The following is a 144,179-nucleotide window of genomic DNA, read 5'->3' on the forward strand; positions in this document are numbered from 1 at the left end:
GGGGCTGCAGGGGTGGTTTCTGCAAGGAGCAGCCAGCAGCTCTCTGCAGGCCCCACAGAGCAAACACCAGCCGGCTCAAGGCCGGAGTCATTGCTGAGCAAGAGCCCATCAGTGATGGTCACAGCGCCTCTGGGAGTCACACTGAGGAGAAAAACCCACAAGCAGCCACTTTTTGCCCCCAGAGAAGGGAGTGAGAAGATGTAAGGAACTCTGCAGGAGGCAGCCCAGGTGCCGGAGAGAAAGATGCCCCTGCAGCCCCTGAAGAAACCCATGGTGGAGCGGGTGTCCCCCCACAGCCCATGGAAAGGGCCAGGACCCCACCTGCAGCCCATGGAGAGGCCCCACACTGGAGCAGGGGGAGACATGCAGTAGACACTGTGACCGGCATTGGAGCGAGAGTGAGAGAGAGATCTGCGCGGGAGCAGGTTTGCTGAGGGGGGGGGCCTGTGACCCCATGGGGGACCAGGCTGGAGCAGTCTGGGCCTGAGAGACTGAGAGACATTCTGTGATTGATGACTGCACCCATAGCAGTGCCCCATGCTGGGGCAGCTGGGGAAGAGCTGAAGCCCTGTGGGAAAGGACTCAGTTGGAGAAGTTCGTGGAGGACTGTCTGCCGTGGGTGGGACCCCATGGTGCAGCAGGGGAAGGGGGTGAGGAATTCCCCACCCCGGCTAAGAAGGAAACAACCCATGAGGAACTGACCAAAACCCCCATTCCTCCAGTCCCTGCCCCTCCCCGTGTCACAATGGAGGGAAGAAGGGAGTGAAATCATGACTAAAGTGAAGTCTACTGAGAAGAGAGGGGTGTGGGGAGGTGCTTTAAGATCTGGTCACACTTCTTATCACCCGACTCTGGAATCACTGGGGGTACAGGGCAGTGCCATCAATTAGAGAGTTTTCTTTCCTTTATTCTATGCTGAGTCTGTTCTGCCCATGATGCTGATTGTGGAATGATCTCTCCCTGTCCTTATCTTGACTCCTGAGCCTCTCAATACATATTTTCTCCCCTGTCCAGCTGAAAAGGGGAGTGATAGAGCAGCTTTGGTGGCATCTGGCCTCTAGCCAGGGCCAAACCACCACATGTTTTCATAGCAAAAAAGGTCTTGTAAAATTGAATCACAAAATACTTCCATTTTTTCCAGACTCTGCTGAAATATGGTATAAATTCACTTTACAGTAAGCACACTGGCTATTGTCATTGAGCTACTGATAGGGCTGTAAACTACAAGAGTTTAGACCCAGATTGATTTCTGAGGTGCATTGTCAGAACAATGTCACTTGTAAATCGGGAAATTTAACAAATGTTCCTTAATAAATAGTTGAAAAATCTGTGGTTACGGAGCTGTTCATATGCTGTAAGTGAACGATGGGTGTATGATAATGGTGGTTCATCTTATAGAGTTTCCACGGAGACATAAATCAGGTTCAATTAAAAGATCATATGAAAAAATTACTTGCTGAGGTCTGAGTTTGTTAATAAAACAGTGATAAATCACATGGTGGACTTAATTGGAGAGAAAGTGCTTTATTACACTTAATTCAGTTCTTTGATTTATTTTCACATGGAACATCTACACTTTAAGCATTTTAAGTATACCTCTGTTAAAATGATTTAAGGAAAGAGAAGCCTCAGTCTGTGATTCAGTGGTGGTGTTCAGACAACATGGGGTGATTTAAAGGGCTTACAGTAACACTGAGGAAGAACATCTAAAATACAGCAGCGTCTTTTGAAGGACTATCATTTTAGCAATAGCACAGAATTTATAGATGGCAAGTTTTCTGTTTAAACATTTGCCCTTTAAAAATTCTGAATACACCAAAGAATGTAATTTTGTGTGGGGTTTTTTTTTTGTTGGTTTACATTTTCCCCCGTCACTATTCCTATACTGCTAAATACACTTACACTAGGGAGCAACCCCGGGGTCACAGAGAAGCTCCTGCTCAGCCAATTTGGGTCCAATTTTGTAGTATCTGGCTCAACCATGTGGCACTAGACAGTTACACAATGCCTGGTGTAGAGAATGTCTCTCCACCACTCAAAAATATTGATGGTAACAGACTCTGCAGCAGCCAACCAGATGTTTTTAAGCTTCAAATTGGAGGACACACGATGTGAGGTTGGGAAGACAGGAGGAGCTCAGACCTGTCTCTAGTGATTGTGGAAATCCTGGAATGAACCAATTCCAAACTTTTCTCTAGAGGGAGATGATTTTTGACTACTATTTAGACCCTGGGAATTAACTGACATGGTAGGACATAAAGAAGCCGGGAGCCAAGTTGGCTGACAGTGCAGACATGTCCTAGATTAGTACAGCAGAGGCTGTAGTGATCCCTTTGCCAAGAAAGGAAGTCAACCCATCATAGACTGAGTGCCTTCTTGTCACTGGAATGATCAATGGTTTCTGAAAGATGTAGACTACCTTCCTTCTGCAAGTCAATCCCCTCAGGATAGCTGGGCATCCAGAATCCGTCACTTTGTCATTCATGTTTTTCATATTAAATGCATTTTTTTCCCCTGGTTCATTCTGTTCTGAGACTGATACCCCCAAAATATTCATGAGAAAGTATGCAGTTGAATTAATGTGGGTAAATAAACCTTCACTTGTTTGGGAAGAATTATTTTTGTGCTCCATCTCTATTGCCGTAGCAATTTGCAGTGGGATGGGTGATACTGAAAAAACAGTGGTGCAGGAGAGGAACCACAACAGCAAGCAGTACTGAAAGAGCAGCAGCGTCCAGACATCTCAGCACCCTGTATCAGAGCAATAGCAAAAAGACACACAAGTTAGTAAATCAGAATGGTTAAAGCCAAGCTTTGAGCTTCTGCTTTTCTCCTCGCCTTCCCCCACAAAGAGAGGGCAACACCCCTCAACTGTCCTCATCTGCCAGAGCCAGGGCTGAACAGGGCTCGGGTCCTCTCGCTCCCAAGGTCTTCTGAAAATTGCAGGAGTTGCAAAAAAAGACCTGTATTTGAGAGCAGCAGTCAGGAGGAAAAAACCCAAGCTACCAAACCCCAAACAACATAGGGTTCTATTTTCCAGGAAGCCATCAACTGGAATTCACTGGTAAGCAGTAAAAAACAAGGTATGAACAGATACTACAGACCTTTGTATCTCTGAGAGTTTTGTCACCCTAAGTGCTGCTAATCATTACTCCAACATAATGTCTTCTATGAGTAAGCCAAGAGACAGGCTGTTACTTCTGCAACAAGGTTATGTTCTTCCTTCAACTTTCAGTGAATATCCTGTTTGTTTAACTGTTTAATTGTTTGGTCCGACCAAAGTTTGCTAAGGAAACTAAAATAAGACCCAAGAAGGAGTAATTTCATTGAATTTCACTCCTCTTACAGTGGACAGTAAGCTCCAGCTGCTCAGCTGGTATGGTGAATCTGGCTATTGGGTCCCAGCTATTCTTTTAGACATCCATTATCAGTAAGAGGAGCAATGGGTACCTCCAGGAGGTGACTTACTGCACCTGTCTGAGATACTTCTCTGCAATAGATGCCACCTTCCTCATCTACTGGCAAGGCAACCTAGCTCAGCCACCCAGAAGTTCAACACCTAGTTCAAAGTCAGATACTCCCTGCTGCAAGAAGAAATCCATCCAGTTCCTTAAGTTATCTGATGCTCTGTGGTGTCCTCAATCCATTGGATTCATTTTGCAGAGATGCTGCAGCACTTGCAGAGTCACTACATAATCTTGCCTGTAGGGTAGAAGCTCTTAGTATAAAACCACTCTTATTTTGAAGGCAGGTTGCATTTGGTGCAGATTTATTGGACGTGCAGAAGAGCCCACTATGAGCTCTCTCAGCATCTCCATTCTGCAAACAACATGAAAAAGTGCCACTGAAGTGAAGAAGTACAATAAAATTATAATAACACTGACTCAAAGCTAAAACCAGCTGGCTCCAGAATCTCCCTCGATCTATCTTGAAGCCAGTACTAAAGACAGGAAGAAATTTAGCTGGGTGCTATTCTGGCCTGGTAACATTGCAAGGGGACAAAATGCTACAGGTAAGGAGTAACTGGGACTTCTCATTTGTACATCAGGCTGCTCAGGAAGGGACAGATGGGTCAAAACCCTATTGTTTGATGTACAACTGCCATTATGACATGGTATGGATGGGAGGAGAGTCAGGGAAACACTTGAGCGGAGTGTGACAATGGCAAAAGACAGATTTGCTGCAATTTCATGTTTTATTATTGTTTTCCAATACAGGTACATCTTCTAGAGTTCCCTGGTACTTTAATAGTCCAAAAGTGCCACCAGTCAACACAAGAGAGGACAGAATGCCTCACTCAAGGAACAGCAGATCAAACTCATCTCAGGGTCAATACTGCTGGAATGAGCAGAGTGGTTTTGAATGAGTAGAGGTGGAGGGGAAAAAAAAAGAAGAGAGTTTGATTTAAATTGAACTCAGGTTGGTGACTGGCATGAACAATTCATCAAGGCCTTATAACGTGGACCCCCTTACTTTTTTTCCCCCTCAGTAGTCCTTTGCTTCCCTGTTTCCTTCTCTATGTACCAAGGGGTCTCATGCTTCATGCATCTCCAGTTCCTCTGTGCTGCTTCCCAGGAGCTGGCTTGTCCAGATGCTGAACTGGCTCTTCCTTGATGACCAGTTGGACTTTAGAAAGTGTATTTCTCAGCTGCTATTCAAACGCATTCAGCAAGACTTCCCTTTTCAAGACATGATTTAGATCATGTAATCTCTGTTTTCAGTAGTGCTGCATCATAAAATTAGGCAATTACTCTTGTAAATCTGTCAGGGCTCTGAGTAATTATCTAATTTAGAACATTTAAAATAAAAGGCAGGAAAATTCCACTCTCCTCACATGTGTTGCTTAGAGGAATTAGCCTGGGGAATCACAGCTATGCTGATGAAGTCTTTCCTATTGGGTGAGCTGGATCAGCGGTCAAAAATGTCCATGAATAGATGGTCATTTTAAACTGAGTTTTCTTTTGCATTCATCCTCCTTTTCCATTCCAAATACAGCAAGTAAGAAAGGTTATTTGCAAGGAATCTAATTGCTGCCTTCAGCTAGCTAGTGGAAGGTTACAGGTAAGACAAACCCAGACTATCCTCAGAGGTGCACGCTGAAAGGAGAAGAGGCAAAGGACACAAACTGCAGCTAGGGGAATTACGGGAGGAAATGAAGAAATGGCTTTTTATTCAATGTGAGACTGGTGCAGCACTGGGACAGGTGCCTGGATGGCTTGTGGAACCTTTGTCCTTGGGGATTTTCAGCGCTCAGCTGATTAAACTTCAAGCCACACGATTTGGCTTTGAAGTCAATCCTGCTTGGGGCAGAGGTTGGACTATGAGATCCCATCCAACTTTAACAGTTGTGTAATTCTAAGAAGCAGAGTCTGTCATTCTGTATTTCTAACCTTGCCAAGTAGAGGCAGGGTTGACTGAAGCAAGATCGCTTCCCCCTGTCAAGCAGAAACCACATGAACAGGAGCTCAAGTGCTGGGAGCAGAGAAGTTCCTTCAGCATCAAGCAGGTGTAGCTGAGCTGCAGCTAATGTTGAATCAGAACTTATTAAAAACCTGGGCAAAACAGCTCTCCAGTGACATCTTAGGCTCCAAGGCATTGTCCTCTGAAATTGCTAGAAAATGAGGAAGAACGACTGAAACAAGCTTTAAAACAAATCAAACATTCAAAGCCATTCTCCTTATTCTCCCCCCAGTGTTATATCACTCAGAGGAGACAACACCTGGGCTCAAATCTCGCTGCGAACACAGCATCTGACATCACCGAGAGCTTGTCTTCAACAGCAAAGCCTGCTGTTGCAGGAAGGCTGCTCTCTCTCCCAAATCTATCATGGAAGCACCATGCCTAGCTCCACACTAGCATCCACACATATTTCAAAGCTTCCATATTTTTCACAAAGCAGATGTACCGTTTCCCAGCCAGTTCTACTCGAGAGAGTCCCTATACCTCCCTCCATCTGCTCCCCAGGCCTACGCAGGCAACAAACTGTGCAACCTTGTAATGATGATCTTGGCTTCTTGCCTCTGCAAAAAAAAAAAAACAACACCCAAAAATTAAAAAAAAAAATTAAAAATCCTCAACTTCAGCTACTTTTAGTATCTTTAATTAACTTCTATCAAAAAACATGAACATAAGACTGCAGATATTTCTGATAAAGTTTGAGTGAGGATCCTACAGAGAGCACAAGAGTATTTCAGAGCCACAAATGTTTCCAAGCTAACTTATGGACGTTTGTAATTTATAACAAGCTTCTAATGTCGAAGGCATGTCATCAGGAATGGAGACAGGCTGATAAAGGCTTGCTAGGGTGGCTGGAAAGGCAGGAGACAATTTCCATCGGAATTTTACCTTTCCTTTCCCCCAGTGAAAAATTGTAATGTTTCCCCAGAAGAGCAAATTCCAATACCTTTGATGGTTGGACAGACCTCAAGGTCTCCATTCAAATTAGATGAACATGTGAAGCAGGAACAGCCCTCAGGCATAAAACATTTTAAATCCAAATTTTAAATACCTCCGAATTTTGAAGGAGATTCAAGGTTCAGGGACTGTCTGTTATGAGAGAGAAGAACAAAACTGACATCAGAGTCAAAATACAAGTTGGATATTATAGAAGATGAACACTTTTTAACAGCTGAAAGTTTGAATTGTAGGTTAGCTGTAAATTACAGACCAAAGGGGAAAGATTTGGCTGCGATTTTCCCACAGAATCTCAATTAAAAATTATTTTTACTTCCCCCCCATGTTCTCCTGAATTTCATCGTGCCTAATTTCATCTGAATGTTCTTGTTGTAATCAATTATTTAATATCTAGTCCACTTCCCAATCCAGTGCCATTTCTATGAAGGTTTTCACTAAACAATCCTGTAACGCAAACAAAACCTCTCCACACATCTGGGTGAATACTGGGGGAAGCAGAGGCTCTAACAATTAGACATTATGTGAAACAACATAACACTAATGAGAACAGTTGTTCAAAAAATGAATAGCATTGTTAGAGGGAAACGAACGCCCCGAAAAACAGAGCAATCAAAAGGACTGACATGCAAAGATACATTTGCAAGAACTGTAACCTTATAGCCTCTTTTCCATGCTGGAATAAATAGATAATTGCTCATGCATAAACATAAGCAGGGCTTAGGTCTCGATAAATAAAGGATTAAACTTTGAGAACATCCAAAAAAAATGATAGGAGAAAAGAAAAAGACCATAGACACCTCTTGGGAGGCAAGTACATGGTACAATGCTTTGATCTCCTGAACTTAAGCCCAGTCCTGGGAAGCCTCTATCATTGAGAGCAAAATGACTGCTAAACTTTTCTTTCTCTCAGTCTGACTTAAAACATGGGGAAAGTAATTGGTAAAATGGTAGCATCCAAACTAATCATCTCTTCTCGTGCAGAAAGACTTGGTACCTGTGGGATGTAGGCGAGCTGTAACTTACTTCTCCAACTAAGAACACTTGCCATTCATGGACTTCTCTAAAATCACTCCTTGCTCAGTTCCTTTGAATCTTTGCTTTTAGACTCTTTTACGCAAGGACAGATTTCCCTACCATTAGAACTGTCGTTGAATGCTGCAGTTTTGTGAGGCTGTGCTGCTGAGATGGGGTTTTTTGAAAGTAAAGCTAAGAGAATATATGACATAAGAGAATATCCAGTCAAAGTGAGATCTGCTGGGTGCCTTTAAAAGTATAAAGCAGTATAGAAGTAAGGTTTTGACAGACCTGGCCACTGGCAATCTTCTTGCACCTTCTTTTGAAATATACAGTATGGCCTGGATAGATCTACTCTGAAAAAGTAAATCACAATCTTGTCCTGTTGGTACTCCAAAATATGGAATTACCTCCAAAAATTGGACTCCAGTAGGGTCTGGATCAGTTAATCCAATTCTGAGTCAAACACACTTAACAAGACCGTTAGGGAGTTTGCCATAATCCACGGCTGCAATGCAAAACACATGGCATAGTTGCTTTATATTTGATGGTAGCAATATTAAGGACTTAAAAAAATCCAGGAAAGCAGCCACAGAAACCATGATTCTCTTAATGTATGCACATACACATGGCTAAGGAGATGCCATGTGTATGCAGAAAGATGTGGAACTGTTGGAGAGCGTTCAGAGGAGGGCCACAAAGATGATTAGAGGGCTGGAGCACCTCCCCTATGAGGAGAGGCTGGGGGAGCTGGGCTTGTTCAGCCTGGAGAAAAGAAGGCTGTGGGGGGACTTCATTGCAGCCTTCCAGTCCCTGAAGGGAGCAGAGAAACAGGAGGGGAATCAGCTTTTTCAAATGGCAGATAATGGCAGGACAAGGGGGATGGATTGAAGCTAAAGGAAGGAAGGTTTAGGTTAGATATTAGGGGGAAGTTCTTTACAGAGAGAGTGGTGAGGGGCTGGAACAGGCTGCCCAGAGAGGTGCTGAGTGCCCCGTCCCTGGAGGTGTTTAAGGCCAGGTTGGCTGGGGCCCTGGTCAGCCTTGTGTAGCTCCAGGCCTGGAGGTTGGTGTCCCTACCTGTGGCATAGGGGTTGGAGCTCTATGATCCTTGGGGTCCCTTCCAACCCAGACCATTCTATGATTCTATGATTCTATGCCTGCAAACCTATGGCTAACTTCAGACTTACTTTTCAATGCAAACATTAACCCCTTTTAATTATCACATAGTTTGTGCAGATCTCAACAAACTTTATTTTTCACAGTCTGGGTACAAAACCCAACCAAGTCTGTTAAGCTCCAGGACTGGAATTGATTCAAATTATGGTGTAACAAATGCAACTAGGCTTGAATTCCTGCAGGAGCTCGGGACAGACGTCCTTTTACATTGGCTCTGGGTAAATAGCCAAGCATTCCTTTTTTTTAGCAGAAATACTCATAAGAAATGAGTTTTGAGATCTCATGGGTGCATACTTGAGGCTCCAAAGCCTGTATCTGTACACACACAAGTATGTTTTTCATGCCAGAGCTGCTCATCCAATCAAGGAACGGAAATGCTACTACTGTTTGTGGTTCATTTACCCAAATGCTCCCAAGTACCGGAACGGAAATTTAGAATAGTTGGGACCACTATGACAGTGAAAATATTCCAAAAATGCATGATAAAAATCTGAACATTACACTAAAAAACCTGTGCTGCTCTCAGGAGGGGAAGAAGAGGGGAGAAGCAAAAAAAACCCCCTGTGTTAAATGAGTTCCAGATCACCTGGGACTGCCACCGGTGGGGGAAAAATAAAAGGGTGTTTGGAGAAGTGCCTCTTTTCTATGGTCTGTGGGGACAGGACAAGGGGCAATGGGCTCATATAGGGGCACAGGAAGTTCTGCACCAATATGTGGAAGAACTTTTTCCCAGTGAGGGTGACAGAGCCCTGGGACAGGCTGCTCAGGGGGTGTGGAGTCTCCTTCTCTGGAGTTATTCAAGACCCGTCTGGACTCCGACCTGTGTGACCTGTCCTAGAGACCCTGCTTTGGCAGGGGGGTTGGACCCGATGATATCTGGAGGTCCCTTCCAACCCCTATGATTCTGTGACTCTGTGATCTGTAAAAAATAAGAGTTTCACTAATTCAATATTGAGAATATTATTTCAGTCTTCTATTAAATAACACTTCGGCTTCAATTATCCCCCAAAAATAAATAATTAAAATTGCTAGAATACTGAGTAAAAGGCAATATTTTGTTTAAAGTTGTTCTTTTATTTACAGTTAGGAGAACACGAGGCTCTGCTCTCCAAATAGGTATCGGGAAACAAAAAAAATTACCACGAGCCATGAGCTCGCCCTAGTGTTATAAAGCGAGATTGCAGCGAGGAACTGAACAGCCCTTTGTGTTTCACTTGGCATTTTCAGACCCGATTTGACCTGCCTACCTTTTCCATATGGAAGCCGAAAAATTCCTTGCTGAACCCTGATTTCTTCTGTCAGTATTTAAGAAGTGCACACTCAGCTGGATGGCCCATTCTGCAACAAACTCAACGCACTTAAATGTTGCGATGCACGTTTGGAAGCCAGTTAATTAAGGTCGGAGTAGTAAATTACCATTCATTTTGCTGACTGGAAGGATGGTGGCATTTAGCATGGAGAATCCCCTGCTAGCTAAGATTTTAACTTTGGTGTAAAGCACAAGACAGAGGAAAGGGGAGGGAATAAAAAGGCAATAGCTAAAAATCTGAAGCATTTCACTCGGGCTTTGTAAGAAATTCCTGATTCATTCATGACCTGGTTTTCAGAAACTAGTGTATTTACATAAACCAAGCCTGCATGCAGCTCCATGGGGGGTTGGACTAGATGATCTTCCAGCCCCTAATATTTTGTGATCCTGTGATCCACGCTGTCTTTCTAATTTTTCCTCTTCTTTCTGCCTTTATTATCTCTAATTCCAGATAAAGCAATACATTTCAGGGATACGGTTTGAAACCATGTATGATGATGCACTCCAGCTTAGAGGGGATGAAAAAAATAAAAAGACATGGGATGTTTGCAAAGCAGTAGCAATCACCCATAAATTTGTGAAGCATCCCTCTCCAGTCTGCTTACAAACAGGAGGCCAGAAAGTACGGCGAGGGGCGGGATGGCGCACGCTTCAGCTTCAACAGAAGGATGCTGTGGGCTGCAAACTGTGGGAGAAAAGGAAAGCAAGGAGACAGTGAGTCTTTGAAAACCACACGACAAGCTTTAGAAAGCTACAGGAGGAAAAGCTTTTCAAGGACAGCTGCAAAACCTTCTGCAGTTGGATCAGTGTTGAGCGTGGTACCCACAGCAGGTGGATTCCTTAATAGTTAGAAGCTGGATGCGCTTTTTTAATGGGAAGACAAGAGTGTTTTGCAGCATGCAGAGCACTCCTTGCAGTGATGGGGGGATGACACACTGCAGTTTCCCTGAGACAGAGCTGTGCTCTGACACGCAGTTATTTATGACGTTTCCCCCTCGAAAATAGGATAATAGGATGACACCAAGAAGACGACTGCTCGACTGTGCCAATGCATCAGTGTAAATGTAGAAAAGAAACAGAAAAGGGATGATTTGGTGTGAGGTGATGGCTGATTGATTCATACCTGAAAGGGAAAACCACTGCAAACACACAGCAGGAGGAAAGGACTGAGGAAGACTAAGAAATCTGAGGGCAAAACGAAAGGAAGGTGTCTGAAAGGATGCTGAGGCAGGGCTTTAAGGCAGAGCTTTCTGATTGTCCCATCTTCTTCTTAACCCCTTCCTAAAATCCCCTCCCAAAATAAAATAAAATAAAGTAAAATAAAATAAAGTAAAATAAAATAAAATAAAATAAGTCTCAATCTCAAATCAAATTCTCTTATTTCTATCTCAATCAGAACAACTGCTCAAATGTAAAGGTTTTAGAGAGGAGATAGAAGAGCAAGAAGGACCTACAGAATCCATAAAAGCAGGCAAAAGCATGATAGAGACAAAGCAACAATTTATTTTGCTGACAATATACACAGAAAGAAACAAAACATCTCTGTATGCTTTTGATTCATATTCTTACATTAGGCATATGTTGTATCTAAGGGAGAAAAAATCTTAAAATCAAAGAAGGATGTTTGAAAAAAGACTTCCCAGTCAGAGTGTGTGTTTTGTTCCTGCAGTTTTACTCTGTTTATTTCTCAGTCAACGTGCCAAAGTGTATTCCTGTTTACTACTGGACTTGAGTTAATTATTTTCCTGACAACAATTGTGCCAGTGCCTATTTAAAGAACAAAATATTCTCTTGATTTTCCACACAGTCACGTTGCTGTTACTAGAGAGAATTAGTAAGTGGTGAAACCTTCACACAAAAATTATCAGTTTCTCTGAATCTTTCAGTAGAAAGAATTACTTGAGCCACTGAACCTGCAGGTGCTTCTGTTGGGGTCTACAGGTGCTTCTGTTGGGGTCTATAGATGCTTCTGTGAAGGTCTACAGGTAGATGACTGGGCAATGCCTGAGCTTTCCTTAACTGAACAGATCATACAGAACTACTGACACAAAGCAGAGACTGCTGAACATAAATAACAGAGTAAAAAGTTGAAAAAATGTCTATGTAGCAGTGTGAGGGGTGGCTGGGTTTCCCACATGATGGGGAAGGAGTTATGTGAGAGACGGACGAACTCCAGCGGTGATGAGGGACCATCTGGGGACCAGGATCTCACAAGCCAACAGGACCCAGTGGTAGGTAAGGCCCAGGTGACCTAAGGAACAGATTGAGAAATATCAGTGTCATAAAACTGTCATCTACAATAAAAGGTGATCACAGAATCATGAGGTTGGAAAAGACCTTTAAGATCATCAAGTCCAACCATTCCCATCTTATGCTAAACCATATCCCTAAGTACCTCATCTACCCTTTTTTTAAACATATACAAAAAAAAAAGTTGATTAAGGATGGGTTGTTCAATTGGGGGGACATAGGAGTGGAGAAAAAAGAGCTCAAGGTGTATGGGGAAAGGAAAAGCATGGGAAAACAGAGAGAATGGGGAACAAATAGAGTTAGCAGGTCAGTACCCTTCTCTGACTGACCCTCTGCCTGGCCACCACAGCCTATCATGTCCCCTCATTAAATACTCAACTATCTTGTGTGAGATCTCCCTGCTCTCCACATCTGCAGGTGAGCCAAGTGTCAGCAATTGAAGAGTGGACTGTCAGTCACAGTACGTCTTAGAGCAAGCAAGGGGAGACACCAAGGATGTGAGTGCTTCACCAGGGAACTTCAATCCACATCTGATGGAGAGGGGTAAAACCACTGTTTATGGTTATATGAGCACTGTCACTCACTGCTTCTTGTTGCTTAATCCCAGGAAGAATGTATAGATTTGCCCTCCACAGGCTGCTCTCCCTATAGCAGAGCAAGTTGAGTTCAGAATGGCACATTGGCCTCGGCATCCCTTTAATTCCTGTGCAGAAACAGGCACCAGCATCTTCACTTACTGCACTGCATAAACTGCCAGGAGAGATGAGAATGTTCCTTTTGGAGGCCAAGAGTAGCCCTATTCTGATATACATAACCAAGAAAAATGGGGAATTTTTTAACATAAGGCACTTTGTGATGGGTGCCTGCTAACACTACACCAAAGCTTCATACTTTCAGGATCCTAGGCAAGCCATCTAAGTTACCAGACTATCAAGTCAATGGAGCTTGTTTCCATGGTAGTATGGGCTCATGAGTACTTCTTTGCCCACACAACAGATCCAGCAAACAATGAATGCCCATCTCAAAAAAGAAAAAAGGAGTCACCTAAAATAGACTGCAGTGGAGAGGTCGACTGATATGAAATGTACCCACCTGTGGACTCTGTATTCTCTTGCTCTGTAAGTTGTAGGACAATGAACCTCTGTAAGAATCTCAGCAGACTTCAGGACAGTAAGACAGGAGGAAATAAAAAGGGGAGAATACAAGAAAAATGGGCTATTAGCTACTGTGGAAGAGTTGCACCAAGAATGACCTACAAAGCCTTCTGTTGTCAGATGCTGTATGAAAGCTCCAAGTGCAGCTGTGCTGCTAACTTGTCCCATTTCCATATTGCCAACAGGTTAGTGATGAACATTTGTTTCTAACTGTTTTCTGAGCATTAAGGTAAGACTACTGTCTCTGACTCCTGCTGCTTAGCATCTTACATTAGCAAACAGTCATAGAGATTTTGACTGACTAAGTTAGTTTTTAACTATTCAAAGTGCAGTATGATAACCTGGTATTAGGAAACTAATAGCAGCATCATACCCAAAAGATGCATATGTATCTGGAGCACCTCTCCTATGAAGACAGGCTGAGAGTTGGGATTTTTCAGCCTGGAGAAGGCTCCAGGGAGATGTTATAGCACCTTCCAGTACTTGAAGGGGCCACAGGAAAGCTGGAGAGGGACTTTTTAGAAGGGCATGGAGTGATGGGATGAGGGAGAATGGTTTTCAGTTGGAAAGGGGTAGATTTAGATTGGATATTAGGAAAAAATTATTCACTACAAGGGTGATGAGGCACTGGCACAGGTTGCCCAGGTAGGTGGTGGCTGCCTCCTCCCTGGAAGTGTTCAAGGCCAGGTTGGATGGGGCCTTGAGCAGCCTGGTCTAGTGAGATGTGTCCCTGCCCATGGCATGGGGGTTGGAACTTGATGATCTTTAAGGTCCCTTCCAGCCCTAACCATTTTATGACTCTGTTATTACACATCTGTGTAGAGAGACCAGTGAAGTATGGTTTGGGATATCCAGCAGCACCTTAACAAAAGGACTGATGAAGCACAAGGCATCCATCACATTCCCACAGGAAATATTGCAATATTAAAAACTGCAGACCTGCTCATTCTCAAGGCCTTGGATGCAATTATAAAACTCAGTGGCAGGAAAGTGTATATTGTTTGCTTTCACTAGTGTGCTTCTAAGAAATTTAATTCTTACCTGTGTACCTTTCCTATTACAGAAAGATGAGGCTCCCGTTAAACCAGCACTCCTTTCTCAGAGCAGCAAGACAAAAAGATAGATGAAACTCCAGATAGAAACAGTGCCATAACTCACAAGTTATGAGTTATGAGCTATAAGTCCATGAGTTAAAGGATTACATTACTGTGTTTCAAACTGCAACTGGCATCTCTGTGATTACTTCTTGTCTGTAACTCTGAAATACACAGAACTTCACCGACCTTTAGAGAAACAGCCAAGGCTGCCATGCACTACAGAAATAAAGGCTTTTCTGAAGTCCTATCCTTTGTTCTCAATCCTCCTTAAATTGATGGGGAGTGAAGAATGCTGGAATAAATAAAGCACTGTTTTATGTTGCTATAAAATGAAACGGCTTTTCAATCCCACATCAAAAAAGTTCTTAAGAAAATGTTAGCCAAACCAGACTGGAGGAATCCAAACCATCTCCAAGAAGACAAGCCCCACCTGGAGTATTATGTCCAGTTCTGGGCTCCCTGGTATAAAAAAGACAGGGATCTTCTGGAGAGAGTCCAGTGGAGGGACACGCAGATGATTAAGGGCCTGGAGCATCTCCCCTATGAGGAAAGGCTGAATGAACTGGGGCTGTTCAGCCTTGAGAGAAGAAGACCGAGAGGGGATCTGATCAATGGTTATAAATATCTCAAGTGTGGGACACAGGGGGAAATGGCCAGCCTCTTCTCAGTGTCTGTGGGGAAAGAACAAGGGTCAATGGCCTCAAGTTGGAGCTCAGGAAGTTCCGCACCAATATGTGGAAGAACTTTTCCCCAGTGAGGGTGACAGAGCCCTGGGACAGGCTGCCCAGAGAGTGTGGAGTCTCCTTCTCTGGATATATTCAAGACCCATCTGGATGCCTATCTGTGCGACCTGTCCTAGGGACCCTGCTTTGGCAGGGGGGTTGGACTTGATGATCTCTGGAGGTCCCTTCCAACCCCTACAATTCTGTGATTAAACAATACACAGCAAGATAAACAGAATCCGCTTGCGGACCAGGCAGATTCTTCTGGTTTCATGCAATGAAACAGCAGAAAGCTGCCTTGACACTGAGCTGTTCAGGGGGTGCTATTTCAGCACATACTTTTTTTAAGAGTGCATTCTTCCTGTATTTTTTGACAGGCTAATTTTTTGCAGCACCGATTTACAGCAGCAAGTGCTGAGCAGAAAAGCAGTGCAGCAGCTTTGAATCACCAGAATTTAACATCTCATCCCCAAAAAGCTTTCCAAAATTTCTTGCTGTTACTGTTTTATTTTCCCAGTAATTTCTTACCTTTGATTTCTAACAGTTAAATGAAGATAGTTCTGATAAACTCAGGCAACAAGACAATACTTGTTTCACTTCTCCACATTCAATGACAGATACTGGGTTGTCTGGAGAGAGGTGACAGAGCAGACTCCCATCAGACCCACTAGTAAACTTACACTCACAAACGTAAAGCACGTGCAGTAGGGACTAACTGGTCAGCACAGCAGGTGGCCCAGAGGAGCAGCCCAGGAAGGTCAGTGCAGTACTGATGTGCCACATGAAAGGAAGAGGTCTTGACCTGGACTGGAGCACATGAAGAAAGATGTGGCTGCAAGGAGCACCCAGTGCCCCTTCCTGAGCTCAAGGCTGGGACTAGTCAAATTACCGAGTCTGGAGACCTGGTGGGGCTCAAATGAAACACTTGAGATCTAAAGATAACCCCATAGCAACAGACATCCCAAAGTCCCAGGGAAAACAAGGTCTTTGAACAATGGGATGACTAATGGTAAGCTTTTAACTCTGCAAGCATCACACATGTTTAAAGGATGATATACATGTGGTGTACAGCACCAAGATGTTATAGGAAAAAAGAAACATGGGAAATCATTGACATTGGGAATTGCACAATCTATTTCCAGTTTAGCACTGGAACTGGGCACTGCTAACCCCACCAGGGCAGTGACAGTGATCGTGAAATGCTGAGCACAGAAGCTGTGAATTTTGGACTAGTAGCAACAGGAGGAGTTAAATTATCTATGCACAGGATGGGTCAGCGATTCATGGGGACAAGATGTAGAAACAAAATTCCTAGAAAAACCTGTATAGGAATCCACATGAGAGATGCAATTTTTAATTTAGATTCAAGTGGTGCTTGGGAACCTGTTCAAGAGGAATCACTGGAAGAGCTGTTTTTTGGTGGTGATCATGACACAATTAGGTTGCCAGAGAAAAGAGCAGGTGAGTGAAGAAAGCGCTAGATAAACGTAAACCCAAGGCTATTAGTCAAGAAAAAAAGATTCAAAGAACAGCCCCAAAAGCAGAAGCAATCAAATCTACAAGCAATCTAAAAACTATACAGAATACCAGATTAAAAACCCAGATAAAACATGGAACAAAAAGGAAAATGGAAAATAAACCAAACCCAATTAATTCCTGCTTGGTTCAACAGTGAGTTAAGGAGTCTGTCAGAAGGAAAAGGTCAGAATATAAAGAAATGGCAAACTTGCCCACATGCAGTGAACAGAAAAGCCATACAACTTAGCAGGTCAAATGCAAACAAGGAGCTAAGAGGGTGGAAATTAATTTGAACAGCATCTTAAAATGGGATACTCAATAGTAAAAAGTCCTTTAAAACCTTAAAAGCAGGAAGGCAGCTAAAAGAATCAACAGGACTGCTTGAAGAGGAAAGTGTAAAAGGACCACTCAGGGCTAAGCAAAAACACTCCATGAATTTCTTGCACTGGTCTCTTCTGTGAAGGTTCCCACACCTCCGACATTCTTTATAGTCAATCGACTCCAATACACAGGAAAAATTAGACCAAATCAATAATTCTAATAAAACACTAGAATTTGATAGCATTGTCTCAAATACGAACCTGCAAAAGTGCTGGCAACAGCAAGTTACCCATCTCCACAAACAGCTGTTGTGCCAAAGGCCAGCTAACACAACTCTCACCAATCAGAAGAGCTCCAGAAGATGTCTTAGAATTATGGGCTGTCTGTTTGGAAAGAACTGCTAGAGAGTTGTAAAGAGAAATACAGCCTCCCTAGGCTGCAGGAGTTGGACAGGCATACAAGTCAGTAGTTGGGTAAAGGGAATCTCATGGACATGGTATATTGGTATTTTGAAATAATGTCTCATTAATAGGCTATGTTGCCTCAGGGTTGGAAATCATCTTACAAAGATGATTAAGGGCCTGTAGCATCTCCTCTATTAGGAAAGGCTGAGTGAGCTGGGACTGTTCAGCTTAGAGAAAAGAAGACTAAGAGGAGATCTTATTACTGTTTATAAATATCTTAAGTATGGGATGCAGGGGGAAATGGCCAGCCCCTTTACAGTGCTCTGTGGAGACAGGACAAGGGGCAATGGCTGCAAGTTAGAGTATGGGAAGTTCCACACCAATATGCGGAAGAACTTTTTCCCAGTGAGGGTGACAGAGCCCTGGGACAGGCTGCCCAGGGAGGTTGTGGAGTCTCCTTCTCTGGAGGTATTCAAGACCTGTCTGGACACCTATTTGTGCAATATGAGCTAGGGAGCTGCTTTGGCAGGGGGGTTGGACCCGATGATCTCTTGAGGTCCATTCCAACCCCTATGATTCTGTGATTCTGTGAAAGCAGGTATCTCATCAGGACATGGCCAAAGAACATGCATGCTCAGAAATGTGTTGATACCACCTCCAGGTGACCACCAAAGTGCAGTACCATGCTTTATAGAGCAATCACCCTGGGCACATGTCAAAAGCTTTTCAAATTTCCTTGAGCAATACTTTTTCCTACTATGTGTTTTAATACTTGTCCAGCTTAGCAGCAGTAATTTCCTATGCTCCTGTTCACAGCAGCTCTAGAGCAGAACACAGTCAACACAAACTAGTTTACATATTTAAATAAAATGTACAACTGCAGCATTGAAATGGTTTCTAATGAATCAAGTTCAAGCTAAATGCATCATTTTGCTCAAACCCAAATTCTATAAATTGAAGTGGGTGTCAGCCTTCAAAAGCTTAAGCACTGCTTTAAAAGAATCTGTCAATTATTTAATAGAAATCGTTTCCAAGTACAATGCTGCTGATCTATGTCTCACATCCAAGGTTAATTTAATTCTTAAAATGTAGCACTTCAAGTGCTGTTGCATGAAATAATTTGTCTTGGAAAAATGTAGAGAACAAGGAAACACAATTACTCATGTGAATAAGAGAACATGAATCACAAAGGAGGGAAAATTATATCTATACAATGCAGACATGCAAAGATCAATCCATTATACTAGGCAACACAAAGAAAGGAGATTTAAATTGTGGGGTAAAATTATAGCTGAGTAGAGTAATTTTTCTTTAATTTTCTTTTTTCTTTTTTAAAGCAGAAAGAAATCTGGTTAGTCACAGAATCTGGTCAAACCACTAAAGGTCCTACCTTGAAACCTCTTTAAACTCACACAGGTATATCTATACTGTTGATGCAAACTCTTGCTTCCAAAGGTCTAAACAGATTCACAGAATTGTAAGGGTTGGAAGGGACCTCCAGAGATCATTGAGTCCAAGGCCCCAACAACAGAGAACACACACCCCACTTGGTAGTCCTACATAAGAAGCCACACCAGTGGGCTTCAGACAAAGTTTGCTCCTAAGGCAAAACTGAGGAGAGTTAAGTATTGGAAACAGGACCTGCTTTCTCACCACGAAAAGGAACAGACACTTGAAAAAAACAAACCCCCACCCCCCTGAAAAAACCCTGTCTCCCTATGAAGTCACAAAGGTCAGTTTCATTCCCATTTTATATATCTTTTGGTAAGAGTCCAGGAATCAAACCACCCATGTAGAGTAGGCTGGTACTGCTGCCCACACTATTCGTGACCAGAACTCCAAATCAGTTCAGAGACCCTACCCTGGGGTCTATAGCACCTTAATGTAGAGAAGCCCAGAGCCAGATGACAAAGAATCACTATCCTGTTTGGGAAACTTTGCTGCTTCCCTCATGCAGGAATCAGGGATGCTGAGGAGAGACTGCCAAGGCTCATCCAGTACTTGGCCATTTGTTGCTCATGCACATGGGCAGCAATCATACATCCAGGGAAGACCATAAGCACATCAAAACAGAAGGCCTGTTAACTAGATGACTAGAACTCTGAGGCAGATTAAAGGTCACAATGGAGGAATTCAGGAAAACTGCCAAGGTATATGGAGATGGTGTTAGAAAAGCCACAGGTCACTCATGGTTCATGCTTGTAGGAGACTTAAAGAAGTGCTGCTTGTCTCACATCATTAGTGGTGAAAGGCTGGCCAAAGAAAATGTGGGTCTGTCACTCAGTGGTGCAGGTGACTTCATAACCACAAAGGCACGAGGTTGAGTTAGTCAATACCTTCTTTGCTGTATTTGCCACTCTCAGAGTCTCACAGGACTCTCAGATTCTCTCCAAGAAGACAAACTTCTGTCAGTGGATATGGTTCAAGATAGGGATTACCTGTGAAAGCCTGACTCATCCAGTTCTGTAAGACCAGACAGGCCTCACACATGAGTGCTGAGAACTGACTGATATGATGTCAAGGCTGCTCTCTATCATCTTTGAAAAGTTGTGGGGATCCAGGGAGGTCCTCAGTCACTGATGAAAGGCAAATGTTGTACCGGTCTCCCCAAAGAGGTCAAAATGTCTACCTGGGGACCTACAAGCTAGTCAGCCTTCCTTCAGTTGGTGGGAAAATGATAGATGCATCTCCTGGGATGCATTTCTGCATGCATAAAGGAGATGGTAGTTATCTGGAACAGACTGTGGAAAAGGACGTGGAAGTCTTGGTAGTCATCAGGCTGAACACCAGCCAGCAGTGTGCACTGTAAAGGCAGATGACAGCATCCTGGGCTGTGTTAAAAGGAGCATGGCCTGTTAATTGACAACAGCTGACTGATGGAAATTATTACCCTTCTTTGCTCTGTACTCATTAGATCACAGCTGCCTGGCCACATACTGTTCTGAGATCCTTGGTATAGGAAAGACATTGATCAACTTAATTGAGTTTGGTAGGGTGTCACCAAGATGGTCTGGGGTTAGAGCATATGTCTTGTAAGAAGCAGCTAAGGGAATGGGACTTGTTCAGCCTTGAGAAGAGAAAGCTGCAAAGAGGAAGAGATGTTAAGTTGTGTGAGAAAAGGTTCATCTTCACAGAGAGATAGCGGTAAATGGGAGAACCTGAACAGTGCCCTACCCAGACTACTCAGGGCTATTGCAGAAGTTATCAGCTTGAAGGGTCACAGAGAAACGACAGGCAAGGGAACTCCAATAACACACCCAGACCAACAGAACCCCTGCCACAGCTCCTCCCAGGGTTGCCACAGGAGACCCATCAATGAGACAATGAAAAGGCTCTCCAACACCTCTTTCAGACGGAGTAGGGGGGTGTTCAACATGGGGAAGAGAATTACAGGATTGTTCAGAACTTACTAGTGATGCTTAGGGAAGGAATCACATGCAGGAGAAGGTAGGGATCAAGGTGACTTGGGAAAGATTAAACACATGAAAACAGAAAGATAAGGAGTTAGAAGGGGCTGGAGGTGTGTTAGTCAGGACTGGTCAGTACACTTGTCTTTCTGTAACTGGTCAGCACAGTCTGTCCTGTTTCCTCACTAAACTTCACTTCTAGCTGCTGCCCTGGGTGTCTCTCTATTGTGCAGCTGTGTATATACACAGAGGTCTGAGTCATCTGTTTTTTTCTCATGCTTTTAGCCAATTTTCCCCCCATACCTCTGATCAAGCTGCTAGCTGAAAAACTATAACAGAAATCTAATAAAATGCTTTGGCAACAAGGAGCTCAAAAAGCTTTCTTGTTTAGCACCCCAAATACCAGTCAAGTCCTTTTCTGTACAAATCAGTCACTTTCCAAACCCCTTAGTGACAAAAAATGCTTTAGTTCCCAAAAAGTTTATTAATTTCACATTTTGAAAGTCTTTATACATTTTCCTTTCTTATTTAACATACAATGAAATGTTGTGCATTTTTACCCAAACCACAGAAACAATAACTAGACAAAGAAAGGCTGGTTTAAGCAGCATATAAAACATCAGGCTTAAGAGTGATTATGTTCTCCACAGCACAGAGCAGAGAACAAGGGGAGTCAACAAACTGCAGCATGTACATAACTATGTGCAATTACACAAACAATGCCCAACCTGCTCTAATTGCTTTGTATTGATATCAGGCTCTATTGTGTTCCAAATTCTGTACCAAAAAGATGTCAGCCAACTCCAGGTGCCTCTCAAAAGCCAGGTTTATTCTACTCATTGCTCGTCACTCACTCTGGAAAATAATGGTATTTACAGACATTACAATGTTCAAAGATAATTTAAAAAGACTTCTCAGGCCTTGCATTACTGACAGGATTGCCTTTAGCCCCCAACCAGATGACTGTTTCTAGACCACATGCATTCAGTATGTGGTGTTGATCTGGTCAAATTAAACTACACACCGTGCTACTCCAGCTGCTATGTGAACAGCCGGTGAGCTCAAAGTGCCTGCCATGATCTGGGATCCTGAAGCTGGGATAGGGATATTTATGAGCGTTGTAGTTTTTGCACGGCTGGGTTCTGGTGGAGGAGGGGGCTGTGAGGGTGGCTCAAACAGCAGCTGGCTCAAGGCCAGAGATGTTGCTGACCAAGAGCCCATCAGTGATGGTCACAGCATCTCTGGGAATCACATTTAGGAGAAAAAAAAGCAGCGGCTTTTTGCCCCCAGAGAAGAGAGTGAGAAGATGTAAGGAGCTGTGCAGACACCAAGGCCAGGGAAGGGAGGAAGGAGGCACCCTAAGTGCCAGAGAGAAAGATGCCCCTGAGCCCCTGGAGAAACCCATGGTGGAGCGGGTGTCCCCCGCAGCCCATGGAAAGGGCCAGGACCCCACCTGCAGCCCATGGAGAGGCCCCACGCTGAAGCAGGGGGAGACATGCAGTAGACACTGTGACTGGCATTGGAGCAAGACTCTGCCAGCACTTGCAGCCCTTGGAGAGAGACAGAGACACAGAGATGAGTGTGAGAGAGATCTGCGCAGGAGCGGGTTTGCTGGGGGGGAGCTTTTGACCCCATGGGGGACCAGGCTGGAGCAGTCTGGGCCTGAGAGACTGAGAGACATTCTGTGATTGATGACTGCACCCATAGCAGTGCCCCATGCTGGGGCAGCTGGGGAAGAGCTGAAGCCCTGTGGGAAAAGACTCACGTTGGAGAAGTTCATGGAGGACTGTCTGCCGTGGGTGGGACCCCACGGTGCAGCAGGGGAAGGGGGTGAGGAATGAAACCCCAGCTAAGAAGGAAAACATCTAATGAGGAACTGACCAAATCTCTCATTCCTTCAGTCTCTGCCCCTCCCTGTGCCACAATGGGGGGAAGAAGGGAGCAAAATCCTGACTAAAGTGGAGTTTGTTAAGAAGGGGTGCGGGGAGGTGCTTTAAGATCTGGTCCCACTTCTCATCACCCGACTCTGGTGTCACTGGGGGTGCAGGGCAGTGCCATCAATTAGAGAGTTTTCTTTCCTTTATTCTGTGCTGAGTCTGTTCTGCCCATGATGCTGATTGTGGAATGATCTCTCCCTGTCCTTATCTTGACTCTTGAACATCTCAATATATATTTTCTTCCCTGTCCAGCTGAAAAGGGGAGTGATAGAGCGGCTTTGGTGGCATCTGGCTTCCAGCCAGAGTGAAACCATCACAATGAGTTTAATGACTAATTTAAACCAGAATCCCACAAGGCAGCCCCAGTCACTGTTGATTAACAGACCTACACAGACAGGAGTGTCATCTCCCCAGTGCAACCACTCAGCTGCCCTTTGCTTAAACAATGAGTAAGGATATGTGGGAAACTTGTAGTTAAACAGCCTGAGGAGCCCCGCTGCAGCAGCTGTGGAGATGCTGGGAAACTGGAGTGGGTGGGATGCAGCTGATGGTTTACCAAAGATGTGCACAGAGGGAAAGGGCAGAGCTCAGCTAAATCATTGGATATTGGGAAAAAAAATATTCACCAAAAGCATTATGAATCACTGGAACAGGCTGCCCAGGGAAGTTGTTGAGTCACCATCTCTGGAGGTTCTCAAAAGACATGTCGATGTGGTACTTAAGGACATGGTTTAGAGGTGGGCTTGTCAGTGCCAGGTTAATGGTTGGACTGGATTATTTTAAAGGTCTTTTCCAACTTAAATGATCCTACTGTATGATAATTTCCTTAATCTCGTCTTCACTATGTAGTTAACAAGGGGAGGGATGGCATTTGCAATGTTATAGACTGTAAGAAGCAATGGCCATAGTAGTGACCTGTAATTGTACATCCCAAATTGCCATATCTCAGGAAAAATCACTCCCTAAGACAACTGACAGAACAGTGGAAAAACTCACTGTGTGACAAAGCTTCATCAAATTGGAGAAGTACATGAGCTTAAATATGTTTAATGAAACATCTGGAACTCTTTAGAGAACTCTCAGGAGAGAGAATACGCCATGGTGGGTCAGGTACACTACTGCAAGAGCTCCAGCCTGTGTGAAGAGCACAACTGCACTTTGTTTACAGGAATTTAAGCTCTTGGGATGAGTTAAAAGCCGAGAGCTGCACTTGAGTGAACTAAACACCCCCCCCCCCCCAAAAAAAAAAAAAAAAAAAAAAACCCAAGCCCTAAACCACAGTAAAAATAGCTTTATATTTATAAATTGGTGTCCTGACCAAGCAGGACATCATGCTCAAGGCCATGTTCAGTGGTGAAATAGAAATCCTCATGGATAGTGAAGGCTGCATCCTGATGGACTGCTGTGGAAAACATTTTGGGACAATACTTAACTAGTTGTGTGATGGGGCTGTGCCGCTCCCTGAGAGCTGCAGGGAGATAGAAGATATATTTTTACATATATATATATATATATATAAAGTGCCTATCAACGTATTGATAAACAATCTTTGGAACCACTCTGTGGAATCTCAGTCCTGCAACAGTACCCTGCTACGTGCTATTTCCCACCAAAATCAGATCTCCAAGCCCAAAGCGTTACTCACTACAATCCCTCCCATCAGCATATTGCATTACTGGCAAACTAGGTGCAGCCTGAAAGGGCAGATTCAACTGATGAATGTTCCCCTCCCAGCATGATGAGTAAGCTAATTTAATGTAAATGAATTAAATTTAAATTTAATTTAAATTAAGCTTAATTTATTTTTGTTTTATAGAAAAATTATTATATATAATATATACACAGAAAATATGCAACATATATATAATATATTTTTAATTTTTTTTTAATAGAAGAGTGCAATTTTACAAAAGCAAATGGTTAAAAGTTGCATCAGGACAGGAGTAATAGGCTACAAATAACTATCCTTCTTAAAAAAAAGGAAATGATGAAACTGTCCCCTCAGATTTGTACATTCCTCTCCCAAATTTTATTATTTAAAGCACCTCCCGAGATGCTCTCTGCGGCGTAACACCACGAACTCTTTTCAGTTTTAAGTCCATCATCGACTTCCTTCCCAGGGGGAGGAGTTCTCCCTCCTTCTGATGACACGGTCTCCACAGCAACATTCCTCCAGCGAACCGGACTGCACACAGCCCTGCCGCTGCTGTCCGTCCATCCCGCCGCCGCTGCAGGACCGCAGTGGTTCAAGGCCGCACCGAAGAGCTGCGATGTCGGCTGACTTGAATGATTTGTTAGATGAAGTAAAGAACACACCCCCTAAGCACATTTGGGGCTAAAAACATGGACAACTCCTTTGTGGAAGAAGTGGCTGCATCACTGGTGAGAGAATTTCTCAGTAGAAAGGTAACTTGTCTCGATTTTCTCCAGCTAGTACAAATGAGAATGACACATGAAAAATGCTGAGTGATAGAAGATTGAGGAATGCTGGGAGGGATGTGTGTGTGGGGGGGCTTCTGCCAGCCTTGGAGCGGCTAGACCTGAACGGCAAGAAGCCTGTCGGGTAAGGATCTGCACTACATTTCCCACCATGCCTTTTGGTGCTCAATATGGATGGCAGCTTCCTCCCTGGTCGAGAAAACCTGATTCTTACTCACAACCCAGGATTAAACAAAGAAATGCGGTTTCAGGGTTGGGTTGTTTGGGGTATCTTTCTCATTATTTATCTACCTTGCTCTTGCCCTTGTGTTTACAAGAGGGATAAACAACTTCCCTGGACAAATACTTTAAAAAGAAAAAGGAACTGGTGCTGGAGCAACTGGTAACACGCTGCTTTTCCTGGTGTCAGTAACAGGTCGGCAGAGAAAAGATTTATTGGAGGGGGGGGAAGGGGACTGGGAGAAGGGGAGCACAGAAGCCACTGTACTTTTCACAAGTGTACAGCTGTAAAGCAAACTTTGTATTGTATGTAGCTGTGGGATTGAGCAGAGGAAAAAGCACCTTCGCGTTTCCAGGTGAAAGTAACTAACACCTGGTATTTATGTTCAGTCCTAAGGAAAGATTACTGATGTCTGGGTCAGTCCCTCAGTGTAAGAATTGAGTTAGCTTGTATCAGAAAGTAAACAGCCAATGCCTTCTGAAGTGCTACACAAACCTCAGTTTGCTTCATCTGTTTTCCATCCAGTCTCCAAATGCACATTTTCCGTGTGCAATGTTTGCCAGCATAATTTCAGATGCAGGTTTCATTTATTTACCTGCAGAATTTCAGATGCAGGTTTCATTTATTTACCAGCAGAATTTCAGATGCAGGTTTCATTATTTACCAGCAGAATTTCAGATGCAGGTTTCATTATTTACCTGCAGAATTTCAGATGCAGGTTTCATTTATTTACCTGCAGAATTTCAGACGCAGGTTTCATTATTTACCTGCAGAATTTCAGATGCAGGTTTCATTATTTACCAGCAGAATTTCAGATGCAGGTTTCATTATTTGCCAGAAGTATGAGAGGCTCAGTTCTGTCTGTTCAACTGACCGCAAAGTTTTCAAACATTTACACTCCTGAGTTAGATATGTGTAAATGGAAAAGCTTACAGTAGTACCTTACCCTTGAATTGCTGCATCTATTTCTTACTCTAAAGTCAAACCAAATAATAATAAATAAAATAAACAATAACTGATAATCCTTTGTGGCTCTGCACAAGCATTCCCCTGCTTCCCCAAATCCATAGCACACGTCAAAGTTAACTTTGAGAACCATCCTGTATTTGCCACAATTTGTCTGTAGAACCCTAAATCTGAGCCAGACAATCCACCTGGAGAAAAATAAATCCTTTCTTGTGAGAACAGCATTTCAGAGAAGAAATCCAGATTTTTCTCTCTCAAAATGGTAGTCTGCTATTGTACCACTTGGATTAGTTTGGGATGGGGCCTGCAATACAAGAGAGATGTAGAACTGTTGGAGAGGGTCCAGAGGAGGCCCCAAAGATGATTAGAGGGCTGGAGCAGCTCCCTTACAAAGAGAGGCTGGGGGAGATGGGCTTGTTCAGCCTGGAGAAGAGAAGGCTGCGAGGGGACCTCATTGCAGCCTTCCAGTACCTGAAGGGAACATACAAACAGGAGGGGGAATCAGCTTTTTAAAAGGGTAGACAATGGCAGGACAAGGGGGAATGCATTAAAACTAAAGGAAGGAAGGTTTAGATTAGATATTAGTGGGAAGTTTTTTACAGAGAGAGTGGTTAGGTGCTGGAACAGGCTGCCCAGAGAGGTGGTGGATGCCCCGTCCCTAGAAGTGTTCAAGGAGGTTGGTGTGCCTGCCTGTGACACGGGGGTTGGAGCTCTATGATCCTCAGGGTCCCTTCCAACCCATACCATTCTATGATTCTATGATTCTATGACATTTCCCAATCAATCAGTCTCTCCCTCCAGGATGTGAGATGCCTATACATCTTGTTTCTGAAGTGCCCATGTGTACTGACTACAGATATTAAATATTAAAGTAGCTGAGGAAGTTTCAAGGCCCCCAGCTAGCCGATGTCACGGAGATCTGACTGGTTTCCAACCTGAGACTGAGCAGAATAACCTTAAGTCACAATAAAGGTTCAGAACCCACCAAGACAGAGCGTACAACTGATGTTCAGACTTTGTAATTACCCACGTCAGAATCACGTTCCTGAAAAGCTGTATCACACCTTATGGGAAACGCAAACTCAGTGAAGCTCAGGTATTGGCAGGGCCCGTCGTACAGACCAGTCAGTCTCGTGATGCTGTTTAGCAGCTGAAGTCACCTGTATGGTCTTTTTTTTTCCCCCATGTTTGATAATTTCAACCTCACAGACAACATTACTGTCTTAATTATTTTCAATGCAAGATTGTGCCACTAAAGAACAAGTTCTAGGGGTTAGCTTGTTACTAATTACTGCCATTTTTATGTATCCAGAAGTTTCATTTATATCTGACAAAGAATGGAAGCTTTGGTAGGTTGTTCTGTCTCAAGGACTCTGAAATCTGTCACTTTGCCTTCTCAGGGTTTGAAGAAAACCATCACCACCATGGACCGAGAGCTGCCACGTTCTGCACTCAGCATCAATAACAGGAATGAACTCCGAACTGTCCTACACCTGCACTCCTTGTACAAACAGAACAAGGTAAGGAAACATGGTAGCAGATCCCATGAAACTATGCCAGCTGGAATCAAGGCTCAAGCTGTGGAGAACACAAGCTCGTGTCTGGTATTGCATTGCTGGAGACATGCTGGCAGATCTCTGAGGGATGGAGAACAACATTTAGGTGAAATGGCAGCTCAGGGTATGCAGGGCAGGGATGAACCCATTACAAACCACAACATCCAATTAAACAACAGCAGTAGTTTGCTTTAACACCTTTCCCATCATTGTGGCTACTCAGTTTTGGAAGTACCACTACATGCCCGTTCCTATCTTTAAATTTGGCCTATAAAATTACACTTCCAGCATTTATTGTGCTTTGAAATGTAATGCAGACCTCAATATTTGAGGACGGAGATATCAATGGATAATTTCAATTTCATTCATGACTTAAAATGCCACGATGCTTCTGTCAAGCAGCATGAGGCTATCCTGTAGTAAGTCACTGCCCTAGTGCCATTGCATTGTTACAGCAGATATTGTAGCAGTCTTTTACAGGAGCCCTGAACCACTGTGGTTTGGTTAAATGCTTATGTACGCAGGATACATTTTGTGCTGTTGAAAAGGAGTATAAGTGGGTTAGAGAAAGAAGCACGTGAGTTCTGGAGTCCCTCCTTCTCACCAAATCCTGATAAAATAAACCACAAATACTGAAGTCGGGTACTAAAAATACTTCCAGTTTACTCCACATTCTTCTGAAACGGAACCGGTAGCATTAGAGGTGGTGTTTTCTAGCACAGTTCCCCCACTCTGCTGCGTTTAGCATTAGTAAGGAATGACCGTAACAGGTTTTTTTCACTTCTGGATCATGGTTATGTCTCTTAATGCAGCAACACCTTCAAACTCCTGACATCTTCCAGTTTCTGAGTTGTTTTGCACAGTCCTATCTGGGATACATCCAGGGGCAGCTAACTCAAGAAAGTAGTTAATCCTTTCAGTGTAAAAAGAATACCCTGCCTCAGGCTGCAGCAAGGCTAACAAAAGAGTTTAAATAGTCACCCAGAACTTTTTCTTTTTGGATAGGCAAAGGAGAACCCACTGAAAACCCTTCTTGAAATTATTACTAATTACTTCCTTGAGCACCGTGGGACTTCCAGAAGCACCAGCTCAAGTTCTGTTCTGTCAGCTCCTCAAAGTAAGAGCTCAACATCGCATCCACCTGACCTCTCGGATGAAGATCACGTGCGTGGTAGTGCCATTGTGCTCGATGAAAGCGCAACTCAAGCCTCCAGGTAGCTTTATTTCTTTCTCTTTGCCCTTAGTCACCTTTGCTTTTAATTAAACATGGGAAATAGCATTAAAAGCTTTTTCATTCATACCTTCAGCTACACCTCCTTTTATTAACCACCCTAGTAACACCAGGCCTAAATTTCCAAGTTACTAAAATCTCCTATGCAAGCCACCTTTCAAAAAATGCTTTTGTTATGCTCCCTACCAATTATAAAGATTGATAGTCCCAGTTACATCTTTTCAGTCACTGAGAACTTGAACTTTTACGCCTTGTAAATTGGAAATACCCAAACTGAAGCACATTCTGATGAGAACCTGCCTGCCTGTGCCCCTACTACAGGTATATTCAGTCCTCACTGGCTCAAAAGCGAGGCCTACCATCTTAAATTCACTGTTGTTACAGTGTAAATTCAGTTATTATCTATCTTGTGAGATACCTGAGAACAGCACATAAGCAAGTCTTTCAACTGCATTTATTAGTGCCTCAAGGTGGAGTAACAGCCCTAACTGTGCTTCAATAGAAAGCTTTTCAAAACAGGCACAAAAGAGTAATTCACCTCCCCAGCTTCAGCTTGCAGGGAATTAATCTGATTTTATTTCTCATCCTAAACAAGGCATGCTCAAAGCAGCCGACTCTGAGCATTAATTCCTGGGTAACCCCAGCAAGTCCTTCATGATAGATGACAGAAGGTGCAGTTTTTCAAGTTGATGGGATCAGCTGAGAAGCAGCATTTGTAAAGGTGTCAGCGGAAAGGAAGCATTAGCTGTATTTCCTTTTTGGACACAGGCGCTTTCACCATGCTGTCAGCAATGCTCTGCTCCTACATCTCGTACTACCTCACCTCATGCCCGTGCTACCTCACCTCAGGGCTCCCACCCGCCTCATTTTCCCCCCCTTGCCCTGGACACTGCAAGTTGCCCCATCCCCCCAGTCAGCCTCCCCAGTGCCTGCAGCCCTTTGTTACGACAGCAAAAAGCTTTTTCCTACAGAGGAACGAATCCTCTGACACGGAAAGCAGCACCAACACGAGTCAAGCAGCTCCCATTACCCCCATCACACCCCTTTCCCCCCCGCCCCCCCGCCCGTGGCAAAATGGCGGCCCCGCCCCTATCCCGCGGCTACTTCTAGCCCTCCATGCGCATGCGCATCAGTAGCCGAGACCTTCCCTCCCCCGCCCGCCGGGGAAACCAGAGAGTGCTCTCTGCTGGCCTAGAGCGGCCTTTATTATTCAGGAAGTGGGGCGTTAAGGGGGCCGCTCTGCTTTACACTCTATGATTTCAGTCCTCCGCTGGTGGGAAACAATGCGCAGTGTGGTTGCAAAGTTGCGCCACCGCCCCATGTTTCCCCCCGTCGCCCCGCGATGTGCACAGTCGTTACACACACGTAACACGCCTGGACACACGCTGCGGAGAGGCAAAGACCCGCACTCAGAAGCAGAAAGCAGCGTCTATCGGGGGTGGGGTGGGGTGGGATGTGTGTCCATCTCCCTGAGGGTGGGGAGGCTCTTCAGAGGGACCTGGGCAGGCTGGATCCATGGGCTGAGATCGGCGGCTGAGGGCAGAGTCCTGCGCCTGGGACATAACATCCCTGTGCAGTGCTACATGCCTGGGGCAGAGCTGCTGGAGAGCTGCTGGTGGAGAAGGTGTTGGGTGGCTGCAGGCTGAATATGAGCCAGCAGTGTGCCCAGGTGGCCAGGAAGGCCAATGGCATAGTGGCTTGTGTCAGAGACAGCATGGCCAGTAGGTCCAGGGAAGGGATTGTGCCCCTGTACTCAGCATTGGTGAGGCCACACCTTGAGTGCTGGGTTCAGTTTTGGGCCCCTCACTACAAGAAGGGCACTGAGGTCTTTGAGTGAGTCCAGAGAAGGGCAACCAGGCTGGGGAAGGGGTTGGAGAGCAAACCTTACGAGGAATGGCTGAGGGAGCTGGGAGTGTTTAGCCCGGAGGAGGCTGAGGGGAGACCTTATCACTGCCTGAAAGGAGGTTGTAGAGAGGTGGGGGTTGGTCTCTTCAGACAGGTGACAGGTGATGGGACAAGGGGGAATGGGCTCAAGCTCCACCACGGCAGGTTTAGATTAGACATTAGGAAAAAGTTCTTCACCAAAAGGGTTATTGGGCACGGGAACAGGCTGCCCAGGGAGGGGGTTCAGTCACCAAACCTGGAAGTATTTAAAAGGTGCTCAGATATATGGTTTAGTAGAGGACAGGTATGGTTGGACTCAGTGTTCTCAAAGGTCTTTTCCAACCTAGTGATTCTGTGATTCCTTATGTCTCGGGGTGCTGTGAGGAAGGGCCCCTGGCCGGCATGGTACAGGCTCTGTGCCTCAAAGGGTCCCTGCCTGCTCCAGCCAGTGAGGTGGGGGGAGCCAAAAATGGCAGATGAAGAAAAACTAGAAAGTGAAAACCAGAGATACTCAACCTTTTCCTCTGTAGGAGCTTAGAAGCATTTACCCATTTAGCCAGCTCCAGAGAGGGCAAAATCCTGGCTTGACTTGCAGGTTCCTATCTAACTCCTGTATGATTTTGTACCAGTTTCCACATCTTCACACCGCACTGGTAATGCTGTCCTGGGGAGACTGATTTTGGCTGGAGGTGCAGGAAAGGAACTGTGTGTGATAGGGGGTGGTGGGTTTCAAGACATGTCCTGATACAAATCGGTATTTGTAACTCATTTTTCTTATGAAACTAACTGACAATCTGACCCTCGGACACAAATAGGCACAACTGGACGGGTGGCTTCATTTTCCCTTTGGATCAAGTCTTGTCCCAGCATTACCACAGCACAGCCCTGGGAAGAGCTGCCCTAACCTAGGCTTTCATGGCCAAGTTGCTGGCATGGCTCAGTGATCTCCAATTCCTGCCCACAAAATGAACTTGTGAGAGAAACACTGTGGCAGCAGCACAGTTGATCTCCAAGCCTTTTCCATCCCCTCCTGCCAAGGAAAAGTCAGACCTTACAAGATCAACCAGCCAGTGCCTGACATTAGTTTTAATTTTAACTACCTGGATAATTTTTAACAATGCTTTCAGGAATGGAGAGTGTAATTAGACAGGGACTCTTCACTGGTTCCTTATTAAAGACTCTTCTTTCCTTTTAACTTACCTCTTAAAGTGTTCCTGAATATCTGTACCTGTTAAAATGGTCTCTGGTCTGACACAAACAGTACACTTGGGCAATGAGGGGTTACGTGGTCCAAGGTCCACAGTAACAGTCCTCAGATTTCCAAATGCTCCCAGAGACTGATTACCCTCCCTGATTACCCTGGGACTGTTCAGCCTTGCAGAAAGAAAACTGAGAGGGGATCTGATCAATGTTTATAAATATCTGAAGTGGGGGACACAGGGGAAATAGCCAGCCTTTTCTCAGTGGTCTGTGGGGACAGGACAAGGGGCAAAGGCCTCAAGTTGGAGCACAGGGAGTTCCGCACCAATATGTGGAAGAACTTTTTCACAGTGAGGGTGACAGAGCCCTGGGACAGGCTGCCCAGGGAAGTTGTGGAGTCTCCTTCTCTGGAGATATTCCAGACCCATCTGGATGCCGACCTGTGCGACCTGTCCTAGGGACCCTCCTGTGACAGGGGGGTTGGACCTGACGATGTCTCTAGGTCATAATTCTGTGATTCTGTGGTTCTGTGATTCTTCTCTTGCTATCCGGATGACCAGGCTGAAGAATACAGAAAAGGTAAAATGACAGCAATGTAGCAACCTGTTATCAAGGAAAAGCCCAAATACAAAAGTATTTTTCTTTCTGAGCTAAAATAAGAGCTCTACATTTGAAAAAAGAGTGAACGGGATGAGTAGAGTCAAAGTTATGTGATAACAGAGTGTCCTGGTTTTGGTCAGGATGGAGTTAAATTCATTTGTAACAGCGGATGAATGCTGTGTTTGAGAGTAAAATGGGAGTACTGCTGATAACACCCTGGTGTTTCTAGTTGCTGTCAGACAGTCAAGGACTTTCTCAGCTCTTCATGAGAAAGGAGGGGCGAAGCCAGGACAGGTGACCCAACTGGCCAAAGAGAGTATTCCACGCCAATTACGTCCTGCCCAGGATATCGGGGGCTGACGGGAGGAAGGCCTGGGGCGGCTCCGGGACGCGCGGTTCTTGGGGGACGGTCGGGTTCTGGGACGGCTCTGGGTGGCACGGCCTGAGTTGTGTGGTTTGGTGAGAAACTGCATTGTGTATCAACAGCTTCATATATTTTTGCTTTGAAGTCCTGTTAGTATTGTTACATTGTATCTTTCTGTTATCTTAGTAAACTATCCTTATCCCAACCCACGGGCCTCTTAATTTCTTGATCTTGGGGTTATTTGCCCCTTTCTCTTCCTTTTCCCTTCCCTTACTTCTCACCCCCCCTCCCCTTTCCTTTAACCTGCTCTTTTCCTTAAAGGAGCAGGCAGCTGCGTGGATCTTGGCCCTCAGCCGGGTGAAACCACGACACAGAGGATGTTAGCAGAAGGGTTAGCAAAATTTCCAACTGCAAACTGTGCAGATGGAGAAGGAATGAGAGCTGTTGGTGGTAGTGTAAGACCTATCTTGTATGACATATATATATATAATATTTGCTTTCTGTTATGGTACATATCAAAATAAGTAAGCATAAGATTGAAGTGTTGCACATATTATAACCAATTGTGACACATAATAATGCTACTGAAGAACTACTAACATCCTGAAGAACTATTAATAGATGTTTAAGTGAAAAGTGATTGTATTGGAGTCCCATTGCTAGATAATAAGCAACTTAGTTTGACAGACAGTTGTTAATTAGCCAAGTAGATGTTTTAATATATTTCATTATGCATTATTGTGTTGTTTTAAATTTTGTCTTTTTCTTCTTTGTAGATATGATCCTGAAAACCCAGTAGATAAAAACCTTCCACCCAGAAAACATCAACACAAAAGTGAAAAATGCCACACAGGGGCAATACACAACAGCCACCTACCTTCTGATGGGGATAAGAAGCTAAAAGATAGTGGAGAAGATTTAAAAGCAGTGATTACTTCTGAGGAGCTGAAATCCACAGTGAAGGAAAAGCCAAGGCCCAGGACTGGTCTCATTGTCAGAGGAATGATGGCTGGACCTGTAGCAAGTTCACCAGAGGTGATTTCCAACACTTAGAAAATATTTGGCTTGGCCATGGATTTTTATATCTAAACTCCTGTGATAAAATCATATGATTCTACAAAAATATTATTCCAAATAATATTAAAATGGCTTCTGCATGATAAGCCATTAAACTGCAGTCTGAAAATAAGTGGTGAGTTAGAATAGTGGTTCTGCTTATTTCAGCAATTCAAACTGCTTTGGATAGAACCACTTGTGGTGGTTTAGGCCTGGCTGCAGGCCAGACGCCCATCAAAGTTGGCCTATCACTCCCCTTTTCAGGTGGACAGGAGAGAAAACATATATTGAGAGGCTTAGGAGTCAAGATAAGAACAGTGAGAGAACTGCGACACCACTACATGCAACTACCCCCTGCAGCTCTGTGATCTTAAGTTACAGAATTTCTTCCCAAATGTTTTTGTTATCTCTTGTCGCTTGACAGATGGGAGTTGCCATTTTCCAGGGAAAATTGTTTGTTTTTTTTTTAATCTCAGCAGTATCCACAGCTTTCTGTTTTCCTAGCCATGAGTATTTGACTTAGGTTTATCTGAAACCCCATGCTTAGTCCATAGCAGTTTCACAGAATCACAGGGTCACAAGGTTGGAAAAGACCTTTGAAGATCATCAAGTCCAACCATTCCCATCCTATGCTAAACCATATCCCTAAGTACCTCATCTACCCTTTTTCTGGACACATCCAGGGAAGGTGACTCAACCCCCTCCCTGGGAAGCCTGTTCCAGGTCCCAACAACTCTTTCAGTAAAATTTTTTTTATAATATCTAATCTGCCCCTGCCCTGGCACAGTTTGAGACCATTTCCCCTTGTCCCATCTCCTGTCACCTGGCTGAAGAGACCATCGCCCACCTCGCTACACCCTCCCTTCAGGTAATTGTAGGCAGTGATAAGGTCTCCTCTCAGGCTTCTCTTCTCCAGACTAAACATGCCCAGTTCCCTCAGCTGTTCCTCATATGATTTGCCCTCCAGCCCCTTCCCCTGCCTAGTTGCCCTTCTCTAGACTCGTTCAAGGCCTCAATGTCCTTCTTATGGTGAGGAGCCCAGAACTGGACACAGTATTCGAGGTGCGGCCTCAGATAATTTTGGAATTCAAAATTGCTTTCAGCTGAAACAGGCCATATTCCATCAGTAAGTGTTTTGAAGACATAATTCTAAAATTCTTGCCTTTTTCTTTTCCCTCCTTGTTGCTTTTATATAGACAGGAACTTTCCTTGTGTAAAATTAGGCTTGTAATAATAAGAAATTGAGATTTTTAAAAATGTACCATTTAGATAATAGTGAAGAGACTATGGAAGTTAAATTAATTATTTGGATTTTTCTAAATATCTCTGACTTGCAAGTAAGGACAAGATGCCTGTATTGGGCAGTCAGTCTTTCCAGTAAAATATCATATATGTATTGATTTTCTTTGAATTGGGTACAACCTCAGAATTAAACTTTTAGGTGGCATTTTGTTGATGATCTTGCATAAAAGAAAGCTGATTTTAAATGTATATAGCATCTTTAAATACTTCTAAAATTTTAAGTAAAAGTGTATGCATGTTTTATTTATTATCAATTTTTGAAAACCCTGATTTGCTATTTAACCCAATTCTCTAATAATGAAGCAACTGCTTAGCCCAGAAACTAGCTACAAATCTTTCCTTTGCTTTTCATGTTTATTTAATGATGTTTAAATTTTCATCAGTGGTTTTAATGGCACTTATTTCTAGGATCTACAAAAAAGGAGGCTTTCCAAACGATCCACTAGTGTAAGCAGCACAGCACCTTTGAAGGGTGAAGAACATGAAGAAAATGACCTGAGTTTCCCAAGTGCTGATTTTCGAGAAAGTAAAGGATCTTCAGCACAAGTGAATATGGAGTTTGCATCAAAAACTGTGTCAAGCTCACACATGAGTTCAGCCTCTGAAAAGCTAAGAAGCATCCCCAAAGATAAAGATGACTCTCTTGCCAGACTGCTGTCTGAAAGAGAGAGGACCAAGACAGAAGAAAGAAAACCAGTTCCTAACTTTGATGCAGACAGCAATGAAAAAAGCTGTAAGACAAGTGGCTCCCACAGACATTCAGGGGCTGGAAGAGAAAAGAGAGAAAGATCCCTCAAGAAAAATGAGAGTTGGTTTTCAGGCCACAGGTAAGAATATCTGTAAGAATCTTATACTAAAATGTTGAGATGATCTGATGAAAGACTAGGAGTGATTGAGATAGACCTTCTGATTTCATTGATGGGGATTAGCTGGAACAGGTGAAGATACTAAAGGTCAGAGAAGCTTTAAGACTTAACTTCCTAACTTTTGGCATCCCAAGCTACTCCTTTCTTGATCAATGGAGGTACCCTGGAGATGCTTTTTCCTCCTCAAAAGGGAGCTGGTTACTACTTCAGATTTAAGTCCACTTAGGCATCTAAGCAGTACAGGTGACTTGAACCCACGGAGGTCATCTGCAGTGTTCTCTGGAGACAATGCTTGCTTCTTAGGAAATAGTGTTCATTCCCTCTAAATATTGTAGTAATACATCCAGAAAACCTCAGAGAATAAAATTAAGGAATACCAATCAAGTGCATATGTATGCCCACATGGTTCAGTGCTGTGTTGAGAAGCCATGCCCAAACAAGCTGGTTTAGCTACCAACACAGTGCTCTACCATGTAGACACACTGCAATGTATTTTTGAAACCAGATAGCACGTGTCATTGCAGTATTAATATTAAGCCCATTTAGTGTCCCAAAATACCATGATGCTGAAGCCACACAACTCCTGTGTCTCAAAGTATTTTCCTCAAAAGTTAGCTCAGAGGGTCTTTTTATTGTGCTGCATTGCTTCACATTGATATAAAAGGTTTAGAAAAGCCTCCTTCTGTGAACTCCAAATATGTATTTTTGGCTTTTCTCTGTCCTGTAGTCTTAACTGATCTGTTTTTTTTTGATGTTGTTCTTGTTTCTGTGCAGAATTTGAGAGGAGTGGGAGACATGGGATTTTGTTTATTTTGGGGGTTACTAAAGTAGCAGGACCCAGAGTGCCACATTTCTAAGCTGGCTTCATAGGAGGGGCTGTGACTTGGGTTGGGTTTTGAAATGCTTCAGTCATCCATCAGAGTTTAACCAGTCTGGAGTCTGAACTGCTGAAGATGCTCTAGGTTTGAATAGTGCAGGGCAACTGTGTTCTTTCTTTGAATATATAAAATCTGCATAATAATATCTACTGCCTCATTATCTAATGCTTCTCTTTAGCAGCTCTCAAGCAGCTTTAAGCAGGGGGTGAGTATCACTCTGCCGATACTACAGATGGGAAAACTGAGGCAGGGAGAGGGAAACACATGTTCTACAAGTCACACTACACATCAATAGTGAAGTCACACGTAGGGCTCAGGCACCCTGACTGTTGGTGTTGTGGTGTAGTCCCACTACTAGAGGTGTGAGTTATAACTGGTAAAAACATTTTCAAGTTGACATCACCTGCTGCTCCATACACTCAGACTCATGTCATTATCCTCTCTGTGGGCCATAAAATAATGTTTCTGGTTTACAAAGTTTAACAGCAGCCAGGTTTGTGGCTTTTAAGTGCTGATAAACCTCATTAACATGCTAAAACTGCAACCGCAGGTATTTTGAAATTATTATTGCTGTTTTTTTTTTCCTATTAGTTTTGTTAAAAATCCTGAGACACAGTGTGTTGAGGCCCTCTTGACATCATGAGGAAGCAAAAAGGTCTCTCCACATTTATGTCAGGAGCTGTGGGAGATAATAAACTGGGGATCTACTGGAGATGCAAATGGGCCTGGAACCAAAAAGCAACTGAAAACAGTCACCAACATTATGCAGTTATTTACCTGCATTAGCTGATTTGTGAAATATTATTAACAGGCTGAAAAGCCTTCAAATCCCCATGAGGCTAGTTCTCAGTGTTAATTGAGGTAGGGAATACAGTTTCAGTGGGATTTTGAAAGTTTCCCAACAAAGCTGGGAAAGTGCAATTCTGGTATTTGATAATGAATTAATAAACAGTACATTATTTGTAATTGTCAAAGGCGTATCTGACAGGATGAAATAAGACCCTCTGACCAAGAAATCTCTTGTGCTAACTTCACTCAGCTGCAGTTGGACATGCTGACACTTCCTAACCTTATACAGTAGATGTGTGTGAGCGTGAAAGGAGAAGCTGGATGGAAGGAGACTGCCCCAGTGCACCAATTTGGACAGGGTACTGAGTGGGGTGCTGTGTGTGCTCCATTGCACACATTGTAAGTCACTTGAAATAATTTCCTTCCTTCAGAGGACTGGCTTGGTTTCAGCAAGGACAGGAGAGGGAGCTATTTCCTAAGCAGTGTCCATGTAATCTGTTCCCAAAGCAAAGCATTCCTTCCAGATGATTTGAGTTAAAACCAGTAGAGCATTTGACTTCATGCTGAGCTCTGAGCTCCTGAAAACTCTCACTGAACTCAGCAGGACCGATGATACTCCTGAAGTGGAAGTAACAGGGACTGGAAGTAAGACTCCAAATAAACATCAAGCATTACAATATAAAGGCTGGCTCTTGCAAGACTTCTATCCCTTTGGCCAAATCCTGCAGTGTTTGAGAGCCTTTCAGGATTTGGCCAGAGTGCTGGAGCATTTTGAGGCATGAAAAATTACAGTGTAGGAGCGGATATTTGTCTGGATCCTCTTCCATTCATGTTACTGCTGCTTATCACCTCAGAAATAAATGCTAGCCTAAGTATTTAGATGAGTAGCTGAAAATCTATGTACACTTAACCACAGCCAGTACATTCACAGGCATCTGTAATTCTGGTATTTTTTTTCTTTCATTTCCCATAGAAAACTAAAGACATAGAAACCTTTTCCTTCCATTCTCTAATTTTTCATTTTCTCATAGTTGCATATGGGCTGCAGAGATTCTTTGTCTACGGATTAGAAAAAAAATGAAGCAAACCCAATCCCATGCTTCAAAAGACAAGTTGAATGTTATCTAATAAACTCTTACAAACTGGCCAGATATGCCTGGCTATAAAAGTATCCTGGGCAAGTACAGATCCACAGTATTTTGACTCACACCTTAATGAAGTGATTGTGCTATTTTTTCATCAATGATCTAATTCTTAGATAGTGTGTGAAGTGTATGCAGTGGAGTAACTGTTGAGAGGCCAGATTTGTGGGTTGATGTTTGAATCTTATGGTATCAACATGAGGTTAGACCTCTGAGTACCATATTTCACATAGAAGTTTGTTCTCATTAAGAATTGGAGGTTCTGTCTTTGTTCAGATAAAATTGGAGAGCAACTCTTTACAAGGGCATGTAATGATAGGATAAGGGTTAATGGCTCTAAACTGAAAGAAAGTAGATTTAGGTTAGATATTAGGAAGAAATTGTTCCCTGTGAGGGTGATGAGGTCTTGGCACAGGTTGCCCAGAGAAGCTGTGGCTGCCCCTAGATCTGTGGCAGGGTTCAAGACCAGGTTGGATGGGGCTTTGGGCACCCTGGGCCAGTGGAGGGGGTGTCCCTGCCCATGTCAGGGGGTGGAACTAGATGGGCTTTAAGGCCCCTCCCATCCCAAACTAGTCTGTGGTTCTATGATTCATTTTTCTATCCTGACTGGGGAGGCATTTGGATTTCTGTGATCACCCAAATTAAATGCTTACCTGCAGAGAATCATAGAATATGTTGGGTTGGAAGGGACCTTTAAAGGTCAGCTAGTCCAACCCCCTGCAGTAAGCAGGGACATCTTCACTAGATCAAGTCGCTCAGAGCCCCATCAAGCTTGACCTTGAAGATCTCCAGGGATGGGGCCTCCGCCACCTTTCTGGGCAACCTGTTCCACTGATCTACCACCCTCATACTGAAGAACTTTTTCCTAATATCTAAGGTAAATCTTCCCTTCTCTAGTTTAAAACCATTACCCCTTGTCCTATTGCTCCATGCCCTTGTGAGCAGTTCTTCCCCAGCTTTCTTAAAGACATCTTTCAGGTACTGGAAGGCTGCTATATAGTCCTCCCAGAGCCTTTTCTTCTCCAAAGAGGGCTCTGTAATTCAAGAGTAAGCACTGTTTTCCATAATGGCAGATCAACACAGCCACCACAAATAGGAAGAAAAAAAAAAAAAAAAACCAAACCAAAACCCAATTAATTTACTTTCATTGCTATTGCTTCAATTCCTTGTTTCTTTTCAGGAAAATGGAATTAAGATTTTAGCAAATCAATGAATTGGAGACTAATGATGTAGATTTAGTCTTTGCTTGTTTATTGAACTGCTACTGCTGAGAGCATCTGCTTTCAAATTTGAGTAACTAGTGATGACTTAAATCTGCAGTGCTTAACTGCAGTTATTACCTCGTTGCTCATAATTGTAATCAAATACTGACTTTTAATAGTAAACCACTTATTTTTTCAGCATAGTCTGGACTTAGTGTTGATCCCCTTGCAGACATATTGTCATTACATAAAGAGTTCACCGCTTTCCTTTAATCACAGAAAGATAGAGGTGAAGAACAATCTGTTCACTAGCATCTTCATTTATCCACATTGTGACCTGGCAATATGATGTCTGAATTTTTCCTTAGAAAAGGTAGTATAATGAATGCAAAGAATTGGAACAAAAGGATTAATTTCCCAGTTGTATTACAGGGGAACAGATATTTTTGTTCTCTTGGGGCAATGGTAGTCATATTACATTATTTTCCATGTCAGTAGGTGTTGTTCCATAAAAAATGTATAGTATTCCTTTAATTTTAATTAAACAAGAAGAAAAGGATTATATATATAGGTGGCAGCAAATCTTTGTGTATCCTCAGCTGCAAGTGAACAGCAGCTAATTAATTTCTCAATTCATAGAATCATAGAATACCAGGCTGGAAGGAACCTCAAGTTTAATCCAGTCCAAACTTTCTTGGCAAAAGCTCCACCTAGACAAAAGCGTTGTCTAGACAAGATGGCCCAGCATTTGTCCAGCTGAGTCTTAAAAGGGTTCAATGTCAGGGAATCCACCACTTCCCTGGGGAGATTATTTCAGTGGCTGATTGTTCTCATTGTGAAAATTTTTCCTCTTGTATCCAATTGGAATCTCCCCAGGAGTAACTTGCACCCATTACCCCTCTTCTCTTCGATGTGACTCCTTGTAGAAAGGGAGCCTCTGTTTTCTTTGTAGCCACCCTTTAAGTAGTGGAACATGGTGATGAGATCTCCCCTAAGTCTTCTTTTCTCAAGGCTGAACAAACATGGTTCTCTCAGCCTTTCCTTATGTGGCAGGCTTCCCAGTGCTTTGATCATCTTTATGTCCCTTCTCTGTACCCTTTCCAACCTGTCCACATCTTTTTTGCATGGTGGGGGGGACCAAAACTGAATCCAGGTGTGGCCTGGATTCAAGTGCTGAGTAGGATGGGATAATGGTTTCTTTATCTTTGCTGGTGATGCCCTTGCTGATGCAACCCAATATCCCACTGGCTATTTTTTCTTCTGCAGTACGCTATTTGCTCATATTGAGCTTATCCATCAGGACCCTCACGTCCCTTTCCACAGAGAAGCTCTCCAGCTGGGTGGATCCCAGTGTGTGCTGCACTCCTGGATTATGTTTTCCCAGGTGCAAGACCTTAAACATGTCTTCAACTTTGTAAAGTTCTTGTTAGCCCACTCTTCCAGGCTATCCAGGTCTTCCTGCAGGGTGGCTACCCCTTCCACAGCATCCACTTTCCCGATCAGTTTGGTACCATCAGCAAACTTTGTCAGGGCACACTTGATCCCATCATGAAGAATCACTACTAAAATGAACTTTCTATTGCTTTTCCAGAAAATCCATGGAGGATAATGAGTAATTTGGGAGGAGTAATAGTTATAGAAGGTCAAGATTTCCCCGTGTTTCACAGCTTGAGCAAACACCATTGGGGAAAGGCACGCAAACCCACTTCAAGCAGTTGAGAAACAGTTCTCTTATCCTGCTATTGAGACATATTACAGTTGTTAATGCAGCTTCTGAAGTTGAAGTGGTCTCCTAATTTTCCACGCCCCTTAACTCTATCGATGGAAAGTGTGGTAGTGAGGTAGAATAGTTTTAAAATGAATAATTCAGAGCTGGCCAGCTGCATACTGACTAAGCAGTTCTGCAGTGTAGTGGAACCACACAATAATGAGTTAGATGGGAAGATACCAGTTTCACTTCCTGCAGTTAAGGACAACATATTGTGATGTTTGTGCTTCTAGTTTTCATGCCGAAAGACAACCACTCTACCACAATTTTAAGAAATATAACATAGAAACTAGAATCAGAGCAATGAAAGAAGAACAAAGCAAAGGAAAACAAAGACCCAAAGGAACAAAAGGATTTAGCAATCAGGACCTGAATTTAAGGATGTGTTGCAGGTTTCTCAGAAACTAAAAGGGAATGGCTATCAGAAGGGCAAAAAGAGATGGGAATAAAGTTACATCAGAACAAAAATTTCCTCCTGCAGTTAGTGAGGAAAAGGCTACAGTAGTGGATCCTGTTGTCCAAAGGCAGAGATCTACAATACAGTTTCAGGAGCAAGGAAGGTAATTGATTCTTCACTCATCCTTTCATTGTGAACAATCACACTACTTATCCGGTTCTTCTAATTGCATCTGCCATACCCTCCTTTGCCTTGCCATCAGTCTTGGCTACGAACTGAATGTGAGCTAGTGGTTTCCTTTCAGAAGTCTGCCAGTACAGATGGATATTTCAGGCAGTAGGGTCTGGTTTATGACTGTGTAGCTTGGCTTCAGATGCCTTTTCCAAATAAACCTAACCAGCTCTGGTGCACTTCATCCCTACCACCAGGAAAGCAAATGCCAGTGAGTTCAGAGCCAGAATTTCTCTTCCTGCTATAGTCCTCAAATGAGTTTGCTTTAGCTGGGCACTCTTTAGTGGTTCCCAAAATATCCCTCATTATTTGGTTATAAGCCTTTTACTAGCAGTCCTCTGCATTCTAACACAAGTAGGGTGGGGTTAGTGAATTGCCATAGATACCAAGTTCCTTAGTGGAACATTACTCATATTTCATAGAATCTTAGAAATTGCAGATGGAAAAGACTTTTTAAGGTCATTTGTTTCTATGGCAGATTATTCATTACTCTCTCTATATATATTTGCTGTAATTTTTTTTCCAGGGGGTTGTCTAGTCCAGCCTTAAATGACTCAAGTGACACCTCTCCCCTGAGAATATATTCCAGTGTCTAGCAGTCCTTAGTGTGAGGAATTTTTGCCTTATATTCACCTTGCCTTTGCTTTTTTTTTTTCCTCTGTTATGAACAGCTGAAGTTGATTTTTGACTGATCCTTCTGTTCCTTGCTACAGTACTTGCCTCTGTTAAAATGCTTCTAAATATTTTTCATGCTTCTTTAGGCTGTTTTTTTGTCGTTGTTGTTTAAAGCTTGTATTGTCTGCTTGTGTTTTTATCTTTCCTGCTCTGAAATTTTGCTGGTTTTCTGATAGATTTTATCGATTTGTTTTAAATTTCTTCTGTGTATTTAAGGACTGCTTTAAGTTTGTCACTCTTGGACTGTCACTAATATAGGGTAAGAACAATCACCTGCTGCTCATGGCATGATTCTCTGCACTGTAAAATCACATTAGCACATTTGTCAGTGCAGTTTATTGCAGGCATATACCTTCTTGCTTTCAGTTTCAAGCACACTTGAATGCAAAATGTCTCCTCGGTGTTTTGGGCTGTTTTTCCTTCAAAATGGCCTTTATAGTATAATATTGAAGTCAGTCTAATCTTCTATGGTAAGGCAGTACGTGTTCCTATATAAAAGATACCTCCTTCATTTCCACACATTTCTACGTCAGACTCAAGGAAGGGATGGCTTGGCTTTGCTTTCTGAACTGCTGATGGCTTTTGATACCCTGAATGGAGACAAGTACAGGTGAACCCATCGTGTTACTGAAAATTCTCACCTTTTCCCTTTCATATGTTCCCACAAAAAGTCCCTGAAATTCCTTTTAATGGACCTAGGAGATCCTCAGAGGAAAACAAAATACTAATTATCTTCAAAGAAATCTCTTAAGTCCTTTAAAATTATATGCAGGGGGGGTTGTGTTCTTTTAGATATCTGAGACTTTCAAAATAATATTTTGAAAGTGTTATGGTCCTTAAAAGATTAATATTCAGGCTCTCTGTTATTGACAGGAATAAATGAACTTATTTTCTCTCTGAAGACCAAACCTATACCTGTCCATAATGTATGGTTAAACGCTTTGAACTGACAAGATCCTTTTGCACAATCCTGCATCACATTTGGCCACAAGCTGTGCTGCTCTACATTTGAATATTGGCAGTGTACATTGACTATGAGTTTCTGAACAAGTCCAGAGCAGGATTTGATGTTCCCTCTTTCAGCATAAACCACAAAGCAGAACATAAGAAATCCAGGAGGTTTCTGGGCTGCACTGGGGGTAACTTCCTGACACAGGTGATCCAGGAATTTTTTTCCTGTGCAGATAGAGATGCTGGAACAGGTTTCTTAGGGAGTCTGTAATGTCTCCATCCTTGGAGATTCGTGAAACATGACTAGACATGGCCTTGAGCAACTTGCTGTGGTTGAACCTGCTCTGAGCATAGGTTTGGACTAGGTTATCTCCAGAGGTCTGTCCCTCCCAACCTCAGCTATTCTGTGATTCTGAACTCATGACAGAAAGCCTAAGCAGCCACTCTCTTTTAAATACGGGTTATCACTGAAACAGGAAAACACAGTGCCAAAAGAACCTTAATATAGGAATGCCAGATTTCATAAAGAATGCTAATTAACATTCCAGTTTTATTTCTATTTTTAAAACGAAATTGAATTTCCAACTCAAAGGGAAAATAGTTCCAGCAAAGTTATGCAATGTACATTATTTACCCAACAGTTATGATTGTATTTTCTACTATGCATTTTGATGTGAAAATAGTTTTTCTAGGAATAGTGAATTCTGTACTCTTTGCCCTGTAGGCTGTAATATTTCAGTTTTATGTACAAAATCGGTGTGTCAGATGAGATTGCTTTGTCTAAAATAATATCTGTCATTTTGGTAAGTAATAAAGTTTTGATCCTTGGAGATGTTCAGCAGTTCCTCTAAGTACTTATCTCCTTGATAGCCTATTCTGTGAAATGAGGTCTGAGCTCAGATGGCCATACGATTATAAACTAGACCCTGTTCAAAATCAGTCAGCAAAGACCAACAGATTTTAGGATATGCCAGCATACTCCGTGACATGCCGTGTGTATGAGCAATGTCTGAGGAATTCATTCATTTCTTTCCCACTACGGGAGGAAGAGGATGTGTTGGGCAACAGTGGCATTTCTAGGAACTAGTTTAGTCAGAATGCAACATTTCAGATAAAAGGATAGATAGGAATGCAGAGTTGGAGCAGCCCCCAACGGTAAATTACCTTTGCCTGTTTCCCTCCACCTCCGTCTGTGTGTGATCTGTGCGTAGCATCAGGCATTGTCCTTAAGCCACACAAAGAAGCCCATGGCGTCATCTCAAGCATTCGTCAGTGCTTCAGTGTGGCTTTGGAAGGAGGAAACACATTAAGAATAGTGCAGTTGGCACCTTCCCTGAGAGACTAACCAAACCCTCTTGGAGCGTGCCTAGCTGCCAGCCAGGGAATGAGTATTTGATATTTGCAATTGGCATACAGAAGAATGGCTGTCAAACAAAACGGGAACATCTTTGGGAAATACAGATTCAACGAGCCCATATACAAGAAGAGAGAGAAAGATTGTAGTTGCCAAATTACTCAGTAGTGAAAACCTTCAAGTATCTGGAGTTGCATAACACCTTTTATAACATAATGCTTGGACCGGAAAAAATCTAAAATAAAAGTAACTATTGTGACTTTTGTTTTGTGCCAATGGATTTATGGCATTAGAGCCTTCCACATAACATCTGTGTGTGCTGCCATTTGCCCTTTTAGTATTTTTCCAGCACTCCATAGGAAGAAGCACTTTGCAATTACTGGAAATGGCAAATGGCTTCTGTATCATTTCTTTATTTTTGGAAAGGATGTAAAGCTGGAAATGTCCAGCTCATTGCCTAAAATACTTTCAGTCAATTCAGAATTTGCCTTGTTTAGGCAAACTTAGAAGAACTCCAGATTTTCTCTAATGTGAAGCAAGTATGCATTCAGTCCTGGTGGTAGAGCTTCACACCGTTTCTTTTCTCTTTGTCTACACAAAAGCATGGGTGGGAGAATGGTAAGAAGAAGCATAAGAATTGCCTGCTCCTTAAAACAATTAGTTGTCTAAGGGTAGGGCAAGGAATTGTGTTACTCTCCCTAAGATTACTTTACCAGGAGGTAAAATGTCTCTGCAGTACATGTGCTCACAAATAGACCATTACCTGTCTTCACTTTTTTTTTAATAATAAAATAAGAGAACCACCCCACTCTTCTGGATAAGCTTTTGTCTTCAAATTTAACACTTGATATTATCTTTCAGGAAGATCATTTATTTTGCTAAAATCTGTCAGGTTGCAGTGGTTTGCACTGTTAAAAATCGGAGGTGTCTGACAGGAAATGTAAGGCCATGAAAGCTCCATGTCCTTAAAAATAAATGGCCTAAAAGTTGAAGGCTGAAACTAGACAGAGTGGGTACTTAATGTTTGACAAACAGGATGGAGGCTTGTAGTCACCTCCACTGATGTGAATTGATTGAGTGTTGAAGTTTGGGAATCCCTCTCAATGCTTTATGTGGTGTCTCTTAGGTGATGTCTTGTAAGCATCTTTATTTAATGGATATTTAAATCCCTGTGTTATTTTACTGGTACTTGTTTATTTTGCTGGCAGCTCTTTTGAGTTGCTAAATGTAATGGTCACTTCACATGAGTAGTACTGTGCTCCTTGAAAATTCCGCTGTGGGGGGGTTGCAGTGAAAAATCTTTGATAAAGTACAATATAAATAAAGGAGGGAAGTGGTGGCTGCTCCCTCCCTGGAGGTGTTCAAGGCTGGGTTGGATGGGGCCTTGAGCATCCTGTTCTAGTGAGAGGTATCCCTGTCCATGGCAGGGAGGTGGGACTTAATGATCTTTAAGGTCCCTTCCAGCCTTAACCATTCTGTGATTCTTTTATTATAGTAGGTCTTGTTTTATATCTGGAGATAAATATTGAGTGTCTATGAGAGAGCATTCTGTTCAGGTGCACCCAACTCAGCATGGAGTTCAAACCATCCTGTAGCTTAACCCGTGATTATCATCATATGGTTTTTATGTGGGAACTTTCCCAGTAAAGATGTAGCTTTATTGTCAATAAAGTTACTAGAAGTCAGTAGAACACAAGCAGATTTGTGTGTGAGCTTATTAGAAATGACCCCTCAGTTAGAGGGGTTTTTGTAAATTTACCTTTTTTATATGTGTCAATGAGCCATCTGTTCATGAATTAATTTTTCATATTGCTAATGTGCCAATCAACCCAGATGCAGTGCTTAACTAAAAAAGGAAGCTTGGAGAAATTAAGTGTATAGGCTACATTACCTTCAACAACCAGACTTCCAAGCATGGCAGAATTAATGTTAAATCATCTTGTGAAAGTTTATTTCCCATAAAAATATATTGCCTGGTATTTATTATGATAATTTCCTTTGCATGATTGCAATTGCTTTTAATAATTCTGGTTTTATGATTTTGCCCCTATGTAGTGGCAAGCTGTGTTACATATAATGGCTGTGTTTACCCATTTGCAATTAACAACAGAGTTTAATTGTTTTCTTACCTACATTCCCAGCTCTTACTCACTATATTAGGAATGCCTTATCTGTCTGAATATGGCTTAACAGCACAAGGTCAGACAATTGTGTTGTGACCTTCAGGAATCCTTCTGACACTAAATTATTATGCAGAAAAGTTAAATGTCCAGAAGAAAATAAGTGAAAATAATCTTAACCAACGGTCATCTGATGATCAGTGTTTATTTTTTAACCCCCATTGTTTATTTGACCTGTTGTGTTTGGTAATGTAAATAGGAAACAGTGGAATGTACATGCATTATTGTCCTGCAAAGTGCTTTCTCTGTGAGTTTAGCTATTCTGTGTAAATTCAGTTTTCTGTGATGCATGAAGATCAGATAGGAATGTTCAAATATTTAGAGAAAGTACTGTATGGTATGTTTAAAATGAAACGTATTTTCTTCCTGTCCCGTTTTTCTGCCATGACAGATTACTTCCCCCTTCCTAAGTATTCTAACTGTAGGGTTTTACGTGTTCAATAATTTTTCCTGGAACAGCAACCATCTGCTGAAATGGAAATTGCCTTAAGTGTCCTGACAGTGTTTTGAGAAACTCAAGTTCCCCTTAAGGGGCGAACCTACACCTGCAAAAATACCCCACTTAACCAAAAGACATCTTACATCAATCTTTGATGTCAGCACTTTCCTCAGCTTGGTGGGAATTTCCTTGTGCCTTGAGAATTCAAAGTACTTTGCATCCCGGGCTTGGTTCTTCCTGGAATCTTTCAGGCCTTCCAGAAAGCAATACTGTTTTAAAAATCTGGGGCCAAATGAGCTATATGTGAATTATACCATAGTTGATTTTATTTTCATTCTAGATTTTTCCAGGTGAAAGGCTGCTGAGGAGAAGTGTTTGAGACAACAATGAACCAAGGGTGTTAATTTGATGTGGGGGTGGTCTACATGCCTAACCATAGGCATGGAGTGCTATTTGAGACACTAAGGTATCCAAGACACCTAATGAAGCTTAGAGATATGATATGGTACCTATAGGAGACCCAGGCCCCTCCGAAGCAGCAAATGAGGCCAGATAGGATGCTGTAACCTGAACTGTTCCATTCTTAAGTGTTAAGAGCTCTGTTTTTGCAACACTAGATTGAAAAGAGTTGACCTTGGAAGAAACCCATTATTCTCTAGGAAACAAGAGACAATAGCATGTGATCTCAGGCCAAACAAAAACGTGGATTGTGGGTATGTCTCAGTGCAGTTAAATGGCATGAGTACTTGGCTGAAAAACATTTTATTGGCAAATTCGGTGCCACTGAGACCCTCTCCCTGACCAGGAGAGATGAAAATACTAGCAGTAATGAGAAATCTCAGATGAAATTTAGTATGAGCAAAAAGCAAGGGGAGATCTGATTATGTTTTAAAATACGCCCCAGTCGACTATATTAAACTCTGTATCACATTGGAAGTATTGTTACATTCAATGGGACCTCAATACTGCTTATGCCACTCTACAAATTTGCTCTCAGTCCTCTTATTTATATTAACCTGCTGAGCACCCTATTTATTCTTACCTCAAGTTGCTGGTAACATGGGTGACTCATTTCCATTCTACCTTTTCTGAATTGTGGCGGTCCACATTTCATTACATAGATCCTCTAACTCTTTTAGAGAGAAAAAGTGTTGCTTATAGTATCAAAGACTATGAGTGAGAGAGGTGCCAAAATGCTTTTGAACTGGAAAAGTCCTGAGTGTGATATGGCTGTGTTGTGTTTTTATTCGTCTCTCAAACACACTGAAAAAGGAAATTAAGTTAATGGAAAGTATGTGATATGACAGCAGTTGTTGCTATAATAATATCGTGCATACAAAGAATGTTGCTGAGGAAATGATTCCATACTATTTTTGAAAGGACTGTCAGTGCAATACCTTTTTTCCAAAGCAAAGACCAATGTTGCAGTATTGTTCTTCCAATTAAAATAAAAACAAAAGAAAAAAAGGAGAAGAAATGCCATCTTTTTTGCAGTAGTTATTTGAAACTTTTCCTCGGTTCTGAACTCATTTTGGTACGAATTCAACAGGAAGAATAAACCCATCTCATCTCCAGAACATCCTACTTCAGTTCTGACTTCACAGCCAAGTTTAAGTGCTTTGTCCTTTTAGTAGTTGTTTCTATCAATCTTTAACCTGTTATTTATGTAATATGAAATTAAATTACAAGGGCAGTTGAGCAACTGCTACCTATTAGAGAATTAAAACATTATCCTGGTAAAAGAAGCAAGTATAATACCTGTTCTCAAATATTATTTGGGTATTTAAGCAGTTTAATCACTAACTTCATCCTGGTCCCCATCAGGGATGTAAATTTTCTTTTATGTCCTGATTCTTCAAACTCAGAGGATCACGTATACATGAATATCCACTCTTGAAATTCAGGACAGTATAAAATCTGCCTCTGTTACACAAGCTTACAGGACCTGACATATACTGAAATGACACACATGAAAGGAAACATGATTGAAATCCTGAATCAATTGCAGTGTGTTACTCTGTGCTGGCTGCTTTTACTTTGGAACTCCTGAAGCTCAGCATTCCTTCACTGAAAATATTTTTGCTTTAACATTTATTTCTGTATACAAAAATGTTAATGAGACTTTGTATAGAACATTTTAAAACCTAAAGGTAAAAGCCATGTTTTTTATCTTCCTGCATCTATTATTATATCTCTCTCCAGATATACATACCTCCCCCCCTTTTATCTTTGTGTAGGCATACTCCTTATTTCTTCTTGTTTATGCAAACAAGTTTTTTTTATTAAAAGTGAGCACTTGGTCATTCATTTTTTTTATTAATTTTCATGTAGGAAGTCTCCAACATCCTCTTGCTATAAAGAAGACCAGATGAAGGATGTCCTAGAATTAGGTAAGCTACATCAAGTTTCAGTTTGCCATCATACTCTTCAGACCAGCTGTAACCAAGCACATGTGAGTAGCTGCTTCTGTAACTCTTCATTGAGTCAGAGGAATTGCATTTGCTTTTAACTTCTTCATTAGGGCTGCATGAAGAAGTCATTAAGAAGTAGTCTAACAGTGGCTCATGCATTTTTTATCTGCTAAAACTATATTTTCTTTTTTATAAAGAAAGTGTTAATTGTCATATTGATGACCTTCTGGCATTGAGCCTGCTGGAAGTAACTTTTTTTCATCCAACACACTATACATTTTTTTTTTCTTTCAGTTGATGTTGGGGATGACGAAACAACTGGAGAAGTTGGTAAAACCCCACATCTTTCAACACTCTACACACTTCAAATAGTATCAAAAGCAATTGATATTTCTCTTGCAAAAGTAAGACTAACTATGATGATAAATATAAATAACTGTATGAAAATGTTATTTCAGTTGTTAGCCACAGCTGCAATGGATTTCTCTGTGTTGCATGTTTTTGATTTAACATGTGCTGTATTCATTCCTGAGTATATTCCTTACTTGGTATTAATGGGAAAATGTAATGTAGGGATGCCTGTCCAGAGTTCAGAAAAACACAAGACCACACCAGAATGCATTAGTTTATGTGCAGCACAGATAATACCTTTAATTAATGAAGCTTGTGTTATTGTAATAATGTCTCTAGTCAGTTATTCATGTGCTTATTCTCCGGTCTATTTGGGTACCCTGGTCTAGTGGAGGGTGTCCCTTCCCATGGCAAGGGGATTGGAAATAGATGATCTTTGGGGTCCCTTCCAACCCAAAGCATTGTATGATTCTGTCTGGGTCCTTTAAACTGACAGTGGTTCAGAACAAGTTTATTGTTCCCCTATCACTATTTTGCTTATCTTCCTTATTTTTAACAGCTATGGAACCATTAAATACTTTTAATATTTTCCTTCCCATTCAGACAGAGTGAAAAATACCCAAAATATAATGCAAGTGTCTTCCAATTGCATTTCTAGATCGGGGAGGTCTGAGTAACTACACACTGAGCAGTTTGCTCTTATGTACCCAGGTTTACTTTAGGAATGAATATGAAATCAGTTTTTCCAGTTCAGCTATTCCTGAAAGTCGTGCTCTGGGTCTGCAGTTATTTGGGACCAAGATCTGAATGTGGCATATACTGATAGGCCATTTGACATACATCAGTCAAACCTTTGAGTAATGTTTCACAGAATCACAGAATCACAAGGTTGGAAAAGACCTTTGAAGATCATCAAGTCCAACCATTCCCATCCTATGCTAAACCATATCCCTAAGTACCTCATCTACCCTTTTTTTGAACACATCCAGGGAAGGTGACTCAACCCCCTCCCTGGGCAGCCTGTTCCAGCCCTGACAACTCTTTCAGTAAAAAAAAAAATTCTGATACCTAGTCTAAACCTGCCCTATCACAGCTTGAGACCATTTCCCCTTGTTCTATCACCTGTCACCTGGCTGAAGAGACCATCGCCCACCTCTCTACAACCTCCTTTCAGGTAGTTGTAGGTGGTGATAAGGTCTCCCCTCAGCCTCCTCTTGTCCAGACTAAACATCCCCAGCTTCCTCAGCCGCTCCTCATAGGATTTGCCCTCCAGCCCCTTCCTCAGCCTGGTTGCCCTTCTCTGGACTCACTCCAGGACCTCAATGTCCTTCTTATGATGAGGAGCCCAGAATTGGACCCAGCACTCGAGGTGCAGCCTCACCAATGCTGAGTACAGGGGCACCAATTACTTCCCTATACCTACTGGACACACTGGTTTTTATCCCATACCAGCAACTTTGATCAGCAAAACAGGCTGCTTTTTCTCCATACTGTGTCCAGCTCCCTAATGAAGTTGCTTAGCAACTACAGTTAGTAGGTGTTGCTCTTCTGGATGTTAAATGTAAGGCAATATTCTGTAAAGCTTTCATGGGAAAGTGTGCCCCAGACAGTCTGCATCAACAGTTTCCTATGCTGAGAAGCACACAGCAATGTGACTTGAAGGGATATTGCAGGAAAAGGAAAAAATTGCTCCTTTTCATTTGTGTGTTGCTATTTATGGCATGTGTAAAACAGAAAAGGGTGGTTATAGGGAGTTAGTCATTGCCCTTCCTCATTCTTCCTTTCTTTTCTCCATGTCACTGCAAGAAAATGTACCTGTGTTTTGGATTTGTTTTTAAAATGACAACTTTTTTCTTGCTTTTAACAGGAATTAAAAAACCTTTTGTTTGGCTCTAGTCTTTGTTGCTTCAGTGAAGAATGGAAAATACAGAGTTTTACATTTAATAGCATACCACAGCTAAAATATGGCATTGTGCAAAAAAAGGTACTGTAAATTACTTCCTTATTGTGAGTTTGCTTTTTACACTGAGTTTACAAAGGCTGCATGTTTCAGCAGTAAATCAAATCAAATAAAATAAAAAGTCTTCTAAAGACTCTAATTTCTCTGGCTACCACTGTATGATGTCATCTTGTCAGGTCTTCTTAGGAGAGTTGATGGATAGGGTATTTCTGAGTGGAACTTAATGTGTTTTCAGAAAGTATGAATTTGGGTCTGTGTGATGGGGATTTATTTGTAGGGAGGAAGAGCAGCCACGTCAGCTGAAAAGTAGTGGTGGTAAAAGAACAAAAGGGCATAAATCTATGCTATCTGTGCACCAGTTCTCTTAAGAGATCTGAGGACTTCAGTAAAACCTAGGGAAGGAGTAGACTCCTCTACAAAACACTCATCAAGCTTCTGCACTACTGTTAAAAATCTTTATCTGGAGAAAAGTAGACCATTACACACTATACAGAAATGAGAGGAAGAGAGACTTTGGAGCCAGGACACTGGCTAATAAACATGTCATTAAGATATTTAATTAACTTGTCTAGTTAAATATTTCATTAGGCTGATGATCTGAGAAGAAAGCTGCTTATTGTTTAAAAAAAAAAAACCTAGCTGAAAAAAAGATATTAAGTATTAATTTAAAGTCCAAAAGGAACCATGACAGTAATGTTCACTGGTCCACATTAAATGCTACTTTGGTGTTTTAAGACCCTGGTGCTAGAGGAATGATGTCTCATCACTTCTAGCAACACTGCCCATTAAATTCTCTACTGTAAATTCCCATTTGGAATGGTAAATCAGAGTCTTGCTTAATGTGTTTATTTCAGAGAGTTAATATATTCCTCCTCACTTTCAAATTTCATTTCAGCTGAACAACTGTTTGATTCTCTCCTACATTAAGTTTCTGTGGTGCTATAAGAAGATATTTAGCATGGTTCCTATAATGTTTGGCTGGGAGGCTTTCTCTAGTGGACTGAAATAAACCTTGTTTTTATTCCTTAATAGATTTCAGAGAATTCTGTTATTAGTTATGTAAGTAATTACAGAGAGGTAGTGTGTATAAGATAAATGACAAAGCAGAAGGTTTCAATATCTAAGCTATTTTCTGATTACAGGACCTTTATTTTCTAGGTTGCATACTGTAATGAGTGCATGCACCTGCAGGCCCCATTCCCTTAGGCTTGATGCTGTCCCTAGGACAACCTGAGAATTAAACTAATCACTTTGATCTCATTGGTAGTGTGCTGGCTGCACTTTTCATTCTGCTTCAGGGTTTTGAGAGGAGTTTGACAGACCTTAAGCTGATAAATCAGAGGAAATCAGGGATACAACTGTAGCATATGACAGCGATGTGATTCTGGAGTAATCTCATGCTATGGAGAGCGACAACAAGGTAGACTTTGGCATGGGTTCAAATCAGAATGCAGGCTCTCCAGAAAACCTACTGGGTGGCCCATGCTTTCTTACCCTCAGTTTTTTTCTTTACCTGGGTAGGCAAAGCTGGCATTGGTACACCAGCCTATTTGGGATGTTAGTTAAGGGTGGACCTGTATAAAAGTAATGGACTTCCTGACATTGAGATGGACCCTATTGCTGAGAACATCACCATGTGCTGACAGACACATGGGACAGCGTCTGTGTAATTTAATATGCTAAATCCTCTGTTAAATTGCAGTAATTCCCACTGCTACCAATGTGATGTGTGGTATTGTGGCGTTTGTCGTGTCCTGCATAGCCTGTTCTGTTCATGCACTGATGTTCCAAACAATGGCTTTTCTCTGTCTCCTCAAACGAACTACTTGGGTAAATAAAATGATAAGAGGCATCTGGGAGACAATTGAGTGACAAGGGAAGGAGAGTTATACTGGTACCCTTTCCTTCTCAGGACAGCTTGTGCAGTTGCCTCTGCCATATAGTTAATCCACAGGAAACAGTCCTGGTCATGCAATGGGATCAGGTGGGCTAGATGGCAGGGAATATGCAAGGAGAAAGAAATACATTGCTACCCAATTCTGCAGTCTTTTAAACAGCTATGAATCTCTTTTTCATAAAATTAGAGGTTAATTGTGATTTATTTTCCAACATGAATCAGTTGAAAAGTTCAATCCTCCTTCATTTTCTTTTTCTTCCCCAGTGACATAGCTGCCTGGTGCAGAAGGCTATACATAAAATGGACATATTTGTTTAGTGATGTAATTGGGAAGTCGAGGGGAGGCATAGTGCACAGCAGAGGTAAAAGAGCAAGGCTTATTTTCATCCTTTGGAAAAGTCAGCTTTGATTTCTCTCTGGAAGTTTAGGTAGGCTCTGGCTCAATAGGGATTAGGAGATTTTTCATTTGTTTGTATAATCACTGAACAGATTTTAAAAAAGCTTTCCTTTGACATTATAGGTGTCTAGGCATTGTTATGGAAAAAAAAAAGGTGGTAAACACAATGTGAGTTAGTTCCACTGTTTTTCATAGGCTTGCAAAAAAAAAGGAAAGAAAAAATAGCACAAGAGAGCACTACAAAGTCGTGGATGGAAAGAGGGAGATGAAAGAGTGGCTGAAGCCTGAGTGGAAGCACATGGTTTGCAAAAGTTTTCACCAGCCTCAAACAGTGCAAATCGTTTTGCTCATGGACTGTCCTATTATTCCCCTCAGGGTGGCCCATGTGGAGTACTAGCTGCAGTCCAAGCTTGTGTCCTACAACAGCTTATCTTTGCAGACAGTAACAGGGATAAAGACACTCGGTAAGTCAGCAGTTGACATCAGAAATATTTTCCATACAGAAATTATTGGGTTTTATTTCTCTACTGCAGCCACTCAGGAACCTTTTGAGTTTGAGCTTATTGATCGTCTCTTTGTCTCTGAGAGACAAAGAAAGTAGCACATAATTTACTTCTACTTACATCCCTTTCAACTAACTGTAGGGATTTAGAGGTTGGTGTTTTATTTGTGCAACTACTTGCTTATGATTAATCCAAGAACCTCTAAAATATCCAACAGCTTGAATTGAGGCCAATGAAAATTATTTATCCTTGAGATCCCATGGAGATAAGATTTCAAAGAAAATGTAATCAAGGTTTGAAAGGCCATGAAATTCATCCAGTTTTTGATACTAAGAATCTCAGGGAGGGTGGAAAATTAAAGTTATAGTTTTTTAATTTTAATACTTTTTTGCTGTTGTGCTTGATCTTTCACAGTTAAAGTTCTTAGTAGAATTTTAATTTAAATTCTATGTCTGTATTTTCTACCTACTTTAAAAGAATATTGTTAAGTATCACTAGTGTCAAGGAAAATTGCTTGCACTGTTATGGTATTAACATACTTACTACTTTGCTAAAGGAACAGAACTTATTCAATGAAATGCTGGAAAATAATGTCTAAAAAAATTACTTTATTACCAGACTTCTTGTATTTGCCCATTACAAAAGAAGAATTTCACAAAGCTTTCCTGTGCTTTATAGGTAGTTTGTTGAATGGGGGGAACAGTATTTTACTGGTTATTTGTGGGTGAAAGACAGACCCCAATTTAGTGAGAAGAAGAAAAGCTTTCATGCTGAAATTTCACTTGGATTTCATTACCTTACAGTGTACAAAAGTTCATAATGTATTATGTTTTGTCCTTAAAAGTCCACTTGTCTGCCTGGAACTGTTTAGGAAAGTGACAGGGTCTCTTTTGATTTTCTTTGGTTTTTTTCCTGACTACAGTTAATGTAAATTCATTGTTTGGGCTGTTTTCATCAATATTGAAAAGAAACAACCACCTACAGAACATTATAGGCTGCCCAGAAGGGTTGTGGAATCTCCTTCTCTGGAGATATTCAAGATCTGTCTGGACGCCTCCCTGTGTGACCTGTCCTAAGGAACCTGCTTTGGCAGGAGGGTTGGACTCGATGATCTCTTGAGATCCCTTCCAACCCCTATGATTCTGTGATTCTTGGATCATTATTTGTCTTCAGTACCCAGGATGGGAGATGACAGTTAATCAAAGGATTACCAGGCCCTAGGGGCCAGGAAGACTAGTGGTGGGTGGGCAGTTCTGATGTGAGGCACTCAGCAAGTTCTTAGAAATGTTGAAAACCTGGCTTAGAGCCTAAATACAAACCTGAAAGTTTTACTATTACTACTACTACTATGTCAGTTGCTACTTATTATTGGCACTGATTGCTTGCAGGCCTCAAGACAAGGGCCAAATAAACAAAATGCTATTAATTCATCACTTGAAAATTGCTTGTTCCTTGAAGTCACTTAAAGACAATTTAGCATGGACTGGTAAAGAGACAGGGTCAGTGCTACAATGCATGTAAATCCTACAAGGTTATGCACTTGAGGTTTCTTTCTCCTACAGCTCTTTCAGTACATCACATCTGTCTGTAATTCATATCAAGAGCTTGTTGTTCAGACAAAAATTGCAAAAATTAGCTAACAAAACTTCACTACTCTAATTCGGATTATAACAAGAGTAGACTTTTCAAGGCAGAATGAGGCTCTTGTCCACATAAAAGAAAAAACCCAGAAACTTTCATGCAAGAAAATGAGTATGTATTTAGATTTTATGACCAGGAATCTCCACAGAATTCACTGAAGAATTATTTCAGGTTGTGAAAACCAAGAATTTGTTTCAATTTGGAGTCTTTGATCATCTGCTCCTTGGTCCCTTCGAGTCTCAGGTCATCTTTAGTAAAAAAGAGATGTTAACCTTTACCTTTTTCAACATGGTTCCATGGTCATAAATGTCATAATATTATGTAGCATTCAAATAAGTGGATTGAGGTCAGATTGTTTAAACTATGTGTCCAAACTCATGTCAGCTACAACCTATACTTGGCAAAATTTGCCTCCCTTATTTTCCCCCTCCTATTATCCACATGGTTTTAAAAGATTTTGGTTTTACATGTTTTGTATATGAAAAATGCTGCTGAGGTATGCAGAAGGTCTCCAAGGAATTTCAGGTTAGGGGGTGAGCTCTTTCTCTGTATGCACAGAAATGCTAAAAGCCTTCAGGCTCCTAAAAGTGAATAGCAAGATGGACTGTTTTATTCATGAGATAAACATATTTTTCTTATGAAGTGTTTGCTATGGGCAGAAAATATTGGGTAGAAAGAAAGGGAAGTCTCAGAGCTTGAAATGAGAGGATTAATATTCCTTTCTAATGCTTACCTGAATTTTCAAATTATTAGCCACTTCACAGTAAGTGTTTGACTTCAGGCTTCTTCAACATTCAAGAAATAATTATCATGTATCCTTACTCTGCTGTGTCTCTCAGACACATAAATTAGTTGCTGTGCTTCCCATAAATTTCTGAGTGTCTGTATTAGAACACAGGCAGAGATAAGAAAAAGTTGTGATTATATTTTGTTTACTTGAAAACTCTCACCAATTATTCCCATATCTCACATCCTTCAGAGAGGGAAACATTCTCTAAATGAACATTATATTCAAGGCAGACATTCAACTTGAAAGTCTGTTTAATTTTTTGATGTTTCTTGTTTAGTCTTTTGAATTATTAGATCTTTTACTCAAATGCTGGGAACAGTTTTTGACATCATCTCCCATGCTGGTAGCACTCTAAGGCTGATCATATCTGAAATTCGTGACTGATGTTCTTGATGCTACTAGAGAAAATTCCAGATCTGTTGTCTGCTTCTTTGGGCTTACAAATCTTAGGATTTAATTTTAAATCTCCCACTTTTCCCTTATGTTTCTATTAGCCTCCTCATCCTTTATTTCTCTATTCACATCTTGGAAATTAGAATAGCAGGAGGTATTGGAAGACTTAAAAAACACACAGTTTGTAGAAAATGTGTTGAGATTGTTGCTTACATGTTTGGGATCAACAGAGAACCGTAAACATTCCATAGTTTTGTACATCCTTGTGTAAATTCTAAGCCAAGCATCTAAGCCAAAATATTTCAGAAACAATGGGGCTCCACAGACCAGTGCTGGGTCAGTTACCATAATGTTTTAAGTCACCACTTTGGGCCATACCATATTAAAAAAATACAAGCACAGTGTTTACTGCAGATAGTACTTTAGAAAAAGTTTAGCAGTAGGTAAGAATATGATGGTATAGATTTCTTGGCAAGAGTCAAATAATAAAAAAAAGAAAGAAATTAAGTATGAAAGCCTTTAAAAACATAAAATAAAATTTAATATAGAAACAAATTTTGTTACAGGCTATTAAAATGATTTTATTACAGGCTTAAAGATTAATTAGCTTCTCTTGTCCATTATTTGCCAATACAGTATTGTTCCTTAAAGTACGTTTACCTGCTTTTTTGTCCAACCAATTATAAATATGTATTCTGAATAGTCATCCACTATTTCTTTTAGAAGATTAGTTTTCAGGGTATGATTATAAATAAGTATATAATAAAGTCTTCTTTGTGGAGACAGAGGGGTGACCTTATCAATGTTTATAAATATGTAAAGGGTGAGAGTCAGGAGGATGGAGCCAGGCTCTTCTCAGTGATGGCAGCGGTAGGACAAGGGGCAACGGGTGCAAGCTGGAGCAGAGGAAGTTCCATGTGAGCATAAGGGAAAACTTTTTCACTGAGAGGGTGATGGAGCCCTGAGAGAGGCTGCCCAGAGAGGTTGTGGAGTCTCCTTCTCTGGAGACATTCAAACCCACCTGGATGTGTTCCTGTGTGATTTAGTCTGGGTGATCCTGCTCTGGCAGGGGGGTTGGACTAGATGATCTTTCAAGGTCCCTTCAGCTCCTAACGTGATTCTCTGATTATGTGATCATACCTTAGTCTTCTCTGGATTTTCATCCATTGCTCTTAAAATGATAATAACAGTTTTGTTTTCATTCTTCCATATAAATCAGACACCATCTTTCATAGTGACTTTCTAGAAGTAGAGATTGTGCATTTCATCTCTTAGATTCACCTGTATTACGAAGGTAATTCTCACAGAACACACAGACATAGGCTTACAGTTGCCTAACTTAAGCATCCACAACAGCAGTCTAAACATCATTATGAACAACATAAGCTCATCCAGATTCCTCAGATCTAACACACTGCTGTTAACACTTGACCTAGGTGAATTCACTTCCCTCATTTCTGTTTTTCTTCTGCAATCAGAAGAGACCTTAACCCAGTTTGCTTTACTGGCAATCTAAAGTGCTAACTGTTTGAGATACAGATCTTTTCACTGGATCTGATTATCTTCAGTAAGATCTAGGACACCTTAAATGCCAAAAATAGATCTAATGTGGTTCAACTCAACGAATGGTTCTAGAAAGTCTCCATTGCAGTGATGACATCACTGGCACCTCCATCTTTAGAGCTCTCTAGGTCCTCAACAGCAGCATCCATCCTCCTATGGACTGTTCAGTCCAGTGCTGAGAAGCATTTACACTGCATGCACAATGAGTGCTCTCATGGTACTTCATTCAGACACTTATCCTCAGAGGAAGTTCAGTTAGACTGAACCTTTATATGTGGTATGTTTTTTCAGTAACAATGCTGTTACTGAACTCCCTGTTAACTCACCAGAGTTTTTTGAGTTGGTCACCCAACTTGATTCTTTATTGGCTATAAAAGGAAGAAAGACAGGTACATGGTAATTTTCTGAGGCAACTTACTATAGCCTTATTATTAGACATTATAACACCTAAAGAGCCTTTAAAAATGTTTTTGTTCTTTAATTACAAACTTGCTATGAATCTATGTATACTGTAATTGGGGCAGTTTGCTCCTCTAATGAGTAAGCTTCCCAATACACATCTTGGTACTTGGTTGTTTCTTGCATTTCTGGCCTGCAGTTGTCTTCAGCCTTCAGAAGTTCACAGGACCAAATGCCTCACCATGGCTATTGCAGACATACTGTGGCGTGCAGGAGGCAATGAAAAAGCAATTGTGGCACTGTAAGTAGGAGACATGGTTTTAGTCACTGTGCAATGCTTCTATACTCATGTCTGCTGTATATGTACACAGTTTGCAGAGTGAAAGTTTTGTAAGGTATATTTATGCATTTTGCATTAGGGAGAAATACCAAATGTCATTTCTGCTGTCCCAGTAGCTGGAAGAGAATAGTGAAATTCTTTGAAATTACTGTGAAAATCCTGTGCATTTCCCTGGGGCAGGGAGTCCTCCAAAATCTTTACCAAGAGTTATTTTTCCAGATGCTGCATTTTATTCCAACAATTTTGTATTGCAGGATATTCTCTTATGGCTGACATTCATTTCTTTTGCTGTAGCTGCCTGCTAGTTACATAGTTTAATACTACACTTAGGCTGCTTGTGCACAAGATGTCTTTTAGATTGCTAACTTTAGCTGTATTGGATCCTACATGATATTTTTAAGTGAGCCAGGTTTGAGAGAATAGGTCATTTCTTTTATTAGATCTACTAAGATAGCTGAAAAATAACAGAGAAGCTTTGAGGCACAGAGGTCCTGCTTCAGACCTGAAATAGAAGCAGAAAATTCAAAGACATTTCAAATGATATTTTGCATTTTTTTATATTTATAAAATGCTTCTTCTGTCATGATATTGTTCATATGTTGTTCTGCTTGTTTATGTCATTGCTCTAATACTCTTTTCAAATAAAAACTGTCATTAACATCTTAAACCTGTACTTACCCTCTTTCTGTGTAGAGAAACTTGTCATTCATATCAGACTGAGACAGCACAGCTAATATATATGTTTCACTGATAAAAGTTTGTTTAATTTGCAATATGAACTTACTATGCAAAATATCCTTTTTTTTAAAAAATGGTTAACAATACTAATGTAATCTCTATGTCTTATCATTCAATTCATATAATTCATTTTAATGCAATTATTTTCCATTTTAACACGAGCTTTGGTTTTGTCTGAATATCCTCTGCAGGCCATCAGGAAGACAGCAATTCACTCCCATAGGAAAATACAAGGCAGATGGAATCTTAGAAACTGTAAGTGCCTGTGTAACCCACAGTAACATTCTCCATCTATCTCCTTTCTTGCTTTTCTTATTTTTAGCACAATAAATCTGATTTCCATTGCTCTCTCACTGCTCTTTCATGTCAAATTAGTTAGTTGTGATCCAAAAACCAATAAGAAATAAAATCCTGTAGTCTGTCTGTCTGGAAATAAAATCCTGTAGTCTGTTGTCCCAGTGTCTGTGGGCAATTGGACTCTAAAATCCTTTTTGTTCTATGTTTCAAGCTTATAAACTGTGCTTACCTTTGTTGATATCCAGTAAACATGAATGAGGATCCTTTCAGGTTGACCAGAATGCCCATAAGCATCAAAAGGCTGTAGTTCCTTTTTTTCTTATAAAGAATTCTCTGCCTTCTTTTTTTTTTTCCCTCAAGAAGCTCCAAATGGCAAAATACTTTCCAGTTATGCCTTTATTTCCATGTAAAGCTCTCAAATGGCTTTGAAAAACAGTGATGCTGTAAGCTAGGCTTTAGTGGTTTAAGGAAATATTACTGGCCTCCTAAATGGAGGAATAGATGTCTCAACAACTTTTCGGAACCAGTTTTGGAACAACTGGAAGTGAAAACCTGTATAAATAGGGTAAATGCAGCAGAAAACCTTGGCTAAAGTATGCTTTTACAAGAGACAAGATAGATTATTTAATTAATACATCAGTTCTGAACTGTGGCTAATATGTATTATGCTGCCTCTGTGGACTGCTTACGAAAGGTCCTGTGGTCGTAGCCGCAGTGAAAATGTGATGGAAGGAATATAATCCACACTGCTTGATCTTTCTTCACACAGTGTCTGCAAGACTATCTTTTCTGTCAATAGCTGAAGATGGAAAATACAAAAGGAATGTTGAAGTAAGGGCCTAGAACTGTGAACTCAACTGCCCTGAACTTCAAGTTTTCTAGGAATATTCAGGGGAGCATTGCCTGAGTGTGATAAGAAATGCTCTGATACATGCCTTCTATAGGTTTACACCACATAAGTACAAACTCCTGAGCTATTTGCCCATTCTGTGACTTCTACATCTGCAATATTCCTATGGTTGTTCTAGGAATTGGTTTTCATTGCATAAACAGTGCTTAAAATTGTGAAAACAACTTAAAAAGGATGAGCAGCAGTATTTAAAAATTCAGAATATTCAAAGTACTGAGATGCAGTGTTACACAAAGTAACAACAGTAAGAGGTAGAATTTCATTAGATCTTTATTCTTTTGTTCAAATCTTTCCAGTCAGATTTAAAGTCTTGACCACTTTAGTTCAGCATTCAGATTATATAAATGAGTCACTGTTTCAATCACATTTTTTCCCCTTACATTTCTTCCCAGCTAATACTACATACTGCCACAAGATACGAAGATTTGATTGTATTTCTTCAGCAGAATATTCACCAGGTAATGTGTATGATGAATATACTAAACCCACTGTAGTTCAGCTGCCAGTCTTGCTGTCTTTATCAGTCTCATATGTTCAAGGCCAGGTTGGATGGGGCCCTGGGCAACTTTGTGTAAATTCAGGCCTGGAGATTGGTGGCCCTGCCTGTGGCAGGGGGATTTGAACTCTGTGATCCTTGGGGTCCTTTCCAAACCAGACCATTCTATGATTCTATGATGTTTTCTGAACAGTGTTTCAAACACTGTATGACCATGTCTTACATTTTAACAAACAAAGCAACAAATTAACTTTTAACATAAATGATAACAATTCTTTCTGCTTTTAATTTGATTGGCATTTCTTTAGGATTGGGCAAAAACTGTACACAACAAAGGAATTTAAAGAGTCCTTTTCTTTTTCAGTTTGAAATTGGTCCCTGTGGGTGCATCCTTCTGACTGTGTCAGTCATCTTATCAAGATCTATCAATCTGTGAGTGTCTTTATATCCCTGTTTCATAAACTACAAAGCAAACAAGCTGTGCAAAGTGAGGAAATAACCATGATGTGCTTAACTCTCTGGCCTTTTCAGTCTATCTTGATATTTAGTCTAATAAGTATAGAGAAAGTATGTAGCTTAACACACCTAATCTTGACTTTTTTTTGTGGTATACACACCATTTTGTGTGTGTGTGTGTGTGTGTATGCTGTTAAAGTGGCAGTGATCAGCCCATGATATCTGATATAAATAACTGTATCTAAACATTAGGCATCATGTCTAAGGTAGTTGCTTGTGCTCTCTATCTTGAAAAGTTGAAAGTAAGCCTCATTTAGAGGGTTATTAATTTCACATACTCTACATATCTTTCTTGGGTAGAGATGAACGACTTGCTTGTGATGTCAAATCTCTGCATCAATGATAAAGATCAAGGAAAGCTAGTATAAAATGGAATAGGCAGCTAATTTTTAGATGGCTTTAAGTAAGCTATGAAACATTGGGGCTCAGGTTGTTGGTGTAATAAAGATGTTAAGCTCTAAGAGGTGGTCATTATACTCTCTTTTAAAAATTCATTGAGACTTGCCCAAGCACATTTGCAGTTAGTTGTGTTTTTATACAGATTAAACATATTCCTGTGGTGTGGTGAATATCAGCATGAGTCAGAATATAAAAGCTTTCTTCATTTTGTCAAATTCCACTTCTGTAAAAATCTCCTAGAGTAATCTGCAAGTGAAAAGAACTGTTCCCTGACAACTTGCAATAACAACTGACATGAAGAAAGCAGCTGAGAGTAGCACAGGCTTGATTTATGTAAGCTTTTGTTTCTTACACCTCCGCATTGTCTTGAAAATAAACAGCAACTCAGTCCAAATTTGTGATATGTATTAAGTTTTTCACCTGCTGAGATTCCTACAAGCATTTACAGATTGTTTTTTTGGTTTTGTTGTCATTTCTCCCTTTCTTTTGCTTACAGTAGTACTACAGGCCATTGAATTAACTCCACTGTAACACAAATGACATGATCGTTTAATAGCACTTGTCATTTATCATTTTCCTGAGCTAGTTACAGTGGGGACATCAGGCTCAGCAAAGGTATTTGATCAACAAACAACATTATTTGTCATTTGGTAGGACCACCAAAAGCCACAACATTCCTTAATGCTATTGACTGCATTGCTTCACTTGCTATAAAATGGTAAACATTCTTTAAGAACAGAAGCAAAGAGCTTATTTTTCCTATCTCTTCTCAGTTCTTAACAGATGGATTATGACAAGGCCAATCAGTCATCTGTGTTTGTGTTTGGGGGGGAGCAAAGTGTCTAAAGTGAACATAAAAATTCCTTATGGTGCCTATTTGCATTTTTAGGTATCTAAATATTTTTACAATTCTGGTCCACAAAGTCAGAATTGTTTATAAAATGTAACTCTGTTTTGAAAAAGATTAATGATTTTTCTCCTAGAACTTCATCTTAAAGTGCTGTTACTCTTCAAGCATGTTCTGTGCAATACATTGCATTGTTATCTATCTTTTGTTTATGAGAAGCAGGATTTTTTTCTCTGCAATTGGATAGAGTAGAAAGTGTTTTCAGGCCTTTGCATAAATTTTTTTTAGAAGTGCAAACTTAATTTCATTTATGTAATTTCCAGTAATAGATTTGAATTGCCATGTCATAATACTTCTCTTGGGATACTGCAAGCATCAAGACAAATAACTCGGTGCTCATATCATCGACATATGTACCATTTAGTGAGTGTTACAAGCATTATATGTAATTATTTACATAACTGGCATAGTTCTGGTTGAATATTTTAGGTAATGGAGGTTTCATCCAGCAACAGATCTCCCTGGGATTATTTTTTTTGTCCCAGTTGGGTTTTAAAAAAGGGGAAAAAGATAAAAAGCCCCAAAAAACTACATGGAAGTTTCAATTGTCATGATTCTTGTGTAAATACACTATCAAAAAACCCTACTTAAATTATTTAATTTTGGTTGAGAAGTTGGCATCTTTTATTTTCTCAAATCATGTTGAAATGCTTCTGTTTGGGTCAGTTCTTCGCCATGTGCCCACAATGCTGACTTTCTGGGGTCTGTTCAGAAATAACTCTTATAAATAATGGACATTTCTTGTAAGCAAGTTGAAGACTAAGAATGGAATATTCTTGATCATAAAACAGTATTTTGTAAGATGCAGAGGTATGTCCAATGAAACCAAACCAAGACATTTACGTTTCGTTCAATAAAGAGAAGACTGGCTTTTTGATTAATGATCATTTAAATGTTTCTTTTGATCAAAAATATTCTTCCCAGTGTTTTCTGTTTTATGGATAATTCCAGTGTTTATTGAAGTTTTCACTTCAGGATATAATTAGAAGAAAATTATCATACCTTATTTAATATGGTGGGGAAGCATTAATTACAGGTTAAAAGGCAGGGCACTGAATGTTGATGTTGATTAATTGAAGGATAAGTGCCACTGTACCAAGATCTAGAGGTGCAGGATAGACTATAAAGCTCACAGAGTTCCTCAGAGCAGTCACATCTGTGGGCAGATACTTCTCATGTCTATAGAGATAGAAGATGGCATGCGATTGTGACCATGCCATGTAACATGTTAAAGGTGAGGAGAATTGCTGTGGGCAGTGCCTATCTTTTTTTCTTTGATTTTGGAAGGAGAACTACTAGCTAAGACTCTAATTTCTTAGATGTTGGTGATTTTGAGGGTAGCCATCTAGCCCACTTTATTCCCTTTCAATGGAAAGTTTCTCCATCCTTGGAGATATTCAAGGTCAGACTTGATGGGGCTCTGAGCAACCCGGTCTAATGAAGATGTCCCTGCTCACTCCAGGAAGATTGGACTGGATGGTCTTTAAGGTTCCCTTCCAACCCAACACATTCTATGATTCTAATGGAGAAAACCAAGCAGCTTTGCTGACAAAATCGATAAGTGCAGCCTGCTTGTGGTGATCCTGCTTTGGCAGGGGGGTTGGACTAGATGATTTCCAGAGGTCCCTTCCAACCCCTACAATTCTGTGATTTTGTGTGAAATATTTGCATCTAGGCTTCCTTTATGCTCAAAAAAGAGGAAAAAGATCATGATTCATTTAACTTGCCTATCTTACAATAAGAGACATACAATTTAAACATCAGGTAGTGAAATTAGTTCTGTCTTATAGTGAATGGTCAATAAAATACGAGAAGAAATTCAGTGTTAATAATGCAAAATGTTATATATAATGAAAAAACTGCTGTCAACTATACTTACCTAACAATGAGTGTTAAATAGAGGGGAGGAAATTCTGGTGCCACTACTAGTAATATAATTGTCTGAACATGTCAACTCAATTTTCTAAGAGAGACAAAAAAGAATAATGTTTTAGGAGTTATGGTGATAAGGAATGAGAACAGATTAAAAACATGATAATGTCTGTATAAATATATGATCTTATGTTTTCTTCTTCTATGTAGTCTTGTCACATCAGGTCAGTAGAGACATATTAGAACTAGAACACACTGGAAGAAAAAAACAAAGTTTCCCTTTAGTGTGGACTAGCTACTGTGTGAGGACAGACAAAATTTTTCCGCTTCAGCATTGAAAAAGAGTAACTTGGATGGCAAAAAAAATTTGGACATCCACAATAAGGTTGTCTAAGGAGTGATTATACGTTATTTCTTAGAGTCCTGTGGGGGTTGTCATGGAAATGTTCAGGTTTTGATTTTGAAACAATCCACTGTCTTGTTTTTCCACATCATAAATAACTTTCAGTACAGCAAGATAAGGAGGCCGAAAGTATGAAGAGGTTCAAGTAAATTTAGACATAGTACAGGAGTGTGCAGGCTTTGGTACCTTTAAACCTGCCTGTTTAGATGCAATCTCCATGTGCCCTGTTTTTCTCTTCTGCCTTGATGTTTGCTACTGCTGCTGCTGCTTGGATGATGGGATAAGAGGACTTTTGGGCTGATTCCATAATTCTGACATTGTTAGTGATTTTTCTTGTAAAAGGAAATTCCAGATTTCAACGAGGTCTATCGGGCAGTTGTTCTAAATCACTGTCAATCTAAGTATTTTTATTTAATGGCAACACATGCCAAGAAACGCAGGGGTTTGCACTGCTTTATAGATTTTGGTAATGAGTTTATCATACTCCATGCACTAATGATCTTCACTGTTAGAACTGATAACAAATGGCCAAAGAGGAGTGAGAATTCCTGAGGAAGTTGCTGAGAACGTGTTGTTGCTTCTGGTACAGGAAGGAATTCTAGTTCCTAACAATTGTAACCTCTTTTTTTTTTTTACAACCAGTGAAAAATTAAAAAATAGTGGGCGTATTGTACTAGCTCAAGGGACTAATCTTCCTGAATGTGCAAAATGTGTACTAAAATCTTCATGTTGTTAAGAGGTTCAAGATATTTTCCATGTACCTGGGTGAGAGACTGAGCTTAAAGGTGAGCTGCAAGCCCCAACGTGGGCCTGGACACTGAGAATGGCATATTGCATGTAGGAAAGTTGTGAATATTCAGGAGTGGTTTTACACTGGTTCAGTAATGGCAGCTTCAGTAAACCCCACAGCTTTACTGAAGTTACGACATGTACTGGAACCTCAGCACAAGTTTTCTCTGCTAAGTGCTGTCTCATCACCTCTAACATTCGGCACTGTACTCACTGTGCTTACTCATGCAAAACCATTGCAGTATCAGGATCTGGCTGATTCTGATCCATTCATGGAAAAATCTTTATATTACATCTTTCTGTGAACATAAGGAAATTTTTTTCACTGTGAGGCTGACAGAGCACTGGGACAGACTGCCCAGAGAGGCTGTGGACTCTTCTCTGGGGACATTCAAACCTCCTTGGACATGATCCTGTGTGATTTAATCTGATCCTGCTCTGGCAGGGGGGTTGGACTAGATGATCTTTTGAGGTCCTTTCCAACTCCTAATGTTGTGTGATTCTGTGATATCAATCAGTCACACTGTCTGTTTCCATTACAATATTTTTCTTAATCAATGCAATAACTCTATCATTACTAGAACCTCTAATAGCAAAGGAAATACTGATTGAGAAAGTCCTTTGTGGAAAAGCAGTGTATTATGTTTTCAAGCTAGCTGGAGAAAATAAATAGAGGCTCATCTGAAATGCAGACTCATTGTGTTACTCAAAAATTTGCTGAACAATAGAACCAAACCACCCGCCTTGGCAATCTCTTTTGGCCACTTAGGGATGCTTTATCTCTTACTGACAGCAGATCACAAATGTAATTCTTCAGTCAGCATTGGTCATCTGGGTATCTTTTCATTTTTTTCTCTGAAATGTTTGTTTAAGAATAAAGGAAGCACTGACTTTTTCTGTGATGGTTGAAAAAAGGAGGGTGAATTTGCAAGCTAAAAGGAGACTTTGTACTTCATTAAGGTTGTTCAGTTATAAACCTAGGAAAATATACATCAACACCTTTTTTTTCTTTTTGTGATCTCGCAACTCTAATAACTATCCTTCTGCAGTCTTTAGTGCTCCAGAAATGTGTACAATCCTGTTTCTGAATTATTTGTGCTGTTTCCATTTCTGAGTTTGGGAGTTTTGGTTGTTTGGGGGGTTTATTTCCCTTTTATGTTTCCTCCCTTCACCCCCAAACCTCCTGCCCCCAAAAGCCAATGCATTTTACTGATTGAAATAAATCACATTTTGATTCCTTATCAGTCTGGGACTCCTCACACCAAATAAGTCCACCCTTAGTTATTAGTAATTTACATAGTTCTCCAAAATCTTCTATCAATTAGCAATTTTTTACTAAGAGGAATCATATAATTAAAACTATGCTGTTCTGTGCCCTTGAGCACTTGTCCTTCATCCTGTAGTACCATTTTACTGAACTAGGGAAGTTAAATTTCCTTAACTTTTTGTTCTAATCAGTCCTTGAAATAAACACACACCAGCACCAAATCATGTTAATATCTGTCCAATATACCTATTCCACATGATAAAATATCCTTCCCATAATAAATGAAGCTGACATGAACATGGCATGGAAGAAGACAGAGAAGTTTCAACTTGTTTGTACTCCATGTGAGAGGAAATCCTGATCAGACAGGCTAAAGAAACAGTGGCTACAATCCCTCTCTGGCTATACAGAACACCTAGCTTCAGCATTTACTGAAGGAACTATTATACCTTCCTGAACAACTAACTGGCTCCTCTGAGGAATTTGATTTCTAAGTGTTCTGAGGATGTTGCATGAACCATGCACTATCATTATTATGCCCTGTACTATGTTGAGATGCATGCATCTGTCAACTTGGTTTACTTCTGTGATTATTTGTCTAATTGCAAGTCATATTCAAAGAATCTTCCTGCTTTGGTCCATTGGCAAATTATTTTTACATTTAAAACACAAAAAAAGACAGTTCTGTCTTTATTCATCTCCACAGAACAACATTTCATCTTGTGAGGCATAGTGTTATATATGCACATTATTTATTTATAGTATAGTAATACATATGGTTTGTAATAAAGCTCAGAAACTCTCCTTGCTTAAGAGTCAGAAAGAGTGAAGCCACATCCAGAGCCACCTCAGTGTGCTTCCTGCTACTCCCCAACAGCTCTGACCATGTATACACTAACTTCCTGTGCAAACAGATGTGTTCATCCTTGTTTCACACAGGAGAAAGTTCTCTCAGATGTGCTGCAGGGTACGAGTGTCTATATATGCAATTGCTATTGGTCGTGCTCTACCTGGTCTCCAGATCAGCTGTTTGCTCATAGCCACATAATTCCCCCTCTCTAAAGCTTTCACAGAAGATGAGGGACGTGAGAAATGCCAAACAAAAGCTTGTAGGAATTGATTTATCAAAGAGGTTCCATGCATGTGTAATTTGTTGGGCATGTGCTACAAGCAGGTGAGCACATTGTTTTACAGTGGTCAGAATGAGGGGCCACAGATCAGAGAGGAAACTGTAAATTGACTGCTGAACTTTGGCATGTCTAGCCATGATGTCACCTGCCTCTCAGACATGCTTTGCTGGTCTGTTTTCATCCGGATTATTTCGTATTGCTGCAGGGACAGTATAAGGACTCTTAACCATACACTTTATTATGAAAAACAATCTCAAAGAAACATTTAAATTATAACATATTAGTGGAATTAAGACATTAAAACCCAAAATCTGGAAAGACTACTCCGGAAGACAAGTTTTTATTGAGTTATGTAACAGAACATCATCATCATCGTAGTACTTTGCATCAAGCCATTTTTTTCTGTGTCCTTTTCTATATCCTTTCTGTAGCCTGGTTTATTGTGAACTGACTCCCATTCTGACATGTTACTTGACTTTCAAACTCCTTCAGTCACGTAGGACATTGAAAAAGAAAGCGATGCTCTGTGGCGCATGAATTGCAGGTGGAACAATAGGGCCCCCACCTACTTTCCTTAACTGACACCTTTTCCTCTCTCAGAGCCAACCTCTGACTTAGAGTTCCCCTAAAATACACCTACTCTCCTCATGTTATTTGTGTGGTGAAGAAAGGCTTTCTGTGAAATGACTGCTTGGCTTGCCCAATGGTAAAAACATTTCCTACCTCACCAAAAAAATCCAGTCACATGGGCCATACTGGCTTCTTGATGGAAATATATTGTTCTATGAGCCAATCTTCTGGGAAAAGGTTTTCAGAGGTGATTCCCCCCCAACACACACACACACACACACACACACACACTGGAGAACATCCGTGAGACCAACAGCAAGGGGAAATCACGTGTGCGAGCAGTTTTCACTCAGTGTTTACAGTTATGTAATATAAATACATGTCACCATCTATTTTACAGCTTAGTTCTTTGGTGTTGGAAAAAGATAGGGAAGCAGCTATTTTTAAGGGGAAACAGCTGTCAATTATGTTACATTGCTAATAAACAAGCACCTTGGCCTGACTGAAAAATCCATATTTGAGAGTCTCAGACCTCTGCAGGACCCATTTGTGATTTTACAACACTGAGGAAGATAAGATTAGATTTACCAAGAACAGCAGAAGGAGATCAAAATAGAAGATTCTGTGTGGGATCCAGTCCTTGGTAGGGAAGAACTGAGTCCTTGTTTGGGCAAGTGAACTTCTGTGCCTCCTGCTTGATGCATACAATTCAGAGACTTCAGGATCTTCATTGCCTTTGAGGATCTGTTGTGTCAGTTAGACAGAGGCCCTTCTAGCATTAAGTTATTAATAAATGTAGAACCTTAATGAAGCAGAGATTGCAGCTTCAGCTGCTAAGTGGCAATAAAAAGGGAGTTTTCTTGAAATAAATTAATGCTTTTCCTTTAAAGAAAGGCAAGACAGGAATGATAAGTGAGACAGCCTTAGCAATATTCGAAGGAGGATGTCAGACCAAGATTTGAAGCTATGAGATTTATGTTCTTTCTAAAGTATGTATGCAGTGGCATATATTGATGTAGGAAATACCACCTTTTGGCACTTGAGAAAGAGGGGACAAAAGAATAAAGCTAGAGATGATGGTAAAACCTGGGATTTGCACAAATAATGGAGAGGCTGCGACTTATGTCTGTCAAGAAAATTCAGTAAGCTTGTCACCATCACAGGGAAGTGAACTATATACTGGGTGATAGCAAATTTCGTGTGGATATGCAATAGCAAGATTTCTTATGGGATCAGGGAAAAAAAATCCCCATTGTTCCCCTGATACATGAAGTTCGTTCTAGAACAGATCAAGATAAATCATAAAGCTGAGGATCATGCCTGAAGAGAAGGAAGCTTATTAGCTCATTCTCTGGAGAATTTTCTGATCTCTAAAGGAAGAGTGCAAAGGAATGAAAAAAGATTGGTGAACAACAAACAGCTCTAGCACTAGTGATGTGAATCTTGGTGCTATGTAATAGAGAAATGATGCCAGATCCAGACTTAGAGTCACAGGAATAAAACAATAAGCAATTTCCATATTGCATATATAAAAACAATAATCAGAAAAGATGTGAAGTGTCTGTGTAAAGAGGATGTGGCTGATGTTAGGAATAGTGTAAAGAATACTCCAAGTTTAAATCAATATTCTGGTGCAAAGGCAGGATGGAGCATTGGAATCCATGTACAGAGATTAAATTCATTTTGTGAGTGGTAGAACTGAAGCTGTAAAAGTGATGGCTATACAACAGGAAAAAATAAACCAGGTATCTTTTTGCCTAGAATTCATTCCTAAACTTATTCAAGTCTCTCTGAGCTCTCCCTTGCTTTGTCAGACTTTATGAATGGATATGATCCTAAAAGCTTACATGCTTTTTCATAGTATACCTCTTGGCCCCTTAAAACAGACAACAACCTTATATCTCTGTTGCAAAAAGTCTGGAGAAGTGGGTGCTCCTGGTCTTCAAATACTGAAATAACTGGCATCTAAAATCCCAAATACAATGACAGTGGATCTTAATACCTTTTCACAATAGAGGTCACCACATAGCTGTGCAGTAGCAAACAATGCTTACGTTTAAGGGAGATGGAAAAGCAGACCAAGCAACTTAGCCTTTATCTCAGCAGGTTGAAAAGCTGTTGGCAAAATCCTGAAAGGAGAATATCTAACTACAGGGATAAATGGAAAATGGTAGGGGATGCACTCTGATTTTATAGAAAATGAGTTATATAAGACTGAAATAATATTGTACTTTGAGAAAAGTACTGCTTTTTTAGAGCGGGAAGCAAAATGGATTTATCCTGTCTGAACTTCAGTAAAGCATGCAATTAGAGAACCAAATGGAGAACTGTTAGTTAAACTGGAAAAAAATTAGAATAGAATTAGTTAATGGAGTGGTTATGAGAGGGTTTTGTAAGGGATATGCTGAATGAGAAGTCACTTGCTACTGTGAAAAGAAGATATCTCTTTATAATTGTAAAGGTGATGAAGGAAAGGGATTCAGTAAACAGTTATCCAGGTAGGAAGGTTATTGACAGAGTTTTTCAATGATCAGGAATTAAACTTAGTTTTTATTCCTTACAGTAATGTTGGAAAAAGGGAGTGGTGTGCTAATGAAATGTATTCACAACTCAAAAGTTTAAAGGCGCTGTCAGTATAGAGAACAAAGAGAGTTGGCTCAGCTTCGTGGTGTGGGTAATAAAGAATTTTAACTGCAGAAACTGCAAGGTCATGCAAACAGAGACTACTGGGGGTTCATAGCTGTAAATGGCAGGATGAGGAGTCGAGGAGTGGAGCGCTGTGACTTTGAGCCAGCATTGTAAAATAGCATTGGATCTACTCTTAGGGTGTGCCAGCATAAATAGTTTTAGGAGGTGAAGAAATATTAATAGATTGTGCAGAGCATTGATGTGTCCTCATTGAAATACCATGTCAAATTGGGTTCACCAATTAAAACTAGGAGAAGTGTAGGGAAAGGGAAGACTAAGGGAATGAGAAATCTTATAAAAAAACAGAAGGTTTTATCTTTTCTAGCCTAAAAAACAAATTGTGAGATGAGAAAAAACTGTTTTCTAAAAATTGGGAGGGCAGCAGCTGTAAGTAAACAAGAAGGACCGGGAATAATTATAAACTATGTTAGTACAAAATGGGTGTATCAGTAAGCTTAGCCTGTGACACAATTAATGTAGCCAAAGTCTGACTAGATTTCAGTTCCTAAGCTACCAAGAGAAATGTATGGAAAGCCAAGAAAGCAACTAAGAAATGAGCTTTTCTGTGAAAGAGAATAACTGGGATGGCTGGATTTTTCCTGCCAGATGCAGAGAACATCATCTTCCTGTCTTCCCTTTCACGACAACTCTGTGTTATCTCAGTATGGGATATGGCTGTAGTCCACACCATGGCTGATACAAGCACAGAGTATTGTTCTGAGAAGTATCTGAGATTCGTGGATTCAGTTGTCCCTCAGTTCCATAAGACTGTTCACATAGGATCATGGGAAAGGTCCATCTAGCTATTAGCTTTTCTTTGATAGTGGGAAGCTGTGGCTGCTGAAAGAAACTGCATAAGAAATGGGGTCAATATAGAGCAGTTATTCTGCTGGTATATTCTCCATGTTTCCGATAGTCAGTAATTCAGAGACTTCCTAAGCTGGCAGTTGTATCCGGACCACTGAGTTCATAGCCCTTGATGAACGTATCCCCCATGAATTTTTATAAAACCCTTTGGAACCCTTTAATTCTTTTGGCCTTCACTACATCCTGTGGCAATGAGTTCTCCAATCTAGTAATGTGCTTTGTGAAAGACGTTTTCCTTTTGTGTGCTTGAACCTGCTGCCCAGTAAGTCTACAGAGTGTTGACTGGTTCATGTTGTGAAAAGTAGTGGGCAAATGTTCTTTAATCATCTCCTTACCATTGATGAGTTTTTGAACTGTTGCAGTCCATCAGTTGTGTCCTCCTGTGGTGAGCTGGTCTTTGTGTAGTCTCTTCTTATAGGAAAAGTACTCCATATCTTAGAATGTGTTTTCTTCTGACCATCTGAGCTTCCTCTGATTCTACTACATCTAAATGCCAAAATTCTTTTACTGTTCAGCTAAAATTTATCACAAAAAAGGCTATTTGAAACCCAATGTTCATGCATTGCTTTTAATGGAGTTGTTCAGTTGGAGTCTGTTTCCAAGGCTGGCTTCAGGCTGTTGTCATTTCTGTAGCAGTCTCAGTTTGTAATCTGAAAAAAAATATACTCAGCCTGCTTGGAGTGCTAGCATGTTTGTGAGTATAATTTATTTGTCCAGACCCTGGTATACAGCAATTAGATGGCCATGTCCAAGTCGTGGGAGGATCCTTTATGTTCATCTGATGGACAAAAGGCATTTTACAGTGAAGTTTCTTCTAGAATTACTTCAAATTATCCAAACAAGTTCACACAAATTACCTTTGGGATGTACCAGTTCCTCTACATATAAACAAATGTAAAGAAACCTGAAGTGGTTAACTCATATTTATGTGTCCATCTTTAGGTATTAAAAAAATAATATAGTGATATTAAGCCCATCCCTAAGTGATTGATTAGCTTTGACATCCTCTCAATCTTTTTTTCTCCTTTCCTTCAGGAAATCAAAGCATTTCAGAAATGAAATATCTTGATTTTAGAAGCATATAGTACATTTATTTAAAAGATTCCAAAGATGTGAAAGGATGAGTGTGATTCTACTACAAAATAGAGCAGTAACAAAAAGCTGTCATATTTTTGCCAGATTTCAGCCAGTGTACTGTCCTACTGTAGAATATTTAGCTGTTTGCTAGATGTAAGGTCAATGTAGTGAAGTAGATACAGATTTAGTAACTTTGCTTAAAATGTAGAGCTCAGGAAGACATATTTCATTCAGTAAAGAAGAGAATTTATTTAATAACAAAGAAATAATGGGCCTAATGAGCCAATAGATCAATCATTATTCACATCAGATCTATCCCCCTGAAATACAAATACTTCCCATAGTCTGCTAGCACCCTGTGGCAGCAGAGTTGGTGAATTAAATGTGTGAGATTACCTCAGCATGTACTTTTTAAGAACTTTGTGAAATTAGCAAATTAGCAAGTACATGAAAAAAAGCGATAGATAATGAAGCCACTTCCTTGCTTTCACTGGTTTACATCCCAAACAGCAGCCTGTTTGGGGTTTTTTTATGTCTGAGGGGCTCTTCCCTTTTTTTTTTTGATCGTTCATTTAAAACCTTTGCAGTGTGCCAGTACAAAAAAAAAAAATTATGGAACATTTACACAATAAGGCAGTCACCCATCCTGTCATTTTCCACATCCCCATTGTAATTATTTGAAATCCTTATGCTTCAAGATGAGTTTTTTTTCTCCCTCCCAACCCAAATTCTATTTTCGGAGTAGACTTGTAATTGTGTGTTTGTTAATATAACTGTCTGTTGCCATGAACAAAGTGAGGTCACCAATTTTCTGTTACAGCTTTGCCACAGACTTAAGGGCTGTAAAACAACTAGTGCTTACTTGAATGCACCACTTCTTGTTTCATATTGTTTTATATTGTTTTATTTTCTCCTGCAATCAATCCAAATGAGATTTAGGGTAAATAACGGACATGAACTGGCTCATACTTTGATAGTCTGCAGCTATTCCTAGTATTAAAAGTTGGTATGTGACTTTTGTATTAATAGTTAATGCTCAGATGTTCTCTATTTAAGACCTGGCAAGAAGTTTCCTGGAAGTAAATTGAAAATTAATGTGTATGAAGCATATTTAAATTGCCTTATTTATCTAACTCAATGTTACTTGGTAAGAAAAAGTTTATCTCATTACAGGTCATATTATATTGTAGCATCCAGTGCTCGAAAATACTTGTTGTTTAGATTTCAGTTTATGCACATTTAAAGCTTTAGTAGAGTCTGTACAGACCACAGGAATTTACTTTATCAATTCGCTGTCAGTGCTAAGGTTTAGAATGCCATTACAGTTTCTTCTAACTCTGGTATTTTTGCCCATCTTAAACTCTTAGAAAATATTTTTTTAAAGGAATTTTATATCCCAGAATGGATAAATGAATTGAAAACATGAGGCATATTCCTAGTAAGAAGCTGTCATGGCTACGTAAAGTCATCAAGTTATGTCGGTGTGGCTGTGACAATTCAGAGTCAAAAAGCTGGACTCAAAACATCTGTACTTCTTCAGTACTTTACATCCTTAATAAACCCATGATTTACAACTTGAAGATTAAGATAGTATCACTAACAAGAGTGAAGAGAAAAAATTAGATTTATAATATGTAACGATATCTTTTGGAAAGGCATTCCTGCCCTAACACAAGCAGCATCAGAAAACGGGAAAAAATATGTATAAAGATCAGTACAAAATGAATAAACTACATGGAGTTGACTTTTGCCACTTTATTTAGGTTTTATAAGTGTATAAAATTACATCCAGATTTGGTCAAAGTATCAGAAATGCTGGACTAAATGATTCCAGCACTATTGAATGAAAAATGCAGGAATTCAAAGGTTCCAGGGCAAAAACTGGAACAGAAAATTTGAAAATAGAACTTTATGGACATTAGGAAGTATGTTAATGAGTGTATTTTTTAATTAGTGTCTGTCTCTTGTCTCAGTGGGCAGCTTCTCTTAGCAGAAACCGCAGCTTAACTTGTTCCATAGAGAATTCAACCTGTCTCCTTACAGACTTAAGGCACGTTACTTTACACACAGCACAGTGAAAAATAAAAATCAAGCTGGAAGATCTAACAGCCTGACCTGAAATTTAGCAGATCTTATTGTCAAATCTTTTACTATCTACCAGCTCATGAAATGACTCCTCCTGAAGTTTGCACTTCATCATTTCTAAACACATTCTTTATTTTAAGTATTTGTCCAGGAGATTTTAAAAATCAGTATCTTGCTCTCCGATCGAATAGTTTTTATCACAGGCTTTGCACTAATACTATGTGAGGCAAACATCAGTATTCTCAAATACCAGGTTCTGGGAAGGACCTTACAGTGACCTTCCAATCCCTGAAAGGTGCCTATAAGAAAGGTGGGGAAGAGCTGTTCATGAGGGCATGGAGTGATAGGATGAGGGGTGATGGTTTTAAACTAGAAAAGGGGAGATTTACCTTGGATATTAGGAAAAAGTTCTTCAGTGTGAGGGTGGTGGATCACTGGCACAGGCTGCCCAGAGAGGTGGTGGAGGCCCCATCCCTGAAGATCTTCAAGGTCTGGCTTGATGGGGCTCTGAGCGACTTGATCTAGTGAAGATGTCCCTGCTCACTGAAGGGGGTTGGACTAGATGGCCTTTAAGGGTCCCTGCCAACTTAACATATTCTATGATTCTAGGATTCTGCACCAACAGTCAACATACTCAATCTCCTGTTAGACTTCTGTACTACCATGACACTGGAAGTAACTGGTAATATGTCATGAGGAAGAACTATTTGCCATTAACAGTGTTCTCCACAGTTCTGTCAAAGCAACATGCTGAGCACTGATTAGGTTGTAAATTAAGAAGGAGGTGTTCATCAGAGTCAAGCTTTTAACTCATGATGACCAGGATACTTAAAAGCCTCCTGGCTTAAAATTAATGGGGTTTTCTGTTTTAAAGTGCTTTTAGAATTGTCAATGGAAAATTGCCTGGAAGGACAAAGTAATGTTGGTAGTAATGATTTATTTATCATGTCTGTGTGTCTGATAACCAAGGCACCACAATGGACAAATGTTTCAGATTCGCTTGTCATCAATGAATGTCTTCACAGCCCAGCAGCAAACAAAACACATTGCTGTCACCCTCTGATATTTGCACAGTGCACGAAGGGTGCTTGGACTTAAAAGCTGACACCATTTATTATAACACAATAAATATACCTGCACAGAAGCTAGTAAGTCTTTGGCAGGTATGAATAATAATCTTAGAACCATTTAGAATAGGTGTAAATCTCCTAATTGTATGCCTGATGTTTGCTTCCTCATCAGCAGAGATGATTTGAAAGGCAGATGTTCTTATTCTTGAAAATCTGAGATACGCTTCTAAACTCCCATATTGTTTGTACCTACAGATGAAATTAGAACTTCCTCCTATTGTCTCTGTCGTATGTCCCATCGTCCCTAACTGACGCATATTGTATAGTCTGCCTGTTTCAAACAAGGCTATGGCGTTTGCAAGATGAAACTGTTTCTAAAACTAAAAAATGGCCAAAATCCAAAGATTATTATCGCCTCATCCATTCCTTGCAGTGTTGCAGGAGAGAGAATTTTCCATGTCACAGGCACGCTTACCACGGTCTTTCCTTTGATTTCACATGGGCTGGAGATATTATTATGGAACTTCGTTATCATTGAGAGCAACTTGTAAATTATACTTAAAATAATTTAAAAAAACCCAAAGGAATTGAGATTTGATGGCTTTGGCTTGATCTGAATGATTAATTTATGTCTCATTAGGGATGGAAATCTTAAAAATTATAGATTGCATTCTGATTTTGGCATTCAAAGAAATCTCGTGAGAAAATAAGTAAAATTTAGGATGAAGGTGGGGAATGTCTCAGCTTTTTACTTAAGATACACAATTTTTAACAGAGCATGTATAGCAATGCTGAAGGGAAATTTCCAGCTACCTCTAATCATATTAATTCAACTCCTACATTATCACAAACAATATATATATATATATATTAAATAATTGTGCTAATTGTCAGGAAACATGAATAATTGGATCTGCAGAAGATTTTACATGTCAAAAAGAGTGAGAAGGCCAGATGTATGTAGAATAATCAAGGTTTTAATTGATGATCATTCAGACATTCTCTCTGTGTTTATAACAATGCCAAGATAATGATGTAGCCAATACAATTAATATTGATATATTTTATATCGAAGGGAAATAGCTTTTTTATGAACCATAGAATTAAATTCTGGAGTTTATTGTAGTAGCTGTCACAGTATATAGTGCACTGTTTTTTTCTCCAAACTAGATTAGACATTTATTTATGTAAAAAATAATGATTGGAATTACATTATATCTGCAGGGTAAAAATGATCACAGGTACAGCCTTTATTTTATAGGTCATCAACTGATCACTAATTCAATAATTCCAGGAGTTATGGGAGAGAGAACTTGGTTTGGGAAGGTATTACCCCTTAATTACCAGTAATGAAATTTCATGGATTTTCCTCTTTCATGTTACAAAGTAGAAGAACAAACCACACAGCAATAATACAAATGTGTGCACCTAAGAGTCTCTGTTTTTCTTTTCTTCTTCTTTTCTTTTTTTTTTTTTTCATGGACAATACAGTATGCAGATTATTCCATCTTCAATTTGTCAGTATATTCTAAGCATTGATGATAGGAATAACAATTACAAGCAGTTATGAGCACAATTTATCCCAGTTCTGGAATAGGTTGGTTGTGGAGTCTATCTCCTTAGACATGGTCCTGGGCAACTGGCTCTAGGTGCCCCTCTTTGAGCAGGAGGGGTGGACAAGTTAGTCTCCAGAGGCTCCTTCCAACCTCAACCATTCTGTGATCCTGTAAGACAAGTGGTCCAGTAGTTCTATTTTGTGAAGTTCTAACCAGTGGTGACAAAAGCTTCTTTTGTCCACTACAGCTATTTTCTTTAGTCTAGCCCTGACAAACTTTTGCTTACCACAGGTTTAGGTAATATATATACACATTTTCTTTTTCCCATTCAAATAAATAAATAACAAAAGAATTCCATAATGCAGAGCTATTAGCTATGGTTGGGAAACAGTTTGTTTCAATTTTTCCCCAAAGATTTAGAGGTGTTAAGTCTAATGAAAATAAGTCATGGTGTTTAAATATTCTCCACTCCTTTCCAGGGTGCGTAATGATTTTGATGTGCTCACAAACCGACTGATTGGCAGCCATGGCTATTGTACTCAGGTAAGTTAAATGTGTGGTCTTGGGGACATCATAAGCTTCTGCATGCAGAGCTGTGAACTGACCTTTACAAAGAGATGGTGTTTCTTAAAGTTCCATATGTTTTTCCTTTCCCCTCCCCCCCCCCCCCCCCCCCAATATCAGGCACCATTATCCTTTATTCTTTTTTTTAGATGTGCCTTAGCATATTGTTGTCTCTGGTTTCAAAGCCTCTGCTATTTGGCCTGGTTTTCTGTTCCACCTGCATCTGTACCTGTGCATGCACATGCTCATACTCCTCTCATCTGCCTCTTTTGAACTCCTTAGTTGATTTTAGTACTGATATTGCTGAGACTGCAAGCTGAGTTTCCTCCCTGCCACTTCAGAGAGGTGCTGAGGTTGCATATCTGACCATACAGTTCCTCTGTAAACCATCACTGCCCAGCTAACTGAGCTAACGCTGCCTGAAACTCCCTGGTGCTTCAAACTGGAGACACTGGCTTATTATATACATATCTAAAAGACATGCAGTGCTTGAAAGCACACAGTGTGAATTACTGGCTGACACTTAGGGCAACAACTGCATGCAGCCTAAATTCCAGATAGTATCCTTTACCAAATGTTTCTCACTGTCTGGCTCTAGTCCTGTAAAAGCATCTACCCAGTTGGAAATGGGTAGATGGACATGTAGCTTTGCCTTGGACATGTAGATAAATGTAGATCCCAAAATTCTGGGACACAGTTGTATGGTCTGATTATGGTCCACTGCCATTTTAGCTGCAAAAGTCAAGCTTCATATTTCTTCTCCTGTACTTGTTATAGCTAGACTTTTATTCTATGGTTAAGTGGGGATTCCTTAGGCAAGTGTTGGAACATCACTGATGGATTAGAAGCCTTAAAAATGAAACATGGGGCTACAGATGTATGCAGTATTTTTAAAATTGTACATCAAGTCTGAACTGTCAGTGTCTTCAGGCATGGTGATTTGGATTAATTTTTTCTGGAAACATTCTTCTTGTTATTTCCCCTCATATTTCTTGACATATGTTATTTATTAATAGTAAGTTGTTGGTTCGTTGCTGTAGCACAATCTGCTGCTAGATGTTGTTACATGCAGTTACATCCCAGCTGGCCCTTGTGGGATGTTAGGCTAAGCAAAATGCCCAGTGTCTCTGTTCCTTGAACCTTACACACACTCTCATGCACACATGCACACACACATCCCCTTTCACATGTGTATAGCCTCTCATACACCCACACTTTCAGTTAAATTGGAGAGGGAATAATCAACAATGTGCTCTAGTAAGTGTGAGTATATCAGTGATATAGACCAGAAGTGAAGCCACATGGGTGAATGTTTTACTGGGTAAGAGTTAAGTTCACCCAGAAATAAAAAAAATAAATTAACAAATCTTGTCCAACAAATAAAATACATCACTGTGCACATGCAGAAACGTCAGAGAGAACTGTACAGGCTTTTATTTTATGTCACTAATGCTGTAGCTTTAATCAGAGAGAAAAAAGGACACCAAACAAAAAAACCCTCCAACACTAATATGAAGAGCTTCAGAGTTGATAGCAAGAGTAAAGTGATTAAAAGCAGTTTCCCTCTGGAAATATGAACATTGAAAACACTTGTAATATTTCCTCATTTTACTTTAGGAGCAGACTTCCCCCCAAATATCTGCAAAAACCCAAATTGATAAGCAATCCTAATCCTAACCCTAAATTTAAAGCCATGACATACATTAAGGGTCGGGTACATGTGGAACTTCATCAGTCCTGAGTCAATTTTGTACTGATGTCTGATAGAACTAGATATTTATTTGTTGGTTTTGGGGTTTTTTGTTTATCTGTTTGGTTTGTTTCTTTAATATGTTACTAACAGGAATTGGTGAACTTGCTTTTGACTGGCAAAGCTGTGTCCAATGTTTTCAACAACGTAATAGAGCTGGACTCTGGAAATGGCAATATCACAATTTTGAAAGGGATCACAAGCCGCAGTGATATTGGTTTGCTCTCTCTCTTCGAGCACTATGATGTTTGTCAGGTATGATTTCCATTCTTCTGATTTTACTAAAAAAAGGAAACAATTAATTGTCACATTGTGAGTAAGCAGGTAAGAAGTTATGGGCTTGATTCAGTCACTCACTTGGAGGTGTCCAGCAGTGTTTTAGATGCTACCAAGGGAGAACATGGTCTCCCTTTTGTTTGCAGGTTCTGCATCTCAACATCCATCCCTTGCTAAATGACTTGGGTAGTCTACAGCATCTCAAATCTTTCATGCCTTTGCCATTTTCTAACTGATCTCCTGGAATGTTTACAGGTTAACACACTTCTATTTAAGTAAATAATGTATAGATTTATATATGTAACTGGGTGTCAGTGGAGCCTCTAGAGTTGAAGTCTGTTCAGCTGACTAAACATAATTCTGCAGTCTAGGCTGGGCTGAATAAGTTCTCTTGATTGTATTCACTAGATTTCCACTGATTATAGTGGAGCTAAGATACTCAGCTCATGTGGACACCTATATCTTACTCATGTATATATAAGCATATATATGAATCTGGAGCTGAAACTCACTCTAAGCATTCAGTTTTCCGAGTTCCATGTGTGATGGGAAGCCAGAATGATCAAATCCTCTACTCCATATTGCACTAGCACTGGTCATATTGTACCAGCAGTAAAAGAAGATGATAGACAATTAAAATAGCTGTCAATATAATGGGAAAGTTCCCTTTGGCATGTCTTTGAAGTTAGTATTTTAATCGTAGTCATCATGAAAATTAAAAGATAGATTAAAAATTTCAAAGTGACAGCCATTAATCTGCCTCTGGCAAAACATGTGTAAGGATTTCACTGGTTCCCCATCAGTAGGCATTGTCATCAAAAAGGACATCTTTCCTAAAGACGTGTTCTATCTTAAATAGTCTTGTGTTCTGTGCAAGGATATTCTTTGAAATTCTCTTGCTTGTATTACATACTAGATTAGATAATTGTGATGGTTCCATCTGGATTTGCAGTCAGCGCCTCTATAAAAATTTGAAAGCAATTAGCAAAGAAATTGTTTGTACTGATCTAATATAAATGTGAGAATAAAAACAACTCCTGATTTTAACTGTTTCCCATATGGCTGAAGTCAGTTACATTTCCCTACTGCTGATAAATTCTGATTTTTGATATTTTTAATTAACACAATGCTTTACATCATTCACATTATTATAATAAGGCTTAAATTCAGTCAAGACAGTGCCTTAGTGTATCCAAATCAAATTAATTCAGAACAAACTAGACTAAAAATGCATTAGCTTCTGTGCTGTTTCTAGTTCAAGCTCCTTGTCCTTTACTATAAACAATATAACATTTAAAACCTAAAAAAAAAGGTTATACACCACTGTAGCATTTTTTCCAATCTCTAGTGAGGAAAATGACTTCTAAGGAGCAAAATGGTGAGTGAGGTCAGTGCAGGTAAGAGCTATTTCTTTCCTTTCCGCCCTCTAAAACTAAAATAAAAAGCTACCCAGAGAACTAGCCACTGTCTTCCACTTACTCTGCAGATTGTACCATGGAGGGTGTCTGTTTCTTCTACTACTGTGGTCTTTTAGGGAGCTGGACTTGTGGGCAGTGATCTGTATTCCAAGCCAGTGACTCTTAATCAGTTACAGAAATGCTAATAGATGTAGTTTCCTTTTTTTCTTGGTTTACACTACTTAGCCATCTGATGCAAATCGTCTTGCTTTTTATTAAGAACATCTGCAAGTCCTCTGCATTTGATTTTGTATGTCTCAGCATGTGCTTCAATGCCTGCCTTAGGACTAGGAGAAAAGTCAGATTCTGGTGCTCTTAGGCCTCAAGTCTGGGGAGCCTCCACTGTGGTCTCAACATGAGGAGCCAGATTTGTGTTACAAAAATGTAAGTTTAGAACTGTTTAGAAGGGTTTAGAAATAAAGCCAGGTTGGATGGAGCTTTGGGCAACCTGGGCTAGTGGAAGGTGTCCCTGCCCATGGCAGGGGGTTGGAACTAGATGGGTTTTGAGGTCCCTTCCAACCCAAACCAGCCTGTGATTCTATGAAAAAAAGTCACTGATAGTTTTCAGTAGTGGAACTGAGAATAACATGTGTCTGTAAGTCTTCCAAACTGGCTCTTTTTTTCCTCAGTGTTTCAGTAAGTGGATTCAGCATCCAATTACATTGTGGCTAAGAGGATGGTAACAGCAACCAGTAATGGAAAAGGACTGTCATTTTTGGTTGTGGGTATTTTTTTTTTGTTTTGTTTCTAGGAGTAGAGAAAATCCTGAGCGTGCTATATGGTGAATCATAGACGTCAGAGTTGGAAAACTCCCTTTAGGTCATATCCAGCCAATCTCTCAGGGGATAATTCAGGATATTTTTATGTCCTGTTATATAGTAGGCTTTCTTTTACAAATCTGTGTCCATGAAGTTCCTGCCCTTTTGTTCAGATGGCCATTTATTAATTGATTCTAGTGCATATAACTCTGATCTAACCTTTTTTCTTGCATGTCTCTATGAAAATATGAGGACGTGCAATGCTGATGTGCGGGTACCTGCGAATATAGAGATTTTATTGTCAACTGCACAGCTTGTGCATCTAATATTAAATCTGACTGTTCTTTTACTTAGTTTCCTCTGATTATCATTCTCACTTCTAATCCAACCTGCCTCCTAAACAATTCATGCCCATCCGCCAGACATTTGCAAGCTGATGTAACAGTTCCTCCCTTTTTCATCAGTACATCCTGTCCAAAGCTGATTTTTTATTGCTCTGCTCTAGACTTCTTCCAGCTTGCCAACGTGTTTATGAAGAGACATGCAAGACTCTAGGCTAGATGCAGCAAATCCACATGCAGAAAGCGTTCTGTACTGGTTTATCTCCCTCGTCTACAATGTGGGGTATTTGTGTATAATCCACCATTTCCTTGGCATGAGAACTGAATTAATCCTTCTGTCAAACTTCAGCAGCAGCAAATCAAACCATTGATTGCCTGAAGATTCCCTCTTTTGCTGATTCATTAATCACTTTCAGTGGATCATACTGAATGTGTTATCTTTTGCTGAGTAGAAAAATGTGTGCTTCATGTAATTTGTCTGTGTAATCATCACTCTTAGCCCCAACCTATCACCATACTCAATAGATTTTTTTGTAATGTAATTACTTGTTGCAAATTGTTTCACAATGACAGATGGATTCATTCAATGTATTTCATATGCAAACATTTAGTTCCATGGTGAGATTCCACATTTTAATAGAAAAAAAGCCAAAAGTCCAATTCTGTTACTTTTTGGTAGGCAAGTTACACATCTTTGTATTTATTTTCTTTGTGCTAAGCCTGTGTTTGAGCTATATTAATTCCATCTGATCTTACACATGTAACTAATATGCCCAAATTCAGATTTTAAGTTTCTTGGGACTTCTTTAGAGTACTTAAAGCAATAGAAACATTTCTCAAAGCTGGTCAGTCCACATAAATTTGGTTCAGGTGGTCCTGTTTGCACCATGTAGCAGTTTACAGTATTCTCAGGGAGGCTGAGTAGTCTCCGCAGCAGGGACTAGACCTCAGAGAAGAGGGTGAGGCACAAAGGTGGGCAGGACCAATTATAGAGTGAGAAAGTCCTGGCATTTGGGTCAGAGTCCTTGGCCTAAATGCTGCAGTAAAATTGTGGGTGAAAAAACTTTGAATGATGAAATGCTCTTTTCAAAGCTTGTTGTGACATTAAAAGTAGAAACAGATGGAAACAGCTGTATTTATACATCATTTAAGAGACTTACAGCAACAAGTGAAAAAATCATCTGCATTCTGAACTGAAGAATTTAAAATATACTGCTTTATTATCATTATTATCATTAATAATGATAATAAAAATAACAATATCTAGCATTTATCTGCCGTTTCCTGTGAATAGATCTGCAAAATGGCATTACCATTTTACAGAGAATTAACAGATGAACAAGACTCAAAATGCTTATCCCAGTAACTCATCCAGTAAGCAGGTGGCTGAACTGGGGGCAGAATAGATGCCTTCTGAATCTGTCCTGAAGTTGGTACGATACTGGCCAAGTCAGTATGAATGTGTCCATTCTTCTTTGAGTGCTTTTTGAAACCACTTTAGGTGGGTGCTGTTGTACATGAAGTAACGGAAGTATTCAAGGTTACTTGGGTTTTTTTGAGCCTTGACTCTGATTCTCTCTGATTCTCTGATTTTCTCCTGCTTTTAAACCTGCCCTGCAACAGTAGTTGAACGTCCTATCACCTGACCTCCCCAATTCACCCCACTCTGATTCTTGACAATTTCCAAGTTTCTGCCTGAGCTGTCAACATTTCAAGAGACTGATGCTTTTTAGTTTTTGCATTGCTGAAAATGAATTGAGAACATGACATTGACAGTGAATTTATGCTCATTTTTCCTATTTCTTTTCAAAAAGAGAGAGCAAAATAAATAAACAGAATTTATTCATTAAAATTCCACAGATGGGAAATATTATCTTTGGTCCTTTTGATGAAACCAGCACACTCTGTGTTATAACAAGACCTACTTGAATTATTAAATTCAGCACACATACTTTGTCTTCTGGCACCTCACCTGTTTATTTGCCCTGTGGAACGTCCTTCCTATAACCTTCTCCGTTGGGAAATATGTCTGCTAAATAGACTCCTTTCTCAGTCAGATGGACTGGATTCAAGCCAGGTCATTGGTGGGGTTGTGGAGGGGGAAGTTTAGAAAGACATTTTAAACTATCTTGTTTAAGAAAACAACAACAAAAAATGCATATGCAAAATGGAATCTAATGATTCAGTTTAATTTCCCACTTATTTTTCAGTAATGGGTATGTGGTAGATATTGGACCACATAGATGCATTCAGCAAGGGACCCTGCTATTTATATATGGTATTTGTGGGCAAAAACATGTGATGCATACAAGTTTGACTGAAATAAGGTCGGCAAAGCATTGGTCATTCAAAAAATCTTCTTCATTCCTTGTTTTTACATTTCCCTTTCTTGCCTGGAACTGAAATTGTCCTTAACAAAATCTTATTGTCCTCCTACTTAAACATGGGCAGTTTTTTTCCCAGATGCCAGTCACTGTTGCTGGGATACTGGCATTGATTTCTTGTCAACGGCCTGTGAAATGAAGTCAAATCACAGAGTTTTTATTTAAAACAATAAGAATTACAAACCCCACATGTTTAAAATGCTTTGCAAACGGACAAAACAAAGTGGTAAATCAAATATTTTCCACATGTCTTTCTAGATTATAAGTACCTGCATTTGAACTTGGATTTATCCCATCTAACTTTAGGTCCTTTATAGGCTAAAAATGCTTCAGGTTAAATGTCCAGCCAAGCCCCTTTATATCTGAAGAACAGAAGGGTCCAAATTTCTGACAATAGCTGTCTCTTCCTCATTTGATTTTACAGACAGCCAAAGCCAACCTGAGCTAGGGACCAACCTGACTTAGAGGAATTCAAAATATAAGCTGAAGATTTAGGTGAGCTGAATCTTGGCCCATTTTTATCATTGCAGTGAAGTAACTTCTTGAAATTGGTTATAAAGTCCTTCATATATATTGAGGGGGCAGCAAAGTGCTGAAATCTGAATGAAGGTCTGAATCTCCCTCAGCATTTCTTCACCTGATGGTGATTGAAATCAAATACATTAATGGCAATAACTTTACCCCCACTGTGTCCTTTAACTAGATGCAAATATAATAGTGATACAGCCGACTGATGTTGTAACAATGCTGGTGGACTAGGTGAACAGATTCAGTGGTGTTCTTGATCCCCCCAAGGGCTTTTGCAAAGGTATATATTTTTACACCATTGGTGCTTCAATCTGAACACTGTTGGAACATTCTTTAATATTAATTCAGTAAAGGTCATTGTAATTGCAGAGAAAACCCCAGCTCTGACAGAACAATAGGCTGTGGTTTGTTACTGTGAAAGATTTGTGTGATTAGAATTTTGTCTATTGATCCATTTGGACTCAGCAATTACTCAGTTTGATAGAACCCAGATCTTTGTGGAATCACACAGACCTCAGTAATGCACTCTATGATTACTTTGGGAAATAAGCATTTATAACAGTTATATATAGGCTAACATAAAGCAAGGTATGTGTCTGAAGTTTGCAGTATAAGAGGAAGGAATTTTAATTAAATAAAGAAAAAAAGTAAAGTTCAATAAGCAATGAGGTGAAATTTTGCTAAATAATAATAAAACTCCTTGAAAAAAATGCCACCACATTAGCCATATTGAGTGATTTCTCCTTGGTTTTGTTATCATCTTTCTTGTTTGTTTCTTTTGGTACCCACATGGCAAAAGGCAGCCTTGTTTGAAGAGCAAATAAAATCTGAATGGTCAAGTACCATGCACTCATTGTGGCAGATATATTGGAATAATTCTCCAATAATAAATATTTATCTGTCGATTTCATTTTGCCATTGTGAAATCTCCCCACACTAAAGTCAGATGTGGAACTAGACCACCCATAGTGTTGAAAATAAGCCCTCTGAAGGTGCTGGCTTTCAAAAGGTTGACATTTTTCAAAGATGAGAATTGTGTCCCTGAAATTTATGAGCATTCTTAAGGGATTTGTAAGGGAGAGGATTAGGGTTAGTGAAGTCTCCATAGGAATTGAAAACATGCACCATGAAAAGACACCTAATTCATTCCCCTCCCTATTTTGTTGTTGGGTTTTTTTTTTTTGCCTGAAGATTAATGAGTACATCTGAAAAAAAAAAATTTCAATAATGTAATGAATTGTTACTTTTTAATACATTATGATACTGCAGTCAGGAAAAAAAAAAGATGATTTTTATGTTCTGCAAAGTCGAAATACAGATGTTGAACCCTTAAAAGAAAAAGAAGAATTTAAAAAAAAGAAATAGATTGAAGTGACATATCCCTAAGCCAGTGTTATACTCATAGGGCAGCCCACAACAGCTGGAAAGTAAGGCCCTGTTCTCTGGCAAGCTCTTGTTGGATGACACACACTCTGAGTTTAAAGGGTTTCCTGAGGATTCAGAGCATTGAGTGTTCATGTTTCTTCTCTGTCCTGTTTCCTGGTCCTGGTATATTCTAGGAATACTATGACCAATGAACCTGGCCAGGTAATTGAAGAAGCACTCACCACTCACTTAGTGAATGAGGAAAATGAAGACATAATTTTAGTTCACTCAATTGATCCTTGAAGAAATGGGCAAAGGAGTCCTTGCAGTGATGACTGTCCTTACTTTGTCAGGAGTATGGTTCCACGTGATATTTAATGGAAAAAAGCCTGGGCATGATTTGGGGAATGCTACAAGAGAGAGATGCTAATTACAGGAAATCTAGACAAAGTAACATGTTTGAGGACTGGAAGGAATTTTAGCCTTATGGATAAAAACCATTCCATGCCACTGGAAGTTAAAGCTGAGAAACAAATCCTGGGTCGATTTAATCACAGAATCATAGAATGGTCTGGGTTGGAAGGGACACCAAGGATCACAGAGTTCCCCATCCAACCTGGTCTTGAACATCCACAGGGATGGGGCATATACCACCTCTCTGGGCAGCCTGTTCCAGCACCTCACCACTCTCTCTGTAAAGAACTTCCCCCTTTTTAAAAAGCTGATTCCCCTCCGGTTTCTCTGCTCCCTTCAGGGACTGGAAGGCTGCAATGAAGTCCCCCCGCAGCCTTCTCTTCTCCAGGCTGAACAAGCCCAGCTCCCTCAGCCTCTGTTTGTATGGGACATGCTCCAGCCTTATAATCATCTTTGTGGCCTCTGAACCCTCTCCAACAGTTCTGCTAGTGAGGTATCTGGAGAGCTAGGAGCCTTTGGAAGGTGATGATAGTGGCATAGAGTGGCCGGTAGTTCTGGGGAGAAGCAGACCTGCAGGGACCAGCCAACACATGGAAGGCAATTTGATGTGAAAGGCAGCATCTGATCCTCAACTATTGCAACTGATATCACTGAAATTACGCCTTCTCCCTTTTCACAGGAGATGAGGATTTGACCTGCAGTGTTTTTATATTCTCCTTATTAAGTTCATGCCTTCTCCTTCTGCAAGCATTGTAACTGAAAACTATGCTTATTTGGAAAATGTTCCTACAGACCTTATTCATCTGAACAATTTGTCCTGACTTCAATAGGACTGTTGGTGTGCGTAAGCACTGGAGTGGGATGTGTGCTTTTAAACAGCTCTGTATCTCCCTAATCTTGTTTTGTCAAATGTTGTTTGATGAAGCTTGAAAGTTACTTCACCAGACGTATGTAGGAAGAACACAGTTTTAGAAGACTGGCTGTTCCTTTTTGGCTTATCTGCATACTGAAATATGCATGTTAGTGAGACCAAACCTTTCATCCGTGTCCCTCTAATTTGCCATCTTTTGTTGCATCTGTGTATTTCCCCTCTTGGTAACTCCCATTATGAGTAATTTTGTAACCTTGTAAAAAAAAATTTCTGTGGTTCTAAGCCAAAAATTTACATAAAAAAGAAAACTGTTGTATAAAAGGCTGATTTAATTAGATATTAGCAAAGTAATGAGTCAGGGAACAGTTACTTAATTAACTAGCGACTTGTTATTTAACATCTGAAGAAATCCCCATTGAGGAAGATAATTGATTTTTGTGCTCATATAATGCTTCAGATATAAATTCTAAATCTCAGTAATAAAGCCCACACCCCCTCCTTATCACTATGGATGCTGTTTAGGCTTTTAATTACAACAGCAGATATGTTGGCTTCTGACTCTTAGCAGTACATTGATGACATTTGCACCCACATGACCAAGGTGAAGACCTGAGGGCTGTGCTGTAGGAGCTGTCTCTTCAAACTCTATCTAGAAATCATGGATGAGAACTTTTCTCTTGAAAGTCTTCCAGTTTCCATGAGCACCCACTGCATATGCTGAAGTATGATTTAAATCCCATAGTGGTAAAAGGTAAAGGTAGCAATAGGCAGAGATAATTCCTGTAGATTGAATCACTTATCATTTTACTATGCAAACCTCTTCAAAGCTGCCTGAAACTCTGAAGTAGCAAGGTCTCTTCAGTCCATGTGTCTATATTACAGAAACAGAAAATGATCTTTTATTTCTCTGCACATATATTTACACACTTGGATGCCATCCCTGATTTTTCAGGTAGGTAGCATACCAGCAGTGCAACATCTGTTTATCATAAAACTGGAGATAAAGATGGTGATACACAGCATCCTGCACAACTGTGAATCTCTCTACTATGAAAATAATAAGCAAAGCTGTAGTCCGAAACATTGCACCGAAAGTTAAAAAGTTTTATTTTAGTTTTTAGCTTCCCTGAGACATTTACCAAAGATGCAAACCCCAACAATTCAAAAAATCCCCAGTTCTATTTGAACTTGGAATGCAACTTTCAATGACAGGAACATTGATAATGAAAAATATCTATTGTAGCTGAATAGTAAAGTCCCAGCTGGGAGAAATAAGGTTTCTTTGCTACATTAAACAATCTAATCACTATTTTTACTCTATTATTTACTAGTAAAGAGGCTAAAATCATTAACTGACACTGTAGCTCTAAAGCAGCAGCATGCAATAGGAAGATGGTATCTGTCTCATCACATGTTAGCGTGACGTGAAGAAAATACTACCAGGGTATTCACTGACCTCAGGGTGTGCAGGAAACTTCCATGAGTCATTTTAAATCAGCATATATTAAGTTTCAAAAGTTAGATGTACTGTCCCAAGTATTAAAGCATGTCTATCTGCTTTAAAATATAAATTCCATAAGAAATAACAGATCTGAACCTAAATGTACATCAGACCAGCCTGAATCTTTTGCTAGATTTGAACCTTAAAAACTACGGGTTGAAGCAGCAGAGAAATCCGATTAAACTGATAAATGGATACATTTATAGATAAAAGCAATTACTCACAAATCTGAAAAGCTGCTGTAGTAGCACACATTTTAAATAGCTGGTAGATGTAAGAATAAAACTGAAAATCAGTAATGAATAGGGAAATAATTTACATGCAATTTCATACAGAATATTTAGGATATTTATAAATAAGTATGCTTCCAAACCTCCAGAAGGAAGGCAAAGGCCTAGACAAGGCATCTGATAAAGAAATACTTCATTTTTTTCGTGGAATCATAGACTCATTTAGGTTGGAAAAGGCCTTGAAGATTATCAAGTCCAACTGTTTAATCTGAGAGTATTTAATCAAGAATAATGAATCAGACAAGTACTTCCATTGTTGTTTTCCTCTAATAGCTGAAAATAACTTACATATCTGGACTGTGAAGCTACATGATGCTATATTCTTAATCCAGGAAAATATTTTGGGCTCAGTTTAGTTGCCTACACAAGGTTGTCCCAAGTCTCTTGCCTGGCTTGCAGGTACCAGTGCATAAGAACATGGTCTTCTGTTGATCTTGTGTAGTATTCCTGATCTAAACTTACTGTGGTTTTATAGCTATTGTAGAGGAGGGGGTTTCTTTTGCTTCTGATTGTCTGGGATGTGATCTTTTTGCTGTAAGGATACTACAGTTGAATTTGATTACCTGCCTATAACTCAAGGCTTTATGTGCTCCATGATTTACCAGAGCTATGATGGTCTGCGGTATATAATGATTATAGATCAGCAGCATATAATGAGGTTTCATTGATGTTTGTAGACTACAATAAATAATCTATTTAATAAAGAATGATCTATTTAATAAATAATAATTTTATACGTCATGTATTCCCCAATTAATTGTCTCTCCCCGTGCCCTCCGTGATGTTCTAACATTTTCTATCTTTCTTTTAGGTTGGTTGTTACTTGAAGACCCCTAAATACCCAATTTGGTTGGTATGCAGTGAAAGCCACTTCAGTGTGCTTTTTTGTTTGGAAAAGGATTTGCTGGGTGACTGGAAAACAGAGCGGAGATTTGATCTATATTATTATGATGGCTTGGCCAACCAGGAGGAAGAAATACGGTTAACAGTTGGTATGTAGGACTCCATTAACTCTGCTTTCATCTCTGCTGGTGGCAACAGCATCACATCAGAAAGATGAATCCAATAATATAAGCAATGATGGTCTCAGACATTGGAGATTATTTGTGTGCCCGTTTCCTAATATTAATTATGATTAATATTGGTGATTAATTGAAAATTAGATTTCACGAGGAAATTTTGAGGATAAGCTCTCAAAAGGCTTAAAAGTGAGCATGTGCTATTTTATACTGACTGGTAAATCTTTCAGTGAGACTGATCTCTGAGGAACAGATTTTGACCTGGTCTATTCATGCTCCCAGGACTATAAACCATGTTTAACTACTCCCATTCTCCTTCACATCTTCTCATAGCATTTCTGCAAGCAGAAAGTGCAAGTCTTCTGTTCCCCAACCCTACATGCCTGTAGTTAAATGAGCAGAGAGGGTGAGGAAGCGTGAAATCCTTGCCTACCAAACCAGCTCCTTCAGAAGATGGCAGTAATCTGCTAACAAAGTGTAGTCTCTTAACATCTTGTAAGCATACCTGGAAACACAAACATACAAAAGATCTTTGATTTGTTACATTCATTCTTTTGGGAAACCATGCTAAATTATGCAGTTGCTTTTACAGTAATTACATATTTCTCCAACTGGAAGGCATTTGAAAAAGAAGTATTCTGATACTTAGAAAGCTCCTACTTACTGCCATATTAAGATATTCTTGACCACTAAATTCCTATTTGGTAATAATGTTCTCCTTATCTTTTGTTTTCTTTCTCTCAATGTATTTACACATTCTAATCAAATTCCTTCTCAGTCTTAAGCAGCTGTAGTCTACTGTTAGAAAGTAAGCTGTCTGAGCTCCTTGTTTGCACCTACATTCTGGTTCTTGGACAGGATGAGTTATACATGAGTGTTGTATGCTCTAATTGTGTCCTCATGACAAAGTTGTTTGTGTGGTGGGTGTGCTGGGGGCTTTTGCATCTCATAAGATTTGGTAGTGAGTTCAGTCATCCTTCTGCCTGTTATTTATCCTCTCATGTTGATTAAAACCCCTGTCGTTCTGTTGTAATGATCACATTATATATTATCTAAAAAAACTGATAACCTTTACAGGGCTACAGATACCAACTGGCTCCCAGTCTGTCCCAGATGATTCTTCCTAAGTGACACATGATACAGTTCAGTGCAGGACTAGGGAGATTGAGACATTTTTTTTTTATATCGTGTTGTACTGTGTAGCACACAGTCCAATCCAGGTGGCCTTATCTGTCTTTTCATCTTCAATAAATCAGGAATGTTTCCATAATCCAGAGCTACCAGGCACTTTGAGGTCCCTGGAAGAGAAAGTGCTCAGACTTTGTATATTTTTTTTTCGCTTTACTATTCACTCTGTTGTGGTACATCTGTATAATTCTTAAACACTAAACTTGTTTTGAGAAGTAGATATTTATATCATGGCTATGGCCTTTCCCAGGGATGCATCCTAGTAAATCTTTTGTTATCTGTGAAATTCTGCAAAAGGCTGAAAAATACAAATAATTTTATCATTCCAGGGAAACCCTTTCTTACTTCTAGCTGTGCAATAATCCCTTGTTAGACCTGGAGAAAGACTAAACTTACCTTATATCCAAAAGGTAACATTGATGATGCATCTAAACCATGCATGCAGTACGAGGTGGAAATATCAGAATGCTAAAAATTATTGGTGTTTCCATGGTGGAAAAATCAACAAGCTCAGTTACTCACTACACTTAGCTTAGAATATAAGGTGCAGAGAAGGGCAACCAGGCTGGGGAAGGGGCTGGAGGGCAAATCATATGAGGAACAGCTGAGGGCGCTGGGGATGTTTAGCTTGGAGAAGAGAAGCCTGAGGGGAGACCTTATCACCACCTACAACTACCTGAAGAGAGGGTGCAGAGAGGTGGGCGATGGTCTCTTCAGCCAGGTGACAGGATATGGGACATGGGGAAATGGTCTCAAACTGTGCCAGGGTAGGATATTGGATATTAGAAAAAAAATTACTGAAAGAGCTGTCAGGGCCTGGAACAGGCTGCCCAGGGAGGTGGTTGAGTCACCTTCCCTGGATGTGTTCAAAAAAAGGGTAGATGAGGTACTTAGGGATATGGTTTAGCATAGGATGGGAATGGTTGGACTCGATGATCTTCAAAGGTCTCTTCCAACCTTGTGATTCTGTGATTCTGTGATTCTGTGATAAGTGATGATGTAAGAGATCAGATTCATATCCTTCTTGTTGTTAGTGTCTTCAATCTGGAAGAGCGAAACTTCAATATTTCTTGCTCCAAATGTGTTATATAAAAAAAATAACACTAACATTTTGTTAGTTAATTAACAGCTGAAAATTCCTTGTCTGCTCCTGTAAGATCCACTTTTAGTGATGCTTCTTTGCTATCCCTTTATATGAAAAACTTCCTGGTTGGAAGAACTCAAGCCTAAAAATGTCAAAATTCATCAGTTTGACAATGACTGGGAAAGGCATCCATGCCATGTGCTACCACTACTGTCATCAGGACAGCGGTTGTTGCCTCTTACTATAAGGAGATCCAGAACAACAGAATCAGGAATTCCAAGAGGGATTCAAATACTAGTGGAGACCTCTAATGAACTGTTATAAACTCCTCAATATTAGGATAAAAGAAGACCTTTGAAATGTAGAAGATTCCTGTGTATCTCTAAGCTCCAGTCAGTACCTTATGTACTTTTAAGCATTCTCTATTTTCTACTACTCCAACCCTTACACTTGTCATAAGTTTTCTGCATGTGTTTATACCAACAAGATCAACACGTAAAGGAGAGCCAGGTTCTCTCTCTGACATGAGATAGCCAGATATATCTGAGACTGGCAGCTGTGAATGTACAAGCAAATGCCTCCCATCCTGTCTCTATCAGTCTCGCTGAAGTAGACCCATATCCTACACCCTGTCTTGGCATCGTTTGTTGCTCACAACCTGCCTGTTGGCTGGATGACAGTCAGAAGAGAAGAAAAAGAAAAATATCCTAATCTTCTGTGATTTAAAATGTTTTACTGCAAAACAGGAAACAGCTGAGCAGCCTGACATCCAAGCTGGTCTCAGGATGTTTTCTCTCTGGGAAATTCAGTGACTACTTTCACTGCTGACAGATCCAGTGTCTGAGACACCGACCTCTCTGTTTGCCCCGGAACAGTGCAATTGCCTCTCTATCCCAAAGGAATGCTTAGGGCCTATCGTAGCTCTCTTAGATCCAACACAACTCAATCTTCTTCTGTCTGGGCACTGCTTTTCTGACAATCAAGAGACAGTCTTCCAGGCTGAAGGAATCTTAACCCAGTTTGGTCTGGACTTGGGGTTTCCTATTCAACTACCGCTGTTTTTAGTATTTGAGTAATGAAAATTGCTATCTTAGTAATTATGACAAAAGAAAAACATCATTACATCCCTACAGCATATTCTTTCACCTTCTAATCCATGTTTTGTTTGAAACCATTGCTATTTTAGCAAACTAACTGGAGTGAGGCCATGAGTCTGAATACTGTCCCACAGTCAGCCTTACTGTTAAGTAGTCAGAACAATTCTGGGCAACATTCTGGCCTGGAACAGCTAACCCTGGGCACAACCTGGGTATCACTTCCAACAGCATGCTTGCATTCAGTATCCCCTGTCAGCCTTTAGCTTGCAATCACATGAACCAGGCAGTAGACCACAACTTAAAAGGGTTTAAGAAATGGCAAAGCAGTGCGTGCCAGACTGTCCACTTTGTCAGCCATAAAGCCCATGCTAATTTTAAAGAGCTGTAGTCATACTGTAGTCTACTCTGGGTGTTCCTGGCCCAGTCTGAAATGATGGTCAGGTGATGTGAACAAGGGCGTAAGCTGATATTCAGATGAGCAGTGCTCATCTTCCAAGATGTTTCAGTCCAAAGTGGGTACACACCTGTTGTGTGCTAGGAGATTCATGGTGTGAGTGGTAGTCTGTCACTTCCATGCCTGGAGTTCCTAGAACCTATTGCTGCATTCTGTATGAATAGAAATTTATCCCATCCACTAATAATGACTGATATATCCCTGCAGACACAACCCAGATGTGTGCTGAAGATAAAGAAAACGATCTTACTCCTCCACTCGAGCACTGTATTAGGACAAGGTGAGTGAAACTGCAGTTTTTCACACAAATATATTGTTATTGTTATAAATATATAAGGCTAGAATGTGGTATAAAACAGTGCAGCCAATAATCTTGCAAAATTACTGTTTAAAAATCAGAAAGCATTTGAATAGGCCAGGCTGTGATAATATGTATTACACATTTAATTGGGTGTTATTATAGTTAACATCAAACCAGCTAAGATGTTCATTTCATGCTTAGAGGAAATGCATTACATCACCAAGAACTGATTGAACCAAATTCAGTTTGAGAGCACAATTTGATTTCCAGAGATCTAATGTTGTATTTTCAAAAGCAATAGAGTCTTACTGTAGATGTATAATGAGAAAAGGAGAAAATGTCTTCCTTCTTCATCAGTCTTTTCAAAAAAACCACAATTGCACTGGGGAGCCTGAGTATTATTCTCAATGCATGAAGCTTGGGTACTATTCTCAATGCATGAAGCCCTCTGGTCGGTGGTTTCAGTTTTCTCAGACTTTCTGTGTCTATGGGCAGCACGGAGTTTCTCAAGATCACAAAATGTTGTATCTTGTGAAGTCATTCTTGACAGTTCTTAGGTCATATTCTGTCCTTAAAGACTAATTCCTGTCATGTTAGGATTTTCATGGCCATTTTGAGCCCCAAATGCTATTAAATGTGGACTTTAAAGCCAAGTCATACTGAAGTTAATGTGAATATTTTCGGTTTAGTGAGACATGAAAGAAGCAAAATGGAGAAATTTAACTGGGTAGAAATGTCAGTTTTATATCAACTCCCTCAGCATGACTTTGAAAGCTGCTATCTGACTATCTTTGGAGCAAGATGTAAAAGCCTCATTGTCAAAGACCATAACATTTGTTAAATCAGCAAGCCAAGCAGCTTCAGGTTTCTCTTGCAATTTCCCTCCTCCTCTCACCACAATTTCTCCTGTAAAAAAACACCAAAAGAAAAAAAAAATTAAAAAAGGGAAGAGGACAATGACTGCCAAACAGTGTGTTCATGCAGGGCTGCTGTTATAAAGTTACAGAAAAGTAGAAGAGGCATCCTGTAACACGACAGCAGTGACATTACTCCAGGCTCTCTGCACATAGATTGCATTGATTCCTCTGTTCCAGTGACACGTAATGTTGCTCTTAGAACATCTTTCATCCCTGGCATTCTATCAAAGTTACACGGCTTTTTGTACTGGCAGTGTTTATTTATCTTAAATTCCCTGCTTTAATCTACTGGTGAAATAAATTGCCAGCAAATTCCAGCGTCAATTTATTTTGTTTGTACCCTTCTCAGGACTGTCTGTTTTACCCTGATCAGTCTGGGTCCTTGTTTTTAGCATCATCCATTTGCTTTCAGCATATTTACTTAAGTCTGGCCTTGCTGCTGACGGGTTTTCATATTATCTCTTTCCCCTGTTAACTTTTTCTTCCAACTGTGAAAGTGTACATAAAGAAAAGTGAAATCAAACCAAACAAACAAATATTTAACACATTGGGAGATAAAAAGGAAATGTTTTCTAACATATAACCTAAATTAATTTTCAGTAAAGCAAGCAAAGCCCTGCTACTTATTCAGACTGGGAGAAGAGCTTCTTGAGAGTAGCCCTGCTGAGAAGGACTTGGGGATTGTGGTGGATGAGAAGCTTGACATGAGCCAGCAGTGTGCTCTTGCAGCTCGTAGGGCCAATGGTATCCTGGGCTCCATCAGAAGAGGGGTGGCCAGCAGGGACAGGGAGGTGATTGTCCCTCTCTACTCTGCCCTCATGAGGCCCCATCTGGAGTCTTGTGTCCAGCTCTGGGGCCCCCAATACAGGAAGGGTGTGGAACTGTTGGAGAGGGTTCAGAGAGGGCCACAAGGATGATTAGAGGGCTGGAGCACCTGCCCTACAAAGAGAGGCTGAGGGAACTGGGCTTGTTCAGCCTGGAGAAGAGAAGGCTGCTGGGGGACCTCATTGCAGCCTTCCAGTACCTGAAGGGAGCTTATAAGCAGGAGGGGATTCAACTTTTTAAAAGAGCAGATAATGGCAGGACAAGGGGGAATGGACTAAAGCTAAAGGAGGGAAGGTTTAGATTAGATATTAGGGGGAAGTTTTTTACAGGAAGAGTGGTGAGGTGCTGGAACAGGCTGCCCAGAGAAGATGCCCTGTCCCTGGAGGTGTTCAAGGCCAGGTTGGATGGGGCCCTGGGCAGCCTTGTGTAGATCCAGGCCTGGAGGTTGGTGTCCCTGCCTGTGGCAGGGGGTTTGGACCTCTATGATCCTTGGGGTCCCTTCCAACCCAGACCATTCTATGATTCTATGATTCTATGATTCTAAGGTCCTTATCAAACCTTTCTCATCAAGAATTTCAGGAGAATTTCTCAGGCAGCGTGGAGAATTTGACAGTCTGAACAAGCAGAACTGAAAAGATTAACTGTTGTTTCCAGATGTTAATTGGGGTTTTTCCTTTCACTCACATGACTCGGTTCTTTTTTTAATCCATGAGAAGCCTTACCCATCGTCCTGTAATGCACTGAATTATGTGCCCAACATCTGTCTGCTGTTTGTTCCCTTATCCTCTCCCAAAGGGAAAACTGCATATTGAATAGACTGTTTCTGTATTTAGAGGTTATTTTATTGCTATTATTATTATTATCAGAGAAGGGTTGTTTTGCTTCTGCAGGAGGAGGAGGCTCATGTTTTTAGTCCCTGTTCGATAAAATGTCAGAAGTGTGAGATTTGTTTAAATCAATTAATATTTCAGATGTCTGGAATGACTAGTTACCGACAGGAATCTCTTTAACCTGCAGGTTTCCAGTAAAAGTCAGTACAAATACGTGTGCTTTTATTGTGGCTTTCAGCCCTAGACATCTGTAGGAGCAGTCAGGTTCTGACCAAGAGATGTCTGGAATGTGCATCCCTGGTTGTTTGGGAGATGCCGTGCAGACCTCTTATCCTATTCTTCCCTGAAAAATACTCTTATATCACAGTCACAATCCTCAGCGTCTCTCTGTGCTGAGGGAAATAACATCTGTTAGCTCTGCCTGAGGGGAATAAAACATCCATCTGATGATACAATCTGAATTCAGTGGTATATTGCATTAACCCTCTAGCATCAGCTTTCCTCTGTGGAAGTGGGGCTGTATGATACTTCATCTGTTTGGCTTTGAAATGGAGATTTAATGGGGAAGAGGAGAGAAGATCATGGGCATATGATCCCGAATTATCAGTGTGCTCTAAAACAATACTGAGTGATTAGTACAGGAGATACTCTCTGAATGTTATTCCAGACTAAGCATTGTTCAGGGCCTGAACCAGTTCCTCTTGGGTTCCCGTTAACTCCATGACCCTGGGGTGAGGTTGTGGTTGAAATGTAGTCAAATGTAGTTTTCATGTTGCTAATCTGATAAATTATAATTGAATCAGCAGCTAGAATCTGAGTTCCAGTTAAAGGACAGTTTGGGGAAATGATCGTACTGGATTGTCTGGACAGCTTTGTTTCTGTCTGTAAAGAAAAGACTCGTTCAGCACCTGAGGGTGAGGTTCCTCACAGCCTGACATATCTTCTTGTGCAGATTCAATATGTGAAAAAAGGTTCTAATCTATCTTGATAGAAGCAAACAGCCAAAAATTGCTTTTCAGTCTCCAGACAGCTCAGCAAAATGGTTTGAAAATAGGCACAGGAGATAGGGCTTGTTATGAAAGATAGCCTTGAGTCTGGCCTTGACATAAGATTTTTTGATATTTATTGGAAGTCTGTTTTTAAAAAAGCCAGTTGCTCACTGCATAGCAACATCTTATTGGCATATGTTACTGTTTTGTCAGTGTACAGTGTAGTCTTTGAGCTGATTTCATTTGTTGTCTTTTGGCATCTGTAGATCTCTCTCAAAGCTTTGATCACCCCAATGAGACAAGGTGGCACCTTGGGAAGATTGGGGATGATTTAATGGCATTACCTGAAATATCCAAAGGGGGCAGAAAGTGGCCATTGTACTTCACACTTGCATTTGGTTGTTTTTGGGTGATATTCTGAACCTCTGGCAGGGACAGCTCTCACCACTGGTGAATGCCAGACTCAACCTAGTCTGGCAATCACCAGACTAGAATGTGTTCTGCTTTTGACTTCAGATGTGAGGCACCACTGTTGTGTATTCCTACTACCTCCAGGGATGAGGACAGGCTGTCTGTGAATTTTATTTTCCCAGCAAAATAAAGAAAAGAAGAAAAAATTTCATAACAGCCCTCATATGGTCATTTCCTCTGAGTGTACTGAATGCTGCATGAATGCAACTTTTGGTTTTGTTTTACACTTAATTGGCTTGCTCAGTGAAAGGGCTGAGCTGCCATACCTTTGCTGACACATTCTTTCCTCACTGGCAGAAAGAATGTGGCATTTTGGCAACTCATTGTTGCCTCCACCCCCTCACCAATGTCTTACTGCTGCGCACATGAACTGTGAGATGTTTCAAAACAGACAGAAATACCAGACACTGGGACTGCAACAGTTTAGTTCTCAGAAGATGTGGATCATGAACTTGCAAACATGACAAATGCCACAGACAAGAATGCAATACATGCCATGAGTGACTCCGTGCAGTAAGTTGACTCACTTCAACAAAGTGAGGTCACTGGAGAGCATCATCCTGCTTTCACCAAGTCTTGTTTTAGGTCTTTGTCTTTTCTGCTATGATTTGAAGACACATTTGGTGACAAATGCTGGATTGGTACAATCTTTGCATTCAGTGGATGTTAGCAATATCAGCCAATACAAAGCCAGGAATGAAAAACATGGAAGTTGGTTGTGCACATGTATGTGGACTCATTTGGACTCATTGTTCTCAGTACACATCTTTAGTGTTACTCTAAAGAAGGAGAAGGCCAAACCTTAGCATATGAAAAGCAAAACATTGCCATTAAGTGAGGCATCAAATATCCCAAAGGAACCAAGGTCAGGAGCAAAGATAACTGCCAAATGAATTGTTCCAGTCTCAGGGGCTCAGTCACAGAGCTCCTAAGCAAAAGGCATGCCTGTATAGGAGGGAGCAAATTGCCTAGCAACAGCTGAGACTGGGCATTCTGGTTATATAGGGTTAATTCTTGTACCCATCTTGGGGATTCCCTACAGTCTTGCAACACAAAGGTACTTGTTCTGAACCAGCTGCTGCTGAGGACTCTCTGTGGCCTGGAAAAGACTGGAGGATGGGTAAGGATACTGACCTCCAAACTTGTTGCACGTAAAATTAGGGGGCACAAGTGTTTTTTGTTCCTTTCCTTTTTGAGTAGATGTTATTAGTTACCCAAATGAGTCCATCCTAATCCCTCTAAGGTTTGGTGGGTGGTTGAGGGGTGTTGGCTTACCTTTCCAATGACTTGATTAACTGATGGATGTAAACCAGTTGCTTTCATTTCTAGGTGGCAAGGAGCTGTTATTGACTGGAATGGCACAGAACCAATCTTGTGACTGACCTGACCTGCACTTTATTTGTAAAGACAAAAAGGAAATGACTGAATTAGCACATTCTTATTCCCACCAATACAGGAAATAGGACAAGACTTGTGCAGTTTATGATGAGGAAGAATGACATGGTTTGGAGCCTGGAAGAGTTTCACTTCAATCACCTTGTGTTTCAGATATTTTGCTTCTAATATAAACACCACTTACGTAAATCCCTTGCCACTGCCTTAAACATACAGCTTCTGAGAGTAGACCAAGTTTCCACCACCAACTCAAGGTTACAGATGAAGCAGTGAAGTCGGCAATGTCCCCTTGAGGTCTCTTTCTGGATCCACTCTGTATCCTGCAATTGTTTCAAAGTATCTGATGAAAGATGCTAAGCCCAGATTTCTGCCATTGTACATGCCTTCTCTGTACTGCCTAGTTCTTCACCCGCAAAATTCCAGTGCAAGTATAAAATGTCATCCAAGAAAGATATATTCACTTCTTTACCTGCTATTAGTAAGTCTTGTTTTGCACTAAACAGATTGCCAATCATATGGGCTTTTCAGATAAAGCCTGACCTATAAAAAGGACTTTTTCTGTCAAAAAATTTGCAGTAAAGACTGTGGGTTTATGTTACCAGGACAATGACACTGGTACATTCCTTACTCTGGGTGCAATTGGTATGTAACAGTGCCTCACACTGATATAGCTCATTTTTCTTTCTGGATGAGAGAGGGCTGTATCAGTATCTTTACATTTATGCCATTGTAGCTACTTATAAGCTAGGGTTTGTTTACACCAAAGTGATAAATGAGATCTGTGATTTGCTGCTTCTTAATGGTAAGAAAACAGGAGATTTTTAGGTGTGAAATTTAAATGGTGTCTGTGTGTGATAAGTACCTTTGTTCATCATTAAATAAAGTGAATGTACCAAAGTGATGTACTGTGGGGAAGTATCACAAAGTACTGAAACAGCAGTTTGTGAAATTAATTCTTTAAGTGACTCAAGAACTTACTATTGGAAACACATGCCTTGGAAAAAAGGCAGATAAATAATGTGTCTAGAATTATTCCTTTCTCCAGAGAGTGAATATTTCATGAGGGTTCAATAAAGAACTTCTACTTTCTGATATTTATCATTGCACCTTATTCCTAGTCAGTATGCAAACTCCTCTGAGTCGTGATAAACTAGTTGCTCTTTACAAAATCAATTTCCAACAAAAATTCAGTGTCCTACTGTGTGTAGAGTGGAGATACCAAACTAACTATGAGAAACACAAATCTTGGGGAATTAGCATCTGAGCTGGATTTGAAAACCCACCTGAATATAAGCCATAACAGAAAGCATTAGATAGCCTTTGAATAAACATCTGTCTTCCCATTTGCTTCCAATTCACATAAAACTATCTGTATGTAGTGAGATTTAGTTATTTTATTTAATTCAGTGCAAAGCAATTTCTTTTTGTTTAGATAGATAGGCAAACTTGTTTAAGTTTTATGAGATTAAGGTTTCCCTATGAGGCACAGGGAGCATCATATCTGAGCTCATTCTTGACTCTACTATAGGGATGCTACATGGCCTTTGGCAAACCCTTTCATCTTTGTGTATGTAAGGAGATGTTTGCACTGTCAGCTACAGGCAGACTCAATACTGCCTTTAAGAGAGAATTGAGTATTCAAACTTCAAGCACTCCAGTTCCCCAGGAAGAATTTGCCTCAGTGTGAGCTTTAGTGTTTCTGGGAGTGGGAGATCCCAAACTGTCAAAGATACCAGATCCAAAGCCTTTGTTTCTTTTGAAATTTCTATGAACAATAGTCCACATTTTGTTTCATGAAGCTTTCATAGCTTTATTTTCCCACCTACCTCACAGGGCATCTATAGTGTAAAATAACATTTTTGGCAGAATGCTTTTGGACAGAAAATAGTGTAGAGATGAAAAAAGATGGAAGATTTTTGGAACAAAGTTTAACAAAAAAATCCTTTCTGGATTTTCCAGTCCAGTAAACATACACAATTTACTTGAAAGCACTGCTTTAACCCATGCCAGTTTGGAGATAACCTTTCCCTCCCTGATAGCAAGGCAGCAAAGATAAGTGTTCATCTGTGGAAGGAGGGAGCTGCCTTGTGATGGGACGGATTTTCTGTGACTAAAAGATGGATGTCTACAATGCAGATGTTTTCAAAGAAGCTGTTCTCCTCTGTTCAGAGAAGGGGAGATGCTGGGTGGGATATTATCTTTGCTTTAGGAAGGGAACTATGCTTCAGGCTTTAGGTTGATGTATAAAGGGATTGCCTCAAATGGATTTCACCCAGGAAGGCATAAGGATTTTTCAGGTTATAAGAAAGAGTATAGAGTAGTGAATAGGGCTTGGAACTAGGTTATGTTTTACAGTTTATCTTGGAGGGCAAGTGAAGATAGGGAGAGGCCCTGACCCCCTTTCTAAAACAGGCTGTGAAGAATTTAGGGGCTCCTTCATCACAGGTTGCGGAGAGTATGTTTGTTGAAATTTAATTTCAGTGACAACAGAACCTCAGTCAGACAGATCTTTCCTGCCTGTTATCTGTCACTGTCTCCACGTATATTTGTTCTGCAAAGTCCACTCTCCACCTCTCATCTATTTAAGATGAACTAACTCCAGATTCACCTGTGCCCTCTCTCACAAAGGCAGAAATAAAGCTCTTTGGCCACTTCCCCAAACCATCAGTTGCTTAGGATAACTCTACCAAGCTGGAGCACTGAGAACCTCAACATTGCTGAGCTTCTTCCACCATTCTTACCCCTGGAGCCTAAAAGCAGTATCTCCCCTCACCAGGGTTTAGTGTCCTTACTAGGAGTGAGTGACGGCCACTGAGATTTCCTCAGGCATCCTTCCATAAGGAAGAAATGTGCACCCAGAACGTTAATTTAGATGTTAACAAAGATGTGAGAGCATCACCTGAATCAATCTGCCTCAAGAAGACTTGCAATATTTTTATCTGATGTAAAGCACCAGGAGTTAATTTCCCTTAAGACACTATGGGGCTTCTTGAGTCAACCAGACAAGGCAATGCAAAATGTTACCCAGCAATGCAAAAACCTGTGCAGAGATCTGTGTAGAATCATATCCTGTTCCAGCAGAATGTATCTCTTTTTTAAAAAAAAAATATATGTTTTCCTCTTCATTGTTTCTCATTTTCATTGCCCAATGAATGTGACTTCCTGAAATGAACAAAACGACGCCTGTTTGGTAAGTGAGCATTAGAAGGCACCGGTGACATTGGCTCTTGTTCTGCATGATGTCTTAATTTCATTCCCTCTTCTTCTGTGGCAGAAAAAAAAATAGATCCTCTGGTGAAAATTGACCCCTTAGCTAACAACAGACACAGCATATTGTGTATGTAGATGAATATGTAAACAGAGGTATTATTTTGGTAAGGTGTCATGTGTGTCACCTTTGTACAAAATGTATATTTAACTTTGTCTTGTACAGAATGTCCCATACAAATAAAACATTTAAAGCAACGGTATTCCTCCTCATTTTGTTAAATAATTCATTTGCCCATGGAAATTAATCTGTGAGTTGGGATTATAAATGTTGCATGGGCCTCATCGGGTAGGTGGAATAATAATGACAACTTAGGTCTCCTCTTCTGAGAGAGGAAACATAGTGCAGTTGCTGTGGGATGAAGTAACCCGTGCTGACTTTGGCAGTGCTAAGCCTAGGAAGCTACAGATGCTTAAACCAAGTAGTCTGAAACTAGTTTATATCTGACTCTGTGGCTATCATGGATGAATCTCTGCTGTCTCTGTTTTGTTCCCAGGTAGAGCAGAAATGACAATCTGAGTCTGTTGTTTTCAAATCTTCTCTTTTCTGAGAGAGATTTCTTTTTAGTTTATTCCTAACACAGCTAACGGGCTAATTTGAAATGATAGGAAATGGTCACTTTAGAAATCAGAGTAAAGCTGAAGAGCTTGGACAGATGACACAGCCGTAAGCCAAGTTTTTCAGAAGCGGTAAGTGACCTCACTGAAAATGCTGGTACTGGTTTTGAAAGAATAAGAGTTCTTCAGAGTGTTGATGTGATTTGGGGTATGATTACAAGTAGGTAATCTAATACAAAATACAGATTTACATTATTTTAGAAACTCTGTTTCATTTTTTCTATCCCAGAGTTTACTGAACTGCCCTGAATTATTTCACATTAACCACAGCTGGTGTCCAGATATTTACTGGGAAGTCGGTGATAAAAAGTTAACCCACACTAAAGTTTGTCCTGTAATAATCTGTCTCTTCATGTCATGTTTGTAGAACCACAAAACTTAAGAGTCATGGACCAAAGCCTCTATGACTGATGGGCAATTTTTTTTCTCTTCATCACTAAGATCATGAGCGGTTTCATTATGGAAAGAGACTTCTTGCTCCTGCATGTCTGTATGATCCAGAGCCAGGTCTGCTGCATAAACTAAGGAAAACTCATCCCATTAAGAACACTTTGTATATATTAGCACTCCTTGTGTATTTGTTTTCATTGGCTAGAAGATAATGACTCCAACAACAGCTCTGAAATAAGGAAGCAGTTTCTCCTTAGCAGCTTTGTTTATAAAACTAGATAAGGAAAAAGGGCATTTTCAAACAGATATTCTATTTGTCATTTCAACCAGGGTGGGGAGGGATTATTTTTACAGGGGAAAGCAACCTATTTTTGTGATGTGCCTCATTAACAGTAGTGGTTTTCTGTATCGATATAGAAACAAAGCAAAACCCCCCCTCTCAACTCTGTCTCTGCAAAGTGACTTCTTTTTAAGGTGAGTATTTATCAGTAGTCCAAGATTTCAAGTTTCATCTGCTTAGGGCTGGTTTGTTATTTTTTTTTGGCTTTTAAATTTTTTTTCTTTTGCTTGAAGGAATTAAGCTAAGCTGCAACAGTTGAGAACTTCATGGAAATTGTGTTTAAAGGCACAACTCTTAACTATTCATCCAAATGCTCACATGGAAACTTTTGCTAGACCCTCGAACTAGAGCGCTAGTTTTTGAACTCTGACTCAGCATCAAGATGAGCTTCAGCTAGTGCATGGTTTCCCTGGCACTGTACACATTACCTGCTATTCACAGCATGATGACATAGAGCATCCTTGGCCTGCACAGATTAAAACTTCTCATAGCAACTTTGGGTGCCTTGGTTTTCAAGGTCCATTTGAAAAACCTGAGATAGTTTATAAAAAAATAGAGCATGATGAGTTAGCTGTAGACAGTTGGAGATGAGATGGTCCTGTGCAGAGACTAGATTCAGACACTCAGCTATAATAAATCCAGAAGCAGCAGTGTGGCATTAACACAGCTCTGAAGTTGAACTCATAAACCTTTGTTCGTTTATGGAACCTAACTGAGATGCAACAAGGCTAATGAGTTCCGAAGCAAAATTGATTTCATTTTTGCAGCTGGTCCATGCATTGCTTACAGGGAGTTGTTTATAACATGGTCTGGGTGTACCAATGCCCATAATAGCATGGGGAAATGGAGAGCATCCACAATCTCAAAATAAAGGTCTCATGCCAAAACCAAAACCCCCAACTAGTCTTGGCAATGGTTGTTCTTCTCAGGTGACTTCCTGCTGTGGGAAGTTTAGTCTTATCCACCTAATGTAGTCAGAGGTGTCTACAGGGGAGATATCTCCATCTAAACCAGTGACTCAGGAGTACCTTTACAGCTGCTGGTGAGAAACAAGCACGATATGGGTATGAGCCACCTCACCTGTTTTAGGTGCCTACCAAGTGATTTGCATTTTTTGCTTCCCTGCCTGCTGCTGGCTGGATCTCCACTGGTTATACTGACTACCATGAAGCCAGGATGACTCTTCAAAGGAATCCCACTGTGTGGGAATGATAAAGACAGAAAAGAAGGATATGTTTATACACCCTTTTACTTGACAAAGCAAGAGATGATGAGTTAGGGATGATGGGTTAGGGATTCCTCTTGGCTCCTGCACCATTCTTACCTCTATCTTCCACTTCACAGCTTTCATCTGTGAGATAGAAAAACATTTCCTTGTGAAAGAAATCATAAGACTGAACAGCAGGAATTTGCCAGCATTTGGAGAAGGAGCTGCTGGTAAAATCTGGTTGCTCATATGGGCACACAGGAGGCATATCAGAGTTGAGACCTGGAAGGTGTCCTGGACGTGAGGCTTTGTAAGCATAGATTTCTTGTGTAACAGCACTAAGACTGTGTCACAATCCTAAATCCTGATAAAACACCCAAGATACGTGTACCTTGTGTGGGTGGTTCTGCTTATTTTCTTTATCTTATCATTTGGCAAGGACTTCCAAGTTAATCTAAGAAATATTCTGGGCATTTGTAAAAATACTCTGTGCACTAGAATTCAGCAAATATTTATCAATCGACAAAACACTAGAGAAGAATGTGTAACCAAAAAAAGAACAGAACTCTTCAGCTCCTCTCTGTAGAATACACACAAAATATGAGGTTAAAAGTTACATTCCACAAACATACCTTCTGTTGAGACATACTTGGTTTGATAAGTGTTGTGGATATCAGCCAAGGTCTCCAGACCTTGAATTCTGGATTATTGCTTCAGGGAGCATGGAAAAATATAACTTGAGGCAAAAGGAAGGGAGTGGTCCATGATCTCCACCTGTGCAGATCTGTGTGGCACAGTTTCCCTGAGGACATCTGGGTTTCTGCACAATTCTTTGCAAAGGGAATTTAAAGCCCCAACTGAAGATCGCAGAGTTACTCTGAGCCGCTCACTCAGCTGTGTATATGACACGGGTCACATTAGTGAGATTCTGGCAAGGATTAAATCCTACATGTTAAAAAAACCCATTGTCATAAGTGGGGTGGAGGGTGCAACTGTAAATTAAATTTATAAATCTGATTTAAAAAAAATTCCACTTAATCATGGAACACGGAAGAGTCTACAAATCATTTTGCTTCAGAGGTGCAGAGTATCTTGAGTTACTGATTGTTGTGTTCCTTTGATTTTTGTTCTTTCTGATGCAGTTTTAGGGCTACACTTCATTTACTTTATTGACCATTACATTCAGGAGAAAAACACATTAAGAGCTAAAGCCGGGCCAAGTGCAGATCAGCTAAATCCCAGTTTCACTGTGCTCCATAGTTTCATTTACCTCACACAGAAGATAACGGCATCACGCACTATTGCATCTTGGCTGAGAAAAAGGTTCACAGTTTGTGTCTTTATGTCTTACTGCTATGACACATCTCTCTGTTCCCGGTTTACAGTGGCCGCGATCCATCGTCGGTGTGGTTTCAAGGCTGCTGTCATATGCTGTTTGCCTTTGGTCAGTATGAGTAAAAGGGGAATATATCACACTAGCAAATCATGGCTGGTAAATGTCAGTCCTCGATAGTGTGAGGGATGAGTAATGCTTTGCAATGGCGTGTGAAGAAAGCCGGTCTTTTACGAGCATTTCAATACGGAACAGTTTTATGATGACTGACATCCTTCTCAGGGCTGAGTTCCCATCATGCACAATATCCTTCCTGTGACGCTCTTGGGCAAGTCAGTTCTGTAGGAAACGAAAGTTTGCAAAGCTTACAAATGCCATGCACACATCAGAATCATGCTGATAATAAACGTACCCTGAAGTATTTTTCGAGGGTTTTCAATGCCAGCAACAATTGAAGATAGTAGGTGGAAATCTGAAAATCAGGATGCTTTTTTTACAGTATGAAACATAACAATCAATAGCCTGCTCAGTCGTCTAAGACAGAAAATAGGTGTCTAATGGCTGCATACCACATGCTTGGAGAAATACACATCTGCAGCAAAGGGCACAGAAAGTGGAATTAGAATGATAATTATAATTTCTTTTGTCTTTGGCTGGAATTTTTAGGTTTTATGGGATAATGCTGAAGTATCCACTAATTTTTAATGAAGCAGAGTTAAAAATGCAGGGATGCATTCTGAAGAGTGAGAGACTAAACAGCCATGAGACTGTGTTAGGAGCAGTTTGTGTCTTTAATCGAACCGGTATGGATTTAAGTTCTTCTAACAACTTGTGCTCTCCAAATACACACTGCTCCTGTGCTTCTACCTCTTGAGTTTTCTCAGCTGCTAGGATCAACAAAAGGCACACCATAACTTACAGTATAACAGCAACCTTAATTTTCACTCTCTCCTTGCTTTTACATTTCCTATGTCTGGTGTGTACATGAATCAGGAAGCCTCTTGCTTTTGTGGACTCTGACAGCAAAATGTCAACATGGTCTGAGGGGAGAAGGGTGATTGATGAGGTTTCCAGAATGCAGGGAACAGGTGAATTTGCTTAAAGGAAAAATCATGTTCCTTGCTTAAAAAAAATAGCCAAGTAAAAGTAAATCTATACAGAGAATATATGTTATCTATGTCGTTCCAGCAAGAGTTTCCTACAGAACAACCATTACAAGTCATTCTAAGTCTCTTGGGAACAACAGTCAAAAACATCAGCAGTTAATTACTAGAACTTCCTAAATCAACCTTCTTTGGCATGACATGAAGTGAATGAAAGCAATAAAAGCAAGGAAGTGCATTGTGCTTTGTCCTGTCCAACTCCTGCTCGGACAGGCGTAGGTCACAAGCGCAAATGTAACCAGGCATGAATTGTTGTTTTTTATGTTAATTCCTGGCCTTGGGTTAAATTAAATCAGCATGCTGGAAAGGCCAAGGTGAAGCATAGGGCCAGGTCTTCAGACTGCGTAAATCCTCTGACTTCAGTTGAGTTGTACCCTTGCCACACCTTCAGAGCATAGTCCCTGCTCTAGTAAATGGAAAAAAATCTGCACTAGAGCATCTGCTAAAATACTGAACTTGAAGAATTTGCTCTTATTGAGGTTTTAAAGGTACATTTTTGCTCATCTCTTAATTCTTGACCTTATATCTCACAGTAGAATGGAAAAGGTATTTCACCAGCTGATTTGGGAAGTCTTCCAAGGAAAAAGGAGTTTTGAGAAGGGATGTGAAGAGGGCAGAGCTGCAGGCTGTCAATCACTCATGTTTGACGAGGAGCAAATGAGAAGGAAACCCAGAGGAAAGCCTAATGTCTTAATTGGAGGGAAAGAGCCAAAGGGAAAAGCACACAATACTAAACAAGGCACAAGTTGTATATCAGGAAGAGTTTTATAGGATCTCAAAACCTTCACAGATGTGGGTGATTAGAAGCTGGTGATTGATACAGGCTGGCTGTAAGGAAGAGAGCATAATGAGGTGTCTGTTGGCCAGACAGGGTTCCCTAGACCTTGGAAGCTTCGTGCAGCCTGGGCAGTAGGAAGCAGCAGGGTATGGTGTTTTTGGATCATCCTGCTAGGTGCCTCCAAAAGGCTAACCAGAAGAGGAAGAGACTAAGCAGCAGCCAGGATGTTTCCCTAATCCGTTAGCATTAGGGGTAACTAAGGGCTAATCACCATAAGCATAAAGGCTCATCGAGAAGTTAAGAAACAAACATATATGGAGAAATCCCACTAATATAATACATGTCAATGGAGTACCTTGACTCCCTTGGGGCTATCCAAGGAGCTTGATCAGCCCATGGTCAGGGCTTAGACCTGGAGATGTCTTGGTCTGGTCAGAGAAACACCTCCCAGCTGGCCCTGAAAGCTGCTTTCACAGGAGCAGGACCCCTTGTGGAATGCCAGGGAGGAGCACTTGAGGATTGTGTCAAACTTACTGAGGGATGTTTTTATGGGAATTGTGAGAATGTATGAGACGTTATAGGATGCTTGGGAAGGACCAATCAGCATGACTTTGGGACGAGCAAGTGTGAGAAAACAGGAATAACGTGGGGACATGTCCTCTGGTCCTTCTTCCCACTCTAGGCATATGTGGAAGTCATGTCACCACCAATCGTGGTCTGAGGAGGTTTCATATTTTCCCCTCCATGAGGTCATCTCTCTGACTTCTTGCTTACTAAACAGCTCAGATGATATTTTTCCCTCCATGTCTCTACAGATCAGACAATGGATCGATGGGTTTCTGCTTCAATATTTCCTAGCATCTTTTCATAACAAAAGTGAACAGTTATAAAATGCCATGCCAGTATGTTGTGCCTCCCATCCAATATTAATGATAAATCCAAAATTAAATGTCAGGTGCCTGGACTAGAGTTTTGTTATTGATTCTTAACTCCACGGCACCCCAGTGAAACTCTGACTAATACCAGGCTCTGCTTTGCTGTGCTTTTTAATGGCATATAATAAAAAGAGATTCTCCTTACCAGAAAGCATTCAACACCTAGACAGACCCAAGCAAAGAGAATTTATATCATGGATAAATTTAGCCTGTGATCAAAAGCCAAAGTGAAGCCACTGCTCATTGTCTTACAGTAAACACACATCCACTCTCTTCTTCCTCTCTCCATGTTCAGAGATATATTATCCACTATTTTTCAGTGCATGGCCTTTATTTTCATCTGTGGGTTATGTTTCCCAGTTTATTGCTAAGGATTTGGAAAATAAAGGGCTTTTTTTTCAATGAACAAAATAAAAATATAGATCTATACGGTGGCTTCCCAGGAATACTTTTATACTCAGGGCCAGTTGTTTTGCTATATAAGTCTGCAAATCATATAGAATTTTTAAAATAGAGAGTAACTGGAGAAAGAAACCATGCCGATAGGGAAAGTGATAGTTAGCCAGAAGATTTTTTCAGCTTCTATGCCAAAACCATGGCTATCGTGTTTCTTGTAAACACTGCAATGTTTAAAAACAAGTGTCCCTTCAGGTTAAAGAGACCTTGCATTTAATTCACTGCAGCACTACTCTGGTTTCCATTGTATACCAAAAATGGAGCAGAATGAGGGGAAGACCTTTGCTTTTTCATCCCCTCATGGGCCCCTCACTACAAGAAAGACGTCAAGGCCTTGGAGTGTGTCCAGAGAAGGGCAACAAAACTGATGAAGGGGCTGGAGCACAAGTTTTACAAAGAGCGGCTGAGAGAATTAGGACTGTTCAGCCTGGAGAAAAAGCGGCTCAGGGGAGACCTTAATGGTCTCTCCAGCTCCCTGCATGGAGGTTGTGGTGAACAGGGTTTCAGCCTCTTCTCACAGATAACTAGCGGTAGGACAAGAGGGAATGGCTGCAAGTTGTGCCAGGGGAGGTTCAGGTTAGAAATTGGGAGAAATTTCTTCTCAGAGTGGTTGGGCATTGGAATGGGTTACCCAGGGATGTGGTGGAGTCACCATCCCTCAGGGTGTTCAAGGAAAGGTTGTACAAGGTACTTAGGGACATGGTTTAGAGAGTAATATAGGTGATAGGGGGACAGTTGGACTAGATGATCTTGGAGACCTTTTCCAACCTTAATGATTCTGTGATCCTGTGACAGGCATATGTTTATCTTGGGTTGCGAGTGTGTGTGTGAAGTGATGGTCTGGTTTGGGGCACCCCTAGCAGACTGACACCTGAATAACGTAATTTTGTTAAATGCTGTTTTCCTCTTGAGGTGGAAGCTGTCAGTTTTAATTTTATTCTTGAAACATTATGTCTGAACACATCACCCTCCACATCTTTCAGAGTCAGATGGACAGATGCCTCCTCCTGATTGACCTTTTACGGCCACTTTAGGGAAACACAAATGCACTTCTGGAAGTGGAGCATGACATACAAGATGAATCCCGACTGCAGATGATGCTTCAATGGTCCCTCTGCTTGCAGCTGTAACAGTGCAGAGATTTTTTTAATCCCCCCCCCCCCATCTATACATGGATCATAATCAGTGGCATCTGTGTGCAGACCACAACTGGTGGGAAAAAAACCCAACAAATAAAATGACAAAATCCAGTGTAATTTTCTGGGCTTTTTCTGGGCTTTTTCTCCACGCTCTTTCTGAGCTTGCAGAGGGTTTAACTACTTGTTCCAGCATTAGGATCGGCGCCATTTACGCACAAGAAGCCCTTTACGGTCTCAGGCCTCAGCAGGCTATTCTCCAGCTGAGATTTTTGAGCAGTTTCAGCGTAGTGTGTAGGAAACAGCCTCTGGTGACATTATTCTGCCTTCAGTGCCAGTGCCAGCACGTGCCAACATGATTACTACTATAGCAACTAAGCTCCAGTTGCCCTTTGTATAAATTAGGAGTGAGAACTGTGAATGCCCCAACATCCTCCAGAGCTGAAGTATAAAACAGCTGCTTTATCCAAAAATAACAGCATGTGGCATCCATACTTAGGACTGTGAGCATCTTTCTGAATGCTGCAAATGGCAATACAATTTATTATTAATTTGTCAGTATTTGATGTGAAGGCCTGGTTTGTAAAGCTTGGGGAAGCAAGCAGGAGAAAATCCATCTGAAACTCAAAAGAGTCCTAGTATAAAGATGTAAGTAGATACCAGCAAGAAGTTGTGCTAGGAGAGAGTCGCAGGACACAAAGTTAATCACTTTGTTCATCAAGCCCTCTGTACCTGAGAAGTTCAGGAAGGATGAACTCTTAATGATCCCTGAGCACAGCAAGTTACAAAGCAGAACAGCTCCAAGCAAACTCCATCTCCTAAGAGCACTGGAGCTCTAAGCTGATGGTGAGAAAAAGAATGTATGTCAGAAATTTTTAAGCAGTTCCACACTACTGATTCAGAAGGACATTTAAAATAATCAGGTGGATGAACTGTGGGGTTCTAGTTGTTTTCACTCTGAAACAGAGAGTATGTAGGCACAGAGCCAAGTCCATGTTGAAAATATCACTAGATGTAAAAATCAAAAAGCAAAATTGAAAGTGAATAACTGAAATTTCCTGGTTGCACTTCTGTAATTTGAAAATGAAAGAAAAAAGTATAATGACAGCAGTGATACACGATTGCTGTAAGGGGAAGAAAAGTTCAGAGAGAGTATCACTGTCTAATTGTTGTATAATTTTATTTCTGTCCTGATACACTTAAGGATATTTTGGAAAATCTTTGTTGTCTGACTTGTATTTTTTCTTTCTGATTTCTTACCTGCATGAAGCTTAAAAATAAAAGTGACACCTTCCTACTCTAATATGAGGGGTCCCATGGCAAAATTAAAAAAAAAAAAAATCCCATGTGTGTTTGAGTGGATACTGCAAAATTAGAAATGGAACATTTCTATCAGAATTTGCCTTTAAACCATAGAGTTATAGAACTACAGACTGGTTTGGATTGGGAGCACCTCAAAGCCCATCTAGTCCCACCCCCTGACATGGGCAGGGACACCCCTCACTAGCCCAGGGTGCCCAAAGCCCTACCCAACCTGGCCTTGAACACTGCCAGGGATCCAGGGGCAGCCACAACTTCACTGGGAAACCTGTACTAGTGTCTCACTACCCTCACAGGAAAGAATTTCTTCCTAATACCTAATCAAAAAGTACCCTCTTACAGCTTAAGGTGTTTTCTCACTCTCAGCTCCTGTAAACAGTTCCTCTCCAGGTTTCCTGTAGCTCCTTCAGGTACTGGAAGACGCTCTAAGGTCTCCTCTGAGCCTTGTCTTCTCCAGGCTGAACAATCCCAACTCTCTCAGCCTGTCTTCACAGGCAAGGTATTCCAGCCCTCTGATTTAATCAGATTTCAATGGCCTTCTTGATTTGAATAGAAAAAACATGTTCGTTTGATGTACCCCCTCACCCCCCCTAAAAAAACCCTATGGTTATTGAATTAAAGAATAAGCTACACCAAGGTAGCTTATTCTTTATTCCTCATGTCAGTTAATCAGAGGGAAACCTTGCAACAGGCAACAAAACACTACATTCCGTCCAGTTTTTACCAAAGAAGGAAAGATGTGGAGTCACCAGCCAGGTGAAAAGAGTCAGTCAGGACCTGACAAATGAAGGGCTGCTCACCAAGGTTTGTAGGAAAAACAACCAGAAATGAAACATCAGGAAAACTTGGAATCCAAACAACCAAATCTCTGATTCAACAGAAAATAGGGATGTGAAAACAGCAATGCCTCTACCAAGGCAGATGTGCTGAAAAATTAGTCTGGGCCAGAGCAAACGGGACCTTTCCCTGTCCCAAGGAGCCACAAGAGAATCATCACTGCCTAAACGGTCTCCTGACGTTCCCAGGAAAGCGATTTATAGAGCACACTGCACGCTCTGCTCCTCTCCTTTTAGGGAAGCTGTGTGGAGAGGATAATCCTGCAGCCTTCTCATGCCAAGGAGCAAAAAAGATCATTAGTCTGTATCTGCCGTATTTAATCAACTGCTCCCTAGGTTTGCTCTGAGAGAATAAGAACTGAGAGTCGAAATCTGTCACACATGGTTCACTTTAATACTAGAATCCCCAAGACATCTCAGCTTCCTCCCTTTTTAAAGACATTTCTGGAAAAGTAATGATATTTTTAAATGTTTTTCACGATTTCAGAGCTGTCAAGATAATGAGAGCCACAGGGACTGCTGGTATAATGACAGGACTCCCTCGCTTTCTATCTTTGTGCTTAGAAACAATCATGCAGACTGAACCCATTTAAACATCTGAGATGTCTAAGTTTTTGTATAGTTGCCTTATGCTTCAAATAATATCCAGAGAGATAGTTTTTTCCCCAAAACATTCTCTTCTAATAATTGGGTCTGTAAGAGCTTGTTGCCAGATAATAGAGTCCAAGTGATTTGCCTTCATGCTTTGAGTCCTGATGTCCCAGGTTTTCCTCTACAAACAGTTTAGGTGCTGAGCAAATGTTTCACAGAGTTCATTTACTTCTGTCACCTACAGAAAATTGTGCCCCTGCTGTCTGAACAGTTTTTTTTTTTTTAATTACATTCATATCTGAGGAAATCCCACAAGGAAAAGGGTAAACATTTTGAGTTGCAGACTATAAGGGAGAACATGTTTCTGCTGCATGAGAAATATCAAAGGGTCCATGTCAGTGTTAAATCACTAGCAAGAAAAAAATCCTACCACCAAAATTGGACTTCTTGAGTTTGATTCTTAATTCCAAACTCAAACCTCTCCAGAAAAAAAAAGCTATTTGATCTTCAGAAGTGTTTTTATTCCTTAATATATAGCTACCCATATATACAAGCATCTCACTTGAGATTCATGATAACAAAAATGTGGAACCCTGCTTTTTCATTTTGCTTATTAGATAAGTAATGGTTAAATTCATGATAGAAAAAATATCTTCTGGAATCTCAGAGTACAGCAAGTCCAGATGATGTCTTGTAATTATTCCTTTTCCATGTTTTTCTGCTGATAGTCTCTAATAGCCAATACTCAATAACCGCAGTATAAACGCTGCATCGTAGTATTTGGCACAAATCATTCTTACTCCTTACTGGCTCCACAGCAATTTGGAAGTGAAATAAAAATAATAGTCCCCTTTCTCTTCTCATAAATCTGTGGTAAGTTCTCATTAGGTTTCATTTTACACTCCAAAATAAATCATGGATGAGACTCTAGAGTGCACCTAGTCCCAGTCAAGACTTCAGTTTTATTAAAATTATTTGCATCTGTTAAGGCGTATATGAAGCTTATTTTTTCCTTTTCAAAATCCCTGGCACTACACCAAAGTGATGGAATTTAGAGTCCTGACCCTTAATACTCCTGTCAGCAAACTGAGGATGCAATTTACTTTGGGGTTATTATAGCTCTGAAAAGGCTGAGTTAGGTTTAACCTGATATTGTTTGAATGCCTTTACAATCAAACAGCAAAAGAAAGAGTAGTGGCTCATATTTTTTAATGTAGGCATCTGAGGGTTTTTTTACATCAGCACTCTTGGAACACGGGAGGGATTTTGAGACTGCTTTATTTTTCATTTGCCAGACAAGCTTGGTCACCATGGCTGAAGATTTTGTGCTCTAATTTTTCACACAAAGAGTTTAAATACTGCTGAAAATATGAATTTTGCAGTGACAGATCTTACAGGAAGGCCTGAAGCTAAAGGGAACGTTGTGTGAGTAGATCATATGTTTATTCTCAACAGGTAACTCTTGTTAAAGACCTGGAGGTTTAGCTCAGATGATTCTTCAGGAGTTCTTATTTGGGATTTAAACTTAAATGTTCTGGAAATCAGCCTGGAAGTAGCATGGTCTAAGAACAAAACAAACCAAAACATAACAAAGCAAAACTTTCTGGAAGTTACTTCTAAGGTGATGGACGTGTTCTCTGAATTTAAAATAGAACAAAGCTTGCTTAATTGTGTTGACTGGGTCTGAAATACCACGAATCCTACGCCTTCCGCATAATTCTGGCAGATTGATGTTCTGTCCTAGCCAAATCTCAGTTGTACCACAGAAAGAAAACATGTAAGGGAAGACATTATTTTATGGGGTCCATCAATTTTTCACTTGTCAGAATAGGTACAGATGAAAACTTCTGTGGCTTTCCTTGCTACATAGAGAGGCTGAAGGAGCTGGCCTTGTTCAACCTAGAGAGAGAAGGCTGTGGGGGGACCTCATTGCAGCCTCCCAGTCCCTGAAGGGAGCAGAGAAACTGGAGGAGAATCAACTCTTAAAAAGGTTAGACAATGGCAGGACAAGGGGAATGGATTAATGCTAAAGAAAGGAAGGTTTAAATGAGATATTAGAGGGAAGTTTTTTAAAGAGAGAGTGGTGAGGTGCTGGAACAGGCTGCCCAGAGAGGTGGTGGATGCCCCGTCCCTGGAAGTGTTCAAGGCCAGGTTGGATGGGGCCCTGTGCAGCCTTGTGTAGATCCAGGCCTGGAGGTTGGTGGCCCTGCCTGTGGCAGGGGGGTTGGAACTCTATGATCCTTGGGGTCCCTTCCAACCCAGACCATTCTATGATTCTATGATGGTATGATTTGTTCAAAAGTGGCTTACCATCAAAATGGTAGAGCAGAAAGGAAAGTCTGTTTTTCTCTGGGACCGAATCTACACCTTGCAAATAAACTTTTGACAATGTTTAGGTTTAGGTTAAAGTGATTCAAATTCTATGCTCAAATTTTATACAATTTTTGGCTTTCAGAAAGAGGGGCCATGGAAAGTGGGAGATAAGTTGACAAAACACAGATTCCACCCAAAAGTGCAGAAGTATGAATTCTGTCGAAAGGTTTTATGGAATTTCCTGCTATCAAGGTTGTGTTACCCGTGGGTAATCAGCAAGAATTTGCTGCTGAATGACTAAATTAAGAAGTTTGAAAACTTTATCTGGGTTTGGGGAAGAATCCTTTTCTGGACAGATTAAAAATAATAATTAAAGAAAGCGAAACAGCAAAATCAGAGCAGATTGCAAATGAGAAATGTAGCCCAACAGAACCCTCACAAACAGTGTTATAGGCAAAGCTTCAGCCAGAACATCTTTGACAAAACACATTCCCAACTGTTCGACAACTATGTGTTTTTCTGCCAAGGCACATGAAACAGCTCATTATAAATAAATGCCTTTATCTATTGGCAAAGCTATTGAGAATGTAGGTGGGGTTACGGCACTGTGTCCTACAAGTCAGAAGGGTCCAACCCCTCAAGAGACGTGAGGTGGAGGTTGTGTGGATGCCCCTTCTTGTTCCATTTCCAAACCTACGACCTTGACCTCCCCTGCCCTTTTTCCTTTTGGAAGTCACCTCCATCTATGTCCCTGCTGTAAACTAATCTGCTTCTTTGGTTACAAGCCTTATACTGCATGACAACGTTTAATCAAAACACATTTCTAATTGGTATGTTCTGGATTTGATCCCACCTTAGAGAAAAAGTCCAACTGATTTAAGTGGGAGGAGGATCAATCTTTATTTTTTTCCGCTAAGAATGTACCAAGATCTTGTGAAGCACAATCAAAGTGATTTGTCTCTGATAATGTCTCTGTCTCTCATGAGCCTTTCAGAAGCTGCTCAGTTCATTAACAGCACCTTGGAAAAATGTTGCTCTTGGAGACAGCGAAAGGCGTAAACATGTTTAGCTGCAGATGAGCAATTTCTTTTTAAAACCCAGGAAATTAGCATCAAGCTTTGGAAATCGCTTTGTTCCATGGTACCAGCAGTTCCTTCTCACTACACTTGGGAAGGATTATCCAGGCGCTGCTGCCTTCACAGTCAAGTGTTTCAAAGATGTCAAGAGAGTGCACCATAGCCAAGCCAAGCAATACACACCTCCACTGCTCTGTCAAGAGAGTCATGTTCTTCAACGGCATTTTCCTCTCACATACTGGTGTAACATATTGTTCTGATTTTCCAGAGCTGGAAAGCCAGCAGAGAATGGCTGGGAGTTCACAAGAGCATCTGCTGAAGGGGGGATTGTGCAGAAACTGCATGCTGCCTTCAAGCTGGCATTTTCCTCCAGAGAGGTGCTCATGACTGGACATTTGAATTAACAGAAGCCAAATAAAAAAGCAAATTGGAAAAATATGGGTGTTTTCTGTTTTATAGTAGTTCCTACAGGCCCAAATCAACCTTATGGCCCTTTATCTCAGGCATTGCAAGCTTAAACTGGGTCTGTGCTATTAAACTAGAGGTGACCAGTGCTGGACCTACAATCTTCCATAGTGATCAAGTGTTAGCACCCTCCCTGGGTGGTGAGGAAAACCAATTTTTCTCCATGACATTTTTCTCTTTCCCAAGCAATGTTCAGACATGGTTCAAGTAATAGCACAGGTCAGAGAGTGTTCCCAGTAGGCAGTATGGGTGAGGCCATGCATTTTTTCACATGGAAGAAAGTTTAGCCCATATGGCCATGAGATGAATCACACCATTTGCCTTCAGGGCCAAAGAACAGGTCCTGGCCTGTTTGTCATGCTTGTGTTGATGTATCCTTTTGTAATAAGAGAAAGGGCTTGCCTTTTAATACTTGTAATCTCAACAGAAAATAAAATCAAAAGGGAAAAATGAAAGAAATATTATTATTTTCCAGATGGTACAGAGAGATTAAAGACGTGTTTGCTTAGTGCAACAGAGCATTATACAGACTTCCTCAAGCTAGTGCTGACCTGTGGTTGATACATGTTGATCACAATAAGGGATAGAATATCTTTGTTGGCCCATCAAACTTTAGAATTTGGCTCAAGTTCCATTAACCCAAAGACAGTCAATAAGAGTAGCAAAAAGACAGTGGACAAGAAACATAAAAGAAGAGGGCTTTACTACATTTCTTACATTAAATCTGGAGTCTGACTATTGGGTTTGGCTCCATGCAAAAGCTCTACTTCTGCTGAGCAGTAGCCAATGTCATTTTCTGATGCCATCCTCCTGTGTCAGAGCTACAAGCTTTTTTGCTTCCTGACAGAAGGACCATAAGGCTGTAGTAGTGCCCACGAGATTAATTCATCACTTCATCACCTTCTGTTTCTATCTCCTTGAACTGTGATTTTGTTCATCCTTTTAGAGATTTAAAAGGGTTTAGGTCTTAAGAGAACTGGAATGTGAACTCTTTAATAAGATATTGGACAACTCCTCTTAGGCTTTCTGAAGATCACACATTTATGCTCATCATGTTCTAGTCCAGATTTTCTACAGAAGGACACCTCCAATCAAAGTATATCTAGACATCCCTATTCAACTTTCTTCTTCTGAGGGTGGATGTGTTGGTTTGCAGCTTTCCAGAAGACACACAACTGAACTACACGGTTGGCTTCATATGCTCAGGAAGCAAATCTTGTCATCTACAGGACCTATTTGCAGGGCTCACATGTGTCAGGGCTCTTTATCTGTTAGTTAGATACTTGGACCATGAATTGGAAAGTAACAGGCATATCTGAGCTCCCCAGCGAAATTCTTCAGCCTTGTTTTTAGCAGAGTCCATCAAGTCTCCTAAGGTCTGACCGTAACTTCCCATTAATATAACTTCAGCAATGCTCACAGCCATTCATATGTTGGACCTAGACATCTTCACATTAATATCATTGTGTTATTAGTAGCAAACTGAGACACAGAAAAGCTGCAGTGACACTGTTGAAGTTTGAGAGAAAGAAAGCCTAGATGGGACCAGGACAGCTGGGTGGAATGAACCACTTAAAGTCCATTGTGGTAACTACTGGACCATCTCGTCTCTCAAGGAGTTTATGACCTGGTCCTGTGGTAGTTTTGATATGAAATTGATTCCCCTTGCTTTCTGCCTTGACCATTGGTAACTTTTCCTAAAAACCTTCTGGCTGAAGACTTGCTCTATATCTCAATTGCCAATCCAGTAGAATACTTGTGACTAAATTTATCTGCCTTTTAAGTTGTTTTTAAATTGCCTTTAGCGTGTGATATTTCCTTATCTTGGACAAGAGAAAGGAAAAAGGAAGAAGTCTATTTCTGCCATCTCTTTCCTCCTGAAAGAAAACCCCCTTCCCTTCTCTCTGCCTTCCAAAGCTTTTGTTTATTTAAAATTAGCCCTTTGAGATGTTCTTGGGAAAATCAGGCTCCACACAGTGAGCAAGTCCCTATGGGGAGGGCTGTTGCAGTAAACACAGAGCAGAATCTCAGTGAGTCACCTGGCTGGCGTTCCCTTACTGTGTAGGAAGCCCATAAAGAAACATGCCACCACCACCAGGGAATCTATGCAGGATTCTTTGGCAAAATCATTTCCCATCCTAGCCGGGCCTCCTACCAACTATTCACTGCAAGCGTCAGTCCAGATAGTAATTAGCGGGCACTGGATGCCTGGCTCTGATCTCATTGCCATTGTTTGACCAAAGGAAGGATTCAGAACAAGGCTTGGGGCCAAAAATAAATTCTGAAATGCTTTTTTAATATTCAGGTTCTTTGCCCCCATGCTTTCCTCCCCCCAGTTTCACTTACAGCTAATTTTTAGTGACACCCACTGGCCAATGCCTAATTCTAATAAATGCCTGGTAGCCCTAGTTGATTTGTAGAGAAGGTATTGGCTTGGAGTGCATCACAACACTCTGATATATCTATTTGCACCATACATGTTCAGGTCAGTGCCCAAAGATGTCTTGTTGCTTCCAAAAATGCCTCTGTCTCAGTCTGTCCCAGTAAAGACATTGCAAGAGGGTTGCAACAGACAAGCCATTCTTTGTCAGGCTTTTGATGAAAAAAAAAAAAAAAGCATGTAGGATGTTTTATTCAAACCACCTGTCATGCTTTTTTCACAGAAGCTGTGTGAAATGGGATTAAAAAAATACAGAAAGTAACCTTTGTTGGCATCTTTATTATCTGTTTTGTTGATGTACAGTGGGCTACGTGGATGGAGGGGTTGTTTTGCAGGAGGAGGAAGATGACATATGATAGAAGCCTGGTTTTGGGGTTTTGCTGAGTTTATAAGATATTCTGAACTCTCTTTGGGGACAGAGAGAAAAGACTTTGCACCCCTGAACAGTGGGGACAGACATATTTAAGTCAGGGGGGGTGGTATGTGGGCAGCTTGGATGGTAAACTTCTCCATTTTCTTTTCTCACTTTCCATTCTACACAGATCAGTCTTTGGATTTTAGGAACCCCAGATCTCACCTTTCCAATGCTGCAGTCATTTAAATCCCCAGTGATTGCTGTGAAATGCTGATTGCTTCCATCTTCTTCCAAATTAACACCTTCCTTACACTAATAACCACCCCATTTGCAATAAACAAAGTGTATTTCACTCCAAAGTCTTTCTGTGTGCTGTAAATAACACGTCTGGTGTTAGGGCATGTATTCACACCCTGTACACCAAAGCGTAGCTCGTACCTTCAACCAAGCCAGCTGTCATTCTGGAGGTGAAGCAGCCTCAGTAGCACAGATCTCAGCACAGGGCAAAGATTCACCATGGGATTAGCCAAGGAATGTTTGGTTTGGTACATCAGACACCAACACTTCTGTGCTGGCATTCACTGCTGGCAGCAAACAAGGGATGGGGACATTGCTTCCCTAGGCTGTAGTTAAGTGTATGGACTGTCTCTAAGTGGTCATTACCACAACACTTGAAGTTTACAGCTCATGATGGAAGTAGATACATGTTTCCTGCTCCCTCTCCCCACCCTCAACAGAAACCTTTTGTTCAGCTAAGGGTAGACGTTTTCCTGATGTTTTAGAACTCTGTGATTGTATGGCCTGGGAGCAGTTATGAAGTAAGAGATACACAAAAGCAGCAGCAGGTTTGGTATTTCATCCAGAATATAGCAATAGCACAGAAATAGGACATTTCACATTACTTTTTCATCTTGTGTTTACATAGGCATCTTTTACATTTAAATTTAATAGCATCCAGGACTAAATTTGAAAAAAAAAAAGTATTGATAAAAGCAGATGTCACCTGTCAGAACTACAATGATAAAGAGTCTTTTCAAATTTTATTAAAATGAATAAATAACAGTGCTCAGAAGTAAAGCATATGTACACTACCATGACAGTATTTTCTGTTTGTATGGGGTTTTTTCCCTTCCCTTCTAAAGATTTATTCATATAGAAATAAATTCTGCAAATTTAACATTTCAGAACATCAAACAAATATGAGGAAGAGAAATGAATGGAAAACGATGCCTGAAATGAAAGAATGATGAAGAAATAAAGGACAGTGAACTATGATGTAATCAAACAACTGAATGAACACAACGAGGAAAACCAGAGGGCTTCATAGGCTGAGACATTGCAATGAAGATACACTAATGTACCGCTCTTCACTTGATTTTTGAGCAACCTTTACAGCTTTCTGAATCTATGTGAATAACAAAGGACTCAAATTCAGGCAGAGTAATGCAGAACTCAGCTGAGTGCTGCTCATTTACACCATATTTGCATTGCTCTGAATGGCAGAACTCGGAGTTTTATCTGATAGAAAAATGTAACTCTACCCTAAAATACTCCTCTTTCTCCTTATTGCAGTGCTTCTTTTCCCTCAGAAGATTTTACATGGAAGAGCAGTTTGCAGCTATCACTCTGACCATCATGATATTGTCCATGGTAAATGTTAAGGCTGTTCAGGAATTATAAAGGGAATTTTTCTCAGCTTTCTAAAGATGCAGTTTCCTGAGCCCTGAAATTTAGTGTCATCAGATTTTGCTGCCCAGAACTGTTCAGCTCTGTACAAGGCAACAGGGAATTCCCTTCATTTTATACTTGGAAATAAACAAACAAGCAAAAATCAACTTTTCCCCCCTTTCACATTTGGCTTTGGGTACTGTTGCCATAACCTTTTCCTTTCAGGATTCCAAGACCCAAAGCAGACCAGCATATGATAAATTTTGCTTAAAGTTCTGTAGAAGTTGTATTCTGGTCTCTCTAAGAGTCATGGCCCTGTATGGGGTAATTTAATATAATGAACACTGTGCTTCTGAGCTTCAGGACAAAACACAGACAGGTTGCTGTTGTTATCTACATAGGAAAGATGAAGTTGTGAGCCATGATTTGATTCCCAATGGCATCATCAAATGTTGGCAAAAGTCCTTGAAGGCTTATAAAGTTGCTATTTGTAGCTGGTCTCTGGCCCTAGCTTGTTGATGTCAATGTGAGAGCCTTTCTCAGGTCACTCTTGCCTTCATCCTGCCCCGGTCTTGACAACAATGTAAGAAGGCTGGTCTTGCTCCCTGACACCTTCTTACTTGGTCCTGCCCCACCAGTTTGTGTCTCTTGGAAAGGTTTCCAGGCCATGGGAGAACTAAATGTGTGATAGTTCAGTGAACTGTAAGCCACCCACTTAGATTGCCTTCAGTATGCTCCAAAAAGTATTCAGGACTTGACTTTAACTCAACTTCAGTGTTTTGCTGAGGAAAATGAAGAGTTTAACCAGCCTTTAGAGGATAACACCTTACCCAGCAGCATCCAACACAGACTACATTTTGACGTTAAGCAAACACAGGTGCATGAGGGAAGCTTGCTGCAATGATACATCATCTTGGTCTCCTTCCAAAAACAGGAAGAGGAACTCAATGTTTTAGGAGGACCCTAGATATACTGTCCTCATGCAAGCCTTTGGCATTAGGTATTCTGTGAGCACACTGTCTTTGTTAAAGTGAATAAGCAGGTGACACCTCCATTCCATGTCTGTCATGAATGCTTAGGACACTTAGCTATACATGAAGGAAGGAGGGGGGAGAGGGGAAGGGGGAAGGCCAGCATTCACAGGACCATCTTGAGGACTGGCAGGAAAAATCAGATGGGACCTGAAATGAAGCCCTCTAGCCACAAACAATAGTTATTGCTTTCTTTTTTTGGGAAAATTGTTACAGATGTTCAACCAAATTGCAGAAACCTCAGCAGCAGCCTGTGGAATGAAATTATGTATTCCATTAGTGAAACCTGTTTGCTTTTTTTTTTTTAAGCCCCAGAGAGCATTTTAAAATGCTTTAAATTGTTTACCTTGACTTAAATCAAGATTAATTAAGTTTTCCTTGGCTACAACAACTGGGCATTTCCAGAAACTATGTGATGAGCATGAAATAAAATCGAACATACTAGGTAAATAGCCTAACTTTTCATATAACTCATAAATCCTCTGTCAGATCTCTCTAGATTGTAATATTGACTTGAGAATTATTAAATGAAAAGGGAATCTTTTGCTCACCTGATGCTTTTAAGCTTTTCTTCTCGAACACTTTTCTGAAAAGCTGGTATAAACTAATATTGCCACAGGAATGCCAGAGGAGTGAGCAAGCTCAATAGCTGCAAGGTTGTGTGGGTTTTAAAGCTAAAAGAGACTGGTTTAATCATGTGGCTTGAATGCTTCCTGAGAAAGGCCAGCATATTTAAGCCAGTAATTCCTGTGGTGAGCTTAATAACATCTGTTTGAGATAACCTAAGTGTTTCTTAACTGGTTTTCATAAGAGGCCTCTTCATCTCAGCCGTCGTGTCTTATCAGTATATATTACTATATGAACTATTCCTGGTTTATTGATAGAATAATGGAAGGAATTTTCAGGGATGTCATGGAGAGAGAAACCCCTGAATTTCATCAAAGACTTAAGAAAGATTGATCTCAGTCTTGAACGACATTAAGAGCTTTAATGTAGGCTTATCAAAGGGTGTCTCCACACTCAGGCGGTGGATAACAAGGAAGATCTCCTCTCAAGCCTTTCAAACTTGCCTGGGGAGGGGGGGGAGGGGGCTCATTTTCAATCGGTTGGAAAATCTAATGCCTGCTGAGAATATCAGTTTGGCTTGCTAAGCAGGAACAGTTCGTTCCGAGCTGTTCAACACGCTGCTCCCTCTGTTTGCTTCATGTTATCAGCATACTGGCTTTGGTTTCAAGACGCTCAAAATTAATCACTTTGCAGGCAAACAGGCTGGCTGGGGAGCTTTGCCGGGGTTTCTTCAGAGGGTGGGTTTATTTTGGAGGCCAAGGGAAGAGTTGCCAAGCAGCTGCCAGAGCTGATGGATAGAAAGAAATTGCAGGAATGTCCAGAAATGTTACATTGTTCTTTGGTTGTTTAAACAAATGGATACGGAATGAACTCCAGGTTGTGCTGGGTGTGGCCATTGGCTGGGATGGGGAGAGTTTGCCAATCTATGTGGGGTTTGTTTAAAGTAATTTTGTTATTATTTCCTGTGTTTCTTTACAGATTTTTTTGAGAATCCCAAGAATATAATAACTTCATCTTAGTTCTTGTTGTTGTTGAAAGAAATTCTTCTAGTTCAGAAATTAGTTGGAGAAAGGATTTGTATGACATTGAGACCTAGTGGGTATAAGTTGTTTCACTTTATCTATCTATCTATCTATCTATCTATCTATCTATCTATCTATCTATCTATCATCTACCATCTAATCCATCTATCTATCCAATCCATTTATCTATCCATCTATCCTATCTCTCTCTCTCTCTCTCTATCTAAAACTTGCTGAAAGTTCTGCTGCTACCACAAAGAAAAGGCTGTTTCTATCACAGAACATTAAGTGCACACAGAACTGTGTCTTTTATATTCGAAGATTAAACCATCCAACACACAAGGCCAGATGATGTGAGCGCTTCATGTAGATACCATTTTCCATTTACAGCCTATAGGTTGAATAGGTTTCATTGCAGACTGGAACAAATGCCCCTTTCCAGTAGGATGATGGGATTGAAAAAAAGAAGTTGATTGCATGTGGAACAGAAATAGTTTATCCCTCCATTGTGCACTGGAGATTAATTGTTTAACAAACATTGATTTACAGAAGGAAGAAAAATAATGATGACCAAGGATGAGCAGTGTGCTGGGAATTTAAACATTATAGATGTTACAGAAAATGTTGTCAGTTTAGAAAATAGGCCTCTAAATCTGTTTAGAAACCAGATAGCTGGCTATGCTGTCGAGACTAATGGTGTTGCACATCTGGAAAAATCAGACACTGTTCAAATGCCTAAAAATGGCAATTGGGTTGTGTTTTAATTCTAAATAAATGGTGAAACATTCCTTTACCCCACTGAGGTGGCACCAGGCCTTTAGGCAGATTAATTAAATGTTGGCAGTGGTACTGGCAGCATAAGGGATAACTTGCCTATAGAGTGATAGCTGGTACCAGTTACTACAATTTTAGTTATGCCAAGTATTACCTAAATAGAACATGGAGGTCCTATGTAAGGCAGCTCATTCCCTACTATCTTAAATGGTATTTGCAAACTTTCTCATTTGGTTCTGGGTTTGTTGAAAAGGAATGCAATGTCTCCACAACTCGCGGTATGAAATGTTATTCCTTATTTTGACATTTTGAGAAGGGTTTTTAGGGGGATATTTTTTTTTGGACTGGCTCATTATTCTAAAAAAAGATACTAAAGAAACCCCAAAGCAACAAAGAAAGAAACAGTGAGTATAAAAAATTAGGTTCTCTGAAATATTTGCCATAATAGAGACAAGAGTCCCTTCTCCCCCTCACATTTTGTGATTCTGGGCCACCTTGTTTCCCTGTGTTCTTTTTCTAAAGAAGTTTTGGTCATATTAAGCAGGCAGGCACAGAAAAATGATGCAAATAAGGCAGAATCAGATCTTTCTATGGGGAAAATTCTTCTTTGAGTGTTTCTGCTTTTCTGTCATCACGTTTGTCGAACAATGTGCATCTGTCAGTAACTTGCATAATGCAAGGGGAGAGAAGTTGTACTCCTTGAAGTGTGGGTGAAAAATTTATACCTCTTTTCAGTATTAGAATGTGCTGCTAATGTTTGAAGTATTCCTAACAGCTGGGACACCTGGATCATCGTTATCTCTATGAAAACAGTTTCTCCATTCTCTGTGGCTAAAGACGTTAAGTCCCCTTGGATCCTTATGAAAGTTGATTCTAGGTGAGATGCTGTGGGGAGGGAGATCTTCAATTGTAAGCATAAAAGTTTTACACAGAATCAAAGAATCAGGCAGGGGTTGGAAGGGACCTCTGGAGATCATCTGGTCCAACCTCCTGCTAAAGCAGGATCACCTAGACCAGGTTGCACAGGACAGCATCCGTTCGGGTTTTGAATGTCTCCAGAGAAGGAGACTCCACAACCTCTCTGGGCAGCCTGTCCCAGGGCTCCATCGCCTGTAGAGTGAAGAAGTTTTTCCTCATGTTCAATGTCAGCAGTTTCAGCTCGAAGTACTTCTCCCTATTCAAAAGGGAGAGATAAGTGTTTGGTAACAGCCTCTGGAGAAGACTCTCTTTACGTAGGCCATCTAGGAGATAAATCACATAACTGTTATCCTCTTCCCATAATAATCAGTCCCTGAGGACTACAGTATACAGATTTCCAGCCCAGCAAAAAAATCCTGAGGAACAGATTTAGTCATTGAGAAGACTGTAACTTCCCAGGAAGGACCATTTATTTTCTGCTGGCATTGGATTGGACCCAGTGTCACTGGATCAAGCATTTGACAGATCAGGTAATTGTAGGTCAAAAATGCTTCTGAACAGGTTTTCTCCTACATTACAGGGACAGAGGAATCGGTGCAGTCCCTTGGAGGATTTCTGACCTAGGTCAAGGATGTTACTTCTTATAAAGGCTGAGTAAATAAATGCCAGACCTCTGTATCTAGAGTAAATCCTTTTGTTTGAAACACAGGGGCTCATTTTTCAGTTTGTGGTGCTGTGACTAGACTGGTGCACTGTGTAAGCTGCGTGTCTGGCTGTATAGAATGGAAGAAGTTTTAGTGAAAATGTTCCTTCCTCTGGCCTTAATGCAGCTGATCCTGTGCCCATGATGATATCCTAAGAGCCTCAATACTTTCCCTTCCCTCTAATTCCTCTGACAAAAATATTTTGTCTCTAACATGTGTGACTGCAGTTATTCATTAGGAGTGGCTTCCTTTGAGATTTATCCCCCTCCACATCTGCTTCACTGCCCATTGCAGTTCCACCTGGCCAGGAGACTTGTCTAACTTTCAGTGAAGTCAGCAGGATCCATTTCGTGGCTTTCAGTGTCCAGCTTTCATTAGCCTCTGGACACCAAAAGACAAACATGAATAAAAATGCTAAGCTTCCATCCCATTAGCAGCAGAGTGAAACATCAGGAAGGCATTTATTTCACATTAAGGATAAATCTGTCAGAGAAGCCAGAATCATTAATTCTGACAGAACATTAACAGCTAGAAATGATTTGGAGGAGATTGTCAGGGAAATCCCAAGACTGAAATATAAATTACATTGAAACAGTGCCTATTCAGTGATAAGTTAATGCTTAGAAATACAACATCTGTGCAGTTTCCTCAGACTGATAAGTCCTGAAGCAATTCCATACGAAATTACAGCTTCTACTGAGCCATCTTTTGTCTGATGTCTGTCCCACTCTTGGAATGGGCTTTAATAAATGCACAGAAAAGAATTGGAACAACATCAGAAGGTGATTGAAGAGGAAAACCCACATGCAGTGGGTACACAAGCTTGTTTGTTGAGCAAAGATACTGCCCTTGGCTATCTGGTTGCAAACCAGGCCTGGAGATATGTGGGTCAGCAGAGGTGCACTGGAAAGAAATTTTGGGGGAAAAAAGAAAAATGTTGTTCCCCATGAGTTTTCTTTGTCATCATCCTCAATTTTCTGAATTTTCCACATGACATCAATAAGGAATTACTGAACAATGTCTTTGTTACTGACAGCATGGCTCTTCACAGCAGACCAGTATGGGTAGCAAATTCAGATGACACATAGCATTAATCACTTCCACACCTGGATCTGTCAGGTACAAAGGTGACAGGTTGCATAGTCTGACCTGGAGTAGGAACTTGCATGAGCTGCTCTTGTGCAGCTGCCTGTAGGTGATCCTGCATTAGCAGGGGGTTGGACTGGATGACTTGAGATTTAACAAGGGCAAGCATAGGGTCTTGCATCTAGTGAACAACCCCAGGTACCAGTACAGGTTGGGGACCAGCTTGTTGGAGAGCAGCTCATGTGAGAGGGACCTGGAGGTCCTGGGGGACAGCAGGGTGACCATGAGCCAGCAATGTGCCCTCCTGGCTAAGAAGGCTGATGGCATCCTGGTCTGTATTAGAAGGGGTGTGGTTGGTAGGTCAAGAGTGGTCCTTCTCCCCCTCTACTCTGCCCTGGTGAGACCACACCTGGAATATTGTGTCCAATTTTGGGCCCCTCAGCTCAAGAAGGACACAGAACTCCTTGAGAGAGCCCAGTGCAGGGCCACCAAGATGATGAAGGGAATGGAACCCCTTCCTTAGGAGGACAGGCTGAGGGAGCTGGGCATCTTTAGCTTGGAGAAGAGGAGGCTGAGGGGTGACTTTATCAATGTTTGTAAATATGTAAAGGGTGAGAGTCAGGAGGATGGAGCCAGGCTCTTCTCAGTGATGGCCAGCAATAGGACAAGGGGCAATGGGTGCAAGTTGGAGCAGAGGAAGTTCCATGTGAATATAAGGAGGAACATTTTCACTGTGAGGGTGACAGAGCCCTGGGACAGGCTGCCCAGAAAGGCCGTGGAGTCTCCTTCTCTGGAAACATTCAAACCCACCTGGATGCATTCCTGGTGATTTAGTCTGGGTGATCCTGCTCTGGCAGTGGGGTTGGACTAGATGATCTCTAGAGGTCCCTTCCAACCCCTGCCCTTCTGTGATGCTATGAATTGTGTGCATAAATGTGTGTTGCTGGGTTTGCTCTTTTTTTCTTTTTAGGTGCAGGTCTACATTTCAGCAGCACTGTTAATAGAAAGTGCCCATATGGATAAACAGAATACTGTTTTCTGGTTTCTAAGTTTGAATAGTAGAAAGCTGTCAGCAATTTACAAATAAATTCTATAAAATTATGACAATAGCAAAAAAGAAGGTCTAAAACACCCGGAATGCTGATGACACAGTTTCTTTCTCATGTATATATACAGCTAGCAGCTGGTTTTGTATCCCTCACAGATTTCACTTCAATATAAATGTGTCACGGCTGGGAATCTTAGATTCATGTACTTCCCTGTGTGATGATTTCAGTGAAATAACAAAGGGCTAAAGGAGCAATGAGACTTAAATTTAAAGCAAAAAAGTACTTGTTCTGTGAGCATTGGAATAAATGAAGTCTGGTTTGCACTGGAGATGTTTGTGTATGCTTTCCCTCTTTCATTTATTTACCCCAAGGAGTTAGTTTTGGGTTGTCTTGAAAGGTAGCTAATGTCCACTATGAGGACTTTGTACTCAGCTGCCTATTTTAATAAATATTTCAAAAATTTACCATTTCTCAGTTGTACACCCTTCTTTTAAACTTTGTCAAAACCATCCAAGGTCTGTTTAGATGAACAAACACACATATATGGAAATGTATACACACTCTCAGATGGCATCAAAATCATCCAAAGAAGAAATGGGTGAAGGCAGGTTAAAGACTATTCTGCCCACCTTGAAACACAACACAGTACAGAGCTGAAAAACAAGATTAACTGGGAAAAAAAATGGTTTCAAAGAATAATCCTGTGCAGTTTGTAACTAATCTTGTCTCATAGCAGTGGTGAAAGCCATGACAACAACTGTAGCTTGGTAAGCAGCTCACAGGTAAGAGAAAACTTGTGTCATGCATCTACATCTTCCAACATCCTCTCTCCATTTGGCATGTTTCTCATCCCTTCTCTGTTCAGCAAAAGACATGCCATAAGGGGTATTGCTGTTTATGATGACTGGCTTAAGTGTCACCTTTAGCTACATATATGTTTTTGCCCTTCAGTCTGGCACATCTGGATGTGCACACCCACATGGATGTGCCCAATGAAGACCTGCAGAATACTGTAATCTGGATAAATTCATGGGCTGAGTCCACACTTGCGATACTGACAAAGGTTTAAAATAATATAAATTATTAGTATCTGATTGTGCTTTTTAACATAATGTTAAGCCAAAGCCCTGCATAGCCTACAGTTTGGATCAAAAAATAACTCTTATGAATACCTTATTAACATTCATTAATTTCTCTAGCATCCTTTTACTGAGTCACTACAGCCCCATGGCTACCGTACTAACCCGGTCTAGGAAGTTTCTTGCTTTGCCATATTCTTTCCATCAGACTCTGACTATTCATCTTTAGTTCTCTTCATTCCCTGTCAGTGCAAATGTTTTGGATGTTTTTCTTTTCCCTAGCTGTCTCAACTTTATCAAGATTGAATCTCACTCTGTTATTTTCCTGGGGGTTTTTTTGTCCCAGTTTAGAGTAGGTTCTTTTTGAATTTCCTTTTTTTTGGGAGTGCTGGTAGTCCTTCCCAGATTAGTCTCCTCCATACCTACAACTGCACGTAAAGGCTCCCAGTTACTTTTGCCTCTCTGACTTTCTGGACTAAAGTTTTTTGCAAACTTTAACACTCCTGACCAACCAATGCTCCTCTAGAAGGGAGCAAAATTTGTCTTTATTTGTAACATGTTTTTGGTACAGGAAATACCCCACTCCCTTGCTCCTGTTCTGATTCATCCAGTGGTTTCAAAGTAAATAACAGCAGATGGTTTCAAAGGAATGATGGCAATTCCTGCCTGGTGTGCTTGAGAAATTTTGCAGTACCTTTCCTTTACTTTTGATGAAAATTCTGAAGGTTTCTGTGTGGGGAGAGATTGGCAGGTTGTTTTTGTTGTTCAGCTGAGATAGCAACGTGTGGGTGGAAAAAGGTTTTCTTTGATTCAGTGCTTGGAGATGGGGGGGACTTAATCTTCACTCCAATATCCTGCTTCTCTGCTCAGTGGAAAACACTTGCTCCAATTGAACAGCTGAAAGTCTCTGAGACCAGCAAAGTGCTTGACAGTCTTGGTTAGAGTCCAAGGAGAATGCCCAGAGCTTAAGTAAAAATTATATTCTACATCTGAAAACCAAGGAGTAAAAGGGTCTGAAAGCTGTGGCATTATAAGTAACATTTCTATTTACATTATTAAGCTAGCTAAGCCACATGTAAATGGGCATATTTTAACCAGGGGAGCATTAATGGGTCATCAACTTCCACTTTATCCTTCCAAGTATGACTAGACTGTGCAGGTCTAAATCTAGCAGCTGGTTCAAACCAGACAGGGGAAATCTGGTCCTGCATCCCCCCATCTCATTCATATTAGACAAAGGGAAATAAATTGAATTATCCATCTCAATATTAGGATATCAGGAAAAACTTCACAGAGAAGGTGAAGGAACAAGGTGCCCAGGGAAGTGATGGAGTCTCCATTCTTGGAGGTTTTTAAAAGATGGTTAGATATGGTGCTGAGGGACATGGTTTAGCAGTGAATGGCAGGTTGGGGCAATGGTTGGACTTGATCATCTAAAGGGACCCTTCCAACCAAGGCATTTCTATGATTCAATAAGCAGCACAAGGTTAGGTCATATACAGGTCATCTAATTTTCTTAGTTTGGTGCCAGAAAAGACATTGGAAATAAATTAGTTCAACCATCCCAAAAAAAAAAAAAAGAGAGAGAAATGTATTTTTAATCTGTCAGCAGAGGGGCTTGTCTGGACACAGTGACTTCCTAATTTGACCAGGAGTATGGGTAGCAGAAGGAAAAATGGAGGAAAGTTCTTCCCAGTAAGCACTCTAACCAAGGAAAGGCTTTTTTTTTATTTATTTATTTTCCAAGCATAATTTTATTTCATATAAAGTGTAATCCAAGCTGCAGAAGGACACTGTCAGGCTCTTTGCATGATACCAAAGGTTGTCCCATATGAGATACCCGCCTGGCTGTTTAAGATCAGTGCTGGAATACCTGATGCTGGTAGGACTTGACCTTATCACTGCCTACAATTACCTGACTGGAGGGTGTAGAGAGATGGGTGATGGTATCTCTTCAGCCAGGTGACAGGTGATGGAACAAGGGGAAATGGCACTAAGCTGTGCCAGGGCAGGGTCAGATTACATGTTCTTCACTGAAAGGGTTGTTGGAACAGGCTGCCCAGGGAGGAGGTTGAGTCTCCATCTCTGGATGTGTTTAAAAAAAGGGTAGATTAGGTACTTAGGGATATGGTTTTGCATAGGACAGGAACAGTCAGACTCAATGACCTTAAAGGTCTTTTCCAACCTTGTAATTCTGTGATTCTGTGATTCTGTGACTTCTAGAAATCATAGTCAGTTTAAACAGATATGTGGGCAGACGGGATGGACTTTAACAGAATTACAATTTAATTTGAGTCAAAGCTCGCCTTTATAAACTTTTAAAATCTTGCAAATTTAGAAGCCTCCTCTCTAGTCTGTCCATGTCTGTTTTAAATTTGGGCTTCAGAGCAGGGAGTATAAGAACTTGGCTTAAAGCAACAACTGAAAAATGCTTTGTCTGTTCTTTGGAATTACTCTGAGGGAAAATGAAGGAGAGAAAGCAAAGAATTGTTTTAGGTAAAGCACAGTGATGGAATAGTGGGGATTATCTGAAAATAAAATATATGTATTTTGAAATTAGGTGTTCCTAGCCATGCTTCCACTGAAGTTAGGGAACTGCATTGTAAAGGGAGAAACAGAGGAAGGAGAGAAAGAGCCAGCTCCTTGTAGGATGCACCTTTATGTGTTTACTGAAGCAAGAATATGGTATGAATTCTTTCTAACAGAGGTGAATTGAATTTGATGATGGAAGAGGTCATGCAACTCACTTCCAAGAAACAGATGCTGACAAAACCACATGTCCTCTTTTCACGTGGGCTAGCTAAGACCTTGTGAACACCATTCATATCCAAGCAGAGGAAACACATGGAATGAAAATGCATCTCCCTGTTTTTCTCTAATATTTGTGCTCCGGGGTTGAGATGGTTCAGGAGATTAGGGACAGGATATGGAGGATTTCAGCAGAGGACAGCTTTTGAAATCAGGCTGTAGTTCTCAGCAAATGAAGAAGCTGGTTTATGTTGAATAAAATTATGTGGTTATCTCAGTCTAATTCATGGGGATGCACACCTAAAACTGTTATGTCATGGCCTGATTTATTGCACTCAGTCATATCCGAGCTCTTTTTTCAATCAGTTTCAAATAGTGGAGTCACACCTGGAAGCAGTTTATAGTTTATCCCATTCGAAAAGCACACCACTCCTCTGTATTCTAGAGACTACTGGCCAGTGCTGAGGATGGTGACTTTTATGGCAAATTTAATACAGCTGTTCCTCTAAGAGCCTTTCTGTGGTGTGCCTGAGGCTTTTCAAGCTGGATTAGACTTCATCGGCTTTCACGGCCAGAAAAGCATCTAAGATCATTTATTCCTACCATCTCCTGTACTGTAAAAACCCTCTGCTGCCATCATTAGAATTTTACTAGTGCTTGCTGATTATATTTCAGCTGGTTACTAGTAGGCTACTACTAGTATACCTGTTGTATACAGCTATTGCTATATTAATTCAGTATTTGAGAAAAGTCAAATGTAGAGCAGTTTTGTCTGCATTTTACAGCATGGAGAGACTCTGCCCTTTGTTGTTTTCAACATAATATGGATAACCAAATGGGTTGTCAATCACTGGAACAGGCTGCCCAGGGAAGTGGTTGAGTCACCATCCCCGGAGGTACTTAAAAGACTCTAGATGTGGTGCTTAAAGACATGGAGTAGTAGTGGACTTGGCACTGCTTGGTTAATGGGCAGACTTGATGATCTTAAAGATCATTTTGAGCCCAAATGATTATATTCTTCTATAAAGAATCTATGAATAATATCTTGTGCTCATGCCACCCTCTTTGTCCCCATCTCCCTCTAATGCTCCCCACTGACTACCTTAGTAAACCCAAGGGATGAATCAGCCAGGCATCAAGCCACTTTATCTTACTACCTGGTGGATTTTTTTACATAAAAATAAAGTAAAAAATGTGGAAGCCCTGTGGCCAAGCCAACTAACAGAAATGGAAAAAAACATCAGCCTACTAGATGAGAGATTACTACACTATAGCATAGCTTCTTCCCCAGAGCATTTAGAAGCAAGCCTTTGGGGCATGAGCTATATAATCTACCCTCAACTGCAGAATTAACAAGAGTCCACCAAAGGAAATGTCTGCCCTGAAGAAGTTAATCCATTGTTCCTTTTTCTGTTGATGCCATTTTGGTCTTCTTGCTGTAGCACAAATGCTAGAATGGGGAATATCTCATGTCAACCTAAAGCCTGCCCGGGTGAACTAAAAGCAGTCCTGCTGAAAGTCCACAGAGGAGTTCCAGCCACAGATCTCACAATATGGGGTAGAAGGTGAAAATTTATACTTTCTGTTATCATTTGAGTCATGCTCAGTTCAACACTCACTACTACTGATGTGCACCCCCATAACAAATGTTTCCCAGCAGCACTGAATGAAAATAATAGAAGATAACAACAATAGATTCTCTGTCACACTTTTAATGTTGGCAGCTCGTGTATTAAAAGCTGATCTGTATGATCATTAGCATGCATCAGTGCATGCATCCATCCTTTGGCACTGGAAACTCAGCCAAGGTGGGTATCAGCATTATCTACCTTCACAGGGTTTGTGTCCTTTTTTGTTTGGTTTGGTTTTGGGGTTTTTTTAATTACTTTAAGTCATTTTCTTTTTAAGAACAATTGTCAACCTCTAATTTTCTATACTGAATAAATGCCATTCATAGATCCTAGAAAATAGCATTTGCATTCTTATTTGTTTAAGCACGTCTTGTGTGTTTGTTACTTAACGTGGTCACAATGTAAACGAAATTTCTGAATGCTTGTCCAGAAAAAGTGGGTGTGCAGGGCAATGAACCCTGAGTCCCTGGCCATTGGATCCCCCAGGAAATGTTCTGAGAGCTCTGTGGCCCCTTATGCCCTTTACATCCCAGACAGAATAGAAGGACTGGTGCATTCTGGCATCTCATCCAGATGAGAGTTAGGAATGTGCCTCTGTCCCCCCCAAGCTTCTTGTTCTTGGCTACACAAATTCCTGGTGGTTTGTCAAGCCATTTGAATTTTATTTTAAAGCACAAGGCTCAATCAGTCAGTGACCACTGGAAGTCTTCCAAATACCAGTTAAACCCCATCCTGAAATATGCTATTTTTCCTTTTTTTTAAAAAAAAGCTTCAAAACAATGCAAGAAATCTGCTTTCACTCTGTATCTTCAACAATGCCATGTATTAATTTCTGATTAATTTCTGTTTCTCATTTTCTATGACCCTTTTTTTCTCTCTTTCTCATATTCTGTTTCCATGTATTGTCATCGTAGAAATCGCTACTGAGATTACTCTGCTGTAAGTTCACATTTTTTTTGTTCTTTGTAAGAAGTGCAGCAAAATCAGAGTCTGTCTTTAAACTTCTGGATGTTGTTACAGCTATAATTTAAAGAAAATGGTGTGGCCTGTGAAAATCAAAGGTTGGTTTCCTAAACCCATTTTCTTGTGACCCTACACAAGAGAAGTTCTGCTACACTAGGAGACTTAAAGCAGAGGGTGGGTTTGCCACATAGCAAGGACAGCCCTTAGCATATTATTTGCACGGTGTTGCCCTAAAGAAAGCTTATATGTTATTTAATCTCCTGAATGCAGGCTTTGCTGTAGACTGTGGCCTGCTGCAGTCAGTGGCATAATAGCTAACCATGAATCTGCAATTTGTAGTGTATGGGAGAGTTGTGTTGGGAAGGATCATCTTCAAAGAGTATTGGTAGGCTTGAATCAGAGGCTCAGAGCCAACGTATTCACACCACAGGCAGGGTGAAGGGGACAATCGCTTGGAAGAGAACCAGGCCTTGGAGTAAGTTGCTCTATAATAGCCCCATTCATTAATGCTCTGTTTTCTGGAGTATTGAGCACAGCATCACAAAAACATTGCAAGAAGGGTAGCCTCACAACTCCAGCTGCTCTCTCCAACAACAATGCTTTTTCTCTGTTGTTCTTTCACAGTACACCACCATAGATAGCTTCATTGTTTGCTTCTTTTGGAGCATTTCCATTTATTGTAATGAAAATCTGTGCTGGCAAATAATACTACCTAGGGCTCCCAACTTATTGTTCTTACTTTCTATATGTGCTCTGCTTCAACAGAGCTATTGCTTCTTAACATTGGGTAAACGGGTTCAAAATTGGACCCAGGGCTTCACATTTTCAGGTGGTAAAGGAAAAATGCAGCTGGAAACTGCGAGTTCACCAAGTTTATATCTAGCCAATTATTTTATTCTAATTTTAACCTGTGGTAAGAAAAAAAAAAATAGAGTGGATATTTTAAGTTCACTGTGTTTTTGTTCTTATGAATAACTGTCATATTGCTTTGCCAAATGGCACTGTAAATCCATGATGGAAAACGTTATGCAGAACCTCTCATTTCTCTTCAGAATAGGTACAGCTCCTTGCAGGAGAGAACACTTGATATAAAACTGATGCAACACAGAACTTAGGCACTTAGACTTGCCTTGTTTGTCAAATATTGAAAGATCCTAATTGTTCAGGAAATAATAACATCTGAAAATTCAGACTGCAGAGAGATGGTTTTGTTTTAATACTTACATATGTCAAATTGTGACTGGAAAGACTGTTGTGAACTGCATTATTCTAAATGTATAACCTCTAGATGGAGACAGACTGGAATGAATTCAGAGAAACAGCAAAAGCTGTGGAATATTTATTAAAAAAAAGAGAAGTTTTATAAGGAACCTAATCCAACAATGATGGAAGGGCATAAGAGCAACCTTAAAATAAGGATAGAATCAAATGGAAGAAAAAAAGTAATTTCAATCTAATGCAATGAACAACTTTATAATAGTCAGATCGGTCAGATCCTGGAACAATTTCCCAAGGGTAGTAAATAACTCCTCACAATTAAGATACCTGAATTTCAGGTTAGAAAGAGGACTATAAAAATACTATAGTAAGGAAGTTTACAATTCATATATAAACATTAGAATTAAAAGAGACTCATAAGGGTCTGAAGTGAATGTACTTACTTTCTCAATATTTGCATCCAAGCATTATTTTTGAGAAGTTTCTTGGAACAAGAAGTACACCAGCCCTTTGATATGACTTGCTCAGTTTTGTATAGAACTCGAATCATCCATGACATTTGGTTTTTGAACAAAACCTATATAATACTAATCACATTTTTTCTGGGAAGGTCTCCAAACCTTCTGCTGAATTAAAAAAAAAAAGTAGATTAAAAAAACCCCAAACATTCAAAAGAATTTCTGACAAATATTTGGTATTTTTCTTCTACATGTGTTTTTGCCAGCTGTTACTTGAAATTGTACCTTCTCAATAAACATCAATGGATGTAGACAGCACACTATGAATATCTTTTTCTATGATCATGTGCTGGGTTTCACCTCAGAGATTAAGTCACTTACATTTACATGTTTACATCTAGATGCCTTCATGGAACTGTCAGTATAATCAATAGAGTCTGGAGAATAGTTCAACTGGTCAAATGTATGCATTTTCTACAATATGAACTTCAAAAGTTCCCAGGGTCCATTGTTTTTACTATTAATGAGGTGGCCTGAAGATAGGGTCTAGTGCCATTTGGGATGAATCTATGTGGAAACAGTGGCCATTACAAATTTATGGACGAATGACTAGTTATTAATTGGTAGAAAGAAACTCAAGTGCCTTTGGCACAGAAATAGGCCACCTTAATACCTATATTAAAGTTACTGAATTAAATCCCAGATCTCAACAAAATAAGAAGCTAGTTCACATGTAGACAATGAACATTGACATTTCTAATTTATTGAACTGAGTGCCACCAGAAGCCACCAATAAAAAAAAATTAAAAAAGATAAATATCATTGTGTTCTTAACAAGTGCATAGATTTTCATATCGGTGATACATTTTTCATCCTCTTAGGTTTTTTTCTTTTGGAAGACTTTTTGAGGTGTTCAGTTTAAAATGTGAACATCTCATGATTTCTTAGCTGGTCTTAGGATGAGAAATTATAGTGCTACCAGTAGCAGAACAGTGTATTCCTAGAGGAAAAAGAGTCCACAGAGACATATTTCAATCACAATACTGCACTATGATGTTGTTCCCCCCAAATCCTAGCTTGTGTGGTATCTGAGGAGTACATGACATGAAATGAGATTGTGAGATACCATCTTACCTAGGCTTCAGGTAGTTACTGACCCTTTGAAATGTGTAGCCAAATAAAATACTGAGATATATGTTGTTTCTGTTACTGTCTCAGAGATTTGAACCATTGTCCCTTGTGGGGAAGGTTGTAGCTATGAAAATGACAAGATGACTTCTGTTTCACAGAGTTACACTGGATGGCTGTCTCACAACCCAGCACAAGCTGTCTGTTCTCATGTGCTTTGCAGGCTTCACAGTGAAATCTGGTTTCAAAAAGAGAGGCTGGTGGAGTCTCCTTCCTTGAAGTTATTCAAAAACTGTCTAGACACAGTCTTGAGCAAACAGCTCTAGGTGGTCCTGCTTGAGAAGGGGAGTTGGACCAGATGCTCAGCAATCTCTTCCAACTTCACCCATTCTGAGGTTCTATGAAGAGGTGAGTAAAGAACAAAAAACCCTTTTTGAATGTAAGTACAAATAATTTTTTTGATGTGTAAAACATGATCTTGAAAAAAGTCTAAGGTGACATCACTTGAAAATGAAACAAATCAAGACTTTTGTCTTCACTGCCTGCTTAGAGCCCATAATACTCCATGAAAGGCTCTGAGACTGAAAATAAGCAGTTTGCTTCATATGATAGGAAAAGAGTGAGGCAAGGGATCAGAGGAGAAAGATGACACCAGTAACTCCCAGTTAAGGAAAAGTGGAGGAAAATTCAGGATATGTAGTAGCAATGTAAGGTTGTACAGGTTAAGATCTGAAAGAAAAGGTGCAAGATGAATAGAGCACAAATGAGATCTACCCTTCTGTGCACAAATAATTTCCAATAATATATCAGTTGAAGTAAGGGGGAGATGGCTAATGACATGACAGTCATTCCCACTAACCTGAAAACCATGAAAACTGTGAAACTTTGCAACTGATCTCTAGTTCCTCAAAGGGAGTTGAAAGGAAGAAGCCACACTGACCAGGATGAGAATTCAGAGAGGACAGGTCTGTATGCCACCTGCACAGGGGTGGCAGCTGGAAAATGAGACTGCAGAGTTGAGATGTAGAAGGGGAAACATGAGGTAAGTGGTGATGTGAGTCATTCTGACACACCATTAATTATGTTTCCAACCCTGGAAGGAGGTTGTGTCAGTCCTGTATGTTTGTCAAGGTGGAAAGTGTGTGTGTTGGAGAGGCCTCCAAAGGGAATTAGGTGAGGCTGAAGTGATTCCTTGTGGCTGAGTTAGAGTTCGTTCTCGGTTAGAGAAACAGTATTGGACAAATGTTCACTGAGTGTGATGTAAAACTTGAGATCCACCTCACCTTTATTCATCTGAAAGTTAGGGACCAGGTTCCTCTCTGGGGAGATGCTGCTTCTTCCAGGGAATGGTT

At 40.4% G+C, this 144,179-nt stretch overlaps 1 protein-coding gene across 1 annotated transcript; it reads left to right on the forward strand.

Annotated features, from left to right (window-relative positions):
* Window positions 1-25,057: 25,057 nt before the first annotated feature.
* On the forward strand, window positions 25,058-103,747 carry MINDY4 (MINDY lysine 48 deubiquitinase 4; the record flags this gene model as incomplete). The annotated part of the gene is made up of 18 exons (XM_084260863.1): window positions 25,058-25,129; window positions 27,749-27,868; window positions 28,910-29,118; window positions 33,960-34,218; window positions 35,950-36,368; window positions 50,745-50,803; window positions 51,119-51,228; window positions 53,043-53,159; window positions 55,805-55,893; window positions 60,918-61,019; window positions 61,988-62,051; window positions 63,396-63,461; window positions 63,864-63,931; window positions 81,175-81,238; window positions 83,103-83,264; window positions 94,006-94,186; window positions 98,244-98,316; window positions 103,699-103,747. The coding sequence occupies exons 1-18, from the start codon at window positions 25,067-25,069 to the stop codon at window positions 103,745-103,747; spliced, it is 2,274 nt and encodes a 757-aa protein (XP_084116989.1). The 5' UTR covers window positions 25,058-25,066.
* Window positions 103,748-144,179: the final 40,432 nt, after the last annotated feature.

This window comes from Gallinula chloropus, assembly GCF_964237585.1.
Source record: "Gallinula chloropus genome assembly, chromosome: 2".
NCBI classification, from domain to species: Eukaryota; Metazoa; Chordata; class Aves; order Gruiformes; family Rallidae; genus Gallinula; species Gallinula chloropus.